This window comes from Rhinopithecus roxellana, chromosome 1 (assembly GCF_007565055.1).
Source record: "Rhinopithecus roxellana isolate Shanxi Qingling chromosome 1, ASM756505v1, whole genome shotgun sequence".
Lineage (NCBI taxonomy): Eukaryota > Metazoa > Chordata > Mammalia > Primates > Cercopithecidae > Rhinopithecus > Rhinopithecus roxellana.
The window spans coordinates 11,461,403-11,594,553 of record NC_044549.1 but is presented as its reverse complement, the minus strand read 5'-3'; the positions used below and the strand labels follow the sequence as shown (position 1 = coordinate 11,594,553).

At 35.9% G+C, this 133,151-nt stretch overlaps 1 long non-coding RNA gene across 1 annotated transcript; it reads right to left on the bottom strand.

The window, feature by feature from the left end:
* Positions 1-72,251: 72,251 nt before the first annotated feature.
* Positions 72,252-130,763, bottom strand: LOC104677665. The gene is made up of 3 exons (XR_750080.2): positions 130,075-130,763; positions 75,191-75,252; positions 72,252-72,529 (listed from the first exon to the last, which is right to left on the bottom strand). It is a non-coding gene; the product is annotated as an uncharacterized LOC104677665 (long non-coding RNA).
* Between the last annotated feature and the right edge of the window lie 2,388 nt (positions 130,764-133,151).

The window sequence follows — 133,151 nt, the reverse complement described above, 5'->3', positions numbered from 1 at the left end:
ATGTCTCCAACTCTATTTCTTGATTTCTTGTAAATCATGAATCAGAAAGTGTCATGGCTATACGGTGATCCTATTAGAAGTCCTGACAGCCCTTTACTTGGGCTTTTTGTGAAAAACTACATATGTTAAAGAAAAAGTGTAATGAATTATTTAAAGAATCCTTGCATGTATAAAATGGAAAATACAATCTACGCGTGTGTACCTGTATACGCTCTCTACTGTTTAAAGCAACACTGCCTTCCACAGGATAAAAATAATAGTAGCATTTTTTTTTCATAAATATGATCTCTGATCTCTGATATGGAAGAATATTGACACTATTATTAGCCACTTCTGGATTTATCAATCATGTCTCAAGGCTTATTGAATATTTATGATAATCAAGCCAGCCTTTCCCATTTTTTCCCCTCCTGAGATATCCAAGCCCTCATAGCCATTGATAATGCTGCTGCTGCTGCTAAAAGTTAGCTGAGAGTCTGTTCAAGAAAACTTTCTTAAGAATGGCATAGTAATATGCAAGATATAATTGTTTTGCTTCTCCTCAAGTTATACTTGATGTGGGAAGATGAAGTAAGGAAACATTAGGAAGACATGTAAGTGAGAAAATTTAGTCTCTGCTCTCAAGACCTGGCCTTTTCTGGAGTGAGCTCTATGGCAGTTTGCCCTGGCTGTCTGTTGTAATGAATGGCATAGAGCTGTGCTTGAACGCATGAGAGGCAATAAGCTGTTATGTGTGTAGTAATCGTACCCCTCCCTGCTGTAGTCACCCTGTTTTATTACTCCTATACAATCCCCCCCACTGACCCAATTGTAGCAGTTGGGAAAATGCCAAAATACTTAGCAGCAACCATATGGAAGACCCTCCAAAAGTGCACAGCAGGAGCTAAAGACAGGGCTTGCTCATTACAATAAAGACAAAATAGAAATATTTACTATTTAAACTCGGTACTCTAATAGCTTGTTCTCCTATAGTTTGAAGAAGACCGATATTCAGCCGCTTGCACCTGTCTAACTAGAGTCCATTCTGATTAGTTGGTGGCCACATTTCACCTGTACACATTTTGTATTATTATATCACTCCTTATTTAAAAGGCATGATACACTTAAATATATGTTGTTTCCTGGAGTATTTCATAACATAGCTTCCTCCCCCGAAACTGAAATATTTGCCGTTTGTTCGTGTTTGAGTACCTCGGGTTATAATTGGAATGGGTGCATTCTTCTCCTTGTTGAGCTTTTGAAGAAAGACAGCATCACATTGGAGAGTGCTGATTCTGAACACAGACTGCCCAGGTCTGTAACCAATTCTGTGACTTTCCAGTTTTAAGACCTGGGGCAATTCACTGAAGCTCTCCGTGTTTCTTTCATCACATATGTGATAGAGATAACATTAGACCACCTTTCATATATTAGGTTGGTGCAAAAGTAATTGGCAAAAACCACAATTACTTTTGTACCAACCTAATAGCTGTTGCAAGGATTAAATGAGTTAATGTATTGAACATTCAAAGTAGTGCTTGACACATAATGTCTTAGTCCCTTGACACATAATGTCTTAGCCCCTCTGTGCAACTACAACAAAATACCACAGACCGAGTAATTTATAAGCAGTAGAAATTTATTTTTCAGTTGTGGAGGCTGGTGAGTCCAAGATCCAGGAACCCAGAGGTTTTGTTTCTGGTGAGAGCTGCTTTCTGCTTCCATGATGGTGCCTTGCTGTTGCATCCTCAAGAAGAAAGAGATGCTGTATCCTCACGTGGCAGAAAGGACAGAAGGATCAAAGGGCAGTAGACAGCTGCCTCACACCTGTTTTGTAAGGGAGCTAATCCCATTCGTGAGGGCTCCACCCTCATGACTTAATCACATCCTAAATATCCCACCTCTAAAAACTATCACATTGGTGATTAAGTTTCAACATATGAATTTTGGGAGGGTACATTCACACCATAGCACACAATAATCATTCAAAAGGTATTAGCTGTCTGTACTATTGTTCCCAGCTCTCTTACCTTTTTATGCTTTCTCAAGTCATCTCTTCACTTTGAAATTCTCTCCTCTGTAGTAGGGAAAACACAAATTGAAGATTTAGGCTTTCTGATGCGGATCTTGGTTACCTTCACCCTATCAGCCACCACCTCCCCAAATTAGCCCATTTCTTTCTCCTTAATAAAAAAATGGTTTTATTCTCAGCAAACTAACACAGGAACAGAAAACCAAACACCACATATTCCCACTCATAAGTGGGAGTTGAGCAGTGAGAACACATGGACAAAGGGAGGGGAACATCACATGCCAGGGCCTGTCAGGGGGTGGGGGGCAAGGGGAGGGAGAGCATTAGGACAAATACCTAATGCATGTGGGGCTTAAAACCTAGATGACGGGTTGATAGGTGCAACAAACCACCATGGCACATGAAGACCTATGTAACAAATCTGCACGTTCTGAACATGTATCCCAGAACTTGAAGTAAAATAAACAAATAAATAATAAGATAATGGTTTTCTTGTTCTTAAATCTATTATTTTTATAGGCATTGACTTGTTATAGAAGTATAGTAACTAGCCGGGCATGGTGGCGGTGCCTGTAGTCCCAGCTACTCGGGAGGCTGAGGCAGGAGAATGGCATAAACCTGGGAGGCAGAGCTTGCAGTGAGCTGAGATCCGGCCACTGCACTCCAGCCTGGGTGACAGAGCGAGACTCCGTCTCAAAAAAAAAAAAAAGAAATATAGTTATAGAAATATGATTATTGTTATAGAAATATGGTCTAAAATTGGTATTGGAAGGGTTCAGTGCAGCTTTGTTTCTGTTTGTCTTTTCTCCTCAGCTTCAGTCTTAAACTCCTTGGGTTCAGAGAGAAAGTCTTGTCAGGGCCTTCAATAACCTTCCTACTAGAATATGAATATATTTAATAGAAACTTAATATGCAATAAGATTTCCATATTATCTATGTTTCAATGTTTTAACACCAAATGACATACACACACACACACACACACACACACACACACACATTTGGTACATTTTTGTTGATTTGACACATTTAACTTCAAGTATATATATGAAAAGCAGCTAACATGATCTATCTCCATGAACAGTAGAGATCTAGAGAACCCAAATCAAAGTCAACAAATAATTCTGTACCTATGTAAGGATTTAGTGTAAACATCAACTCATTTGTTTCATGTTTCACAAAGATTCAAATTTGAGCTTTAAGCTGTTTTGCTATTTCACCAACTACATTGTGTTCTGCTTTATATTTAATAACGCTACATGACTATCATAATGCTACATGACTATCATAATGCTACATGACTATCATAATGCTACAGTGACTATCATAATGCTACATGACTATCATAATGCTACATGACTATCATAATGCTACAGTGACTATCATAATGCTACATGACTATCATAATGCTACATGACTATCATAATGCTACAGTGACTATCATAATGCTACATGACTATCATAATGCTACAGTGACTATCATAATGCTACATGACTATCATAATGCTACAGTGACTATCATAATGCTACATGACTATCATAATGCTACAGTGACTATCATAATGCTACATGACTATCATAATGCTACAGTGACTATCATAATGCTACATGACTATCATAATGCTACAGTGACTATCATAATGCTACATGACTATCATAAACAAAATTAAGAAGAAAACATTAACTTATATAACATTGAAAAATTTTTTAGAGATATATAGAAGCTTAGGACAAAGAGAATCATCATTTTTCAAGTCTAAAAATATCTCATTTCTTATAAGTGACTTCATCTCTTCAGGCTGTTATAACGAAGTACTTTAGACTGGGTAATTTATAAACCGATTTATTGTTCACAGTTCTGGAGGTTGGGAAGTCCAAAATAAAGGTTCCAGCAGGTCCCACGTCTGGTGAGGGACCATTTTTCATAGATATCACCTTCTGTGTGTCTTCACATGGATAGAGGAATGAATAAGTGTATTAGTTCATTTTCATGCTGCTAATGAAGACATATCTGAGACTAGGTAATTTATAAAGAAAAGAGGACTCACAGTTCCACGTGGCTGGGGAGGCCTCACTATCATGACCAAAAGCAAGGAGGAGCAAAGTCACGTCTTACATGGTGGCATGCAAGAGGGTGTGGGCAAGGGAATTCCCTTTATAAAACCATCAGATCTTGTGAGACTTATTCACTATCATGAGAACAGCAAGGGAAAGACTCACCCCTATTATTCAATTACGTCCCACCAGCTCCCTCCCACAACGTGGGAATTATGGGAACTACAATTCAAGATGAGATTTGGTTGGAGACACAGCCAAACCATATCAATAAGCTTCCTCACATCTCTTTTTTAAGGACAGTATTTCTATTAATAAGAGTAGAACCCTCATTTTCTAAACACCTCCAAAAGCTCCACCTCTTAATACTAGCACAAGATGAATTATGTTTCAACATTTAAATTTTAGGGGGACACAAACATTCAGCCCATAATAAGAGGTAAGCAATCAATACAGAAATAAAATGGCTTCCCCAAGTTACATAGTTAGTAAGGTGTTGAGCCAGAATATGTGAGGACAGACTCTTTGAGTGTTCAGACCCTGTAACCAGCAATGTAAGCTGTTTGTCAGTTTTCTTGAGATGGTAGCTGGGTAGGTTGTATGTGCTCAGGGGGAAGGACAGTGAAGAGTGTTGACCTGTCTAAGGTTGTTACTTTCCACACTTACTCACAGAGGAATACAAGGTCAGGTTTCAGGAGAGGGTTAACTAGAAGGAAATTCTGTTATATCTTCCCTTCCTGTCTTCATTCCCTTCTCTCAACTTACCCAAATTCAGAGCAAGTAGGCAGCATTTATTCTAGCTAAGACAACAATTAAATAAAGTTAACCTAAACACATGTATAATTGTTGTATATTTCATACCAAATAATGCATGGAACATTATTTTCATGTTTCAGTACATAAACCTTAAAATTTGGAATTTTTTTCATAATTTTTGCATTTATACTTTAATAGCTCCAGGAATTCAGCACATTTCCCTCTTTGTCAAATCTTGCTTTTAAAACTATATGCCATAAAGAATGAGTGAGACTATTGAGAGACTTAGTCAATGGAAAGCTAAATGAGTACCCTAAATGTGTATGGCTGCACATCATTGGTTTTATAGTCTAAAAGACTTCATGTGTTATTTGGAATATGTAACAACATGATCCTTCTTGAAAAATAAACTAAACTTTGCCCTGAATTCCTCAGTGTTAATAGGAGTTGCACATGACTAAATCAAAACAGAATTTGTGCCCCCTGGCACAACAGAGCATATGTATATATTTGCTCTTCAATTCAATAAGGACTCTAGAGTGCAGATCTACTCCCATAGAAAATAGAAATGAACTTAAGTATGGGAGTAATGGATTTGGTTCTTCAATAAAATGAAATAAAACTGTAATAGCTATCCCACTTTATATTTTAAATGAATAGGAATTAAGAGAGGCGCTGGCTAGATGTTTATTACTAAGCATGAATAATTTACTGCAACAATGGCATTGCGTTTTCTCTACAAATAAGGTGGCCTTTTTATAATCACCATTTCAAGCTACATTTATGTGGTCTTCTATGCATTTTTTAAATTTAGTCATCTAACAAATCCTTATAGAGCACCTGCTATATGAAATGCATAGTGCTAGTTAGTCACTCTGAGGAATCTGTGAATGAACTATATATGGATCTGTTCCAAAGGAGTTAAAAGTCCAATAAAGTTATGGGAGCTACATCCAGATACCATAGATAGCTATACAATTTGGGGTCACTAACAAAATTACATAAGTGATTGAATTTCTGAGTGCAAATTTTGTTTAGAAATATTGTCAATAATTGGGCTATAGTTCATGTATTATATTTAAAAATATAGCCCCATTAAAAAGATACCTTCACTTAAATTTGTTTCTCCTACATACAAGAAGTGGTTCAGAAGCTCAGACATGCCTAAGATCGGATGAAAAACTGAAACAAGTTTAAAAATAATTTTAGATATTTTTATATCTGGAAATATAATAAAATCTAAGATGTATAACCATGAATTTATTGATAGACACAATAATGATAAGTAATAGCTGAATGTTTATAATGTTCAGATTCTAGAAGAATATTGTATCATATTTTCAAGAGTTTAATACGAAAATTGCTTATCCTTACTTGCAGTTTCTAATTTATTTGTGAGAATTAAAATTTTGGCTACTAACCACCATTTTAAAAGAAGGCAATAAAAAGTTAGAATTTGAATATTACTTTTATATTGTAAAATATTTAGGTAATTATTCATAAACAAAGACCTACACATTCAGTTTGTTGGAATTTTGTCAATAATATGTATTTATACCTGTGGTGGGATGGCTCTTTACCTGAGACTAACTTTTAAGAGTTCCTTGGGATAATGCAATCAATAATCATATTTAGTGATGACCTATTCTATATATTGCATAAAGAGTTATAAACAAGTATTAAGACAGGGTCTTTACCAAAATAAGGAGAATCTATTTTGGATGGTGACTGATATGCTTTGGCTGTGTCCTCACCCAAATCTCATCTTGAATTGCAGCTCCCATAATTCCCATGTGTTGCGGGAGGGAGCTGGTGGGAGGTAATTGAATCACGGCGGTGAGTCTTTCCCATGCTCTTCTCCTGATAGTGAATAAGTCTCACAAGATCTGATGGTTTTAAAAAGGGGAGTTTCCCTGCACAAGCTCTCTCTCTTTGCCTGCAGCCACTCATGTAAGATGTGACTTGCTCCTTCTTGCCTTCCACCATGATTGTGAGGCCTCCCAGCCATGTGGAACTGTAAGTCCATTAAACCTCTTTTTCTTCCCAGTCTCAGGTATGTCTTCATCAGCAGCATGAAAATTGACTAATACAGTGACAATTAATCACACAGGCAAAGTACCTTGTATTAAGAGGATTAACTTTGTACTTCAGAATAACAAGTTGAACTATCATGTCAAAACAGACTTTATGGATTACAACAGTTATTATGTCAACATCTGCTTCACTGGAGGTGTGGAGAGTCTTAAGAACAATTTTGACTTCAGGTGGAACAGGATATTGATTTATAAGAGAGATTGTTCAGACATGTTTCTCCCAACTCTCTTGGATGTTGTCCCTCAGTTGGGGACAGAAGGGTGCTGTATTAGTTTCCTATTGCTGCTCTACTGGATTTTTACAAATTTAGTGGCTTAAAAATCCCAAATGTATCATTTTATAGTTATGAAGGCCAGAAGTATGAAATGGGTCTCATTGAGCTAAAATCAATGTTTCATCAGGGCTGCACTCCTTCTGGAGGTTCTGGGAAGAATCTGTTTCCTGCCTTTTCTGTCAACCAGAAACTGACGGCATTCTTTACCTACTTGCCCCTTTCTTATCTTCAATGGCAGCAGCCTGTCATCTTCAGATCTCTCTCTGACTCTGACTCTCTTGCCCTTCCATCTTCCACATTTAAGGACTCTTGGATTACATTGGACCCACTCAAATACTATCTGATATTTTCCTTATTTTAAAGTCAGCTGATTAGCAACCTTGACTCCATCAGTAATCTTATTCCCCTTTGCCATGTACCATGATATATTTACAGGTTCCAGGGATTAGAATGTGAACGTATTTGAGGGACAATATTCTGCCTACCATAGATGAGACTAAGTTTTTAAATAAAGTATATATTCATTGGCCCTACGTGATATTCTTTGGGCTATTCAAGTTGTAGATTGCTTTCCCAATGGTACCTGACACCTTCCATATGTTTATTAAGGGCACTGTTGACATTCCTGACACAAATATGCTGTCCTTTGCTACCATTGTGCATTATGGTTAGACATGTTCAAAATATTGACCTAATTGGCCTTCACATGGCAGAAGTACTCCTGATGTTTTCTCACATCAACCCTAGAATGTTTCTAGGAAAGATGAATTGTACAAATCCTAACATGACATTTTTCATTGGAACAGACTTGGTTTAATGCTTTATTCCAAGACCTGCTTTAAGGATGCATAAACCACGTTAGTATTTAACAAAAGTTTTATTTATTTATTAGTATTGTCATTTTGGGGGTTTTTAGAGATGGTGTCTCCTCCTGTGTGCAGCAATAATAATTCACTGCAACCTCCAACTCCCAGGCTCAAGCAATCCTCCCTCTTCAGTCTCCCAAGTAGCTGGTACTGCAGGTGTGCACAACTAAGCTCAGATAAATTTTTTTTTTATTTTTGTTTGTTTGTTTGTTTGTTTGTTTTTTAAAAGACAGGGTCTCACTATGTTGCCCAGGCTGTTCTCAAACTCCTGATCTCAAGCAGTCCCCTCACTGCAAGCCTCCTGAAGTATTGAGATTACAGGTATGAGCCACTGTATCCAGCCTAGAAATTTTTCTTAATTGACATTTAATTTGAGGCTAACGTGGCATTCATGGCATTCACCATCAGCACATTTTAAATGGTTTCAATAACGGACTGCCTTTTTATTTTATCCTCCACATGTCTGGCACCTAAGGATCCAATACATATTATTTGTTGTTATTGTTGTTGTTGTTGTTGTTTGAGACAGAGTCTTACTCTGTTGCCCAGGCTGGAGTGCAGTGGTGTGATCTTGGCTAACTACAACCTCTTCCTCCCGGGTTTTAAGTGATTCTCCTGCCTCAGTCTCCATAGTAGCTGGGGCTACAGGTGTGCACCGCCATGCCGGGCTAATTTTTTTTTTTTTTTAATAGAGATGGGGTTTCACCACGTTGGCCAGGATGTACTCGATCTCCTGACTTCAGGTGATCCACCCACCTCAGCCTCCCAAACTGCTGGGATTACAGGGGTGAGCCACTGCACCCAGTGGCATATTTGTTATATTAAGTAAAAAAAAGAAAAAATCCAATCTATGTTAAATTTATGATTAAAATACATTTGGGCTGGGCACAGTGGCTCACACTTGTAATCCCAGCACTTTGGGAGGTTGAGGCAGGCAGATCATGTGAGGTCAGGAATTGGAGACCAGCCTGGCCAACATGGTGAAACCCTATCTCTACTAAAAACACAAAAATTATCCCCGCATGGTGGAGTACGCCTGTAGTCCCCCAGTTACTCAGGAGTCTGAGGCAAGAGAATTGCCTGAACCCAAGAGGTGGAGGTTTCATTGAGCCGAGACCATGTCATTGCACTCCAGCCTGTGTGATAGACTCTGTCTCAAAAAAAAAGAAAAAAAAGATATAATGTAGACACTCAATAATTTAGTTGAAATATCCATACAAATAACTTTAAAAATACATTTTAAAAATGCATATTTAAGAAATACCATTCAATTTTTATTGTAAAAAGACAAACTAGGCAGAACTAGATCAACATTTTTAACAATTATATATTGTCCTTCATTTATTCATGTGTTCATTTACGTATGCTAAAATTTTAGAGGTTAAAGGGACCTTAGAGGTCATCTATTATAAGGACTTCATTTTACAAATAGGTGCATCAGAATACATAACAAAGAATTGCCACACCTCACAGAATTGCATACCTGTTTTTCAGCAGAAGGTCTACAACTAGGAATTCACGTGATCCAGCTTTCAACCCAATGCTTGTCCCGTACTGTAGATCTGTCTTAATAAAGCAGCAGAAAATAAAGAAGAGGAGAGAAGATCTAGAAGGAAAGCTCTCAGCAATCTGTATAAATTGTTGATACAATCAGACATTTTGGCATATGAAGAAATGACAGGATGTTTCTACCACCTTCAGTGCCCAGGGTATAATTTATGTAGTTTACTCAGGCTGAATGTGTAAACATCAGAGGCCAGCCTCTTTGGAAAACTTCTCATTCTGTTAGATACATTTGGACTAAGAACTTTCTTTTTCCCCCTCATAAATGTTTTCTGTCATTCAATGTGGAGATTTAGAAACATACTCATTAATATTCATATAAAGATACTATGATTTTAATGTAAATAAACAGAAAATTATTTTAGGACTGAAGCAAAATTGGGCTAAGATGAGATCAGACTCTGATAAAACATAAGCAGAAATGGGATTGAGATCATGAAGATTACATTTAAAGTGAGGAAGGCAATTCCCACAAGTCATGATGTGCACATGTCATCGTACAATTTCTAAGCCAGGAAAATTAGCTTTTAGTTCTCACAGTTCTCTCAAGCCCAGTCTGAAGTTATCCTGCTTAGGGTGAAGGGGTAGGGATTGGGAGAAAGTACTAGTATTTCTGGGGTACATTCTTCATTGCAGAAACAGAAAAGCATAAAAATAAAAAGACAGACGTTTGAGCTCAGTTAAAATTGTAGAGACATTCAGAGTCTTTGAGGATATAATTTTAAATTGAAAAACAAATCAGAACAGGTTTTATGTAAAAGAATGCCTAGTGACTAGGAAGACTTTTCCAAAATAGAATCAGAAATATTGGTCAGATAAGAAGTTATATGAATACAAACACATATGGATAATCTTAGCCATATTAGTAATATCTGACATTACAAGGGAGGGCAGGTTCTTTTTCTATATTTTGCACATAACCCATTATGTAGAAGAGCAGATCTAAGCCCAAGGTTAGATAACAAGGTTGTGTTATCAAGGGAGGCTGGGGACTCTCTCCTTGGGGGTCATAAATACAGTTTTCCATCTGCCTGAAACTGTTTAGGTGAAACATGCCTGAAGTCAGGGGCTGGATCAGTTCATCTCTGGGGGTCTCTTCCAGCCTTTTGAGTCTTTGAGAGAAATTCCTAATCAGCATGTTAATGAGTACTTTAAATTTGTATTCTGATTTTCTTGAAGATAATTACCAGAAACACTAAACAGAGAACAGCATTTCTACATGCGTGTTTAAAAGAAGAAAAAGAAGAAAGAAAAAGAAATGGTTTCTGCTTACAAAGAAAAAAAGATGTGACCCACTTGATATTACAAAAGGCAATTACCTGGAAGGTAGTATGGTTCAGTGGTCTTGGAAACGTCTGAGGAAGTCCCAGGCTACTGGATCTGTTCCCTGGTCTTATGATGTCTTGCTGTGTGACCCCGGGCAAGTCACTTGACCTTAGTTTCCTCATCTGAAAACACAAGAGTCTGGGAGTTGTGCTTGATTACCTGACTAATATTAAGGTACAGGAATTGAATGAAGGATGGAATTTCATTTTGGGTTTCGTCTCTGCTGCGGAGATGACAGATGGGAATCACAAGAAGTAGGTTAGCCCTTGTGCTTCATTAACGGACAGAAAGAAAGTCAGAACAACACGGATGGCAAACTAAACTTTGAAAATCCCTTAAGAAATCTTAATTCTAAATGATAAATGTTGCAAAGATTTATTTTGCTCTGCATTATAGTAAATTAATTGTGGTATTACCCTATGTGTTCTGTTAACTGAGCTACTACAAAATTGGCCCTAGAAGAAAAGAAATTGGTAAAATACATACTCAGGCCAATACCTTTTCTTCCTGTACTTACGTTTTTGGAAAAATAACTTTTTATTAATATGATATATAGCTGTTTTATAAATAGGAACAAAAGTATATCAGTCCAAATTATTTTTCTGTCCTTTCTTTATCAGAAGTCGAGTATATTTAATTTGAATTTTCATGTTTCTTGGCATAAGATGTGATTTACTCTGAATGATCAAGCTGACAGGTTTCCAAACCTGGCATGTAGGGTTGAGCATTTAACCTGAAAACAGAAACATTTTCTAACAATATTTAATTACCCAAATTGTCATGTAATGTAACTTTATGCACGTTTGAAAACCTAAGAGGAACAACAAAAGAGAAAGCCACATCCTGCCCTCCAGAGTGTTTCGGTATCTGTTAAGTGAGGGAGCAGCTAATACTGGATTCTCACTGTAAGTTTATGCAGCATTTATTATTGAATTATACCTTAATTAAAAGATTGAGCACTTAGGCCGGGCGCTGTGGCTCAAGCCTGTAATCCCAGCACTTTGGGAGGCCGAGACGGGCGGATCACGAGGTCAGGAGATCGAGACCATCCTGGCTAACACGGTGAAACCCCGTCTCTACTAAAAATACAAAAAACTAGCCGGGCGAGGCGGGCGCTTGTAGTCCCAGCTACTCGGGAGGCTGAGGCAGGAGAATGACGTAAACCCGGGAGGCGGAGCTTGCAGTGAGCTGAGATCCGGCCACTGCACTCCAGCCTGGGCGACAGGGCGAGACTCCGTCTCAAAAAAAAAAAAAAAGATTCAGCACTGTACTTTATAGCACATGCTGTTTTCAACATGTTACTTCCACCAGAAATCACTGCTTGCTTTCAATAAACCTGCCCCAAACAATAAATCAAACAAGAAAGGAATTAAACCTAAGCATAATACAGAAGATAGTACTTTCTAAAATCAACTAAGAATTATGTTTCTGACATACTCTTTGATAGAGGCAAATAACAAATTTTAAAATAAACTAAGAGGATAAAAAAGGAATTGGCATTACATTTGTGACAAAGCTTGAAAAACCGAAATACCTTTACAAGATAGAATCTTTGGTAAACTGATCGGATGAGATAACTGATAACATTATCTTTATTTTAATACACTATAGTGTACTGAAGTGAAAGACCAAACCCATTCTGAAAATGTAGTTGGCATTTTGATTTGAAATTGAAATTATATGCAGCCTTTTGTTCATGAACATTAAAGAGAGGGCAGGGATATCCCAGAAAATACTGCTCTATGTGAGGTTTGGGGAATCATAAATTCTGGTTTCAACTCTGCTATTAAGCTTTTAGATGGCATTATACCTTAGTCCCACCATCTGTACAGTATGAATAATCATATTTTGTTAACTCACAGGTGTGTTGTAAAGGATAGAGAATAAAAAGTAACTCTGAACATGCAAGCATTCTCTGAGCCAAGACAGTAAGGAAAACAAATGGTTAAGAGATACAAAAAACGGATTGAACTTTATAATGAAACTCTGTGAAGCATTTAACCTGAAAAGAGAAACACTTTCTAACACTATTTAATTACCAAAGTTTTCATATGATTTAACTTTATCCACATTCCAAAACCTATGAGGAACCACAAAGGAGAAAAACACATTCTGCCCTTATGGAGAGTTTCAGTATCCGTTACACGAGGGACCAGGTAATGCTAGATTATCTCTGTAAGTTTATGCAGTATTTATTATTGAATTACACCTTTAATTAAAAGATTGAGCACTGCACTGTATATCTGAAGAGGAGAGACTAGGGCGACTGTAGGCACTTTGAGGAACTCCTCTTTTTCTCTAGATACTGACATTTATTAGCAGGACCCAGATAAAATGCCCAGCAAATCTTTGTGTCACTTCCTTGTAAATGTCCGATTCCAAGGTTAGCAAATCTGTGTTCTTAATTTGGGTCAAATGTCTACCCCTGTGATTCAGGTACACTCAGAATACAGAGCACTGAGTACAGATGTAGCCACTAAGTAATGGGCTATATCCAGTTGTGAAAGAAATTATTGTGAATCAAGAAATCACCTCTGTCCGTGGTTTCTAAAAGTATGTTACTAAATGTTTTTTTGCATACAGGAGAAAGATAACATGCTCACTTTCTTGTCTCTATGCTTGAGAGAATATTTCTTACTCTGTATTACCTGATAAATGCCTTTTTGTCTTAACCCCTTTACCATGCCTTAAAGAAAATCAGTTTGAAAATAGAGAGTTTCCAAATATATTTATTTCTTTGTATGATTTTCTGGTAAGAATTTTCTTTCAATATACCACCTTCTTTTAACAACCTCTCTGAGTTTCTTCCTTTTGTAAAATTTGAGCCTATTACAAGAAAAATAAACAACACAAATAAGTAAGTTAAACCACCCTGATTTAGTGTTGGGAAAGTCAGAAGGAAACAGAATTTCAGGGATGAGTAGTCAAAACTGTTAAATGTTATACAGAGTGTATAAAAAATATGAAATGGAGAAAAAGACATTTTATTTTGTGATTATAACTGATGACCTTCAGAAATGCAGCTTCATTAATATAAGGACAGAAAGCCAAAATGCATTGAGTTAAGGACCAACTGATGGTGGGAAAGGAAGTGGAGGCATCAAGGATAGAATACATTTCAAAAGTTTCAGAGTAAAATGAAAGGAAGTAGGTAGTTTCCAAGACACTTGAAATGAAATATAACCTCACCATTGTGCCTTATGATGTCTGGCTGTGTATATAGCTCCAGCAGCTCTCTTTTAATTAGTAGATTGAAACACACATAGCTCATGGAGAAAGGTAAGAAACTGTATTAGGTTTTATTCACGGCTCCCTTTAGTCCATACTCTACCAGCCTTCGCTGAGTACCCAGAAGTGCCTTTACCTTTTATCATTCACAGATTTTTCTCTCTTTCATCTTTCTTCTCATTCTTCTCACCCTCAAAGGAACAAAGTCAATAGAGTATTTTGCAGTCAAGGCAACTAATTCTCTTGTTTTAAAGTTTCATCGTGTCCTCAGTTTAGAATAGTTTAGAACATCTGTATTCTTTTGAGTGTAACATCAAAAAGACAAACAATTCTCTACTAATATTGATTATCTTAAAGGAAGGGAACAGAAGGAACAGAAAACTTATGTTGCCGCCTGTGTATACTTACAACAAGATGAAAGCTCTCAGGGGAAAGATAGTAGCACCATTATTTATTAAACTGATCTGGAAACTACCTACATCAGTCACCTGGGCTGTTATCTATGTCCACAGATTTGCCAGTCCAAGATCAAAAGAAAGAGTTTATCCCTGGAAAGGAAAAAGAATAACTTTGCCATTGAGATGTAAGCAAAAGAACAAAGACTGGATGAGATGTGAGAACATAAGCAGCTTACATATAACACCTCTATTCTCTATGTAACGTAGAAAGGGAAGTCATTGAGTGAGAAAGAAGTAAATGGGTGAAATTGTCAGTTGAGAAAAAAGAAAAGAATTTTTAGAATAGTCATTGTTCTGTATATTCTAGGAATCAACAATATTTTGTTGTTTATAAGGCACATTTTTTTTCTAACGTTTTAATAGCTGAGGGCAACTTACAATCACTGCTGGCTAAATCTTGATGGAATTGTTATTTCCAGCCCATGTGGGAACTCCATTATAGCTATTCATATTGTCACTTAAGTTGAGTTATGTGGATTGCTAAAAATGTCATCAAAAAGATTACTCTGTGATTTGGCATTAAAACAATACGTTGTTGTGTACTTGGAAGGGCATGAAAACAGAGCAGTGGGGCATAGATTTGACATTAACGAAGCAAATATTCATTAGCGGAGGAATGAACACAAATCCATAATTTCTTATAAAGAATAACCAAAGCTTTAATGGGATCCACACATATGAGATAGTCACATATTGATTACTGAGATGTTTGTAAAAAGATTAGCTATCATATAAAAGGCAATGCAACCCAAAGTAAGGGAAATTGCTGTGTATCTCAGAGTAAATTGATGAAATATCAAAACAAATGAGAAGTTTGTGTGACTAATTCAATTATAGCACAGGAATATCTTTGAGGTGTTTGATAGCAGCTTGTCAGAAATTTTCAGCTAATTGAGTAGTAGCATTTTTACTTTGAGCAACATGTGATTCAACTGAGGAAAACCATAAACATAAGTGTAGTCAAATAGGATAAGCCAGTGAATCTTGGAGCTCTTTAATATGTCTCACAATGATCTTGTCAATGTTAAAGACATTAAAAAGTTGAGTATTATGAACACAGATGAAGAAAGGCAATGATATCATTGTGAAGCTGTGCATAACTGCCAATCACCAAACATTTCTTCTATGTTGAATTTTTGACTTTAAAATACTTCTGAAGAATATCTCCCCCCAAATGTTATTCTGTATTCGCATGCACACACAAGTGCACATGGACACATACACACACAAATGGAGGATAATGACTGAGCTAATGGACTGCCTATTATTATATGAAACAGGGACAATCCCTTTTTAACATTTGTCATTATTTCACTTTTTGGTTGTAGTTAGATAGTGGATATACATCAGTTGTGTTTAAAAATAAACGTACCCAAAACGATATGGTTGTTATTGCTGTTAGTAAGAGTGGACCACGGCAATCTCCAAGTTTTCAATCAACCAACCATCAAAGGACCATTGAGAAAGGGTGTAAGTCCTTGTTGTCAAAAGAAAAATACCTATTGATATCCTGGTAAGATTAATAAAGTGACAGGTATCAAAACCTGCAGAACAGGGGTCAGAGTTCAGATGAAAATCTTGAAAAAAATAGTGAGGTCATAAGAAATAACTGTGCATCAAAAGCACATGGAAGTACAGAGAATGGTCATTGGTGGGAAAACATAGTCAGTGATGAGTGACTCAAAAGAGATTCAAAAGAGTGGGACTCTGACTCCGAATATATTGTAGGAATTTCATAACCAATTGAAATTGAAACTTAGAAAAGTCATGTAATCTGCCCAAGATGATATAGTCTGCTTACATTTTTCTTTATGTGTATTCATAAAATAATTAATAATTAAAAGCTTTGTAATACATAATTTTAAATAATATTGAAGCAGCTAAAAGACCTCTTTCGCTGGGCATGGTGGCTCCTGCCTGTAATTTCAGCACTTTTTTTTTTTTTTTGAGACAGTCTCACTCTGTGCCCAGGCTGGAGGGCAGTGGCGCGATCTCGGCTCACTGCAAGCTCCGCCTTCCCTGTTTAAGAAATTCTCTCCAGAATAGCTGGGATTATAGGCGCATGCCACCACTCAGCTAATTTTTTTGTGTTTTTAGTAGAGATGAGGTTTCAGCATCTTGGCCAGGCTGGTCTTGAACTCCTGACCTCATGATCCACCCGCCTCCACCTCCCAAGGTGCTGGGATTACAAGCGTGAGCCACCACGCCTGGCCAGTTCCAGGACTTTGGGAGGCCAAGGCAGGAGGATTGCTGGAGCCCAGGAGTTCAAGACCAGCCTGGGCAAAAGTGAAACCCTGTCTTTACAAAAATTACAACTATTTGGTAGCACAACAGGGTGACTTCAGTCAGTAATAACTTCATTGTATATTTAAAAATAACTAAGAGTGTAAGTGGATACACTCTTGTGAACACACAGGATAAATGCTTGAGGGATGGCTACCCCATTCTCCATGATGTTACTATGAATACCTAGAATTTGATAGCATAACGGGATGACGATAGTCAAAATAATTTGATTGTAGATTTAAAAATTGCTGAAAGAGTATAAATGAATTATGTTCAACACAAAGGATAAATGCTTGAGGGGATGGGTACCCTGTTTCCCATGATGTGATTATTACACCTCGCATGCCTGTGTCAAAAAATCTCATATACCTCATAAATACATAAACTGGCTATGTACCCACAAAAATTAAAAATTTAATTTTTTAAAAGTTCCAAAAATATTATCTAGGTATAGTGGTGCATGCCTGTGGTCCCAGCTACTCAGGAGGCTGAGGTGGGAGGATTACTTGAGCCTGGGAGATCGAGGTTGCAGTGAACTATGATTGCACCACTGCACTTCATCCAGCTTGGATGACACAGGGAGACTCTGTCTCAAAAAAAAAAAAAAAAAAGAGAGAAAAAAGGCTCGGTGTGGCTCACACCTGTAATCCCAGCACTTTGGGAGGCTGAGGCGGGTGGATCACCTGAGGTCAGGAGCTCGAGAGCAGCGTGGCCAACATGGTGAAACGCTGTCTCTACTAAAAATACAAAAATTGGCCAGACGTGGTGGCGCATGCCTGTAATCCCAGCTACTCAGGAGGCTGAGGCAGGAGAATTGCTTGAACCTGGGAGGCGGAGGTTGCAGTAAGCTGAGATTGTGCCATTGCACCCTAACCTGGGCAACAAGAGAGAAACTTCATCTCAAAAAAAAAAAAAAAAAAAAAAAAAAAAAAAAAAAAAACCAGAGAGAGAGAGAGAAACAAAAGAAAAAATGGAGCTCTTTCAGCAAATATAGATAAAATTCTTAAATCTGTAAGCTTTAGAAAAGCATATGTCGTGACTTAATTGAACTGGAACCCCATCTGAAATATCTTATTTGCAACAATGAAGAGCTTGTAGTAGTGGGAACCACTAAAGACCACTAAATGTTCTCAGCATTTGAACCACTTTGATTTTTTTATTGTGATAAAATACATACAACATAACATTTATCATGTGTAAGTGTACAATTCACTAGTATTAAGTACATTCATGTTGTGGTACCAACATATGATATACATATATATTTTTTTCTGAGGCAGAGTCTCACTCTGTCACTCAAGCTGGAGTGCAGTGGCACGATCTTGACTCACTGCCAATATATGATTTTTGAGAAGACAGTTGTATGGAAGATAAACTGGATGTGCAAATCCACTAGATAAAAACAAATGAATGTTTCAGTTGAGTTATGATAGGTCCAAAATTAGAACTGCAGACTAGTAGATAGAGAAAATTAGGATAAAGATTGCAGGAGGGACATAATTTGAGAGGAATACAAATGAGTTCCACTCTAGACATGCTATGTTTCATATGTATATGAGACATCTGTGTGAAGCCCTCCAGCACAGAACTGAAAATAGTTCAGAGCTCAATGAGGATGTGAAGCTAGAGTCATCAGCTTTATTCAAGTAAACTCTCCTAAGGAACATTCAAGGAAGTGAAGAAAATGGAATCAAGGATGGAACTTTGATGAGATCCAGTATTTAGCCGCTCATTAAGAGCAAGGATTCAATGATGAACACAAATAAGGAATAAGCAGAGGGAAGAGCTAAGAGGGAGGGAGACATTGTAAACATCAAATAAGGAAGTATTCCAAGTGGCAAGAGCAACTAACAACATCAAATATTAGTATTAAAGCAGAACAAAAAATTTTAATGTAGTTCATTGGATTTGATAAGGTTGTTGGTGACTCTCACAAGGGTGATTCCATAGAATTGTGCAGGATGGGTTTCTGGGCAGAAGTGGTAATAGAGGGGTGAAGAGCAATAGTTTAAGAAATAATGATAGATAATATTTATGGAGCATTTATACTATATCAAGTATTGTGTTAAGTGTTTCGTAATATTATGCTATTCGGTTCCTCTACCAGTTTTGCACAGTGGGTATCAGCATTCTATAGAACAGGAAATTGGGACTTAGAAAAGTTATATAATCTGTCCAAGGACCTATAGCCTTCTATATATGCTCAAGTCGGATTTTCACTTCTCTACCCCTTTATAAGAAATAAATACAAATTCAGGATATAAATAAAAGGAAGTCTAAAGTATCCTTTCAAGAAGTTTGCCCAAACAGAAAAAGGGCGTGAAGGGAGATAAGTCAGTAACTACAGAAGGTAGTAACATGGAGATATGGTTTTTGTTGTTCTCTGGCAAAAAGAGTCAGAGTTGTTTTTGGATTGAGTAGAATTTACCTATTTTAATTAGGTAAGTAGAAGAGAATCAGTATAATGCAAAAAAATAAAGAAGATAATTAGTGGAGTGAGATCACAGAAAAGGAAAGAGAATATAATTTCTAGTTCATAGGTCAAAGGTTTACTGTCTGAGAATTGGAGAAGTTTGATCTCAGAGACAGAGAAAGAGAAAAGGAGAAGTGGGTGCGCAGCACTGGATGTGGATAACTGAGCCTGGTAGAGAAGTTATGGGATTTTTGACTGATATGTATCTTTACTAACAGTGTGGGATAGGAATATGCTTGGGGATTTGAAGAGCATAGTAAATATTTGGAACAAATGTTCCAAATAATAGAAAACAAGTGCAATTGTAATAGGAAGCAGCTTATTGATGTAGTTTAAAGTAGAAAACACATCTTTGTGTGAATGCCAAGGGACTCTGTAATGTGATTCATCTTTACCAGTGGGTGAGACATCCATCATAAAAGAGGGTTAAAGGTGGGGCTTGTATTGATTCATGGGTAGCAAATAGTTTTGAGAGTATAGCAGAAAGATGACAAAAAGAAAGAATCCAGGAAAGTGTGGCAAATGCCATTATGTTAAATTCAGCATTGAGCTGCAAAATAGAGTAGGATTAATTATTGAATTCTCAAGTTGAGGTTAAAGAAAATATGCAGTGTGGAGAAAGAGACTGAAAATTCTGAAATTTTAGGTGGTTGTGAGGAGTAAACCACAATTTAAGAGTTGAAGCTTACAGGAGCACTCTTGAGAGTTGACTAATTTGACTGTTCCATCTTGAGAGTTTTGCTAAAGAAAAAAGAATGAGAATTTCCCAAAGTAAAATTATAGTAAAGTAAATAGAGGTTTTAAATAACGTGAAATTTTACTTCTGGTTGAGTAATTTTTTCCAGCATATCATTCAACAGTGGCTTTGACAGAGAAGAGCGGTACTCAAGAATACAATTCCACTAAAACAGAAATTCCTAAGCCAAACATTTTATTTTATTAAAATTAATGCATTTTCTCACTACTCTCTGAAACAGACCCTCTTACCAGCATACAAGGTGGAAAGTAATTCCTCTTTGAACTCTAGTTCTGGTTAACATGGATGCGGCTGTGACTCTGTAACTCAGAGCCTGCATCTCCTTCCAGTTAAATCTTGGATCTATGAGAACATAACCATTGCTCTTTTCCTAAAGGGTTAGTTTTTTGTATTCATAATCAGCCACTGATGATTGGCAACCATTTTTGAAGAATTTTTTCATGTTTTCATATGTCTTCATTACTAAGACCACATTTAAGTATTTGCATAGTATCCATTTGCATAATATACTCCATCAGCATTTATGTGACATTTTACTGTTTCATCTCTTCTATTGTCTCCTTGCCTTCTGCCTTTCATTGTCACATGGTTAAAAAAAAAAAAGCTTATATCAGTGACAAAGACATCCACAGTTGGAGCATAAGCACATGTACAGGCTTACTATTACTATTTTAGATCAAGCTCTGGGTAATAAGGCAAGGATTTTTTTACCTGGTTGCATCTGGTTCACATTTTTTGGAGTGTTAATCAATAAATATTGAGCTACCAGAAAGTGATTGACAATCAGGTAACCTATATTTATAATTTTTCTTCAAAACTAACTTACTTTTTTGTAACTAACTTGTAGCAATATGGTCCCTCACAAGGCTTCCTGACCCAGTTCAAATGCTACTTATCATAAAATCTTTTCTGATTTCCCCAGGCACAGTTAATTATTTCCTCGTCTGTGTTAGTAAAGAACTCTGCTCATATATGTCATCTATCATTTACCACATTGTGTTGTGCAATCTGTTTGCAGGTCTGAATCTTTCTTTAGACTTTGACTTGCTTGAGGGTTGAGGCTGTCTTCTTTATCTTTCCTGCAAAAGCAGTAAACGTGTGATCCATAAATGCATGATTCATAACATTTCTTACATATTTTATTACGTTGTAAAATACATAAAGAAAAATATACAAATTCTAAGTGTAAAACTTGATGAGTCACAACGTGTATCCAACTTTGCCGTGAAATAGCCGCTCAGAATTACTCTGACACTCTGAGGATCCTCTTAGACCCACCCTCTCAACCCCTCAGAGTCACTCTTCCTTCCCTGTGTGTCAGAGTAACCACATTCATACTTTCAGTACCGAGACTAGTGTTTTAGTAAAAAGTAAAAGTACTATTTTACATAGTTTTTGGATCCTATATATTTTGGAGCAATTTTTTGCTTTCTTTCTTTTTCTTTTATTATATACAAATATAAATAAAACACAAACTCATGATAAGTTGAAGACCCTGCATAATTTAAAATTAATCAATAAAAATGTCCAGTAGTGTTAATAATGCTTATCTAATTTGAACACACAATGAAGATATGTGATACACTTAAAAGCAATTGGCAATTATTTATCTTATTCTTCCAGGAATATAGGAACAGATATTTTACTTCCTGTCTCAACCAATATGCAATTTCTGAGCTAGAAATTTAATGGTTGTTATGAACTGAATGTTTGTCACCCCAAAAGTCATATGTTGGTGCACTAACCCCCAGTGTGGTATTGCTTGCAGCTGGGGCTTTTGGGAGGTAACTAGGGTTAAATGAGTTGTTAGTGTGGATATCGTAATGGGATTGCCTTTATAAGAACAGACACTAAAGAGGTTGTTTGTGCCCCCACCCCCACCCCACTCACCAAGAAGAGATCATGTAAGCACACAAAGAGGAGGAAACTCTCTGCAAGCTACGAAAAGAGCCCTTACCAGACCCCAACCATGTCGCTTTTTGGCACCCTAATCTTGGACCTCCAGCCTTCAGAACTGTGAGAAAATAAATTTCTGTTGTTCAAGTCACTCACTTTATGGTATTTTGTTATGGCAGCTCAAACAGACTAGGACAATGGTATTTCAAAAGTCATATTTGAATCATACGTTTTTGATGTATTTGTTATATTTCAATTTCCTAGAATGTGTATAGGAAATATGTCTGAAGCCCAGCTCTATCTTGCTCTCCATAATGTGTGTGTTACAACTGACAGTTTGGTGATAGTTTCTTTTCCCAGTATTAATGATATAATTATAATATTGTCAAACTTACACTAGGTTTTTCACTTAGAGCCGTGGTTCTCAATGAGGGTGCTTCTGTCCCCCAGGGATGTTTTTGGTTATCACAATTCATGTTGTGTTTGTGGGGTGAATTGGGAGCGCTAATAAAATCTAACAGGTAGAAGTCAGGTGTACTGCTAAACATCTACAATGCACAGGTCAGCCTCCAATAACAAAGAACGAGACAACCCTAAATGTCAGTAGTGTAAAGACTGAAAACAAATTGACCTAAAGAAATTTCCATAGATAAATAAATTTTATCTTATAATTTTATACCCTAACATTATTTGTTGGATTTTATGATGCCTGACCTTTTAAAATTGTTGAATGACATGCATATTTTTTTGTTTGTTTGTTTTGCTTTGCATTTTTAATGTCATGAGGATTAATATCAGCTTAAGAGAAATTAAACTCAAAACACCTGGAGAAATTCAGTAACTAAAAATACTCAAACATCACTTGTGGTGCATTCTGTCTTGCAAGTTTCAAGGAAGAAGATGTTTTTGCTTAAATGCGCTTTGGACTATACTCAGTACCGGCTAGATATTATTATTTACAACAATAGTTATAGGTTTCCTTAATCACGAAACAATAAGAGATGAAGATTCTTCAGTTATTAATACTGCTGATTTTTATTTCATAAATGATGATGCCATAGTCTAAAAAATATTTGCATTCTCTGGCTGTGAAAATTAACAATATGTGAAAACACCTTTTCTATTGGAAAAGATACCAGATATAATTTATTTTCTAAAGCATGAGTCATAGAATATTCTTATATTTGAATGTTGTGCTTGGCTTTTAAAAATGGTTACATATAAACAGTGATTCTTTATATGACTTTGCCAAAGGTAAATCTCCAATTGAATGATGTCACTTTAGTAGAAAAATATTGCTGTTCACTTCTTATCATGATTTACAATAAGGCACGTATATTAGTAAAGAAGGAGAGGATGACAGGCAAAGAAAGAGCAGCAGAGGAGACAGATTATACCCACGCTGTATATATTATCACCCTGAAGTCAGTAGGGAAGGCTGCTAAATGCTCTTACAACTGTAATAGCCTATCTCATGCTAATTCTAGCCTGAAGCTTCCTGGCACTTCTTGTTCAAAGATAATGGGGACAAACCTACTCTTTTTTTTTTTCTTGGTTGAACAGCAGATTTCTTTCTTCCCAAGGATGTCAAATAAATTAAGCAGTCTTTGCAAACAGCAACACAAAAGCTCTTTGCTTTGTAGAAATTCCCAGTAATAACATGCAAGAGTTATTACCCTTGATACTTAGTGGGTTTTTTAATGGCTAGCAATAATCGTTTTGATTGAATATTGACTTATAATAGGCTTGTAAAGGAATTTAAGCACCCTTAACTGCTTCAGCCTTAGCTTCATGTGCCTAGGGAAAATCCCTGAAACAATAGATCTTGAAGTCATTAACATGGAAATATTTTATAAAAATGAAAGTCATTATCTATTGACCTCAAAAGTAAAGCAATTAAAATGGACTATTTGTATTATTTTTTAATAATTCCATATGTTATTGATCCTCTTCTTTGAAAGAGGAAATTGTTTTATAACAAGTTATAATTGAGTTTCTTTGGACAGTCAACTTTCTTTTATGCAGACCTTTCATAATGTTCATAATTCTTGGAATACAAATCAACTGGGATTTTATGTACTGAATCCTTAATCTAAATATTCCAGAATTCTTCAACCAGTTGGGGAAAAAATGTTGGGATGCTTATTAAAAGAAACCAACATTGTTTGAAATATTGGAAAGCAAGGCTACTTTAAAATTATTTTCTTTGATATTTATGTCTCCTTAGTGAGGATGCTTATAGGCTATACTCTGTTTTACTAGACTTTGTGAGTAAAAAAGAAATACTCCAGAGGCTAATCTACTGAAAAATATGTGAAGTAATTCCACTCTGAGGCAATAGAATCCACTAAAACTCAGCTTCCATAGCACGAATGGACTGCAAGAGAAGCCGGTTTAAGGCTAGATTGGACTCTGAAGAATTATGAAAAATGATTTCTTACTTCTTGTTTTATCACTTCCTATCTCTCAGGGCAGGATAGTATCAGTAATTGAAAAATTCACTAGTTGAGACCCTGGAGTCTTACTGCCCAAAGGAGACCAGAGCATAAAGCTATGGGAAAGATGGTTATAAATTGAAGGTCTGCATCTGCTACTCTTTTCCTGCTTTGATGCAATTGCTGGAAAAAAAAAAAATGGCAAACTCCCTTAGAGTGCCAAGGAATTTCCATTATTATCATTTTTAAGCCATTGAAAGAAGTAATTCTGGACAGCTCTTGCTGTTTTACCATATATATTTTAATGCTTCTTTATTTTCAGTGGTTGATTTTGATTTCATTGTATATGTGAAGTGTTTACTATGTCTTTATAATATAGAAAGAGTTTATTGCCTTCTTGCATATACACAATTTCATCAGGACATAAGCTTTAATAGGGCAGGAAACAATATAATAGGCCTTTCTTTAATAGTTACTGAATTAATAAGGAGAAACTCACATTTTCTTGTGCATTTAAACAGACCATATGATTGAAACAATGCTGAAAAAAAGTATTAAGCACCCATTGATTATAACTTTCAAACATACTTCTTGATTTTTATGTACAAAATGAACAGAAATGACCCTCAATCTATAGAATGTGTATGTTGAATGACAGGAACGTTCAATGTATTGTACTGAATATGTTGGTTGTTTCAATCTACCCAACTCGAAGTGGGTTAGGCCACTTTCTTTACTTATCATAAGGACACATTTGTAAGATTGACTTCTGAGACCCACGGCAAGGTCTGTCACCTTAAAATATAACCAGTGGGGTAGGGAAACTGCTCATAATATAAATCAAGCTTATGGCTTTAAGCTAATTAGTATCATATTCCAAATAGGCATTTAAAGATAACAGTAAATTCCAGATTATTCACAACATTCATATTAATGAGTGATCATCTGTCTTAACGTTTTCTTCCTCACCAGGATTGCTTCCCCCATCTCTCCTCAGTGGCTTTTCCCTGCCACTCTATAACTGTCTTGGGATTACAAAGCCTCTCTTCTCCTCACTACACATGCCCTACAAAGATGTCTCAGGCCAGACTCTTTGCTGACACCTGCACTAATAGCAGGGTAGATTATGTACTGTTCTTAATTATCTCTCCCACAGCTTGCCTCCATTAGCTTGGATAATTGACTGTATGTATAACATTCATAAGCAGAACAATGTGCTATAGAAAAAAAAAAAGGAGAGAAAAAAATGAATCTTTAGTTTATATAAGATTAGCTGTGTGTGGTGTCTGACATCGTACAGCATCTGGAGTTTTGGGGGGAGCATCTGTTTTCTTTTGTTGGGGAAGTCATAAAGAATTTAAAATGAGGTTTTTCAATGGATAGGAGGAAGTGTTGTGTACATTTTTTCATGGGAAAGGTATTCAAGAAAGAGAATGTCTGTAATCCCAGTACTTTGGGAGTTCAAGGTGGGTGGATCACCTGAGATCAGGAGTTCAAGACCAGCCTGGCCAGCATGGTGAAACCCCATCTCTACTAAAAATACAAAAATTAGCCGGGCATGGTGTAATCCCAGCTACTTAGGAGACTGAGGCAGGAGAATCGCTTGAACCTGGGAGGCGAAGGTTGCAGTGAGCCGAGACCGCCCCACTGTACTCCAGCCTGGGCAACAGAGCAAAACTCCATCTCAAAAAAAAAAAGAACATGAATGATGAGGAAAAGTTATCCTCTCAGGAGTGAGAGGACTCAGAAAACAAATAATGATGAAAACTGATGAAAAACAAAAATATTGACCACAAGTTCCAGAGCTGTTTGGAGATCTAGAGAAGGTGAGGACATGAATTCAGAGGAAATGGATTATCGAGAGAAAAATTATAAAAGAAGAACAAATATCTTTTGTGTATTCTTTGACTCAGTCCTATAGATTTCTCCTGTAATTACTATCTCTACAAGATAAGAATAACAGATTTCTCTACTATATAGCTAACAAAACTAAGTGTTGGATAGATTTAACAATTTCCCTTAGTTGACAACTGATGAGACTGAATTTTAAACCCAGGGAGCATCACGGTTGAGGATGAACTGTGATCCAGAACTATATTTGTACCATTTGGACTATTTCAAAAATCACAGATCAAAGTTGTATTGCTTTGAAAGTAAGAAAAACAGCAACAACAACAAATACATATATGTGAAATTATTACTACAAGTCTTAAATATGTAAATGGTGAATACTATATAACATATCAGGAGAATGAGAATGAAAATAAATTTCTGATTTAGTTGTCAGAGCACTTCTTTAAAAGCCAAGCAATCTCAGGAATAATTAGGTATAAACAGGATTAGGGAATTATTCAGCTATAAAGTTCGGATACATTTTCCCTTTCTTTGCATAAAATAACGGTGCAAACTTTTAAAATTTTGCATATTTTCAGATTAATTTTCACAATCAAATAAAGGCTATTTCTACACTTATCTATCTGAGCACTAAGACTGCCTGGAATATTATTATTGAGGTTCTAGAAATAAAAGACAGAATTTTACTGTATCATACATTTCATTCCTCTCATGAGTTGGTCAATTTGAAATTAAACGAATGTGCAAAAAGGAAAGTGTAGTTTGAAGCGATTTGTTAATTGAACTTGTGTGAGACATAGTTGTTAAAGCTATTTTTAAAAATTCAGATTTCATCTTGCTTTGTTCGATTTTCATGCTGGTAGAAATGCTTAAAGCTGAAAGGTTTTCATTTGTGTTTCTGCTGACTTGCACATTTCACACAATAGGCCTTGTTATCAAGGGTCTGATCATGGTCAATGCAATTTGCAGTGTTGGCTAATTTTCTAAACTAGTAGTGAATTTAAAATTAATTACAGACCGTTTTTGGTTCATTAGTGTCCATGTTTTATGCCTGTTTGTCTGTTTTTAATTGAGTAGAGGGGAAAAGACAGAAGTGCTGCTCTCTCTCACATGCAGAAATAAAGTGGTACAATCTTCAACTGAAACAATGGAAATAGTAGCAGCAAAGACAATAGAGTCATATGATTTGGCAATGAGAGAAAATATGCATCTATTCTATTTGCTACTTGTACATCTTAAAGCATGGAGTAAAGTGAGGGATATTAAAATAATCAAGTGAAAAAAATAAAGTAAGTTTTGCAATTTCATGCATATTTACTAAAAGGGGTCAAAGTTCTAAGCATTCTATATAATCAAATAATTTATTAGGTTTGTGAGGTTAACTGCTTACAGCTAAGCAACTTGTAGCTTAATTGCTTCTCATACTACAGGAGAGTTAGAAATATCTTTCTGGCCCTATACCCAAAGCGGGAGACCCAGCCCGAGGCACTGAAAGTGCTATACAGGAAACAGTAGGTAGCATAATTCAGCCATGTCAAATTAATGTTGCTATCCTGGGAAAATAGATAGCATAATGAAGGAAGAAATAAGGGCATTTAGGAGAGAGAGTCCTTCAGTAGGACATCCCCATTGGTTTCTATTTATGTGCAGAAAATAAGGATTTGTCTCCCATTAAAAATAATATTGTGGAAATTAATTTTGAGAGACTAGATATACATTTTAGATTTACCCATTCCTACTTTGTCTTCATTATCCAGTTACTTTTCTTTATTGTAGCTAAGTTTCCAAAAAGGGCACAGGGAAGGAACATTATATATAACTTGCACAAGGAAATGTTGAATTGAATATATTTCTCTGTGTGGAGTTCAACTTAAAAATCTCCTTGTAAGCCAGATCTGTGACTGCTCTTTGCTCCTGTGGTTTGAAGCCATCCTCACTCCTGTAAGATGATAGATTATCAGAAGAGAAAAACAGCAGGTTTGTGTTCACAATGATAGATAATGGGTGGAATTAAAGTGTGTTCCTGAACTTGGTTGAACAACCAGCCTCATCACTTGAGACATTTAAAAATACCCTGGATAAAGAAAAAGAAAATGCCCTTCAGGGTAAATCATTTCCTGTATGCATAGATAATCTGTCTTTTCAAGATTATTCTTTGTATGAATAGTGGAACTAATGGTGTTTCAACAGGAGTGTAAGAAATCTGTTTAAACTCACAAAAGAATAGCTAACAACTATGAAGTGAGTGACAGTGGAGAAATGACAGCCTGTCCTCTAACATGGGGCATGCAGTGACAGACCTAGGAAAGGCTCAGTTTTACCCATTGCTTGTCACTTAACTGAGCATCTAGTAGCATGCTCTACACCATCTTTTAGCACCATTTTTACAGTTCATAGAAAAATAATAGAAACTAGAGGTCATGCCAATAATTACAAAATGATCTATTAATCAAATGGCAAATAGAGAGAATTTTATTTTTCTGTAACTGATCATATTTTTCCATAGTGTGATGATGTGTCAGAATTACCTCCTTGATATATTCAGCAAAATACACAGTCTTGATAAGTGGGAGTTCCTAAGTCACCACTGCAAAAATACTTAAAGTAACAGTTTTCAAACTATTTCAAATGATGAGTACAACTAGAAAATTGTATTTATTCAAGTATTAAAGTATTAGTTCTATTTCAAAAGCAGTCTTAGACACAAGCGCAGTGACAAAATTGGCAGAAAGCCATCTTATCCTATTATTTGTTTTAATCAGCAATAGCAAATGAGATATGACCTGTTCCAGATATTTGGATTTCTTAATGTGTTATAGTAAATAAACTGGTGTTCATATTATAATAGATTGGATTCATTGAGCAGGGAGGGGAGACTGCATCATAATTAACATGTTGCCAGAGGGGTTGCCACAGAATATTTCCCCAGGTTCTTAAATTCCTTGAGCCAGAGAGTGTATTGTGTTTTAAAAGATTTATTTATTATTAGTGAGAAAACTTCCCAGGGGGGTTGATGTTTTATTTTCCTTTCTGAGAAAAGCCCTAGGGCATTTTATATTACCTGTTCAAATGCATGGAGTACCTATGGCTAAGAGGAGCTTAGTTCCATAGTCCAAGGAACCACCAAATGCTGCAAATGCATGTCATCAAATTTGTAGAAATTTTAGAATATTGTATATAAACACATTCTCAAAAAACTCTGTAGTCAGTTTCTGAGAAGGAAAGTTTGCATTCGAAAAACTTGTTGTAGCATCTTTTCCTGACTCCAAAACCTGCTTTTACTTCCCATTCTCACTTTCCACAGTTCTAATCCCAGTCACTTTGCCAGGGATAGGGAGAATTTATCCAGGGCGAGCATCACCTTGCTGTTCCATACCCCTTCCTACCATTCATCTCTGGGATGGCCCTGACTCCCTTCCAGGTTAATGACTGAAAGAGGAGAGACGTAAGAAACAGGAAGGAGCTTACTGACAGGCACAGGTATAATCTAGTGGACGGTGCTCTTTAAATGTGGTTGTTTGCTAATACCAATACTCCCTGCTAGATGCCTTCCTGGGTTCCCTCAGGCACATACACAGCTGGGAACTTCTGATTGAGGCATCTTTGAGGTGGGCAATACTGTTCTCACTTAGTCCATTTCACTCCGCATATGACCCCTCCTTCAGGCCCCCGCCCTGAGCATCCAAAGGCCCACCACTCTACTGGGGTCATATAAACCTACCAGACAGTCACCTGTGGTAGCATTTAAAAGGGCTCCAGGCTGCACATGGTGCTTATGTTACTCACCAGTCAGAGAGCACCATATACCTTTCTTCTGCCTTTAATGGGATTTGTTCCCATTGTAGCCTCTTACCTCTGTCCTTCAGTCTATTCCCTGTGGACTTTTTAAGGTAACAACTGGCATCAGCTTCTGTACCTAACAAACTTCAAGGGCCAAGTGCTATCACTTGACTTAGATCAAAAGGGAAGAACCGCCTCTTTTTCTTTCCCAGTGCATGGGGGTGTGTTTGTGTGTGGGTGTGTCTGTGTACATCCAGCAAGGGAGGGAGGGTGGATGGTAAAGCACTCCAGAAAATTTATCTACAATCTTAGCTTGGAAGTGGGTGATAGGTTGAGAGTTGCAAATCCAGTCTTGCCACTCTCTTAGTAAGTCTACATACATAGTGCCTCACCTCATTTTGGAATGTAGCCACATACAGCATGATGGGAGGTACCTCCTCACAGGGCAGCAGGAGAGAGAATGAGTGCCAGCAGGGGAAATGCCAGATGCTTATAAAACCATCAGATCTTGTGAGAACTCACTCACTATCACTAGAACAGCATGGGAGAAACCACCCCCATGATTCAATTACCTCCACCTGGTCCCACCCTTGACACCTGGGGATTATTACAACTCAAGGTGAGATGTGGGTGGAGACACAGAGCCAAACCATGTAATTCCATCCTGGCCCTTCCCACATCTCATGTCCTCACATTTCAAAACACAATCATGTCCTTCCAACAGTCCCACAAAATCTTAACTCATTCCAGCATTAACCCAAAAGTCCAAGTCCAAAGCTTCATCTGAGACAAGGCATTTCCTTTCCACCTATAAGCCTATGAAATCCAAACCAAGTTAGTTGCTTCCTAGATACAATGGAGGCACAGGAATTGGGTAAATACAGCAGCTGCAAATGGGAGAAATGGGCCAAAGCAAAGGGGCAGTCATTAAATCTTAAAGTTCCAAAATGATCTCCTTTGACTCCATGTCTTACATCCAGGACATGTTGATGCAAGAGTTGGGCTCTCATAGCCTTGCATAGTTACAACCCTGTGCCTTTGCAGAATAAACTCCCCCACCTACTTGCTTTCCCAGGCTGGCATTGAGTGTCTGTGGCTTTCCCAGAGGCACGGTGCAAGCTGTCAGTGAATCTACCCTTCTGGAGTCTGGAGGATAATGGCCCTCTTGCACAGCTCCCCCAGACCCTGCCCCAGTGGGGACTCTGCATGTGGGCTCCAACCCCACATTTCCCTTATGCACTGCCCTAGTAGAGGTTTCCCATGAGGCTCTGTCCCTTCAGCAAACTTCTGTCTGGATATCCAGGTGTTTCCATACTTCCTCTGATATCTAGATGGAGGTTCCCAAACCTCAATTATTGACTTCTGTGTACCTGCAGGCCAAATACTATGCACAAGCCACTAAGGCTTTGGGCTTGCACCCTCTGAAGCAATGGCCTGAGCTGTACCTTGGCCCTTTTTAGCCAGTGCTGGGAAGCAGGGCACCAAGTCCTGAGGCTGCGCAGAGCAGCAGGGAGGCCCTGGACCCAGCTCATAAAATCTTTTTTCTCTCCTCGGCCTCCAGGCCTGTGATGGGAAGTGCTGCTGTGGTTTCTAACATGCCCTGGATACATTTTCTCCATTGTCTTGGTGACTAACATTGGGCTCCTTGTTACATATGCTAATTTCTGCAGCGGGCTTGAGTTTCTCCCGAAAAAAATCTTTATTTCTTTTCTATCAAATCATCAGACTGCAAATTTTCCAAACTTTTATGCTCTTCTTCCTCTTGAACACTTTGTTGTTTAGAAATTTCTTCTGCCAGATACCCCAAATCATCTCTCCCAAGTTCAAAGTTCCAGAGATCTCTAGGGTGGGGCAAAATGCTGCCAGTCTCTTTGCTAAAGCACAGCAAGAGTGACTTTTACTCCAGTTCCCAACAAGTTCTTCATCTCCATTTGAGACCCCCTCAGTCTAGACTTCATTGTATATATCACTATTAGCGTTTTGGTCAAAGTCATTCAACAAGTCTCTAGGAAGTTCCAAACTTTCCCACATTTTCCTCTCTTCTTCTGAGCCTTCAAAACTGTTTCAACTTCTTCCTGTTACCCATTCCAAAGTCACTTCCACATTTTAGGATATCCTTATAGCAGCACCCGACTTCTGGTACCGGTTTACTATACTAGCCCATTCTCATACTGCTCTGAAGAAATACCCAAGACTGAGTAATTTATATAGAACAGAGATTTAATTGACTCACAGTTCCACATGGCTGAAGAGGCCTCAGGAAACTTACAATCATGGCAGAAGGCACCTCTTCACAAGGCAGCGGGAGAGAGAATGAGTGCCAGCAGGGGAAATGTCAGATGCTTATAAAACCAGATCTTGGGAGAGCTCATTATCGTGAAAACAGCATGGGTGAAACCACCCCATGAATCAATTATCTCCACCTGGTCCCACCCTTGAAACATGGGAATTATTACAATTCAAGGTGAGATTTGGGTGGGGACACATAGACAAACCATATCACTAGGTTATTCATTATAGACAAGGAATAAATGAAAGGAGATATTAAAAAAAGAGTTCTAGATTTCCATCTTAAGTAACAAAACAAAAAGTAGTGCCATTAATTGAGTTATGGAATATAGGAGGTGGAACAAGCTTGTATGAAAGATGATAGTCAAGGATCCTTTTCATTGTGTATCAAAGGCAAATATGTGTTTATATACATATCTGTGTGTAATGTACACCCACACTAACTGTATACGATGTAGATTTTTCTCAACTAATTCTTTCTGTCACTTTTATAGAGATCCAAAGCTGAAAGCCTTTCACAAAGAAGTACAGGAATTGGAGTCTTATCTTCATTGCAAACTGCAGGTAAGATTCTGGTGCTTAGAACAGAAAAACCGGTAGTAAACATTGACTACATTTCAATAGAAAGGACTGCAGCCTTCTAAATTATTGCATAAAGACTTTTAGCTACGGATTGTAGACACAAAGCTGAAATAGTAGCTTAATAACACATTATTTTGCTTCAGATTGGGAGGGCAACTCAACTGAAGCTCGATAGAGTCAGTATTTTTAAATGAACACACTTTAGCATTGCAATGGCTATTTCCACTCAGCTAATTTAAAGTAAAGGATGTACAGGAATTTGACTTACTAATAGGGAATCAACAGTCTTTAGTCTGGAAATATTTTCTTGTGAATTAACAGTTAAGTAGTTTAGTTGAACCAAGGCTAAAAAATCTCACGGCATTCTGAAGCCAAGGGGATTGGCCAGTTTTTTCATACTTCCATCACTTAATATTGCATATAGTTTCTGACCTACAGTGGTTTGACTTAAAATATTTTGCTTTACAATGGTTTGAAAGCAATGTGGATTCATTAGAAACCACACTCTGAGTGCCCATACAAGTATTCTGTTTTTTTTTTCACTTTTAATGCAGTATTTTATAAATTATATGAGATATTCAACACTGTATAAAATAGGTTTTGTATTAGATAAGTTTGTCCAACTACAAGTTAATGTAAGTGTTCTGAGCATGTTTAAATTAGGCAAGGCTAAGCTATGATGCTCAGTAGTTTAGGTATATTAAATCCAATTATGACTTCTTATATTTTCAGTTTATGAGGGGTTTGTTGGGACCTAAGCTCATCGTAAGTTGAGGAGCCTCTGTCTATAGAGAAGGTCTCAGAGGCAAAAACAAGAAGAGCAGTTTGTTGATTATAGAACTCATTGTACTTAGATTAGGACTGAGCTCAGTTAAAAAATAATATTTATTCCTGAATTACCCAATGTGTCAGTCCCTGATTGGAGAAATGACCATAATTCTTTACAGCGACTCCATTTGGGTGGTGAAATTTATTCTTTCATTTCTCTAATCTGATTGGCTTTGCAGTTTGCTTTGGTGAACAGAATTTGGCAGAAGTGATGTACTGGTTCTGAGCTCAGACATCAGGATATAGTGTGTGTTTTCTCTCCTTTCACTATTGACTAGCATTTGAGCAAGCCTAAACTAACCTGCTGCATGATGAGAGAATGGTCCAGTTATTCTTCTTGCCCCCGAGAGATGTCAGTGGTCCAATATTCAGACATGAATGCTACACTACCCCAGCTAGTCAGAACTAGCCATCACACTGGCTGACTGCAGATGCATGCATGAACGTAGCTAAGATCAGCAAAGGCCAGCCTAGGTCAGCAGAATCATTCAGCCAACCTGTGTAGACTCATGAACAATAATAAACAGTTGTTTTAAGCCACTAAATTTGGGGATGGTTTGTAACATAGCAAAAGCTAACTGATATAGGAATTATTCTTACCGCATTATTGCCTTGCTTAATTTGCCCCGGTCTGCTGCTTTTGGAGGCATTTAGACTAGGTCTTACTGCATGTATATATGAATGACAGCTATATGAGCGAATTATCAGAATAGGTACAAAGTGCCAGTTCTCATGTAAATAAAACATTCTTATTTTGACCACAACTCTAGCTTTTTAAATTTGTGTTTTATTTATATTTATTATAAATTCTGCAGATATAACATAAATGATTGGGGTGCTGTTTTCTAACTTGAGAAACTTAGAAATATAAATTTGACTGTTAACAAATATTAGTGGTATCAATGTTCTTAAAACATGAAATAAGAAAATTTGTTTTATTATTTGCCTGTATTTTAGAATTTATTTCAAAAACTGGGGAAAATTAAGGAATTTTTGTCCATATTATTTATTACAGCTATGTGATAATATATTTCATCCTAAAATTGAATGTATTCTGACAAATATTCATGCAAAAAATGTACATTTAAAGATATTTTTTAAAGAATAGATAAAGAGATAGAGAATAATAGGGCCACTATTTACACTCATGTTATTCTGTCCCTTATTAGTGGTTTAGATTTAGCTAATTTCTATTGGGATCGGCAACGAGCACACTGTGACTAATTATCTAATTTATACCTCCAGGGTTTTAGTCATGGTCTCTTGTTCAACTGAAAATACTCACATGCAATTCGAGATGTTTTTGTAGCTTTTTAAAAGAGTATTTGGTGCATTGACTAATAAGGACAGTCAGTTATATTAATTGATATAAGTCTTATTTGGAACACTTTCGAAAAGCAATGGCCAGTATTAAAATAGATATTCTCTTTCAATGGACAGCATTCCCTGTTATTTATGACAAAATTGTGGATCAAATTAAACTGAATTCATTCTATTATGACATTTTTAACACTTAGTAAAATTATTTCTGAAATAATAATAAAGAAATAAAGATTTTATGATTAATGAGCATGAGCGTATCGTTGGTCACCTTTCACAGTTTCAAGGCTAAAATGAGCTAACATGAGCGTGTTATAATTTATTCCCCAGCAGACACTATTATAAGTGTTATTAATATTAGCTGATTTAATTCTCATCAGTAACCTTACAGGTACTAATATTATGTTCATGTTACAGATGCAACAGTTAAGAAAAGAGAGAGAAAAAATAAGGCAAAGAGAGATAAAGAAACTTGACCAAGGTTACATGGCTGATAAATAGCAGAACACGGACTTTAACTCAGGAAGTCAGAGTCTATCATCCATAGTTTTAGTGACTATTCTGAAAGCATGTTTGCTTCCGGAGTTCATCACATTGTGGATATCGTTAAATATTTGGTCTCTCATTCCAGAAATGAGACAACATTTTTTTTAAACTATGAGATAATATTTTAGGTGTGGGCTACTTTTAGTTACTCTTTCATCTGTTTAATGATACTGTTCTCACAATGCTCAGAATTGATCTTATCATCTTTATAGACATAAAAGGAATGCTGGATATTAGATGAAGCCTGGAAATATGTTTCAAATGTTTGAATATTTAGTCTAACCCTTGCTAGGTACAGAAAAGTTCTTGTGTACTTGAGTAAATAGCATTATCTATTTACTGTAGTATATAATGTATATGAATATGTATACACATGTATTTATTTAAAACAAAATCTAACAGCACCAAAAACATCCAAATACTCAAATATTCTATTTGCCTAAAACTCAAAGTGAAGCAACAGATGGAGGGGAGGATACGGAGAGTCGCCAGGGGTGCTTACTAATTATCATGTACTACTCTAGTCACCAGCACTGTATATAAATTGTCAGTTGTATATTATATTTATCACTAATGGCATCCTTTATCTGCAGGCTATTTTCAGAAGCTAAGTACTCTGCCCAAACTATTAACCACTTCATTTAGCCCAAAGTGGAAAGGGGGCTTTTATGAGTACAAATATATAGAGGTAGCAGTCAAATTCATAATTTAGTAATGCATCATGAATCCTTAACTTTCCCATTTAAATATTCTACTTTGAGGGCAAATATAGGTTCTCTTTCAAAAGTATGGCCATAAAATATTATCTCCGGGAAATAAAAAATTATTCTAATGTGGAATAGCACCAAGATATTATTTCTCAGTCAACTTTTAGCTATATTTTTCCTTAGGGCAATATTTAATGTTGTCATTATAAAATACTTTGACAGAACATAATTTATGTAAACCTAAACGCTGCAAGGGTTTTTTTAAAAAGATATATTCAACTTTATTGTGGAAAAATCAAGTTGGCTTTTTTAAGCATAGGAAGTTATGTGTAATAGAAGGAAATATGGCTAATATCTAGACCAAACAATACATTTGTGGTTGAAACAACATGAATCCTGCAATATTATATTCAGAACACATCCCAACTTTGTATGTTAAAGTGGAAAATGTAGCCAGATGATGGCTAGAAATATAAGTGTGGAATCACTTAGAAACTAAATATCTTTTAAGAGATTGATATTAAATAGCAAAAGAAGTAGTGTTTGGAACAGTGGGTCTTCTGGAAACAAGTGTTTGAAGACGCAACTGGGTAAAAAGAGCAATAAAGATCCTGTTTGGGTGGTATAATAACGGTGGGTGGAGGGATGCCTGTCTGTTCTGCTACATGTGGCAGGAACAGCCTCAGAGTTCTTAAACCTTTTCCTATGACTTATCTCCTGACTTGCACCTTTGAGATCAGAATTGGTAGGAAAGAACGAGAAGTTTGCTTACCTTTAGGGAGATTATACATCCCAAACACTCAGAGAGAGGTTAAGCAGATTGTCAGTATCTCAGAATTTCTTTTTTTTCTGGTGGTATTTGTAAGTTACACAAGGATCAGCTGTTGCTTATATGAAGTCGGTTGGGTTTATTCTGATGGTTTATGAGCTTATAGTCTGCCAGAGCAGTCAATAACGAGTAATATAAATTTGCTACAGCAAGCTGGAGAGAAAACACAAAGCAAAGTTGTTATTGTCTACATTTCAAGAGAAAACCTGAAGAAAGATTTTGAAATGAACAAGGAGAAAATGTGAAAGATAAAGAAATCAACATGAGGAGGGAAGTTCACTAAAAGGGACAAATAGCTGGGATTCAACTAAATGCAAATTAAATCATAAATAATATATTGTCTTTGCCCATCAATATGAAAATATTTTTAAATGGTAAATTAAAATATTAAGAATGGTATATAGCACAGGGGTTCTCAATGATTGATCCAGGAACCTTTGGGTATCCCCAAGAACTTTTTGGAAAGACTATATGGTCAAAGGATTTTCACAAACATATCACGACACTATCTGCCCTCTCACTCTCATTTTTTCCCAACGGTTTTGTAGAATTTTCCAGAGGTTGCCTAATGTGTGATGGGTCATCACTCCGATAACTAACAGAATGTGAGCTTGTGTGTTTAGATTTTTCTCATTTTAATTTCTGTAATGATAAACAACGATGGTAAAATCTTACATAAACAAAAGCCTCCTGGGGTCTTCAATAAATGTTGAGTGTGTAAGAAACAAAAAAGATTGAAGGTTGCTAGTGTAGTTATAATGAACACATGATTTTGTAGAGAGTGTACACTACTTAATTTGAATCAGGAATCTTAAAAATAATCATTTCCTTGACCTAACACTCATTTATAGCGATCACATTTAACATAATAATCAGAATATAGACTAAATATTATTTATAATAAAGACATCACAATATTAAACCAGTAAAGTATTGGGATTATCAAAAAAAGGGAAATATTTTAAGAAATGTTACTAACAGAGAAATCAAACTTTCAGGGATTTAGGAAATAATTTAAACAATTGTTTTAAAATAATTATGCATTAGTACAATTATTGTAGTTTTTTTTGCCTATCAAGGAAATTGAATTCTGTAGTGGTTAGAAGCATGCCCTTGGTAGGCAGGGTGCCTGGGAGCTTACCACAGCTTAAACAAATACCCGTGTAAAATACTGGAAACTAAACTTAAAAAATGTGTTCATTTGGTAAATGTTTATTAAATACCACCAATGTTCCATGCACTGTTCTAGGCACCTGGGTCAGATCTTTGAACAAAAGAAACAAACTGCTATGTTGGAACACACATTAAATATAATTTTCTTTAAATGATGGGGTTGTAAGTAATTTTCTTTTTCCTATTGATATTAACATATTTTCCAAAGTTTCTTCAATGAACAGTATTAATTTTAGTAGAGACTAGAAACATATATCCAACATAGAAAAGGTGAGTACCTTCTGTTCTTGATCAATTTTTCCATTTTTAAGTTCAAAAACCTTAAACCTGTAAAAAAAAGTTATGTGGTTTATTTCCAGAAAAAGAAAATTATATATATTGTAAGGAATTATGATTGGCGATACTGCAATCTCTTGGCAATACTACAATCTCTAGCTAGTCTTTTCAAAAATGTTAAGACCAGTAGAATTAAAGTACTTATATCAGACAAATCCAATTTAGTGATAGGTGTATTCTATATTAAATAAAAATCATATGGCTAATTAAATAAGAACATGGTATTTTAAGCTTTCTGAAAAACAGTTTTCAATATTCACGAGATATGAGAAAAGTTTATACCCTCTGACAAAGTCATTCAACTTCTAGGAAGTTATAACAAGTAAATTATCAGAAAAGTCTGAAAATACTTGGATAAAAAGATATTTATCAAAGCCTTGACGTCTAAATGGAACCAAAACACATGCACACACAAAATAGCAGCAGGTAAAGAAACAACCTAAATATCATACAAAGAGGGAAAAGTTAAATTAATTGAAGGACAGCCATAAAACAATGTAATATAGCCACTAAAATAAACTTTGATGATGCTGAAGAACATTTCTAAAGATAGGCAAATGTTCATGATATAATATTAAATTGAAACTCAGATTGCAGCATGGTATAAAATGGGATCTCTATCATACAGAGACATACAGATGCATACTCATTAACTGTCCCAACCCCGTATGCTTGGAAAGAAAGCCTGAAAGAAAATGCTCTCAAATATAACAACTTTATTTTCAAATGTTTTAATGTAAGCATATATTATTTTTATAATCTGTGGGCATAAGAATGAAACTACCTTTAATACATCATTTATCCTGAAGACTATGTAGTTCTCTGATTTTTATGTTAGGACTATGAAATAGATCTTTTTGAAAGAAAAACATAACAACAGGGTTGCAGTTACCATGACAAGACTGTTACCTACAATCCATCTTTCATTCTAGACATCCACAGCCAACATGCCACTAAGTCCTGTCATAACCTTCTAAATATTTTCAAGTAGCTCCCAGTTTTGTCTTCTCCCCACCCTGTATTATCCTAGTCAGCACAGATCTAGAGCCTCAGCCTTTTTCATCTGGAGTATTGCATCTAACTACTCTCCTTATCACATTCTCACCCTCTACCATCCCCAACATCAACCCCTCATCCACAGAGTTCTCAGGATGACTTCTAAAACACACCCATCCACTCATGGCTCTGCTTCACTCCCTTGACTAAAACTCTTCAAACATCCTAATTACATCTAGAGCAATGTTCATGCAACAAACAAGCTCTTCATAATCTGATCCCTGCCTCCTTCCCCAGCTTCATGTCTCTCCTTCCCTACCTGAAGTCTACTAAATCATTTGCTTACCCAATCAAGCCATATCTTTCACTCTTCCATGCCTTTGTCCTGCTTATTACTTCTCCTGGAATGTGTGTCAGCACCAATTTGGCTTAATTAACAACAGCTCAGTGTCTAAGATTCAGGTAAAAACTCCCTTCTCCATAAATGCTTCTAGGACACCTCCTAGGAGTAATGTGGGTGTTCTTTCTCTATGCTCACAAAACACCACCATCATAACTTAGCATTTTCCCTGTGGCATTATGATTGTTTACTTAGCAATCTCTCTTACAGCATATTTAAGCTTCTTTATCTCTAGAACTTGGAAAAGTATCTGGTGCTTGGAAGGTGCTCATGAAGTGTTTTGACTTCATAAATATTTTACATTTTCTCTGCTTTCTTTCTCTTCTGAGCCTCTTCCTCTGGGAGAAGGTACTGCTATCAAAATACACCAAGAATATGGATGCGTGGTTAAAACAAGCTAACTCCCTCTAAATACATGGTATCACTGAGGAGGGCAGAAAATGGAGGGACTTCACAGTGGAGGCACCAGAGACACTGGGGTGAAAATTTTAAGTATACAAAAATAAACAGACAAGTTTAGACAACTCTAAATAGGGAAATAATATTCACAGGAAAAATGATTACAGTTTTATATATTCAATTTTAAAACCACTTAGTACTTAGAAGAATATAGAGCTGCAAGTCCTTAAAAAACTGATAAGATGCTGCCATAAACACTTTACATTAAAAAAAGAATTAGTAAACATATGGAAATACATTGACTCTCACTAGTGATAAAAGAAACACATTAAGAAATCATATTTTTTTGGTAAGATACCAAAAATCTGATATAATTAATATGCTCTTTGTTTCTGGGAATGGGTTGAAATTTTTAACAAATACATTTTAAATTGATGGAACTCTTTGGCAAAGCAATTTAGTTTTGTGTTTAACATTTAAAAAATGTGGAATCTCTTACCCAATAATCTTAGTCCTCAGAAGTTCCTTGCTTGAGAAGGGGTGAAAAAGAGTCTCAATATATACTCACTAAGTGTCCTAACTAAAGATGTTTGTTTTATAGAGTTTATGTATTACACCTTTGTCAAATGACAAGAGAACGTCCTGTTTCCTTATTTTTTTTTTACAGGCATATTTTGTTTTCTTGTGGTTTGCTTTATTGTGCTTCACAGATCCTCTTTTTTTTTTTTTTTTGCTTTTTAATTGTTTTAAAAATAGAAAACAAATTATGAAAATATTTTTACAAATTTATAGACTGGGGGAGTCTCATTATATTGTCTAGACTGGTCTCGAAATCCTGTGGTTAAGCAATCTTCCTGCCTCAGACTCTGGAGTAGCTAGAACTACAGGCAAACACCTCTGTACCTGGCCAGATACTATTTTTTACAAACTAAAGCTTTGTGGCAACCCTGCATAGCCAGTCTGTTGACATCTGATATAGTTTGACTCTGTGTCCCAACCCCAATATCATGTTGAATTGTAATACTCAGTGTTGGGGGAGGGACCTGGTGGGATTGGATTATGGGGCGGCTTTTCCTCTTGCTGTTCTCATGATAGTGAGTGAGTTATCATGAGATCTGGTTGTTTAAAAATGTGTAGCGTTTCCCCCTTTGCTCTCTCTCCTGCTGACCATGTGCATATGTGTTGGCTTCCTCTTCACCTTCTGCCATAATTATAAGTTTCCTGAGGCCTCCCCAGCCATTCCCCATGTTCAGTCTGTGGAACCATGAGCCAATTGAACCTCCTTACTTTATAAAGTACCCAGTCTCAGGTAGTTCTTTACAGCAATGTGAGAATGGACTAATGTAGCACCATTTTTTTCAACAGCATGTTCTCAATTTATGTCTCTGTGTCATATTTTGGTAATTCTTGCAATATTTCCAACTTTTTCATGCTATATCTGTTATGGTGATCTGTGATCAGTGATCTTTGAGGTTACTATTGTAAGTGTTTTGAGGCACCAAAAACTGTACCCGTATAACATGTCTAACTTAATTGATATATATTGTGTGTTCTGAGTGCTCCACCAACAAGTAGTCCCCTACCTCTCTTCTCTTCAGGTCTCCTTATTCTCTGAGACATAACTGTATTGAAATTAGACTGGTTAATAACCCTACAATGGCCTCTATGTGTTCAAATGAAAGGAAGAGTAACACATGTCTCACTTGAAATCAAAAGCTTAAGCCTAGTGAGGAAAACATGTTAAAAGTCAAGATAGGCTAAAAACTAAGCCTCTTGTACTAAATAGTTAGCGAAGTTGTGAATTCAAAAGAAAAATTCTTGAAGAGAATTAAACATGCTGCTTCAGAGAACACATGAATGATAAGAACACAAAACAGCCTTATTACTAATATGGAGAAAGTTTTAGAGATCTCAACAGAAGATCAAACCGGCCACACCATTTGCTTAAGCCAAAGACTAATCCAGAACAAGGCTCTAACTCTCTTCATGTTCTATGAAGTTCTATGAAGGTTGAGAGAAGTAAAGAAGTTACAGGGAGAAAGTTGGGAGCTAGCAGGGGTTGGTTCATGAGGTTTAAGGAAAGAAATCTCTATAACATAATAGTGCAAGTTGAAGCAGCAAATGCTAGTGTAGAAGCTGTGGCACATTATACAGAAGATCTAGCTAAGATCATTGATGAAGGTGGCTACACTAAACTATAGATTATTTTTATTTTTATTTTCTTTAAGAGACAGAGTCTTGCTCTGTAACCCAGACTAGAGTATGGTGGCATGATCATAGCTCACTGCAGCCTCAAACTGCTGAGTTCCAGGGATCCTCTTGCCTCAGCCTCCCGAGTAGCTGTGGTTACAGGTACACATTATCACACTGGGCTAACTAAAAAAAAAATTGTAGAGATAGGATCTCCTCGTCTTACTTAGGCTGGTCTTGAACTTCTGAGCTCAAGCAATTCTCCCTTCTTGGCCTCCCAAAGTGCTGGGATTACAGGCATGGGCCACTGTTTCTGGCCAACGACAGGTTTTGAATGTGGATGAAAGAGGCTTAAGATGGAAGAAAATGCCATCTAGCACTTTCAGTGCTGGAGAGGAAGTCATTGCCTGGCTTCAAAGCTTCAAGCACATGCTTACTCACTTGCTGGAGTTAATAAAGCCGGTGACTTTAAGGTGAAGTCAATGCTCATTTACCATCTTGAAAATCCTGAGGACCTTAAAACTTATCCTACATCTACTCTGCCTGTACTCTGTGAATGGAACAACAAAGCCTGGATGGCAGAGCATCTTTCTAGAGCAGGGTTTATTAAAGATTTTAAGTCCTTTGTTGAGGCCTACAGCTCAGAAGAAAAGATTCCTTTCAAAATATTACTGCTCACTGACGAAATGCTTGGTAACCAAAGAACTCTTAACGGAGAAGTACAAAGAGAAAAATGTTATTTTTATGCCTGCTAATACAACGTCCATTCTTCAGCCCACGGATCAAGAAGCCATTTTGACTTTCAAGTCTTATTATTTTAAAAAAGCTATAGTTGCCACAGATATTGATTCCTCTGATGGATAGAGGCAAAGTAAATTGAAAACCTTCTGGAAAGGATTCACCATTCTATAATAGATGTCATTAAGAACGTTCATGATTTAGTGGGGGAGTTCAAAATATTAACGTTAATAGGAGTTTAGAAGTTGATTGCAAATCTTATGAATGACTTCGAGGGGTTGAAGATTTCACTGGAGAAAGTAACTATAAATGTGGTAGAAATAGCAAGAAAACTAGAATTTGGAGTGAAGCCTAAAGATGGTACTGAATTGCTGCAACTCATGATTAAACTTGAGTAAATGAGGTCTTGCTTTTTATGGATGAGCAAAGAAAGTGGTTTCTTGGGATGGAATCTCCTCCTGGTGAAGACGCTGTGAACATTGTTGAAATGACAACAAACAATTTAGAATATTACATTAACCTAGTTCATAAAGCAGGGTTTGAAAGGCTTGAACTCTAAGTCTGAAAGAATTTGTACTGAGGGTAGTTCCATCTAACAGCATTGTGTGCTATGAAGAAATCTTGAAAGAGGTTATTGATGCAGTCTTGTCTTATTTTAAGAAACTGCCACAGCAGTAAAGTTTTTTTTTAGAAATAAAGTATTTTAAATTAAGGTTACACATTTTTTAGACATAATGTGTATGCTTAATAAACTAAAGGGTAGTGCAAACATAACTTTTATATGCACTGGGAAACCAAAAAAATGTGTGTAACTTGCTTTATTGTGATATTTGCTTTATTGCAGTGGTCTGTGATCCAACTCATAAAATCTTTCAGATATACCTGTAATTTAATTTTGTCATTATTTCAGATTAGTATTGAAGTGACTTAATTAGACTTTTCTAATAAATTCAGGATGAAAATCGTAATTATTTATGTTTTAAATTTGTTTATAAATTTCCATTTGAGGACTATACTATTACAGACTGAATTTCTTTTTTGTAACATTTTAAGAAATCATCATAATTATATTTCTAAACTAGATTATGAGCTCATTGCCTGACTATCCCTCTCCAGACAGCAAAGTTTCTCTCATTTATCCTTAAACCTTCTGTGCCTAGCCAGCTATCATGGAGAACATATGTAATACATGTTTGTTGACTAACATATGAAGAAACAATTTCTAAATATTAATTTCTTCCATTTGGAAATTTTGCTTCCTATTTTCTTTCTACAATATATCTTTGTATTTTAGAGTGGCTGTTCCTATTTAAATATACTCAGTCCCTAAGGGATTAGTTTTACCTAATTTTATTCAGACGGTTCCAATCTTAAAAACAAACACAATTTTTCAAGTCATCTATCGTTACTAATTTTTGGTTATTTTCCATATTTCCTTTTCGTTGTCTTCACTTCTGAGATATTTTAAGGTCTAATTTTTTTTAAGCCAGAGCTTTGGCGACACAATGAGGATTTGGGAAAGATTTTAGAGTCCCAGTAATTCAAATTTAGTGATGTAATAACTGGGTGTCAAATGAGTTGTTCACAATTAGCAAACAACTTGTGGCAAAGCCAGAGCTAGCGCCCAGATCTAGATTGCATTGCTGCAGTCTTCTTCCTACTGGAATCCTAAATTTTGAGTTTTTCTCTGATTTTTTTTTTCTTTTAACTATTCATTTATTCCAGGTCAATATATTAAGGGCATATTATGGCTTGGCCCTGTGAGGGTCCCCAGTGTTAAGCAAGGACAGATGGGAAGGTCAGCATTTGATGTGAAGAGGCCCACTTGGCAGTGAGGTATATGAAAATATTCTCTCTCTCATGAGTCACACTTTGCAGATCTTTTCAGATCTGTTGTTTGGTGTCTTAAACAAGCTGATTTAGCATAGTGTTCTACACTGAGTTCCTTCGCCATTTTTTAAATTATAGCCTTCCCTTGAGAAACGTGATTAATTCCTGTTGCTGAAATTATCACCTTAGTGCAAATGACATATGGTTTCATTCTGCTTCTAGTCTCCCTGGCTTGGAACATATTTTTGAAACACTAATAGATTTTTTATTTTAGAAGCCTCTTAATGCTTTGACATTAAACATAGGCATTAAAAAACGTAGCAGTGTTAATGGAGAATGGTAATCAGGATGTCACCACTGGGTCCTATTTCCTGCGAGTTAATGTTACTCAGTTACGTCTGCTGTCCTTGTAATGAAACTTTAACAATGAGCTACTGTTTTAATTTCATATTATTTCTACGTAAAACTGTGCTCTTTATAGACTCACAGTATTTAAAGTTTTCAAAATAAAAGAAATACTTAACTGCTACTACAGTTGATGTTAGTGTATAGCAACATTCTCAATGTCTTTATTTTTAAGCTTCATCTTTTTCAAGGGGTATTTTGATTGTTAAAGGCACAGACTTCTTATAATATTAGCATTTTTATTATTTTATTTTATTTGTATTATTTAAAGAATAATAAGTTTGCTCTTAAGTTTGAGAATTCAATTAAATATTTTTTAAAATGTCAACCAAAAAAACAAGTAGTAATAATAATAGCTGATTACTATTATTTTTTCAATGTGCAATTTAAAAATTAGAACTTAAATATAAGACCTTTCTATAACAAATTCACTTTCTCTTGCCCTACTCTACCTTACTGTTTATATCCCTGAGGTAGAAAACTGATGCCAAGGGTAGAAATATCAGTGCAGTTGAGAGGACTGTTCAAAAGAGACACTGAGTTCACTGTAATGAAAATCATCAAGGTCAATGCTATCTGACTATAGTAGAATATTCTACAACCTTTATCTTTAAAACCAGGGATGACAATGGAAATGGTGGGTACGAAATCCACTCCTGGAATTCTGTAAAAACTGAATTTGATCCCAGAAAATCATTTGGACTGATTTTTCTTTTCAATATTTGACCCTGGCTCTCACCCATGTGTTTTTTTGTTTTGTTTTGTTTTTAGAGGGGGACTTAGACATCTCATGCTTTGCTTCCTCAGTGATCATTTTCTTTCCTCTCAACATTATTCCTCTACTTATTGGCATTTGGAGTTGGTCTCTCTCTTTACTTGCCCCAACTCAACTCATGCAATGTTTTCTAGCGTTGTGCCTTCAAAGACTTGTTTTTTATTTGGCAAAATTAGCCAAGAGAACAGGTACTTTGATTCAGGCCCCGGACTGTGTATCAGTTCAGAAACTTTCAGCTACAGGTTACAGAATGCACCAATTTATAATGGCTCAAGCATTAAGGAATCCAGAATGTATTTCACATAACCGTGGTTCCTAAATGGAGCAAGACATGGTGCAGCATGATCAGATGCCTAGGTATCTGTGTTTGCTCCAACATTCTGTCATGCTCTGTGTCAACTTCACACTGAGGCTAATTTCCTTTGTGCTTGCATAATAAAAGAGAACGATGGTAGCATTTTGGAAAGAAAAAACTTTCAAAATACACTCATCTGACTTCTCATGTCTCACAACTCTAGGCTGGACATTGGACCTAGGATTTCCATGATTGGCTTAGAAAATGCATTTGGGTATCAACCAATAGCATAAGGACTCCTGAGAATAGACAATGTCTGACTAGTTCATGACTATATTCTCAATGCTGAGATTGTTCTGGCACATTACAGAGCTTCACCATATCATCTTGAATAGATATGCAGATTCCCATGACTACTACATATGGTAGGTAACTACAAGACTTGCAGATAGATGATAATGCTCTCAGGAAATCAACTGAAAGCCATCTGTCAGTTATCTCCCTGTACAATCCCTAACTTGTCAGATCACTGTCCATACATTAAGCCCTGTCTGGATTCCTAGACCAATATGGTCTGAAGAGTTTAAGCCAGCCTTTCTTTTGTATTTAACTCCTTCATCATCATAATGCAAGTAATAATGCCCACCCAAAAAGTGCTTGTGAGGATTAGAAAGAAAAAAAAAAATGTACGCAAAACAATTAGCACAGCAGATATATAGAAGGTAGCATTGTGATAGATGGTAGTGTTCCTCTCTGAATTTTTTAGTATTGAACTAAACAAGATCGCTATATCCCCACAAGCTCAATCTTACACTCCTAGTAATCTTTATGGGAAACTTGACTTGAGACCATGGATGACAGAGCTGGCACTGGGGCCTCGCATAGTTTTGAGCCTTCTGTGGTGTTCTTGCTCCAAAGAGGTTTTTGACACCAGAGCATCTATAATCAAGGTCCTGGCCATACTTGTCACTAACCTCAGCTTCTGATTTTGTTTCCATTTTAATTCAGCTCTCATTGCCTGTCTAATTCCTTAGTTCCTCTGGGACAACAGCCTTGCTTTGCTCCTATCTGCTCTATTATGTGGGAGCTGGATGCTGCCTCGGAACTCAGTTGGCGACCTGGGCTTCATATGCGAGGACTGATTTCCTGAAGGCCGTATCTTCCTCTCTACCTGGTCATTCAAGTGTCATCTAGCTAGATTTCTCATCCTTGTGAGTGTCTATCTTGCTGCTATATCTTGTGACTAAAGCTTCAAACCTCAAGCCTAGGTATTGTCTGAAAACCACCGTAGTTGGTCACTCTAAGCACTACGGACCCTGCACAATGGTTAATAGGTACCAAACCGAGTTGTTGCATTCAGCCTTCCATCGGGGATATTTAAAATTTCCGGTTTTGGCTCTGTCTCAGTGTGGGTTGTTATCTAGGCATTCAGAGTCATGTCTTCTCCCCAGTTTTGCACACCTGACACACCCCCACTGTTTCTTTAAATGTGCATTGATGTAAAGTTATAGAAATTACTTCTCAAGGCTTATTTTTTTTTAATTTTTATTTTTTATTATACTTTAAGTTCTAGGGTACATGTGCATTACGTGCAGGTTTGCTACATATGTATATTTGTGCCATGTTGGTGTGCTGCACCCATCAACTCGTCAGCACCCATCAATTCATCATTTATATCATGTATAACTCCCCAGTGCAATCCCTCCCCCCTCCCCCTCCCCATGATAGGCCCTGGTGTGTGATGTTCCCCTTCCCGAGTCCAAGTGATCGCATTGTTCAGTTCCCACCTATGAGTGAGAACATGCGGTGGTTTTCTCTTCTTGTGATAGTTTGCTAAGAATGATGGTTTCCAGCTGCATCCATGTCCCTACAAAGGACGCAAACTCATCCTTTTTTATGGCTGCATAGTATTCCATGGTGTATATGTGCCACATTTTCTTAATCCAGTCTGTCACAGATGGACTTTTGGGTTGATTCCAAGTCTTTGCTATTGTGAATAGTGCCGCAATAAACATACGTGTGCATGTGTCTTTGTAGTAGAAAAATTTATAATCCTTTGGGCATATACCCAGTAGTGGGATGGCTGGGTCGTATGGAAAACAGTATGGCAATTCCTCAAGGATCTAGAACTAGATGTACCATATGACCCAGTCAAGGCTTATTTTTTAGAGAAAATATGTAAGACTTTAAGTATGGAAGAAAAAGACATAGAAAGAGACAGAGGGAGAATAAGGTAGAAGGAAAAGGGGGGAAAGGTTTAGTTATAAACCTCTTAGTTTTGTTTTTTCTTTCTTTTTTTCTTGTTGTTGTTGATGTTGAGACAGGGTCTCGCTCTGTTGCTCTGGTTGAGGAGTAATGGTGGCTATAGCTTAATGCAGCCTCAAACTTCTGGGCTCAAGAGATACTCCCAACTCAGCCTCCCAAGTAGTTGGGACTACAGGCGCATACCACCACTTTGGGCTATTATTTTGTCGTTTCTGTATAGAAAGGGTCTTGCTTTCTTCCCCAGGCTGGTCTCAAATTCCTGGGCTCATGTGATCCTCCTGCCTTGGCCTCTCAAAGTGCTGGGATTACAGGTGTGAGCCACAGCACTTGGTGGTAAGGCTTGTGGTTTTTAGTATTAACAATTATGATTGGTAATCTCCAATGTAAGGCAGTTTTTAATTATTTCTATCAATGTCTTTCTTGAAGATTTTTTTGGGAAGTGAAGACAATGCTGAAAAAATAATTCTGCATATCTTAGTTCCAAATAGCTGAGCTTTTCTTACTGTGCAGGGAAAGCAGATTTAGGATTTGTCTAGTAGTAAGTAGCTGATAACAAAATGACATCTCATCAGGTATAGTACTAACTACGGGGACTTTCTGCTCAGTAGTAAGGACAGAAATAGTTGATATATCTGCTTCATGGTATCTGATGATGTATTTATTTGCGTTTTATGTATTCCTCTTCATCTACTTTTATTTTTCTTAATTATCTTGTCAGGAATCTGTTTCTGTGGTTTGACTAAAAGTATCTTTTGGATTGCAATGGGTTGGAAGAATTATGAGAGAGCTTCAGGAAAATCCCCGATATGTGTCATAAGACCCTTTCTTATTACGGAAGGTAGACTAGATTGACAAGGCCATGACTCTTGTTCTCAAATAAGATGACTTGTTTGTCTTCTAAGATAGTCTATACAGAAACCACACATGCTCTGTGAACATAGCTGCGTGTATGCACATATATAAATTATATATGAATATTCATGATAATATATACTAATTGACAGGCTTTGATTATATATTCATGCATATGCTATTTCTGTAGTTAGACTTATTTATATATGAAGCTGACTTAAATTCTGTTTCTTTCTTTTGAATGTATTTGCTTTCTTGCCCAGGCTAGTCTCAGCTCCTGGGCCCAAGTTCTGCTCCTGCCTTGGCCTCCCACAGTGCTGGGATGATGGGTGTGAACCACAGCCCCTGGTGGTAAAGCTTGTGGAAACACACTGAGTAAGAAGCAAATAGTTCCAAAACTATTCAGTGAAATACACTGAATAAAAAGCAACTGAGGACAGGCGTGGTGGTTCACGCCTGTAACCCCAGCACTTCGGGAGGCTGAGCTGGGCATATCTCGAGGTCAGGAAATCGAGACCATCCTGGCTAACACGAAGAAATCCCGTCTCTACTAAAGATACAAAAAATTAGCCTAGAGGAGTGGCACGCGCCTGTAGTCCCAGCTTCTCAGGAGGCTGGGGCAGGAGAATCACTTGAACCCGGGAGATGGAGGTTGTCGTGAGCCGAGATCACGCCGCTGCACTCCAGTCTGGGTGACAGAGCAAAACACCATCTCAAAACAACAACAAACAAACAAAAAACCAGCTGACTATAGCAATCATGATTATATGATTAGATCTGGAATATTCTGAAATCCATAGCCATTATTAAGAAATACCTGGATACTCCATCACCCATTCAAAAATGCAAACCTTTCGTTTTTATATATGAATTTACTTATAAATTTAACATGATTATATGATTGCTATAGTCATTACAGTCATTATAAATATATAATTAGTATAGTCAGCTGCTTTTTATTTAGTGTGTTTTTTAACTTTGATGTACAAATGTAGCTCCAATTAAGAGAGCAGAATGAAGTTCAATATAGGTCACTCTTGGTGGTGAGAATTTAATTGATAATCTTATTATGTCTGACTTGTTTGACCTTCAATACAGGAATTTGGACTATTTAACCCTTTTTCTTGTTTATGTATTGCTCAATATATAAAAGAGAGGAACAGAATTTAAGGCAGCATCATATATGAATAGAATGTACACGTGTATATACATGTGTATATGTACATATATCCCTATCTATGTCCATATCCAATTCTAAATCTATATCATTTTTAATATAAATACTCTATGGAGGTCAAGAGTCTTGCTATCTTTGTTCATTAATAAATCCGAAATACCTAAGTAAGTTATCTGTGTGCTTTGATTGAAGGAAAGAATGTTGTTGGTGCTTTATAAAGTATTTGGAAAAGCTTGTCTATCTGTGTTCTAATAAAAGATAAAAGAGGTTGTGATTGATATATTTGTACCCTTAGTGAAATGGTAGTAGTGGTTAGAACATCTCTTCCCTAATCCCAGCCGTCCAATCTTCCCACAGGAGCTTAACCTATAGGTCTAGGGCAAAACCCACTGCTGCCAGCCTGTAGTGCATTTGCAACCAACAGGATCTTGGATCCTGAGGCTCTTTAGAGAGTGACTGACTTTTGCTGTCAGGGAGAAATCTGAAAGCTGTGTGGGATATGCCTGGTTCTATGTTTAATAGAAAACAAAGGGAAACTAAAATTCCCTGATTTTTCTATTTAATTATAAATGATTTTTGTTTATTATGATTAAACAATCAAAGTAAGGTCTAACTCAGAGGGTAGATTGCCCTAATATTGTTAAATTTATAAGTAAATTCATATATAAAAACAAAAGGTTTGCATTTTTGAATGGGTGATGCAGTATCCAGGTATTTCTTAATAATGGTTATGGATTTCAGAATATTCCAGATCTAATTGTGTGATGGGGAAAAAAACACAGACAGAAAAACAGTGTCAAAAGTCTAAGTGCAACATTAGAAAAACAAAGCCAGTAAAAATAATATGCATATGGATTCCTGAGACTCCTGGTGCCAATTGAAAAGAAAACAAAGTGGATAAATATATGATTGGTATAGTCAGCTGCTTTTTATTCAGTGTGTTTTTATAAAATTTAATGTACAAACTTAGTTCCAATGACAATACAAGAACCAAATTAAATACAGGTCACTCTTGATGATGGGAATGTAACTGGTAAGCTTATGTCTAACTTTTCGTTTTCAATACAGGAATTTGGAGTATTTAAATAACCCTTTTCCTTGCTCATCTATTGCTCAATTACTACCTTTATTTGCAGAGGTCAACCCACTTCTGGTGATGTAGATAGAAAAGGAGACAGTGCTGCCTGCATGCTTGCATTCTTGATATTCAGTGACTGCACCCTCTTCCTTTTTTATGGCTGAGGAGATCGCTGAGCATTCTATAAAAAATTCAACTGGAACTGATCCTCAATTGCCTGTCTATACTTGACTTTAGTAACACACCCTGATTCCAAAAAAAAAAAAAAAAAAAAAAAAAAAAATGCTGACATGTGGAAGATTAGCATGAAGGTGAGAGAGAGGAAAGAAATCAAGCCAGTAAAGCCCTAAACTTGTGTGTGTTGAATATTTCATGGGCAACTGCATATGGGATTGTGTTTTTTTAAAGTATGTGTAACATCTGGTTCTTTTTTCCACTGAAATCATGTGCAGTGATTTTTTTTTTTTTTGGCTACTTAAGAGCAGATTTTCTATTGTTTCATAAATAATTTTGCATTTGTACCAAAGGCATTTCTATTAATTCAATATGGTGCAATAAAAGTATTCTGTGGAATGGATTTGACCATATCATTTATTGATCACTTCACTTATTGACTTCATGTTCATCTTTTGCCAAATATCACATTAAGTTTTTTCTATTCCTCTGAACACAGATATTAGATATTAAAGGAACCCATACTATTGATGTCCTTACCTCCCCCTCCCACACACCCCAGGTTTTGGAAATCAGTGAGTGGGAAGAGGGAAACAGAATTTGAGGTAGCTTCATTTTTTGCAAGGCAAGAAAATACTGCTGCTGCTACTCTCCACCTAACAAAGGAACAACATTCTTGTATCTGAGACTCTCTAGGAAATAAAAGACCTGCAGAGGGACTCAGTTCCATCTTTGAGGTTGCATTTTTGTCCCTCAAATTGACTTAAAATGGACTTGAAGTCTTTTTGAATATGTAGGAAGAAAAAATGGATTTAAGTTCAACTTGTCAGTTTGAAAAGATCTATTATTGTTTCAATTTTATGATAACTCTGACTTCTTTTTACACTTTCAGTCTTAACTTCCATTATGATTCAAGATGAGGACTTGAATCAAATGGCTTTGCTCAATGATCAAGCTGAAGACATACAGAGAGTGCTAGGACTATAGTGTATGTGTAGGCACCCTGAGGGATGCCAGTCCTTTATGTCTACCTGTATGCTACACTTCTCTTCTGCTCCACTGTTAACTCAAAATTAGCAGGCCTTAAACTGAAATCAACATTATTTCCCACTAAACTAATATTTTCTTCAACCTTCCTTAATCCTAACAATGGCCTCATTACTTCGCTGTTTCTGCTGCCACCACACTTCATCTAATCCTCATGACTTTATGGCTTGAAAAATTCACCTCATTCATACATTCTTTCCTGACCACCTAATCCCATTCTATTATGTAATACTTATTGTCAAGAATCACTCATTTAGCATTATAACTTGTCATTAATTGCTATTTATTTTTGTACTGATGTGTACTATTGATTAGAATGTTCATCTTAAGCAATAGGATTATGTCTTGTATCACTTTGCTTCCCTCTATTTTGTACAATCACTTTGCACTATGCGTATTACAGATATCCACTAAATGTTTGTTGATGATGTTAATGATCCTTTAACTTCATCTGTGGGACTCATGGTCAGCTTTTGATGACTTGTCAGATCTTCCTTCTATATCATACGTTGCCTTACTATGAAGCCTAAGTAGATTCTATGTCCTCTTAAATTTTTTAATACTTTTAAGCAGTCTAACCTTTTCTTGACACCACTCTTGCATTATAATCTCTCCCTCTCTCTGTTCTTTTATATAGTCTGGGCACACAATGTAGTAGTCTGTTCTCACACTGCTAGAAGGAATACTACTTGAGACTGTGTAATTATGAAGGAAAGAATTTCAATTGACTTCACAGGTCTGTAGCCTTAACAGGAAACATGGCTAGGAGGTCTCAGGAAACTTACAATCATGGCAGAAGGAGAAGGGGGAGCAGGTACCTTCTTCACAAAGTAGCAGGAGGGGTGTGCAAGAATGAGGAAGTGCCACACTTGAAAACCATCAGCTGTCATGAGAACTCATTCACTATCATAAGAACAGCATGGGGAAAACCACCCCTATGATCCAATCACCTCCCACCTAGTCACTCCTCTGACATATGGGGATTACAATTAGAGATGAGATTTGAGTGGGGATACCTAGCCAAACCATATCACATAGTAAGTGCTTATAATAAGTATTTATGATTAACTGGCATTACTCCCTTGAAAACATCTAAATCTTTTTCTAGTTCTCCAGTCTGTAGACAAATTGAAGAGTTATGCTGTGATACAAGTAAGTTACCAATATCTGAAAAGTAACAGGAGTGTATATGAAACCATTGTATATACTCCATACTTCCAAGAAGTATGTCTAAATAAAACTCAAACTAAAGGGCTATTTGAAGAGCTAAATGAGTGTTTGCCAACTAGTTGTAGATTAAGGTGACCTGTCTTCACTACGGGTCATTACTTCATGTACTGTGCTCCTATCCTGTACACATCACTCCGAGGTATGTGAAACTTGTTACACATTTTTCAGGCCAACCACTAGCCTATACATAGAGAAGATAATTCAAAACCAATAGGACATACTACCAGATTAACAGTCTCCATCATCACAGACCTAGGCATCCCAATGACTAGACAGACATTTTTGCATGACTTCATTCACTAGTTTGTGCCAAAGAAAGACAACAGAAGGAAGGGGCCCATGTAGACAGCCATGCCAAATGGATGTGGCGCCACTGTTACCCAGGAGTGTCATCCTGGTAAACCATGCTACGGAGACAGCCAAAGGGTGGGGCAGCCTAACATAAATATAGATAATATTTGTGGTTTGACTCCCACACAGTTATGCAGAAGACATTATGGATTGGCTTGCAATTTGGGCTGGTGTTTTTTAAATTACTAAGACATAAATAAACATATGACCTAAATGCAGAAATAGGGGTCTCTGTCCACCACGTGCTAGAAGAATATCTCAGGGTCTCAGGACTAAAATAAACAGAATTTCTACCATATGTTAAAACTATTCAATTTTGCCTAATTCAGAATAAGGCAAAGCATGAGTAATTACTAGTAAAATTAACTTTTTTCTCTCTTTTCTTTATAGCTACAGGGCAAGAGTACAAAAGATGAACAATTATACGATGCTCTTAATTGATACAATAAGTCAACTGAGTTAACTCAGAGAAAACCAGTTTCTATTCTCCCCCCCCACTCCTTTGTAGAAGAAATTTGTATATTGAAGATAATTACTTGAACTCTCCTTTTCATTTCTATACTATGAAAATATCAATAGATTTAAAAAATGTTTTGAGAGGATGTGTAAATAGAAAAAGGAGCAGTAAAGACACAAATATCTCCATGTAGAAAGACTTTAAAATGTTTGTGTTGGTATGTTTAAGTTATTATAAAGAATATATTTTCAAAAGAAAAACTAAGGATAAAATGGAATACACTGGGGGGTGAGCATAGGCATCAATTAAGTATGGTTTCCTAATAGATTAACAATAAGTATATCAATTAGTATTTTTGAGGGTTTTTTAAATTTTTGTTCTAAAGGAATAAATGAATATTTTTCATTAAAGTTCAAAGAATATATATAACATCTCTAAAGCAAAATTACATTTCCCTACGTTTGTAAGTAATTGAAGCATGTATATTATCTCCATTGTTATCCTCCTAATTCGTCTTCTTAATTTAGTACTCATGTTTAGATCTCTTCTGCCTTAAAGAAATACCACTTTTGTTTTTTTCTTTGGTGGTAACTAGTCTGTGCATGTTATCTTTCCTAGGCCCTGAAACAGCACAGGGAATGTTGGTATTTTCATGTTACAGATTAGATAATTAATTACCACAAAATTAGTATAGTGAGAAAAGTTCAAGTATTGCACCACTCAGAGTTCAAATACAAACATCACACCATGGCTTTCAGCATATCATTCCAATTCTCTGAATCCTAATGTTTTAATTTGTGCAATGATGATAATAATTCGCAGCTTTGTTGAGATAATTTGTAAAGTGTGTGGTACCTCGTAGGCACAAATAAACAGTAGCTCTTATTATGGTATCAGAGAGAAGTATGCTGTAATTATTTGCTTTATGTGTGGCTGTGGGAAAATTTCTGATTATTCCTAATTTCTGTGTTTACACCAACAGGAAAAATATATTAATACCACCTGAAATACAAAGCTGTTTGTAGAAATTCATTAGGAATGTGGAAAATCAACTGGCGAATAGTCCTATTAATACAATCAAAAAAAGAAAATAAGTTACATGTTAAAAGTAGAAAGAGTAACTATGAAAGTCATGACTAAGAATTCATTTTTGGGATGGAGTAAACCAATTTTTATACTATACAATCTAAAACTTTCAGAAAATCATTTAGTCTTTTCCCTTATATTTTCTACTGGTCTAAGATTCTTTTTTTTTTTTTTTTATTTTTCAAGCAAAAAAAAAAGTGGATATTAATATGATGGTTATGTTATCAATGTGTGAGAGAGAACTTTTTAAGAAGTACAGCAAAATTTATACTACTGAGGAGAGAAGATAAAGCCTTTTAAATTATTCATATTGATAGAAGTTTGGCTACGCAAAAACTTTGCCAAAATAAATTTAGAGACACAAAATCTAAGATTCTTTATTGCAATTTTAGAATTAAAATTCCACAAGAAAAATATTAGAAAATGTAGACTTCTTTTTGGAGATAAAGAAGCTCATTTTGGTTTGCCATGCCTATTCATCCTCCTGTTTTTTTGGTCACTTATATTGTATTGGTATTACACTATTTTTGTGTTTTGAAAGTATTATTTCACAAACGAACATATTAAAAGTGTCACTTGATAGCTATATTGTTTCACTATGTATTCAAATAACACAGTGAGAAATATTATGACAATATGTGTAGTGTTTCTAGAGTTGAAGAGATAAATTGATCAAAACAAAGAGATCTCTGCATCTACCCAGCATGAAAACACCTTTTAGTTTGAGCTGAACCGATCTTCTAAGCATACCTGAGACAATTTGTTCTACTCAGATCTCACTTATGCTGTCATACCAATTAAAATGATGAATGACATATTTCATAAGTCTTCCAATTGTGAAAGAAAATATATACTGTAAAACAATATATGTCCAAGGTATGTTTTATTATAGTAAAAAAGCCTTTGAAATACTTAGTGCAATAGGACATGGCTTTTTTCCATAATTGTTTGGAACTTGTGTTTATTTTATTCTTCTCAGTTGGCACACTACAGTATTTATGTCAACTTGACTTAACCTGTGGGCAATTTATCAGCAGGAATAGGCTTTCACACAGTGCGTGCAACTTTTAATGGGGAGATATAATCAACATTGTTATTAGTAATATTTATATAGTGTAATAAATATTCTTATTTCTAAACTGGTGTCAGCAAAGCAAGTCCTTGCCCTGAGGATCTAGCTTTAGGGTGCTGTTTTTCATTAGAAATCACATTTGTATACATGATTTGGACCAAGCCATGCAAATGCTTCTCTATTTATCCTTCAGGTTTAAGTATCCAGCAACCAGTTATTTGAGGTGCACACAAAGTAACTTGAATGGAATCCGCTACTTCTAAATACCCTAACTCACTAAGAATGAAGCCCAATTCTGATTGTTTATGAGTTATCCTAGCTAGCTTACTATATGGAGGTGACCTGTATGTTTTATTGTTTAAACCAGGACAACGTTGACAGTACAAGGGACCCTCATTAACAATTAACCTGGGAGAAAAACCATAAACCAGACTGTCTTATGCAAATCAGACACCTTTGTCGTCAGTTTTGTTATCTTTGCAGCAACTTTATTAATAAATGCTTCTTCATCTCTCCTACTAGCCATCCATGGGAATTCAAATTAGGAAGATTCAGCTCCACCATTTACTGGTTGTACAAAGTTGAGAGCTCAAGTCCTTTAAGATCTCTTCACTCATCTTTAAAATTGACATAATAGACTGGAATTGATGGCTCATGCCTATAATCCCAGCACTTTGGTAGGCCAAGGTGGAAGGATTGCTTGAGGCCAGGAGTTCAAGACCAGCCTGGGCAGCACAGTGAGATTTTGTCTCTGCTAAAATAATAATAGCAAAATGAACATAATAATATGGTTGTTGTTGTATGCAAAGGACTTATCACAGTACCTGAGATACAGTGAGTACTCAACTGATAGTGATTACGATTATGACCATTTCTCTTGAGGATCTCCAAACTGGAGGTGTTGGTGCTGTCATTGAGCAATGTAGTTTATAAAAGTTGTAGTCCATGGCACTTGCCTGAAAGATAGGAGGTAAAATCCAGATGGTATTACTTTAGAAAGCACTCATTTCTTTGTGTGACATTAAAAAAAGAATAGATGTATAAAAAAATTTTTATCAAATACAGATATTCCTAGAGAAGTCCTATGGCTTTTCTCCATGCTCTCAAGACACATGTGTTTTCCAATACCTTAGGAGGCTGGCCCTTAATAACACAGCAAGATAAGGTAAGTGCTAACTAAGCATCTTTACAAAATAATAGTTTATGATGAAAAATATGAATCTAACATTTACAATTAATACAGTGACATGGAAAGTTTATTTAACTGGCCCGAATTTCTGTCTATAAAATGTGGCTTATTAGAGTGCCTCTCATGATTCAGTATAACAATGCATGCACTTATCATAGCATGTAAAATATAATAAACAACCAGCAAATATTAGTTATTCTTTATTATCTGTTCTATGTTTCATCTCACTGGATTACTTCTCTGTTTAACAAAATGATGCTTACTATATTTCAACATTTCATTAATTTTAAGACACATCATTATGCTATATACCACTAAAGTAAAATAAAAACCACTATTACTAGCCAAATTATCTGACACTACAGATTATAGTACACATCACAATTTCAAAAATATTAAATATAAATTAAAAATGTGCATTTATGAATCAATGAATGTAATAGACAATTATGTCAAACAATCTGTTTCAATGCATTAATGAAATCAAACTAGAATATCTTCTTAAACATATGTGAATATATACATGTGCTTATATTAAATGCATCTGAAGATCTTTTAAAAATGCAGATTAGGAATCTGAAAAATCAATTTCTAAATTAGATTCTGGCTTTGGAGTTGACTACGATGTTCTGCTTAAAAATGCAGATTAAGAATCTGAAAAACCTATTTCCGAATTAGATTCTGACTTTAGATTTGACTCTGATGTTCTGCATTCTTAACAAGCAACCAGGTGCTGCTAGTACAGTTGGTTGGGGTCTATACCTTGAGTAACAAGGAACAACAATTCTGGCCTCCAAGGTACTGGTCATTTTCTGAAGATAATGCTTTCATCAGAATAATAGAAAGGGTGTTTTCAAATTGCTTGTGCCTCATAGGTGGAATATCTGCTGCATATGTTCTCCTTAATCTCCATCCCTTTCTACCACTCATCTCTTTCTCTGCCTCCCTGTCTCGGTCCCTGTGTGCCTCCCTGTCCTTTTGTCTATCTCTCCTGCTCTCTCACACCCACATCCACACACACACACCCCACGCAACATATACATACAAATACACACACATGAAAACATAGTGACCCACAGATACTTCAGTTCTGAGCTACACTGTTTTTGCAGATCTCTTTGTGTCAAGATGTGAACATCCTCCCTTTCTTCAACAGAAAACACTAGGAAAGAACCACGCACTGGGGAGAAAGAAGTTTATTTTAAGAGTAGCCTTTTGTTTGGTATTTAGCTGATATTCTAACAGAGTCTGGTTTATCCAGAGCTAGCTAAACTGGGATTACTACCAGTCCTTTGCACGCTTTCAAAGGTTTTGCCTAACAGCAAGGCAATCAGTTGACCAGAGCTGACGATGTTTTATTTGACCAACAGATGGCAGTAGCAGTCTCTTTTTTTCCACTGCTGAAATAATCAGAAAATTGAAACTAACCTGTTAGTAAGGTTTTTCAAAGAGCACTCAACAACGTTTTCTAGGTTCTTTGAATTCTTAGCCGATTTCAAAATGTTATCTCATTCTTTGAGCACTGGCCCACTTAATCACTCTTATAAAATGTAACCACATTTTCAGGAGACATGTTACCTACTAAATCCATATTTGTCTAATTCAAATGGAAAACTAGGAGACCGAGACTGTCTCATTTCGCATATGCATAATTTTTTACTTTATGCATCGGGAAATTCTGGCTACACTAAAAATACATTTATTTAAAGCAAAAAGGAAAACTTACATTTCTGAAAATTACATATATTTGCAAATGAGCCAGGGTAAATCATTTCACCAATCTCCATGAAGATCAAATTTTTAGATCTAACCAGTTGTACACTTCAAGGATATCTAATATGTTTCCATCTATAGTGTGTCTGAGAATATGCGTTACTTTTACTAGTAAATTTTGACTTGATGTATCTTTACTGAAGCATGCTCATACTCGTTAGATCACATCTTTTATGTAACATTTGGCAGGACTATATTTGAATATCTTTTTGTGGAGTTTCAGATAAGAAACATAGAAATAATTTTTAATCCTCAGTATTCTATAAAATGGGGCATGTGTAAATATAAATGTTTATAACTATAGAATGCTATATATATAAAATATATGTTATATATACAGCATTATATATAATATATAGTATATTAAATGCTCTCTCTATATATATATAGAGAGAGATTTTGTAGATTTCTCTCCATATATATAAAGAAAGAGCATTTTAAGTTAAAATATAGCAAACTTTTAAAATTATAGAGGGTTAAATTATACATATATACAGCATTACAGAATTATATACATATAAAACAGTTTTCTATTTAACATTTAACTACCACCTTTAAGAGCATCGTAATTGACCTGCTAGCCTTACATTTAAACTCAGAATATCATTAATACATTTAGATTCATTTTCATTCTCTCCTTTAAGCAACCCAGTCTATATTTATAATTTATCTGTCTTGATACCTTCTCTCCTTGATACCCTCCCTAACTCCTGGCTAGAGCTTTGTGTCATGCAGTTTTTGTTTTCTGCATTTTTCATGACTTTATGCACTTGTCTGTTTTGGGGCTGAGTCTTGCTTTTAGGTACTTAATTAAGAAATGAAAATAACACAGACATTCTTGTATTTATTCAGTGGATATCTAAACGTAGGTTAATGGAAAGACTGAATATTGTCTTCTGAAATCGTGAATAAGACAAGGGTGTTCATTTTCACCTCTCTCGCAACATAGTCGTGGAACATCTAATCATGGCAATAAGCAAGAAAAAGGAATAAAAAATACACCGATTAGAACAGAAGAAATAAAATTGTCTTTATTTACAGATGCCATGTTTGTCTACATTGAAAATTCCAAAGTAACTATAAAAAAATGCTGCTAGAACTAACAAGTGAGTTCCACGAAGTTGCAGAATAAAATATCAACACATTTCTCTGTTCTACAATTACTGTCAGGAAGCTAAAATTAAAACACAGTGTCACTTATAATTACTCTAAGGAAAGTAAAAAAACACTTTTTATGGTAACAAATCAAAGAGATATACTATGTTCATGGATTAGACAGTGCAGCATAATAAAGATGTCTATTATTCCCAAATAGATTTATACATTTAATAGAATTCCTATAACAATCTCAGAAAGTTTTTTATAGATTTAGACAAACTCTTTGTAAAATTTACGTGGAAAAGGCACGAGGTCTAGATTAGCTAAAACCATCTTTAAAAAGAAGAATAAAGTGGGAGAAATGACTCTACCTAATATATAAGGCTTATTGCCAGATCGTGTGGTACTGACAGAAGGACAGACACATACGTACATAAAAAGAATAGAGAACACTGAAAAAGACAGAAAAAATATGCCAAACTGACTTACACTAAAGGTGTAAAAGAATTCAATGGAGAAAGGATAGCCTTCTCAATAAATTATACCGGAGAAATTGGACATCCATAGGCAAGGAAATGAATCTCAACCTAAAAATCGTATCTTTTATCAGAAATGAAATCAAAATTGGCCATGGGCCTAAAGGTAAAATTGAAAAGTATAGAGCCACTAGAAAAAAAATAGACGAAAATTACTGGGATCTACAGTTAGGCAGAGACATCTTAGATTTAACACCCAAACCTAAACTATAAAAAAAGATTGGTACATTAAACCTCATCAAAATTTAAAACATTTTCTCTACAAAAGACACTTTAAAAACATGAAAAGAGAAGCACCAGACTGAAAAAAAACTGGTATGTGAAATACAAGAACTTTCAAAACTCAGCAGTAAAAGCAATCCAAGTAGAAAAAGGCAAAATCAATAAACAGACATTTCACTGAGCAGGATATATAGATGGAAGAAAAATACAGGAGTTGTTCAACACAGTTAGCCATTAGCAAAACTGAAACCATAACCAGATATCACTACATGTCTATCATAATGACTACAGTAAACATAAACATCTGAACATGAGTGAATATGTGTGGGTATGTGTGTGTAATGGCATAAAAAATTAAAAATGACAACACCAAATGTTGGTGGGAATGCCAGTCATGTATTCCTACTCATACTTGGGAATATATAGTGATACAGTCACTCTCAAAAGTTTGGCCATTTCTTGTAAACGCAGTTATGCGATTACCACACAACTTAGCCAGTGCAATCTTAAGCATTTACACCAGAGAAATGAAAACATATTCACATCAATATGGTACACAAAAGTTCATAACTACTTTATTGAAAGTAACCCCAAACTGGAAACAATCAGACATCCTTCAGTGGGTGAATGGTTAAACAAACCATGATACATTCATACCATGGAATGCTACAAAAGAAATGATATAGTGATATACACAACTTCAATGTAAGTTCAGGAAATATTGCTGGGTGCACAAAGCCAAATCTCAAGAGGTTATATTATGTATGATTCAATTTAAATAACAGTCCTTGAAAAAGCAAATTGTAGAAATGGGGAACTGATTCATAGCCACCAGAGGTTAGGATCAGGGAGAGGGAAGAGAGTGGGGCAGGCAGGAGGTGGATATGGTTATAAAATGAAAGCAAGAGGGATCTCTCTGGCCATTGAACTCTTCAATGTGGTAGTAGATACATGATGCTACTGATGTGACGAAATTGTATAGAACTGAATATACATATATAGGTAGTACAATTAAAATTGGGGAAATCTAAATAGGATTGGCATATTATATTAAAGACAATATCCTGGTTGTAACTTTTTACTGTAGCGTTTTAAGAAGTTACCATTGGTAGGAACTGAATACATAGTAGCCAATATAATTATATAATTAATTCTGTATTATTTCCTACAAGTCCATGTAATTCTACAATTATCTCGGAATTAAAAGTTTCATTTTAAAAAGTTACAGAAAAAAAAAGGAATTTAGCTAGGGAAGGTCAATTTTTTTTCTAAATAAAAAATATCACAGAAACAACAAGAAAGCTAATTAATGATATAATAGGCATAATATTAAAACCTTGGTTAAAATAATAAAAATAATAATTTTCATGATCTTCATGATTTATAAATGCATTCACATAAAGGATCCCATTCTAATTTTTATAGCAACCCTAAAAGTTATATGGATTTTTCCCATTGAAAGGTTAAGGTCAAGAATCTTGTCCTGAATTCAGCAAGTAAAAGAGCTGAGATTAAATCCCAAAAAATTTTGGTCCATATATTCTTCCTAGAATAAAGCGAAAGTATTTCCACTTCGAATTTAGTTGCTTTTGAATCAAGAAGGAAGACACTAATAGTAAATTGAACCATATGAAATAATTGCTAAATAAGTTAGTTACAAGGATCCTTCCCCAAAAAGTATATCTGTATTAAGTTATTTTTACAAAAACATCAGACATCTATTATCTATTATTGTATGGATGCTGTGGTCAAGTCAAAAATTAAGTATAAAATAATTTGCTGCCTATATAAAATAATTTAAGGAGGAAAATAGATCCTTCCACACAAAATATATTTTTACCATCCTATTCTTATTTGTAAAAATCCTACCATTCAAAGTATGCTTTTGATTATAACACTGAAGTCTTCTCCAAAAAATAATGTCCTCATAAGTGTTACTTGTGTCTCACACATTTATCTCTTGGGAAGGGTAATATGATAAACCAGTAGTGTTAGTTAGTATTCTCAGAAGAATTTATTTTTTTCTATAAAAGAGTAGGGTATTAAAGAAATAAGTCATAGAATTGATAAGTTTGATTCAGGGAAGGAGCCAAAACATTTCCATAAAGCAAACTAGGTTTAGGAAGATTGGCAGAAGCAGAGCAATGTGAAGACTTCAGATCTGCAGCTTTCAAAATACTGTCCTCAGCTCCAAAAATCTAAGTCTTTATTTGATTCATGTAGGCCAGTAAAGAGTAACTCCATGAAATTTCATTTGTTTGTATTCTAAGGGCAACATACTTACAGTTGAGGACAATTAAGGGAGATATGTTCAATTGAGGAGGATAATAACTAGTCTTCGAAGTAGGATTACCAAACTACTTTACAAAATTCCTACTACAAATACTTATAAATCTTTGAAACTACCATTTTCTGGAAGGACAATTGTTTTATTAGTCATCCTGACCTTCAATTGGCTAGGGTCTTTAATGTTTTACAAAATACGTTTGTGTGTGTCTGTGTATGTGTTAGGTTATAGTGAGCTTAGCTTTTTTCTTATCAGTTTAGGCTTATTGTGGATTATCATTTGATTAATAATATATAGTGAGAATTGTATATTTTTGGCTTTATAGTAATTAAAATTTAAGACATACACATTGTGGTTAGAATATAGATATATATAATATACATATATAATGCCAAGGTAAATAGATACATCATCTCTTCTACCTCTACCTCTATGAATTTGTGCCACTTAAAATGTACTATGAAGATAATTAAAATAAAAATCTTGACTTATTTTTAAAGTTTTTATAGAACACCGTTTCATAAAATAAATGCATGTGATATGGTTTGGCTGTGTCCTCACCCAAATCTCATCTTGAATTGTAGCTCCCACAATCCTCACATGTTGTGGGAGGGACCCAGTGGGAAGTAATTGAACCTTGAGGGTGGGTCTTTCTCGTGCTTTTCTTATGACAGTGAGTAAGCCTCACAAGATCTGATGGCTTTATAAGGGGGAGTTTCACTGCACACTTTCTCTCTTTCCTGCCACCATGTACGTCCCTTGCTCTTCCACCGTGATTGTGAGGCTTACCCAGCTATATGGAACGAAGAATCCATTAAACCTCTTTTTCTTTACAAACTACCTAGTCTCAGGTTTGTCTTTATCAATAGCATGAAAACGGACTAATACAACAGCATGAAAACAGAGTTGAAATCTTCCCTTGTAAATTAAATACGATTAAGTAAAAATAAGCAAAAAACAAAACAAAACAAAAAACAAACAAACAAACAAACAAAAACACTGAAATACGTTGTTAGGAACAAATTTATTACATTTCTTTATTTTATCTCTCTTCTTTATACGGGAAAACGAGAACATGTAGAGTAGGCAGGTCTCAGAGTCTTTTACTCTCCTTCATTGGACAGTGGTCAAAACTTTTAAGACTTCTATCATCCCAGGCAGCCAAGAGGCAACAAAATGATACAGACCCTCGGAGTAAAAGGAAGTTTTCAAAGGGAAAATGGCGAGCACAGCACAGAAGAAAAGTCTACATAAGACAAACATGAATATCCTTCTGGTTTGATACAATGTTGACTGATCGCATATTTCTAAACTTTCATATGATATTATAATTTCCTTTTGACTTTTACTTAATACCATGCAGAACATTAAAAACTGAGATTGTCTTGTGGTTATAGGAAAAGGAGATTTATAGCACAGGTTAGGGAAGTTAAAATGGATTCTGATGGAGTAAGAGAATACTATAAAATACATTTAGGATTGAATGTTATACAATGACATTAGAAAAGCAAACCTGTGTACATGTATGTAGCTAGCCCTAAAGCTTTATATGTGTGTATATGTAGACCAAAAGAAAAAATTCTGTTAAATATTTAATTCCTGTTTTCAAATATATATCACGTTCTATTTTAGGCATAAGAAAACTGAGGCAAGGACCTGTATTACTATAGATGTTATTTGTCGATATTATCAATTCTAGAACAGTGTCACTCAGGCCACTAAGCACCTCTATCTCTCAAGCACATTTGTCATATAATTTGACTAAATTTTAACTCCCACAGATAGTGAGTTCCTATGGATACGGATTGAGAAAAGTAATACATAAAGCAATATTTCGTTACACAAATTTCCGTTTGTCAAAGATGGCAATAGCTCTGTGTGTTGTAAAATTTGCTTTGCCTTGTAAACTGGTTCAAAAATGCTTTCATGTTAGCATTCCTTTCATATCTGCTGAACAGAAATATAGGGCTTAATAACTTGAGCAAGATTCAAACATATTTTTTAAAAGAAGTGGTGCTTATGGCCTGTAGGAGTTTCTTGCTACTAATGAACTTGAATAGGAAAGTTCTGCCATACCCAAAATTTTCAAGCACAGTGCATTTTATCAAAGATATGAGAATTTAACTATGTCAAATTAATATCTATAATGGTAATTGAAAAAAATTAAATGTGAGTAATTAAAAGAAAAACAACACAGAAAAATGATTAGGCTGAGGTAAAATTAAATCTTCCTTGCTATTTTCTTCTTTTTTTTTTTTTTTCATTTTGGAACAGGGAAAGTGCTAGAAAACAAGAGAAACTATAACTTCTCATTCATTGATAGGTAATAGGTATTTTTATTCTAATTGTACATTAAATCCAATTACTCTGGAAATATTAAGAGGATTGTCATTTAACTTTCAGAAGAAATCTAAAAATTAAATAATATCTGAACAGCAGATGGTCTTGTATAACATGGTTCTTCAGGATTATCACTTGAAAAGGAAGGTAGGATGGACGAGATGGAGGATAAAGGGAGGAGGGGTGGATAGTAGGTGAAGGTCCCTGGAGTATTGTTTTCCCTCAGACATAAATCTCCAGGACTAACAATGTGGTATTACTGCTTTAAACATACTATTGAAAATATTCTCTCTGCATCACAAAAATGACAAAATCCAACTTAGAGGAAAGAGCCGTTGAGAAGGTTGATTAATGATTTATCTTCCTGAGTACAATGTGAAATCATATTGAGATAGGGACTTCTATGATGAAAGCATCTTATCAAAGGAACGTCCCATCAGAAAGTAATTGATTTTCACTTGTTCAGGGAAAGAAGCTGCTCTCTGCATGAGGCCACATCCTTCACCTTTGAGCAGATCATTATGTTCTTTATTATTTATGCCTATCTATACTGGCAAACTTGTCCTGGGGTGAATGTGTAAAAAGGTCTTTTGTTTACCTTAGCAAAAGAGCCAGGAATCACGGTATTTAGAGCTCTGAGGATGACGCGGCCGTTCACTTTGTACGACAAACCTGAAATTGAATCCTCAGAGCTAGAAGGGAAAACACCACTCCAGCTTACTTCCTCCCCTCTCCTCCTCGCCATTCACAACACAAACACGGATACATAAATACTTCAACAGAACGGAGGGATGAGGGACTTGTGGTCTGTCCCTAGCATTAAGTCAGAAGAAGAGAAGAAAGTGTGTGTGTGTGTGTGTGTGTGTGTGTGTGTGTGTGTAGGGTGGGGGGCTGGAAGGGCATTGGTTCAGACTTAATCCTTCTGAGGTCAGCTTGCACCCCAGAAGGGGCGGGGGCTGGAACCGAAAGTCTTCATTATTAGTAGTTAAAAATGGCTAATGACTCAGAGGGTCTGGAGCCAGGCAGAGCATAACTGAAACACATTAGCTTCTTTGACAATTGTCCCTTGCTGACAATGGACTCCCCTTGCTTCTCCGAGTCAGCCTTACACCACACAGGGTTAGGCACTAGAATTTTTTAAAAGCTTGTATTCGCTGGCCAATCAGCACAAGAACTCCCTTTGCTGAGAGTAAACACAGGGGGCACACAAGTCCACTCTAGATACTGCAGGTTTCAGGGCAGCATCTCACCTGAACTTCTTTGTACACAGGGAAGAAGTTGTAAAGGAGAGCACGACGCCATAATAGCAAATTTAGACAATCTGGCATTTTAGACAAATAGCAATATCCATTTGTCTGGATATAACTTTCATAACTGGGTTATAGAATCCATAACTAGTTACAATCCATAACTGGGAAAAGCCAAATAGTAACTGGAGGAATGCAATCAGAGATTAAATTGAAAGCCACCAGGACTCTGGTATTTCCTCCAGCTTTGCTTCTTTTGTGTGGTGACTTCAGCCTCACCTACTGCCACCTTTGTGAAGCGGTTTCTAGACACCATTTTCCAAGCTTTATCACACAGGAAAACTGAGCCTCGTTCTCCAGCTTTTACATCCATAAACACAAAAACAAAACCCAACAAAGTCTTGAGAAAGAACTGTGATTGCCCTTGCTTAATTTGTCTTTAGGCCGGGGTTTGTCGCATCAGCACTATTGAGTGCTATTTATATTCTAGTCCAGATAATTTAATTGTGTGTTGTAGGTTGTGTCCTGTGCATTGTAGCGGGGTTAGCAGCATCCCTGGCCTCTACCCACTAGATGCCAGTGGCAACCCCCTTACCCCAAGTTGTGCAACCAAAACTATCCCTAGAAATTGTCAAATGTCCCCAGGTACCCAGAGATCAGCCAGTTCCCTGATTGAGAACTATCGCCATAGACTTATCACCATGCTCACAAATAGAGGATCACATTATATCAAGCCAGCATGTTGAGATGAAATTGGGAAGCAGGATCAAATTCTCAATTTGTTGTGAGCTAGGTGGCCATCCCGATTTTAGTCTTCTGTGTAACTTAAATTTTCCAGCCTTTTTTTTTTTTTTTTAAATCATGTAGACTCTCTAAGCTTCTGAACTAACAATTTTCTTGGTCTTTTTTTGTCATACAGTTATTTCATTACCATAAAGGCTATTTACAAGATTTCGATGGAGTGAGAAATGAGAATTAGGACTGGGTTCCCATTTTCATAACATTTACCCAAATTGAAACATCGTAATATGCATGTTCAAGCAATTTATCTCAAATGTAACATAAGAAAAGTCATTGGCTATAATTGGGTTTATACTTAACATTTTTTTTTTTCATAAGGGGGAAACAAATTATTCAATGTGGTATTTTTATCTTTATTATTTATTTATATATATGTTTTCTGAGACAGAGTCTTGCTCTTTTGCCCAGGTTGGAGTGCAGTGGAACAATCTTGGTTCACTGCAATCTCTACCTCTTGGGTTCAAATGATTCTCATCCCTCAGCCTCCCAAGTAGCTGGGATTACAGGTGAGCACCATCACAGTCAGCTATTTTTTTCTATTTTTAGTAGAGATGGGATTTCAGTCTTGGCCAGGCTGGTGTTGAACTTCTGGCCTCAAGTGATCCACATTCTTTGGCCTCCCATATTCATTGTTTTTTAAATTTTCATTAAATCAAGGAAAATCAGTTTTTATTAGCTAAAAGGGAAGCATAAGAAAGCCTACTCCTTATGATTCCAACAGTTAAGTAAAATAAATTTGTAATATAACATAGAATAAACATTGTTATGGTTATTCATAATCACGGAACAAGCTCATCTGTTGTTTACGTATCATTTTCCATGTTAAGGTCTATTTATTAAGTAAGTTTGTAAGATCCTACTTCATTTCTTATTCATAGATTTTGCAATTTAATCTTAAGATACCATATCATTTCACAATATGTATTCATTAGACCTTGTGATTATGGACATAACAAGGAATAGAAAAATAAATACTAGAATTCTGGCTTACTGACTTAATAGAGTCAAGGAAAAAACCTGACCCAACCAAGAAGTCCTCAGAAAATGAGTAGAGTGTGTGTTTTGTCCTTGAAATTTCTGCTATTTTTTTGATTTATAAGCACTCCAAAAAAGAATCCTATAAATTAAAACACATACTCCTGCATCTTAATTTTCATATGGACCCCAGTGGTAGATTTACAGTCATTCAGGACCTACTCCATCATAATTAAGTTGTACTTGTCAGCATTTTATTGCTCTTCTTGAAGATAAATCCTTATCTCAGAGGTTCCCACAGTGATTATCATCATGGCCTCTTGCTTTTATCACGGATGGGGATTTTGACAGAGCCATTACTCCTGCAGATCTTACATGTTTTACCTTCTTCACAAGACATCATTATTTAGATATCTAAAAATATTCTGATTGCTTTGGTTTCTTCAAAGTTTTCCACAGCTTTTTTCTCTTTTCCTGCCTCTCTCCCTTTCCTCTTTTCTATCTTCTTTTCTTCTTTCTTTATTTCTATTTCCTTAAAAATAGTGTTAGTTTTTCTTGACCTTGTTTTTAATTACATAATTTTGCATTCTGCCATATTTGATAAAAATTTGCCTTTGTATTACTCATTAGAAATAAATATTCTCCCTAAAAATATGATAGTCAATGATGAATAAAAATATTCTCTGTCCCTAACCTGTCATTCATAAGATTAAAACTACATATGAACTGTTTTTATTCTCTTTCTACTTCTAAAAGACTGACTTTTGAGACTTTTGATACAATTTTGATATATTTCCAAGAGAATCTCATGTCGGTGCTGGTGGTGGTTGTAATTTGACAATCTATTCTTTTTAAGTAAAAATATTCTACAAACATCATAAAATTATTTCTGTTTATTTTATATATTTAGGAAGTGAGTTATAGCAAACCAAAAACTAGAGAAAAGCATTTGTAATTAATGTGATACATAAAAAGTGATATTCATAATATACTGATTAAAAAACACGTTACAATAACTGAGAAAAAAGTATAAAAATATTGTGAGAAAATTAATAGAAGTAAATGTCTAGTATTTAAGACAAATTTTTAACTTCGATGAAAATCAGAACACTTAAATACAGTCTTCATATTTTAAGTTAGCAGTATTTTTGAAAATCAGAACAATTAAAAACAAATGTCTGATAAATTAGCAGCACTTTGAAAATAATGGTATATTAATTTCTTAGGGCTGCCATAACAAAGTATCACAAACTGGATGGCTTAAAACTACATAAATTTATTTTTTCGCTTAGCATGGTGGCTCACGCCTATAATCCCAACACTTTGGGAGGTTGAGGCAGGAGGGTCACTTGAGACCAAGTGTTTGAGACTAGTCTGGGCAACATAGAAAGACTCTGTCTCTATAAAAAATTAAAAAAAAAAAATTAGCTGTGTGTAGCGGTGCATAACTATAGTCCTAGGTACTGGGGAGGCTGAAGTGAAAGGATCTCTTGAGCTGGGGAGTTTGAGGCTGCATTCAGCTATGATCATGCCATTGCATTCAAACCTGGGTGACGGAACAAGACCCTGTCTCTAAAAAAAAAAAACAATGTTTTTAAGGGTTTGACATTTCTAATAGGATTCTGTAGAAGGATAGAACCAAAGAAATATATATATGGAATTATATTCCATTACATATTTATTAATATATAAATATTAATTTATTATTGTTTATTACATATTAACTCACACAATCACAAGGTCCCACAATAGGCCATCTGCAGGCTGAGGAGCAAGGAAAGCCAGTCTGAGTTCCAAAACTGAAGGACATAAGAGTCTGATGTTCAAGGGCAGGAAGCATCTAGCACAGAATAAGGATGTAGGCTAGGAGGCTAGGCCAGTCTCTCTTTTTCACATTTTTGTACCTGTTTATATTCTAGCCACGCTGGCAGTTGATTAGATTGTGCTCACCCAGATTAAGGGTGGGTCTGCCTTTCCCAGCCCACTGACTCAAATATTAATCTCCTTTGGCAACACCCTCACAGACACACCCAGGATCAATACTTTGTATCCTTCAACCCAATCAAGTTGATGCTCAGTATTAACCATCACAACATTGAAGTCAAGTTGTTGAGAGGGTATATTCCCTTTGAAGCTTCTAAAGGATATCCCTAATCCCCCCTTGTCTCCTCCAGTTTCTGGTAGTGCCAGGCATTCCTTGGCTTGTAGCAACATAACTCCGATCTTTGCCCCATCTTCATATGGCAGTCTTTCCTCTGTGTCTGTGTCTCTTCTCTTCTTATAAGGACAGTTGTACCTAATTCGATATGACTTCATCTTAATTTGATAACATTAGTGAAGACCCTATTTCCAAATAAGATTACATTCAAAGATCCCAGTGGCTATTACCCAAGCATATCTTTTTGGAGACACAATTTAACTCACAACAGATACTATTTATTGCTAATAAATGAGTAAAGTCTTTCTGAAAAGAAATTTAGCAAAATTCTTTCTTCTACTAATTTCTTTTGTGGGAATCCACCCTGAAGATAAACAGAAACATAAATTTTAGTCATATTCAAAAGGTTACTTGCCACAGGATTCATTATTTAGAAGCAAATCAAAGTAAAACATGGGAAATTATTGAATCATTTTGGTAAATCCCAATAATATTATGAAGCCACTAGAAATGTTTAAGTGCTTAGCATCACAGAAAATCCAAGAGATACTAACAAACAACAATTAGATTACATTTTCTACTATAAAATTAACCAAAATTAAAACAAACAAACATACAGCCTCAACAAAAAAGTGCCATTGGTGAGTGTATGAGAAAATGAGCATTCTTTTCCACTGCTGGTGGGAATCTAAAGCGTTCAAAAGCTTCCTGGACGGTCATTTGGCAATACATGTCAATGCCTTAGCAATGTTCCTGTATTTGGCTTTCCAGTTCCACTTCCAGGAATTTATTTTAAAGAAATAATCTTGGATATGCACAAAAATGTATCAATGAGAATGTTTACGGGAGTTTATCAATGGAAAAATAACAAACAACCTAAATATTCAATACCAGGATATTGCTTAAATAAGTAAGACATTTAGGTGATAAAATACCATGTATTTAGTGACATGAAAAGATATGACATATATACATTGTTTTTTTAAAAAAGAAAGTAGATTATAAAATACTGTTCATGACATCATCCCATTGGCATAAAGCCAGTCCCTGAATGTAGAACTTACTGCTATGAATTTACAAATCAACTTTTACAAGAGTGGTGAGGTTATAGGGGCTACACAGTGCTCTTGTGGATTAAACAAGTTAAAACAGTTTTCAAAAGCTTCTCATTTTCTCTTTTGAAGTTGTTCACTGACTCAAAAAAAGATTTTGTCATAATTTCATCTTGAATACATTTGCAGTATTGAAACAGATAAATTATTTTCTTTTTTTTTTTTTTTTGAGACGGAGTCTCGCTCTGTCGCCCAGGCTGAAGTGAGTGGCGCGATCTGGGCTCACTGCAAGCTCCGCCTCCCGGGTTCCCGCCATTCTCCTGCCTCAGCCTCCGGAGTAGCTGGGACTACAGGCGCCGCCACCACGCCCAGCTAGTTTTTTGTTTTTAGTAGAGACGGGATTTCACAATGTTAGCCAGGAAGGTCTCAATCTCCTGACCTCATGATCCACCCACCTCGGCCTCCAGATGAATTCTTGAAGTATCCTGATTTCAGAATTAGAGAGGACCTAGAAAAAAATCGTTACGCTGTCTGTTCTCAAGAAGACACACGAGATTCAGTCAAGAAATGGGAAATTTTATGCACATAAAGTTTCCTTTTACATATATAGAAACAAACAAATAATAATATAAATCTGGCTAGTATTATATAGAAAAGACTGCCCTGTTGCTAAATATCTGAATGTTAGAAAAGGACATTTTAGAAATAAACCTGTAATAGAGTACAAATATTAAAATATGTTAGCTTAAAAATTACAAAATGTTTTAGGAGTTACGGATTACTTGAGTAAAAAGTTGTATTCACAGAAAAAATGCAAAAATGCAAGTTTTTTTTTTTTTTTTTTTTTTGGAATAACTAAGTTGGTTATGTGCAATATCATCACAATGTTGGAACTTCTTTTTCTGTTTTGGTAAATTTGTGGCTCAATCATTATACTTCCCAATATGTTATACTTTATTCTAAAGTCATTTCTGTGTGGTTATGGTTTTAACATTACTCTCTTGTTCCAAGACACAAAAGCTCCAACAAACTTAAATAACTCCTTAGAAGACAGTTTCACTATTCTTATTCTCTATCCCTTGCCCTTAAATAACAAATCCCTTCTCATAAAATCAGGAAGTTGGCAACATATAGTTTAGAATAAGCCAAACAATGGCTCAGTAGATGCATATAGCACATTTTTACACTCACAAAAGTTTTATTTCTTCTAACAGTTTGTTTTGTGGGTAGTTGCTACAATTTTTTAATATGATTTGTTTGTTTAGACATGTCCTTTCATAAAATGAGAACAAGAAGTGAATATTCCTCATTGAACCTCTTAATCCTGATTTCTGGTTAAGTAGTCCAATGAGATTTTTATGCTCAGGTAAGGCTTATCTTATTTTTTCCAGCTACTTGGTTTATGGCAGTTGGTCTCTTACCAGGTGGGCTTTTCCATAGGCCTGCCCAATGACATGGCAGTTGTATGTTTTTGAGTAAGTAATACAAGAGATTGGATGAGAAATATTGCCAAGGTGAAAGCCATGGTCTTTTCATAACTTCCTAACATCTTAGTACTGCTGTCATTTTCAGTTAATCAGAACGGACTCAACAAGTCCAATTCACACTCAATATGAAGCAATTACACAAAGGTGTGACTTCTAAAACAAGTGAATCGTTGAGGTCATCTTAAAGGTTGCTTACCGCATCAACCAAAGTTTGAGAACACTGCTATATAGGTGGCATTCAAAAATCAAGTGGAATGGATAAATTGCTTAAAAGGTATTTAGATGGAAATAAATTTCAGTGGATACATTTCAGGACCCAGGCAGAAGGACTAGCCAGAAGAAGGTGTAACTCTGGTCACAGAGCTGGCATTATAGAGAAAAGCCTCATGTCTAGGTTACTGCCGAGAGTACTAAAGAAGTAGCAACCTTAGCCTAGCCTGGGAACTGCGCTCATGGACAGGAAGAAGTTATGGCTCAGGAACGCACATAGAAGCCATTTGAATCCGGAAAGGCAACTTCTGCTAGATTCCATTGTTTCACCTCAGGACCTAGGTAAGAAAGGAAGACTTAAATCTGGAAAAGCTTCATGAGCTCAGCTTTGGAAACCAAAAATGAGAAGAGCTTAAATGAGTCATAGAAGAGTGGTTCTCAAACTTGGCTTGGTGTCTGAAGCACTTAGCAACTTGATAAAAATACAGAGATTCAGGCCCAATTTTACTTCAACAAGCCTGCCTCTGTGTGCTTCACAAACATTCTAGGTGTTCCAATACAGACCAAAGTTTGAGAACCACTGCCTTAGAAGGACTATTTATCTTCCCCAAGGAATCCACCATGTATTGATTTATGATAATTGACTTAGTAAATTAACAAACCAGTGCTAAACTCTTAAGAAGTTCATGGCATAAATATGAATGTGCACACTTGTAGACAGAAATGAAGTAAAAGATTATGGTAACTAAAAACATTCCAAGGAAAAAGGCTGTGCTTTTATGTTGAAAGAACAAATCATGGCTGGCACTGATTAATAGATTCTGTTCTCTCAGGTTGGCAAAATGCAAAAGAGTTTTCTTTGCCAGAAATAGCAGAATGTACACCCCGGCCAGCATCTGGAAATTATTCTTAAAGAAATGTGACATTAGATAAAATGAGAGTGGTGGGTCAATTTCTATTTACCCATTTCACTGGTACATGCTGACTAAAGGTTAATGCAACTTTAAACTAAAATCTTCACCCTGTTTTTCATTCTCTTCCTTCTTGTTTCATCATGTTTATTTCCAAATCCATTTGAAAAATAGATATTGGTGGCATTCTACTAAGACTTTGGTAAACTACGGACCTTAATTATTCTTTTTATAAAATTTGCTTAAGTAAAAGGGATCCTAGAGTGGAATATATATAACATTTGAATTCAGAGTCACCTGGCTTTAAATACAAGTGACTATGAAACCTTAAGCAAGTATTTCAACTTTTCTAAAGTTCTTTATGTGTACATAGGTAGATCACCTAACCGTTTTGAAAAATTATGGTTGGATTAATAAATAATGTATACAAAATACTCAACTCTAGTAGGCACTCAATAAACTGAACTATTGCTACTACTAATCACTGATACTTCTGAGTTCTGTAAAGATCAAAACATATTAGTAACACAATGTTATGTTCAGAATCCGGTGCAGGTTATATCTAGTAGGTATTTCAGATTTTCTGTTTTGAAGTTAGAGTTATGGGGTAGTAGTCAAGAGCACAGACTCAGAATCCAGCCAAGTTCAAATTTAACATTGCCGTTCACTAATAGTGTATTCTTGGGCGATTATGTAGATAACTTACGTAACCCCTGCCTTGCTTTTCTAATCTGTAAAATGGAGAAAATAATGATGCACCACCTAATGAGAATTTGTAAGAATGAAATTACTATTTGTAAAGCAATTACTAGAAAATGTACCACCTGTGTTAGTCATTGTTCAAAATAATTACTTTTTAAAAAGAATTCATCCTTTACCTCAGTTACTAATTTTGGATGTTGTTTACAAAAGAAAGCATGGGTCGAATTGTCCTTTTTGTGCAGGTTTCAGCTTTTTGATGGGATGATATTACCATATCCCTCTAAATTGTTTTATAAGTTTTTATCCTGATTATATGATAAAGCTTTTCCAAGGATGTGAGCTGCTCATTGGGGTGCCAGATACTTTTGGGAGCTGCAATTAATTATCTGAGGGAAGATAATTCCGTCTATAGAATTACTCTCCTGTCAATAAACTCTCCCCACCCAAATCTCATTTTGAATTGCAATCCCCATGTGTCAAGGAAGGGACCTAGTGGGAAGTGACTGGATCATGGGGGTGGATTTTCCCTTGCTGTTCTCCTGAAAGTGAGTTGTCATGAAATCTGGTTGTTTGAAAGTGTGTAGTACTTCCTCATTTGCTCTCTTTCTCTCCTGCTGGTCATGTGAATATGTGCCTGCCTCGCCTTTGCCTTCCACCATGATTGTAGGTTTCCTGAGGCCTCCCCAGCCTTGCAGAACTGTGGTTCAATTAAACCTCTTTTCTTTAGCAATGTGAAAAGGGACTAGTACACCTGGTAGTATCATAACTGAATATTGAGTAAATACAATGGATTCTCAATCCTATGGAAATACGTATACAGATTCAATAGAAAAGGAGAGTACATGACTGTTTTTCAAGAGCAGAAATGACATACTGACCTAGTTATTTGTGGCTAGATGACATTTACAAACTCTCTTTGTGAAGCAGATTTAGTATTCAAAGGTAAACTCACACTTATCTGATATGTTTATAATCATGAGTGACGTTTGATTTAGCTATCTAGTAAAATCAGTCAATTATTTATTTTTAGTATATAATTAAGTCACTTTTAACAAATCCCATTTGTTTTTACAAGTTTAAATAAAGTACTATGCAAAAAGTGTATGCATATATAATGAATGTTTCATCATCAGCACCCTCACCGTTAAAAACTGATTGTTAAACTTGACTGCAGTGTGACTCTATATTAAAATACAGGTGTTAAAACATAACAGGCAGCATGGGAATATATACATTTCTAAAACTTCTCAAGGGGTGTTCTCTGAGGTAGAGCTGTTTAATATTTTCAAGAACTCTGCGGGGAAAGACTATACTATCTAGTACTATTATCAGGGGAGAGTTTTCAGATTCTTGGTGTTTTTAACAAAGAATTGGTCAAAAATGCACAAATAAAGCAAGGAAAGAATGGAGCAATAAAAGCAGAGATATTTGAAAATGAAAGTACACGCCACAGTGTGGGAGCAGCTGGAGCAATCACTCAAGGGCCTGAATACAGAATCTTTCTGGGTCCAAATACAACCTAGAGGCTTCTCATTGGTCACTTGGTGTTCACCCCATGTAAATGAAGTGGTGGTCTTCAATCAGCCTGGTTGTGGAAAGCAACCAATCAGAGGCTGAAGAGAAGTTACGAAGGTCACACTCCTATGCAAACATCTGAAGTGAAGTTACAAAATGAAGTTAGAAAGTTGCACTTCTATGCAAATGAAGACTTGGCCTGCAATCTGTCTGATTGGTTGCAAACCGCAAAGGATCAGAGGCTGAAGTGAAGTTACAAAGTTACACTCTTCTTTTCTTTTCTTTTCTTTTCTTTTCTTTTCTTTTCTTTTCTTTTCTTTTCTTTTCTTTTTTCTTTTCTTTTTTCTTTTTTATTTTCTTTTCGAGATGGAGTCTCCCTCTGTCACCCAGCCTAGAGTGCAATGGTGCAATCTCTGCTTACTGCAACCTCCACCTCCCAGGTTCAAGTGATTGTCCTGCCTCAGCCTCCTGAGTTGCTAAGATTACAGGCATATGCCACCACGTCTGGCTGATTTTTTGTATTTTTAGTAGAGACAAGGTTTCACCATGTTAGTCAGGATGGTCTCCATCTCCTGACCTCATGATCCACCAGCCACCGCCTCCCAAAGTGCTGGGATTACAGGCACGAGATTGGTTGCAAAATGCCATTGCAAAAAGCAAACCAATCAGAGGTACTTTTAATTTCCCATCTGCTGCACAGAAACGGTGGCCATGCAGAATGGGTGCCGTGCAGAAAAGGTGGCCACGCAGAAGAGTAAAAGCAAAAAGCCACTAATCAGAGGTACTTTGAATTTTCCATCTGCTGCACAGAAAATGTGGGGGTTTGTAAATGGAGTAGCCTCTGGTCCTTGTGTTATTTAGCTGTGGAAAGTTAGGGTTTTCCTTTCAATTTAGTTCTAGGAAGTCAGTATGAAACGGCCTCCAGACCCTATTCTCCTGCCTCAGTACATTCAGCTCGTTGTATTAAACTGGCTAGAGGAGACACCTATTTGTGATATGAGTAGATTTCCTTCTAATGATTCATCACATCTTTAGCATATTATAAGAAGCAACATTTTAAATGTTTTATCTTTACTTATGAGGTCTGCTTATGAGAGAAAATTATGTGTAACTTTACACAAAGTCGGGAAATATTTTTCTCAACACTCAGTACCCAGAAAAGTGCTGAGTAAGTAGTTGGACTTTATCTTGTGGACAAGTGAATCACACAATGTATTGTGTTTCCCATTTTTCTTTGACTTCTAGAGAGCTTTTGAAAGCAATATTGGGGTCCATCTCTATCAACTTCGCCAGATCTTATTGTGTGCATTTCATGTACTAACCTCATCCCTGGTTTGATTTTTCTCTACCCTCATTTGTTCTTTCTTCTAATTTCCTCTAATTAAAAAAAAATGTTGAATGCTCTCATTTTTCTTGGGTGCAAGGTAGACAATAGATAGAATAGATTAATTTATAGATACATTTATTAAAGTCTAGGTGGATCCCAGCATCCTATTTGCATGGCTCCTGGTGTAGAGGAAGAGGGTGAGGGTTAGCAGTCCAGAAAATTTCAATTCCACATCCATTGCAGTTGTGTTCATTGATAATATTTCTGTTGTCACCCTCCCCCTAACTCACCACCCTCATTGCTGTGGCTTTTTCATTGTTAGCTTACCATGCAACTTGCATTTTTGGAGTAGATTTTGCTGACCTTTGGTAACCTGGAGATGATTGTGTTTCTTTCTGAAGTGAAATATTCATGGGTTTTGATGAGAAGCCCTTTTCATCTCACAAGCATTTGCCCATGAAAAAACTATGAAAAGCAAAAAGCAATGCTACTCTGCTCCCTTTTCATATAATATTGAAATGCTATCAAAATAAAGTAATGTATCTTTGATTTAACAAACTTCATAATTTAAATTCACCTAAATAGATGTAAATTTGATATATGTCTAAGTAAAGAAAAGGAAAACATGTCCAGGCTTATGAAACAGGTGGCCAGGGGAAGTAAAAGTTAATATGATGGAGTAAAATGTATTTGGTGATTTTTTTCCTCAGCAAATTCAATTAATAGAACCAAGCTTAGATAATCATAGTTCAGCAAATAAAACCATTTTACTTAATGGTAATAGATTTAGTAGAGTTACTCTGAGGAGGAAACAAAAGTAGGTTGCTTAAGTATTTGTTTAAAAAACAAGAAAAACAGAGTCCCAAGTGGTTGTCCTGCTCTACAGGATACCTTTAGGAAACTAAAACAGCACGTACATATGTGTTCCTGTTACAGGACTTTCCCTTAGTTCAGCTAACGGTGGGGTTCTTCGTTCTATCACGAAAATTCAGGCACACAGACGATTTGGATGGTGAGTGAGACAGAGTTTTACTGGGTGAAAAGGAAGAAAGGGGGAAAACAGGGACTCTCGCTAGGCCAGCGTTCCTGCTAGAGTGCTTCCCGCCCACTGCTTGGATCCCGGGTTCCACCCAGAAAGAGGAAAATCCAGACTCCTCCCTGCTGCAAATGTCATGAACTTCCGAGGCTCCACCTCAGTGGGCAGACTGATTGGAGTTTCTCCAGGGACACCCTCCCACCTGGCTGTCTCTTTCCACCCTCTAAAGAAGTACATCTAACTGGCCTTAGAATAAGGACAAAGATGAAGACTGATCTTAACTGCTTCCTGCTGACAGAGGAGGAAACCGGCAGTCAGAGCTTCCCTAGAGGCCCACCAAAGGGTTCCCAGCAGAAGGGACCATTGTCAGAGGCTCTTGTTGCATGACTGTTTGGAGTTTGATGGCCTGAAGGCAAGAACAGACAAACGAGATTATTAGAAAATATGGATCAAAACGAAACGAGGGGGATATAAGGACAGCTAAATAATTATGAGGCCTTTTACCAGTTTGCATGGGGAGAGGGAGGCCAAAAACCTGACTGGTTAAAAAAAAAAAAACGTGTACCCTTTTGCTGGCATATTGGGCTTCTGCGTTCCCTTCCCCTGAGCCCAGTCCTAAGTCAACCAGTTTAAGGTTTGGGAAATTAACTTTCCAGTTTGGAGGATGCATCTGAGGGGAGTGTCTCATAGTATAGAGACACAATTACCTATTAGTGAAGAGAGAACCTAGGAGGAGAGAGGAAAAACGAAGGTGGTTTATTTTTTTCAAAGAAGTCCCAGGGGTTCAGGATGCATTTTAAAGGGGTACAGACTGAAGATTATTGGCTACTCATCTAGAAAGAGGGGAGCAGGTGCCCCTGGTTTGCTTCTCTTCCTAGCAGATACCCAAGGTACCTGAGGAAAAGAGGGAAGAGCATCCTCTTTCCCTCTTCCATCCTTGCATCCCCGATTTCTAGTGACATTGGCAGGTCCCGCCATGAGTGCCAAAGCGGCTTGCACCCACGAAGCAGGGCTGCCTAGAGAATAGAAATTATCTATTCTCACCTAGTTCTCTTTTCCGCCTACTGTCAGCAGCCTTGGAGTTCCCTAGACCTCATTTATGCCACGGATACTAACATGGCCTTTATCTATGAAACACAAAGCTTGGGGTTGACTTAATCAGCAGGAATCAGCTAGGCTCACCTGGGCCATGCCTTTTAACTTCTGTTGCCGTCTGCATCCCTTATATCCAGTTTTCTTTCCTACAGCTATGAACTGAAGCTTGAAATTGAGTCTGGGACAAAAATGTGTTTCAGATTTGGGGGCGGGGAGTTGCACGGACCCTTTATCATAAGCCAAATGCTAAGGTGAAACTGTGGAACTGAGTCCTCCTCCAACAAGGGATAGGAAAGGATGTCTTGTGACATACCCAGATACCTGGTGGCTATAGTTATGCTTGCTGGGATTTGGGTACATGGTGCTTGGTTTTGGTTAGCTCCTTTGGTTTTACTTTCCCAAAAGGAAATCTCCAAGTGATGAACATCTTATTTGTTCCCATCACTTGGGAGGATTTGCAGGATAATTGCTCAGAAATAGAATATTAATCCGGATTTCTACATTGCCCATCCCTCTTATTCTTTCTGAGCTGCAGCCAGAGCTTGCTGGTAGGTTCACAGGAACAAACAGCGCTAGTCTAAAATGTAGGCAAAAACTAAAAAACAAGTAGTGAGTTTAGAATTTCATTAAAAATATATGTTAAGTTTTGGAAAATAATTTCTCTCTTTTCAGTCCTCATTTTTGTTAAAAAAATACCATAATAGGACTGAGCTGTTTGCAAAATAGATTTTAGTTTTATACTTGACTGATTATTTGCATAAAATGTATCAAGAATAATTATTTCTAAATAGGCCTTTTGGATTGGCTTTGATGAAAGTTTGTTCCACAAGAAATCTCAGATAAGACCTTTTAAAGCCAAGCCCAGCCATGAGTTTTTATCCTCAAACAGCTGTGAGTTGGGTAATACTTTCCTCTTAAGGTCCCATAATAAACTTGGAGCTCCTGGACCTGTTAGAAAATGACATTCTCACTGACAACATGTCAAGAACCCTGTACAGGGACTGTGTAGGTGAGGGTATGAGGCCAGTCTCCCATGGGTCTTTTATCAGCAATGTAAGTCAAGCTTTACTCCTTAAAGGGAAGCATAGCCTTCCAATCAAAGCCTTGGTAAAATAACCATTTTTCCAATTGTGTCCTGTTGCAAAAGAGTAATGGATTTTTATTGCACTGATGAAAACAACTATATTGCCACAAGTTAAGAATACTCACAGATAGTCTCCAAGTTCTAGAGGAACCAGGCAGAGAGAAACAAACATGCTCTAAATTTTAATCACAGGAGTGTATACCTTACTTAATTATTAAAGTCTGCAAATAGTTCAAAATAAGTTTCCTTGACTCTGGAAAACAAAACAAGGATCAGCAATATTCCAAACAAAAGTTAAAAGGATTGCTTCAGTTTCTGAGTTTAGTCCATTTAGTTTTTGTTTTGCTTATATTCATGAACATTTCAGCCCTTTATGAATCCTATACGTTTTTCTCTATTCCAATGTCACAATCTCCAAAGTTATCAGAAACCTGTATTTGAGAGTACCCATTAGAGTTCTATAGCTTATTATAAACCATCTTTTGAAAAGGAATAAAATAAGACAACAATTTGTGAATAGCATAATATCCAGGATAGTTACAGTTAGAAACATCATTGACAAAGAAGTTTGATTATCTCTGTGATTTACAATAACTTAACAAAAAACCTTAATTATGATTGATATCTATACTTAGACATTAGAATTTTAGAAACCCCATACAGTTTTGGAACATATATTAGCATTATTTACCAAGATATAATCTAAAGAAATTTGAGCATCATTTTGTCAATCCCATGTACCTAAACATGTTAAATAATCCTGTTTACCTCTTTTTTTCTGGACATTCCAGGGACCCTCTGGACTATCCACAAAGCCAGGTGTCAGGGAAGACAATTTTAAAACTGAAGTTTGATTTTGGGAAGGCTGTTAAATGTTCAAGGTTTAAAACACTTGATATTATAAAATATAATTCCTGATTATTGTAAGTTATTTATTTTGCCAAAATGAAGACTCAGAAATTTTAAAGAAGCAAAAAACTTTTATAACCCTTTATAAATTTTGCCAAAGAGCAGATTAGAATTTTAAGAATTTCTTGTTGTGTTTTTATTTCAATGCTCAATTTACAGAAAAAAACATTTAATACCCTTTTGAATTTAGCAAAAATGTTTACATAGAGACTTTCTTCTGCAAGATTAATTTCCACAATTCTTCCACCACTTCTTTGAACCTTTAGTTTTTTCCTAGTTTAACTCAAAATAATCATTTGATTTTAGGCAACAGTTTACATTTCCATGCTTTCTTATAACCTTTACTAAAAAAGCACATTTTACTGTTCTTACACACCTTGCATGTAAATCTATTTCTAGTAGTTTCAATTAATTCCTAACAATTTTTAACTTTAAGGTAAAACTTGTTAAGTTGTTTTAATTGTGTGATAAGTGCAACCAAGATTTGACTCCAGCATAATTAAGGATGTGGTTAGTTCCATATGTCCCCAGACTCTACCAATGATGTAGCTGACAAGTAAAATAATTCTCAAAACCCAAAAAGCAGTTTGTAATCTCAAAACAATTAGCAAACCTTGCATCTGACCTGCATTTTACCAATAGTCTTTAGGGCTGTTTTTATTTCTTAAAGATTAAAGTCATGGGAATGAAAGGTACCACAGCTTTTAACTTTAAAAAATATTAGATCCAAGCACTTTTCTTTAGGCCAAATCAATTAGAGTTATTTTTACAGACATCACATATAGTACACACAGGCAGAAGAAAACCCAGTTGCTGGGTAGGGCCTTTTAAGAGACAGGGCTAGGAAAACATGCAGATTATTTAACCTGAGAGGAACATCCCCTAAGGCATGGTTGCTGGACAAAGCCTTGCCAGGCAGTTATTGGCCATGCCCCCAGGATGTAAAACAAGATGGAGACTTGATTTCACAACCAAAACTTTGCAGAGAATACAGTGATAGTTGGTGGGTGGGTGGAGAGGGGGCACGGGGCTGGCCTAGTAAAACATTTCCTAAAAGAAAACAAAACAAAACAAAAAACTTTGAAAGTTAATTTGCCGACAGGGTGGAGAAGAGGAAAGAAGAGAAACAGTTTTAAAATGCCTCAAGGAGGACCTCTTATTCTTAGGCAAGTGGTTTCTCCACCAGGGAGAAAAGTTTAATTACTGTCTGATGGAGCTGAACCTCTTGGGCAGGGAAAGAGAAGACTGCAGTGGCTCCTGGCTGTGAACCAGCCAGCCCGCTGTGTGAGACTCTTGAGCCATGTGTCCCAGCCCCAGCATGGAAGGGAGGGGGAACAAGGAGCCCCTGCTCACCTGTCCTGGAAAAGGAAAGAAAGGGCCTTTTCCCCAACCCCAGGGAGTCACGGGGTTTGGTGGTATGTATCCCCAGTCCTCAGAAGTCCGAGGATAAAGTGCTTAGAAGCAACAGTGAGAGGTTCTGAGTCCCCATTTCACTCACTGCTTCATGAGCCCCATGTTAGGCACCAAAAATGTTGCAGGATTTTTTTTCCTTAGTTTAGCTAAGGGCAGAGTTCTTTGTCCCACAGTTACGAAAACTCAGGCTTGCAGACAATTTGAATGGTGAGTGAGACAGGATTTTATTGGGTGAAAATGAAGAAAACAGGGAAACAGGGACTCTTGCTAGGTCAGCATCCCTGCTAGAGTGCTTCCAGCCTGCAGCTTGAATCCCAGGTTCCACACGGGAAGAGGTGGGGCCAGGCTCCTCCCTGCTGCAAATGTCCTGAACTTCCCAAGGCTCCATCTCAGTGGGCAGGCTGGTTGGAATTTCTCTAGGGACCCCCTCCAATGTGGCTGTCTCATTCCCAACTCTAGTTTAACCCTGAAACTTTAGCCTCTTATTTCAAAGTAATTATATGACTTTCTCACTGTCACAATTGTGTTTGATATTCAAGTCTGTATACTTCTTATCCCTTGAAAAAAAGACATCCCTTCTACAGTTCCTTCGCAATTCTGGTTGCCTACTGTGGATAATAGAAGAGATCGAATTGGAAATATATTCACATTGGGACAATATTTCCAGTGGTTTCATTGACAGGTATTGATGTGTGTCTCTCACCAAAGATTTTGCCATATTTTTTCACTGAGAGAGAAGCTGTTAGGATGGAGGAACTTTTTTTTTTTTGACCTATTAAAAAGCAGGTAGTGAAGAGCTAGAATGGCCTATTTTTTGTCAGGAAGTTTTGAGGGATCAGTTTGACACATGTACTGCAATAAGTGTAAGCAGTCCCATTTTTAATATGGAGTTGATAATCACAGATTGGAAAATATGAGAGACATAGGAATGGAGTCAGGGATTCAGAAAGATGGGCATTAAAATAAGTTTCATGTATACAACTATATTTAAATATTTAAATACTGTATAAAACAATGTCAAAAGGAAAATTTGGGGGTTTGTGAGGCCATCAAAAGAGAGACAATCCATGTGGAAAAGAGCAAGAGGAGCTCTTTCTTGTCACACCACCCTGTCTACTCCACCTTTCACAAAACTGCTTGAGTACAGTCTGAGAAACGGTGAGTTGAGGATTTGGGAGATGAGACCTACTCAGAGATTTATCATGGTGGGTTCTAAGATCAAAAAACTAGCACGGTTTATGAGAAAATCTCCATCTCTTCCCAACAGTTATGTCCATTTCTGCCTTGAGTTTATTCCCCTAGATGGAGGCAGAGATATTAATGAAAATATCTAAAATTATGACAGATATTACAACCTCTTTGGTTTGACTGAAAATAGGATAACAGATAGCAGGGACAGAAAAGCTGCAGGGAAGTCTATGAGGGTTTCAGGTTGCAGTTATTCATGTTTCCTGAGGCCAATTCATCTTCATTAGTTTGACTAATATTTATTGAGCAGACACTATATGTTGGGTACTGTTTTAGGCACTGGTATACAACAGAGAAAAACAGATAAAGTAACTTATGTGATGTTGCTTATGTTTCAAAAGGAGGAACAACCAATATATACATAAATATGATGTGAGTAGGGATGTTATAAAGAAAAATAAAATAGAGGGAAGAAATAAAAATGAGACAGGAGGATGAAGTAAGAAATGTCCTTTGACAAGGTGACTTTTGAAACTTAAATTAAAAGAGGGACCAATCCTTGGGGAAAAAAAGCATTGGAAGCAAGATGAACATTACTGCGAGGGCACCAATTGCAAGTGCTTCAGTAAAAGCTGAGCACAGGGTTGGTGTTCTGTGGAATCGTGTATGTTATGCAGGTGATAAGAGAGAAATGGTGAGAAACTTTCACTTACACATATTTGTGTAGATTGTCAATCTGAAAAAATACAGCCAAATTTGTTATAAAAATGAACTCCTTTGAAAGTTCATTTGTTACCCAGTGCATCGTCCTCTCTCCAATCAGCCATTTGCATCTTGCATTTCCAAACATACAAAGTGAAAACACAATTTGTAGGGAGAAAGGGCAAGCAGGAAAGGAGAGAAACTGTAGCATTTTGTGATATTCATGAACTAACATCCTGAATTTCCTCAAATTTTGAATAAAAACTGCAAATACCACTAAAGTAACATTAAATAACATTTTCATGACCATTAACCCTTTAAGTTGATCTTGGTGATCAGAGCCAGGGCCCCACATACATTTAGTATATCAGTGACAGTGAACCTGCAGAGCTAAATCACACTGGTTGTGTTCAGAGAATGATTTAAAATGCAATTAGGTAAATACAATATTTACACAACTCATCTGGTTCTACCTTCCATACTTAAGCTTAACCAATGTAACAAAATTATCTGCAGGGGGCCATACATATATTATGGTTCACACAGTGCATGCCTGGGGTTAGGAAAGTGAAACTCAGTAACAGATGTCCCCAGTATCACAATTTACCGACTTTGTATCTCTGTTCCCAAGAAGGCTGGCGGTCATGTTTCTTTTAGTGTGAGTTGCAAGAGCTCCCACATTTCTACAAGTTGCATATCCATCTGTCAGACTGAATTGAACCAGATTTCCATGATGTGGAAAAAAATGCTCAGGAGAGTTATAGATAAAGCCATCAAATTATGCTCCACCTGTGACTAGAGCCAAGCAGAAACTGCCAATTTTATCCCACGGCAGATCTACTGACAGCTCTCATCACTTGGATTTGCCTGCTTTGTTCTGCCCGCCTAAATTTCACTCCACGCTGGATTTTCTTCAAGACTCCATGAGCTCAAACATCAGGTGAATCTAAAGGATGGAAAATTCACTTAAAGAAATTTGAGCCTATTTCACATGCATAATTCACGTTTATAACAGTTTCATTTAGGTGACTTATTGAATTGTTTTGAATATATTAGGGTTTGTATGTGTACATGCCTTAACAGAAATGGATTTTTCTTACACTATATAAATATTCTAAATAAACAATCAAAAATTGTCTCAAACTAACAAAAATAATTCTAAAATATACAGGGTATAGTGTTAGAGAGAAAATACATGTAGAACCTGTGGATCTTGCTCTTTAATTTTTACCTTTTGAGAGGAAACTTAGAGATTTTGTAATTTTTCTCCTGTCAATGATATTATATTAATAGCTCACCATGCAAGAGAAAGATTAAGAAGATTGAATATAGTTGTTTTTTTTTTTTTTTTTAATAGCGTTTGGGTGTTATAAGGAGTCTAAAATTCTAAGGTTGAAAGAGAAAATTAATTCAATTGCAGAACTCTTTTCTTTAAATACGAGTATGATATTTCACACATACACACACACATTCACATATGCATGTGCACACAAACACTTACAAGGCCAGTGTGGTCTGATAAATAGGAGACAAACACCTTAGGAATATTTAATTCTGTTTCTGTCTTGAACTCTAAGCTTTCTATTGACATGTCTAATTGCTCATGCCTTACTTTTTTATCTTGTAAACTAGAACTAAAGGAATGGAGAGCTATTGTAAGGATCAGTATTATTATTACATAGGCATATAAGTTGATAAGTATTGATGGGATATTTTAAAGACCATACTATTATGTATGAGTGTCTGCTGATTATCCTACAGCTGAATCTTAAACTCCAAAGATGAAACAAAATTCAAATGTCATCATTTGTTATCTTCAGGTAAGCTTCAGTTCTCTAATATTGACAGATGTCTTCTTAAACTCTGCTGGAACAAAGAACAAAATAAATAAACACATCCACAGATAGAGATCCTTCTGAACTTAAAAGAATTTCAGGCAAGAGGCCAATTTGGGATTTGGACTGGAATTGACAATATGTCCCTGATAATGTTAATAGCTAGCATTTATTGAGTTTTTACTATGTGCCAGAGACTGTTCTAAATGCCACATCATGTTTACCCATTTAATCCACACAAAAACAATTTATCTCTATTTTATAAATGAAGAAAATATGGCCTAGAGAATTTCTATATAGCTCTTTATAACCCAACATTCCCGTTTATATGTATTTACCCTGAAGAAATGAAAACATAGGTTACCACAAAAAACTTACCTCAATACTTAATAGATGCTTTACTCATAATCACCCCAAACTAGAAATAACCCAAAAGTACATCAACAGGCAAATGGATTAAAAACTTGTGGTACATCTATAAAATACCATATTTCTCAGCAACTAGGAATGAATTCTTGATACATAGTTTGTATAGTATTGATAGAATAATAAGGGAAATAAGTCAGATATAAAAGGCCACATATTGTAAGATTCCATTTCTTTGAAATTCTGGGAAAACAGAAAACCGTAGGGACAGAAATCAAGTACCAGCAGTTGCTAATGTCTGGTACTTGAGTTTGGTGGAGGAAACTGATTTTAAATGGCCACCAATAGATTTTTTGGTTTGATGGAAATATTCTTTATCTTAATTTTGGTGGGGAAAACATGAATATATATATATATTAGTCAAAACTCAGAACTATACACTCAAACAAGGTAAATATTACTATTTGTAAATTAAAGCTCAAGAAACCTGATGTTAAAAAAGTGTTTAGTCAAGTTCTAAGTGTCTAATAAGGACGCTAAGCCTAATCTATTCTTATTTTTCTTTTATATTTAGCCTTCCTTTTATAACACTAATATACAAAGACTGGACTTAAATTAGAGTAAAATGTTTGATTAAATGAGTACTCTGAAATGGTGAGGCCCTCCAAAGTACTTGGTATAGGACACTTTGAACAACCACAAATTTATTTTGATTTTATTTCTTGTAAGTTTTGGGCCTACATCCAGAAGTTCTTACTGTACTAAATATCTTTAATTGCCTGACTTTCATCTTCAAAATTTGACATTTCTGTTTCTTCAGACTGCACACTGCGTTGTTACTGTTCAGAAAATCTTTATTAATAATAATCAGGTAAAATATGCTTTTTTGAATTCTCTACTTTCTGCTCAATTAGATTTTATTGACTACTTCTTTCCCATCTTCCAGGTTTACTGTCTCAGTCAGGGACTTAAAGACACCACCAACAGCATGCAGTGCTCTAGGGATAGCAAAAATATAGAGCCATCATCACTGCTAGATCTGAAAGGGGAAGGGGAAGAGGTGGTTCCTGGAAGAAGAGCATAAGGAGAGGGCTAATAGCCTGATCAGAAAGAGCCATTTGAGAAACTTCACAGCCAAGCCGCAAGAACCCAGCAGTAAGTGAACCAGGGGCATACACACCTGACCTAGCACTCCTTTCCTCCAAAGCCTGCTGGTAACTTCCATTGACAGAGGATAAAGAACCCGTGTGTGAAGAATGAATTTGGAGGATATCTGGATCAGTTTGGGCTGCCACAACAATAATGCCATAGATGGTGTTACTGAAATAACAAACATTTATATCTCACAATTATGGAGGCTGGGAAATTCAAGATCAAGGTACCAGCAGATTAGGTGTCTGGTGATGAACTACGTCATAGCTTAGACAGTTGCCTTGTGGCTGTATCTTTGCATGGTCTAGAGCCAAGGGAGAGGAATCAAGTTCTCCCCTGTCACTTTTTATAAAGGCTCTAATCCCATCTTGAGGACTCCACTCTCATGACCTGATTATCTCTCAAAGACCCTATCTCTAAATACCATTGTTTTGAGGGAATAGGATTTCAACATTTAAATTGTTGCTGGGTAGGTGGAACAAACATTCAGTTGTAGTAGAAGCAACTGGAAGATAGCCAATATATCATTCCCCAAATATTCAAATCCAGAAAATTTTCTCTTCTTCTAAAGATTGTCTCCTTTGCAGATTAATTTCCCTCATTCTCCCCTTTTATGTTTGCAAGATTTCTCCCTCTCCTCAATATTTATCTGTCTCTTTTTCAGATTCTGTTGTTGATCTAAAACTGCAACTCTCAGGCCTAGCCTATATACGTCAGGACCTTTCTACTTTGGTCAGTTGGCCTAAACTAAAGTCAAGGTACACCTGGAATATTGCACGAGGCTGGCCTGTGGATGGAGCAAATAAAATATTGGGCTCCTGGAGAAAGGCACAGGGTTTTAGAAGGGGACTATTAGAATAAGAAAGTGGAAATCTATGATATTGAGGGAAAAATAACTTTGCACAACTTATTTTAACTCAGTGGATCTTGGTCTCCTTATCTATAAAAGAAGAACCACCAGATGTTCTATAGCAAGGACAGTATAGTGTAGAGGTCCAGTGTAGGGGTACAAAAGCCAGTCTGGCTATATTTTAATCCTGACTCTGCCACTTACCAGTTTTATAATCTTGTGCAAATTACTTATCTTCTATGAACCTAAGTTATCACAAAGTATTCATCTGGTATATAGCAAGCACTTAATGAAAATTGTATTAATATCCCCCACCTAAAGGTTGGTTACAGTCATTCTAATCACTAGCAACATAACTTAGATCACAAATGCTGTTGTAATAATTATTTGGTAAATGATAAATAGCATTTGGACTGTGAAGTATTTATTACCTGCTACTTTTTTAAGGCATCGAGTATTTCTTACGAATTAAGTCTTCAAATATTCATGTGTTTAGCAATAAAAATTGTTGATAAAATGTTGTTCTTTAATATAAAAAATTCCAACTTTTAGGATTTAACAGTTGGAGAGACAGAGAACAGGAGAAAGATGGAGGTAGAGAGACTGTCAGGACCCAGGTGAGGGGGCAGAGGATGGGATAGAGTGCTATTTTGTGCACTTTCATGGTAATTCTATTAGATTTCTTTTAGCAGTGAAATATTTCACTGTTACAATGGCATAAAATATTCCCAAACACTTACTATGTGTCTCTCATATATTTATAGTAAAAACGTCTATGTACTATAGTGCATGTTTTTCTAACTGGGGCTCTAAAGATCTGTATGAATAAAGCCAGGAAAACCTATTTATAACCTCCATTTTGGCACTTTGTTTCTCTCCATTCCTCAGAAATATGGCTCCATGCAGATATATGAATATGTTCATAAATTTCCTGTGGTTCATTATATAAGATTTGAATTTTGTCTTGGTACTAATTGGTTACAACGCATTTTTCAGGAAGAATGAATACAACATTTATTTTTGCTTTATTAAAGAAAAATGGCTCCTCTTTGAATGTAATCTCTGTACACTTTTCTCAAGATATTTGGGAATCGAATCAGGTCTGTTCTATACACAGCCTATAATAAAATTGTAAGAGAGAGAATGATTACTCTAGATAGTATTACAATTGATGCAATTATTATTAATTGGTGCAACTGGAATTATTGGCAATAACGTTCTCATTTTTTGCACTTAAGAGTAATAATAGTTAACAAAATAAGATTAATTTCATAATGTTTGCTTACTAATTTATAAAATAAAACAATTAAGACCTTTTTGTAATGTCTTATTTCAAAAGGAATATTATGAATTTGGCCCTGAATAATAATCTATAGCAACATTATATTTAGTACTTTATATAGGTTATAAATATCTGTGAATTAGCAATTTTGTTTTATTTGTTCTTGTCTTAGCATTCTAGACATTGGGGTTCATTTTTGAAGTTCTGCTATTAATTTCAACACTTTTTATGTGATATTTATACATATCAACATTTGTTTTATTTGCTTTTGAAATTAAGTTGACTTTGTATGTGTTTTATGAAGCATACACTCAAAATTTCACTTATAAGTTTTTTCAGATGACTACAGATGACCCACACCTGTTTTATACTTTCTAAAACAAATTCCAAAAATAAAACAACAAAACAGTCCCAAGAAAACATCTTGCTGCAGAAAAGGCTTTCAATGAAATTCAACATTCCTTCATAGTAAAAGCCCTCAACAAACTAGGCATTGAAGGAACATATCTCAAAATAGTAAGAGCCATCCATGACAAACCCACAGCCAGTATTGTTATACTGAATGGGCAATAGCTGGAAGCATTCCCCTTGAGAACTGGAACAGGACAAGGATATCCTCTCTCACCACTATTATTCAACATAGTACTGGAAGTCCTAGCCAGAGCAATCAGGCAGGAGAAATAAAGAAAAGGCACCCAACTAATAATAAGAAGTCAAACTATCTCTGTTTGCAGATAATATGATTTTATAACTAGAAAACCCCATAGTCTCTGCCCAAAATCTCCTAGATCTGATAAACAACTTCAGCAAGTTTCAGGATACAAAAAATTGATGTACAAAAATCAGTAGCATTTTTATTCACCAGCAACATTCAAGCTGAGTGCTAAACCAAGAGTGCAATCTCATTCACAATAGCCACGTAAAAAATAAAATGCCAAGAAATACAGCTAACAAGGTAGATGAAGGACCTCTACGAAGAGAATTATAAGACACTGTTGAAAGAAACCAGAGATGATACAAACAAATGGGAAACATTTCATGCGTATAGGAAGAATCAATATTATTAAAATGGCCATATTGCCCAAAGCAATTTACATATCCAGTGCTATTCTTATCAAAGTACCAATGAGATTCTTCATAGAATTAGAAAATTCTAAAATTCATGTGGACCAATAAAAAGAGCCTGAATAACCAAAGCAATCCTAAGCAAAACAAACAACGTTAGAGGTATCACATTACCCGACTTCAAACTATACTACAAGGCTACCGTAACCAAAACAACATGGTACTGGTACAAAAGCAGACACATAGGCCAATGGGACAGAATAGAGAATCGAGAAAAAAGGCCACACATCTACCACTATCTGATCTTCAACAAAGTCAACAAAAACAAGCAATGGGGAAAGGAATCCCTATTCAATAAATGGTGCTGGGATAACTGGCTAGAAATATGCATATTAAAACCAGACCCGTTCCTTATAGCCATATTCAAAAATCAACTCCAGATGGATTAAATGCTTAAATGTAATGTCCAAAACTATAAAAACTCTTGATGAAAACCTAGGAAATACTATTCTAGACTTAGGAAGGGGCAAAGATTTCATGACAAAAAGGCCAAAAACAATTGCAACAAAAACAAAATTGATAAATGAAACTTAGTTAAACCAAACAACTTCTGCACAGCAAAAGAAGCTATCAACATAGCAAACAGAAAACCCACAGAATTGAAGCAAATATTCTTAAACTATGTATCTGTCAAGGTCTAATATACAGAATCTATAAGTACCTTAAACTAGCAAGCAAACAGTAAACAATACCCTTAAAAAGTGGGCAAAAGACATCCTAATGACTCACTAGCGTAATACTCGTGATGGTTAATATTGTGTGTCAACTTGATTGGATTGAAGGATGCGAAATATTGTTCCTGGGTGTGTGTGTGTGTGAGGGTGTTGCCAAAGGAGATTAATATTTGAGTCAGTGAACTGGGAGAGGCAGACCCATGCCCAATCTGGAAGGGCACCATCTAATCAGCTGCCAGTGCAACTAGAATAAAGTAGGCAGAAGAAAGTGGAATGAGAAGACTTGTTGAGTCTTCCCACCTTCATCTTTCTCCCATGCTGGATGCTTCCTGCCCTCAAACATCAGACTCCAAGTTCCTTAGCTTTTGAATTATTGGACTTATACCAGTAGTTTGCCAGGGGTTCTCGAGCCTCTGGCCACAGACTGAAGGCTATACTGTTGGTTTCCCTACTTTTGAGGTTTTGGGACTCAGACTGGCTTCCTTGCTCCTCAGTTCACAGATGGCCTACTGTGGGACTTCACCTTGTGATCCTGTGTGTCAATACTCCTTAATAAACTCCCCTTATATATACATCTGTCTTACTAGTTTTGTCCCTCTAGAGAACCCTAATACAGACATAAACAGACATTTTTCAAAAGAAGACATACATGTGATCAACAAGAATATGAAAAAATGCTCAACATCACTAATCATTAGAGAAATGCAAATCATGAACACAATGAGATACCATCTCACGCCTGCTGAATGGTTATTATTAAAAAGTCAAAAAATGAGAGATGCTAGCGAGGTTACAGAGAAAGGGGAATGCTCTTACACTGCTGATGGGAATGTAAATTAGTTCAGTTACTGTGCAAAGCAGTGGTGATTTCTCAAAGAACTTAAAACAGAACTGCCATTCAACCCATCAGTCCCGTTATTCAGTATATACCCAAAGGAATATAAATCATTCTACCATAAGGATACATACATATGTTCATTGCACCACTATTCATTACAGCAAATACGTGGAATCAACCAATTGCCCACAAATGGTAGATCAGATAAAGAAAATGTGATACATATATACTATGGAATGCTACGCAGCCATAAAACATGAGATCATGCCCTTTTCAGCAACATGGATAGATCTGGAGGTCATTATTCTAAGTGGACTAACACAGGAACGGAAAACCAAATACCGAATGTTCTCACTTACACATCAGAGCTAAACAAGAGTACACACAGACACAAAGAAGGGAACTATAAACCCCAGAGGCTACTTGAGGGTGGAGGGTGGGAGGAGGGTGAGGATAGAAAAACTACCTATCAGGTACTATACTTATTATTTGGGTGACAAAATAATGTGAACATCAAACCCTTGTGACATGTGATTTACCTATATAACAAACCTGCACATGAACTCCTGAAACTAAAATAAAAGTTTTTTAAAAAAGAAAAGATCTTGTCTTATGGGTACAGCAAATAAAAAGAGTAACTTTACATCAAAAAATAATGTTAGCGCTTTCCTGCATAATTTAGAAAACCACTATACTTTAAAGTAAACTGATTGCTTATTGTATGCTTACCTTGTTAATTATGAGAAAGAATATTCTTAAGCCAATTTATCCCTGAGCTGAGAATAAAAGCTAATATTTATTAATTCATTAATGTATTCATTCAACAGGCATTTTTCAAATACTCATTATATGCCAGACATTATTTTAGGCACTGAGGTAAGGAGATGAATCACTCTATTCTTGAAGAACCCACAGTGTAGTTGGAGAGACAGACAAAAATGATAGTATTATTCAAAGTGTTTTAGGGACCACAAAGGATAGCAATTATCTCAAACAAGGGAAGTGAAAACTGAGCTGAGTCCTGAAGGATAAACAAAAATATGTAGCAAAAGAAAGGAGACTTAGTAACTATATGAACTAAACAGTTTTTCTTTTTTTCCTGCATTAAATCACCTTGTGACATTCTTTAGCCTAAATGCTAAATTCTAGCAATGGTGGGATATTATCCAATCTGATTTTCTGGACTTGGCTATGTATCTTAATAAAATTTAACCTGGTCTGCCAACATATTGAATGGGTAAAAAGTAAGTCTTCATTTTGTTGCAGTTTACTGCTAACAATTTATATGGAATAAAATTTTTATGAATCTTATGTATCATGTTGACCTCTCAGTATATCTTGTTTCAAAATCTCTAGTCTTTTTTTCAATATAAATGTTATAGAAATGATGCCAAAATCAATTAATGTAAAATAAGCAGTTTAACATTAATATTGAAACATATACATAATTAACATAAAATCTGTCATCACTGTCAATGTATCAACCATTTTCCCTTTAATTTCACTAAAAAAATTCATTATTTTTGAAAAATGTTTTTCTTCAAAATATAACACAATTTAAAATAAAATGCCTATTATATAGAGATAATAATGAAATGATCTCTGTTAAAACATTTTTACTAATAAAATCACTTAAAATTATAAATTACAAATATACAGTGTCTTTGTTTAGATTATTTGTTTTAATTTCACATTTTAAACATTAAAGAAAAATAATGTTGTGCTAAAATAAATAGGATTTACTATATTCACTCAAAAAAGTTACCCTACTAAGAATTTCTTTTTCTTTTTCATTTCATTTCTTTTCTTTTCTTTTTTTTTCTTTTTTTTTCTTTTTTTTTTTTTTTTTTTTTTTTTTTGACAGAGTCTTGATCTGTCACCCACGTTGGAGTGCAATGCCAAAATCTCAGCTCGCTGCAACCTCAGCCTCCCAGGTTCAGGCCATTCTCCTGCCTCAGCCTCCCGAGCCACCACGCCCAGCTAATTTTTTGAATTTTTAGTATAGATGGGGTTTCACCGTGTTAGCCAGGAAGATCTTGATCTCCTGACCTCGTGATCCGCCTGCCTCAGCCTCCCAAAGTGCTGGGATTACAGGCGTGAGCCACCACGCCCGTCCCGTACTAAGAAATTTTTTAAAGAAATTTTAAGAAAGCGGCTTCTGATCCAGGAATTGGGCTGACACTCACATCTAGGCCATGTTGTTCTGCTGTTGGACATAAGCTGGATATAAACAATCATGGAGAAGATCAACATTAGACAAGGTCACTCTGAGATCATGATAAAGTGAAATAAAAACAAACATTTAATAATTTTGCCTAAACACAGACAAAAACAAGGTCACTGTGCAAACCACCAAATACTAAGAATCCCTGTTTCTTGGCTAGTGTGAGTGGCTGCTATTTCGTTACCTTAATTACAGATTTACCCTTCCTGAAGTTTTCCTTTCTTATAGATAATATTTCATGAGATACCCAATCATATTATTGCCCCCACTTTCTTATGACATTGAATCTAGAACAAAGCATTGCTTTCTTAGAACCTATCAAAAGCCATCCAGTCAAAGCCCAAATCCTATAATAGGCTCCTTCTAAAACCATCTTACTGAGACATTCCATGTTTCCACATTGGGTGTTCTTCCATGCTGCAATGAGTAATAAGCCCAGCTTGTTCTACTACACGTGTTCCTGGTCTTTGGCTGGAGGGAATAGACATTACTTAAAACTCTGACCCAGATTCCATTACAGGGTAACATGATCGCATTTTTACTTGTTGAGATATTTTGTAGCAGCTATTATATTTAAGAGTACGAGGTCTGGATCCAGATTTCCTGGGACCAAGTTGCGGCCCTGTCACTCATTAGCAATAAGATTATTAGTAAATTCTTAATATTTGAGCCTTTGTCTTCATTTGTAAAATGAGGATAATAATGGTACTTCTTTTATAGATTTGTTATGGGTGTTATGGGATTAATATACCAAAAACATGACAATTTCTACAACTTTGTTAATCTTCAGTAAATGCTAGCCATTATTATTGGAAATGATTAATACTGAAAAAGGAAAAATTATCCCCAGCAAAAGCATTGCAGTAATGATAGTAATGTGAAATCTAATTTACTAAAGCATATGTTTGTTATTATATACTCATAAATACAAAATCCAATATAGTTGGGTATAATGTAAAGTAATCTTAGACACCGAATGAACTTATATGTTTTAAAACAAATTGGATCCTGAATCTGTAAATTCTTTGAGTATTTTTCATATAAAATTTCTCTCTGGCTTTTCATACAAGGTTTTAATTTGAGGTCTGGTATCTACTCTTCAATGATGTATTACTGCCCTTCCTCCCAAAGAGACATGCCACCTTGTATTCAGGTCTTTATGTGATCCCAACTCTTGAATTTAGGTTGACACAGTGACTCACTTTTTGAACAGTAAAATATGACAGAAGTGATGCCACATGACTTCCGAATCTGAGTTATTAAAAAACTTGTCATTTTTTGTCTGAGTATTATGGACTATCTCTCTTGAAACCAAACTACCATGCCATCAGAAGTCCAAGCCACTAGGAGAGGTTGGTCTATGTGCTAGCATTTGCAGTCCCAGCTGAACTCCCAACCAACAGCGTTCATCAACTCTCAGCGATATGAATGGGTGCCTGTGGTTATCTAGTCCTGTCGAGTCATCAGATGGCTGCACTTCCAGCCAATATCTCATTGCAATGCACAAGAGACTCCAATGGAGACCACCTAGCCGAGCATAGTCAGTCATAGATCCATTAGGATAATTATAAAATGTTATTTTAAGTGAAAAACTTTTGGGGTGTTTTGTTATTCAGCAATAAATAACTGGAAATGAGGTATGGTTTTAACTCTTTGCATCTATTTGAATTTTTGAATAGGGTGATATAAAGGAAAGCTTTTGCCAGCTAACATTTTCGATATGGTCACTACTTTAATAACAAAAACACATAAACCCCAACACCTTTGAACATACTTCTTAAGTACTTCCTTCATGGTCAGTGTTCAAAGAGTTTCATTCTCGTTTCTCTAGTACTCTGATATTTTAGGTTCTGGTATTTATCTTTTCCATATGGCAGAAAAGAAGCACATTAACTGTTGGAGAAAAGAAGGAAAAATCCATGACTTAAGCAACACAAGAAGTTGCTTATCGTTCTTGATAGTTCTACAAGAAACAGATGTCACCACAACGACTTCCTGCCAGGGAGAGTGAGAAGTGAGAGGAATTCTGGGAAGGCAAATTAGATAACAAACTTGTGTTTGCACAAGCATGCTAATGAATCAAGTGATAAGTTGCATATTAATTGCTAATGAACATAACAAATTCTTATTTCTTCTTATGGAATAACTTGATTGAAATATTTCAGGTCTAATAACCTCAATCAATTTCATGTGTGCCTTCTAGAACCCAAGGCGAACAAAGTACTTTGCAGATGTATTTAAACACAACTGGGCTTTCTCTGAAAACTACTTCTTAAATTGTTGGTCTCATTTACTAACAAATTATATGAGATTCATTTTGACATTAGAGACCTCCTCATGTTACATGGATAGAAATCTGGCTAAAAGCAATGCAGTACTAAAGAACCTGCACAACCTCAGAAATTAGACAAATAGGAATTAGTTAAACAAGATGAAGATATTTAATAGTAAAAATATATTGGAGATCATTATTAAAATATTATTTTCAGTAATCACCACAGAAGTAACAAACGCTAGGATCTTTCTCTCTCTCTCTGAAGGTAAAGTTTGGAAACGTGACAATAGGTAAAGGAGATTTTGTGTTCTTAAAGTGACAATTTTTAAAATAAAGATTTCCTCTTATTTTATCTCCTGTATCTTTGTTATATTTATCAAAGTTGACAATCTCTCTCTCAGTTAGAAATCTTTCTCAAATAAGTAGCATTTTGCATGATTCCATCGTTGGTACTATTCCTCTATTTCTCTTCCTTAGAAAATCATTTTGCTTTAATCTAGTTTGGTTTTGCCAAACCATATATTTATTTTATTCTTTTGACTCACCCCTTGGATTCTCTATATCTGTGAAACACTTTCCTGTTTACAAGTCCCAAGTATAATTAAAGGAACTAAGGGTACTTTCAAGGAATGCAGAAATTCTGGCTTCAGTTTTCAATCATAGGTTCACTTATTTTCCATGTTTCTTGAATGTTTTGTGACAGTTGATATGTTCTTTTAGAGGGATCTCGGACAGAGAATCATATCCACGTGAAAATCAGCTAGGTAAAGAAAATAACGCAGACTTACTCCTTTTCACAAGGGCTGGGCGCCTGTGCTCTTTCAGATGAATGACAGTTCTTTAAACATCTGACAGCAACCACTTCTCTTCTCCTCTTGTTTCACCCTCCCTTCTATTATCACACAGATGAGCTTGCTCACTAGGTCCCCATTCTCAGGCCATGGGTCATAAAGACTTAGACATGACACTGTGTTTTTCACTCTGGACTAGATTACTATTATGTCACACAGTGAGAAAAATCAAAACCCACACACCACTGGCAATTTGGCCAAATTTATTGAGGTCTGGTCTTTTTGAGTGTTTCAAGCTGCACATGGCCTTAATAATGAAATGATTCCTGGCTTGCTGCTTGATTGCAAAGATTAAAGATTTGGTCTCACTAGGATGCATGTCATTCTCAACTCTTCTCCCCCTGATTTATGTCCCCAGTGCCCACGGTATCTTTCAAAGCACGTGTGCATACTGCTTTGCATTTGGAAATTATAAAATTTTACAAATTTGCAATCCATCAAATTCTGCTGCCTGAGTTATTTTTAAAAACACAAATCTTATTTTTTTTCTCTTCCAAAGTCAAAGTCCATTATTGATGCTTCCTATAAACCCCTTACTTGGGCTGTTAAGACTTGATATACTACAGTGATGGTAGATCTTCTCTTTATTTCCAAACCAGGACACATTTAAGAGTAAATCAGGCTTTCCCAATGATTACAACAAAACGGTAGGTTTAAACTTGGAATTATAAACATGCTAACTATTTAGGCTACCATGCATCCCATAATCTAACACTGGACTTCTCACTGTTCTACAACCAGACATTTCAACTTTCCTGGTAGTTGTTCTTTTTCTCAAAGCAACTATCATTGCTAATATTAATGTATTGATTTATTTTATCTTATACCAATTATGTGAAGTAAGTGCTCTTATTATTCTCTCTGCACATATGGGAAAACCGGGTCACACAGAAGTAAAGTAACTTGGCTAATTCATGATAGACCCAGAATTTGAAGAGGCATATATCTGGCTTCAGGGCTTTTGCTTGTAAACACTACTCCATACCACTCATTCTGTTTCTTCTCCTGGAATGTATTTACACTGATCTACTTTCTAAATTCCCATTCTTTAGGAAGAATAGCATAGTATTTGAGAAAAAGCCTTGACGTTAGAGACCCTGGGTTCTGGTTTGGGCTCCACTATCTCCCTGGCCTTTGGTAAGTTACTTTTTCTGTGAATCGATTTTCTCAGTTGTTAAAAAGGGGATTACAGCATCTATTTCAGGGATTTTTGTGTGTGATAATTAAGTGAATTAACTCATGTAAAGTATCCGTCATACAGTAAGTTCATGGGCATTCTTGATTAATATTAAACGCTCCCTATTCCTCAAAGCCATTTCTTTCCTCATGGTCATAGAACTTTTATTGCTATTAGAACGTACATTAAAGTTGTGCTTCCCAATCCCGGAGGCACATTAGAGACATTTGCATGGGGAGCACTTGAAAAAATTCTTATGCAGTTTTTGGGGAATCCTGATGCAGTTCTGGGGCCAGCCATCAGCAGTTTTTAAAACTCTCCAGGTGATTCTAATATACAGCTAGTGTTGAAAAAAACTGCATTAAAACCTTTCTGATACTAAACATCTTTGCACATGAATTTGTCTCTTTCCACAAATTTCAAGCTCCTTGATTGCAAACAGTATATCCAACTCACCTTTGTATTTCCAGCAGCAGCTAGGTTGCTGCCTCATATACACTGGCATAAATAGATATATTTTTAAAAACATTAAGCATAAATCTCCCAAATATATTAATTGTTATAAAAAGGGAGAATCTTTGTGTTGTCACAAATGCACCGATATGTGTGTGTACTAGTACTCAATGGGTGTCTTAATCAGAGGTTGGCAGGATCCAGGTAAAATGGGTTGGATGGGTGGGTGGCAAGCATATAGTAGAATATAGGAGTAAGACAATACACCTACTTGTTGATTTAAAGTAATGGTCTGCAAACTTAGCTGCATTGTTTTAAAAAGATTTTACAAAACAAATTCCGAGCCCTTCTGTTCCCCAGGAAATTCCAATGTGCAATGAAGGCTGAGAGTCACGGACCTAGATGAATCAGGATAGACCAAGATCTCCCTCCTTCTACCATGATATCTAAACTCAATTTCTGAGTGTCACAGTTAGGTACCATGAGAATGAAAAGAATGAAGAACACCCGCACATGTAAAAATATCTGAGAGAAGCAGGGCTCAGGATGGGGAAATATGCAGACACACATAAGCTTATTGGTTTTAGGTTAATCTTTGTAACAATTATGTATTCAGAAAAGGCATATAATATCAGTCTATAATGCCAATATGTCCCTAGATGCTGTATTTTTGAGATAATTCTTTTTTGATGAAGAAATAAAGGGGATAGTTTGGCCAAAACAGCAATAAAATATGCAGAATCATCTTTTAAGATGGGGCTTGCCTCTTTCTCATATAATAAAGTGGCCTGAATCCAGATAATTTAGAAATAAAATATTTAGTAATTCTAAGTACTAAGCACCATTTTAGCCTTGCTTCAATTACAATTAATTGCCAAGTGGAAGAATTTTATTACATTATTATATTGGCCTTGTTTAATGCTCTTTGATATTTTAACAAATAATAAGGGCTAAAGGTTTAAAGATGCAAAACAAGTGTAAAACAAGAACTTGTATGTTCTATAATGTAAAAATTGTTAGCATAGTCATAGTAGTGCTTATATTTTCAAACTAAGATAAAACACTGGGCTCATTTTATATTATCGATGCTGTTTTAAATTTTGGTAAACTTTTAAAACCCATCACAATATTTATCCAAATATTTGTTTAAACTATTCCTAATACTATTTGTTTTATCTTTCTCAATAAGATAAAGAAAAGGGGACAAACATGTTTAAGTGATATGTTTTAGTCTTAAAAACTGTAATTTTTAAATTCATTTTCAGAAATATTCAAATACATTACCAAAAGTTGCTGGTCTTAAAATAATGCTTTTTGGATAATAGTCCAACTATACTTTGTATGAAGATGATGTTATTGATCTATCTGTAAAATAATAACTCAGCTATGTTTACTAATTTCTATGTACCAGATACTTCTTAGTGCATTAACTGAATTTATGCATTAAATCCTCAGAATAATCCTATGAAAGAGTTACCACATTAGTTTGCACCTTAACAGCTGAGAAATCCAACATTTGAATCTAAAGAATCAGGCCCGAAGTTGTGGGTCTGTGGTATTCCATTTGAATTGATATTTCCCCTCAGTATTGACCACAGGAAATTGGTTTTATCTGCTTCATTTTCATCATTCCATTGAAACCCCTTTCTGAACAAACGAAGTGGTTACACTTAGTACAGTCTATGGCTATGAGAACATGATCTGTAGGTACATGTGGCAGCAAATGTCTAGTGCTCTGTGATGACGTTCTAGCATTTTGGAGTCAGGGATAGAGAGAGAGATCATCAGCTTCTTCACATTTTTTTTCTTTGTCTTTGTCCCTCTCACTTTCTCCATTACACCAGTGTCAGAGGTTTATCTGAAATTTTCATTCCTTATTTTGATTTTTAAAAATAAATTCTATCATGAAGTATATAAAAGCAGAAATCTGAGTAAAGAATAGACACCGAAATACTTAAGTGATGGATATAGAGTACCAATAAAATAGTTGAAGCTGAATAAAACTGATCTGTAATGAGATATTCTAACCACATTACTTATTTATTAAGAATAAAAACAAGAAATACATACTTTTTAATTAACTTTCCAAAGTCATCTTCAGATTTGACATATAAAAATCACTATTTGATTATGTTTCCTTCCTCTGCGTATCCCAAATAACCTTATTTGCATTGTTTTAGTCCTTATTTAATGATTGTAGGTTTTATACTAAGTTATTGTCATGCTGAATCGCTATCACCTCCACTTGGGATGGGACCAACTTGAAGAGGTTGAAGAAGAGACCCAGAGCCAGTGAATGACACATTGGGTTTTTTTTGGAATTATGTACAAGAGAGTCCAGTGGCGGCAGGCTGGACAGGATAATTGCATGACCCAGAGGTGGTAGACTGGGAAAAAGAACTGCAACCCCTTACAAAAAGCATGCACTTTGTGTACCATTTTCACTTAAAACCCTTACCCTAACAATCTCCACCTAGAAAACTTCATTTAACCCAAAACAAATGGCCTCCATTCCCTGCATGGCATGCGTTCCACAGGATGGTGGTTGTGGTGAGGGACTCAGATATTCCTCACAGATAAGTAATGGATCTCTGGGTTGGCCACTCCCAGATTCCTTAGCTTGGAACTCAACACACATTCAGAGGCGTCTGCCATAAAGTCATTCTCAGAGAATGTGCAAGTCAAGTTATAGCTGTCAGGCATGTCTACTGTGTTATTAATTTAAAACCCTTTGAGAAGAGAGACCATATTTTAATCATTGCAGGATTTCTTGAAATTCCCAACAGGGTGATTTATAGAGACGATGTGGTCAATAAATGTTTTGTTGCATTAAAGTATAAAGCAGCTTTAAAACACTGACACATTCTGACTTTTTACTAAAGCAATGTAACTAAAAATGAAGGGCAGCTTTGGCATGCTTGTGAGTTTGTTAGAAATATGAGTTCTCACGTCCCACTTCAGATCTACTGAATCAGAATCTCTGGAGTAAAACCCATGAACCTATGTTTAACTGGCTCACCAGGTGATCTTTACATCCTTTAGGGTTAGAGAAAGACTGTTTTACAACAAATTTTGCATCAATTATTTGTAATAACGGGTAATGCATTCCAATTTTGCAGAGATCCAAAAGCTGGGAGTGATAACTAAGAGACCCAGGATTATTTCTGTGGGGAAAAAATTAAAACTAGATCAATTGATACATTTAACAGAATGCTAGTTAACCTGGATAAACACAGGGCCATTATACATTAACCACACATTTATTCAACAGCAACAGGACATCAAATACTATTTCATATAATGTATTTTCTGCCTTCAAAGAGAATTTTTTAGGCTAAAAGGACAGCTATTTAGGCAAATAATTAAAAACACAGTAAAGTAAGTGTGCTAGTTATTAAGCTATTATCTCTCAGTTTCAAAAACCCACTGCATATGCTTCTCCATAAAGGTTGGGCTGGACCTCTGCAAACCACATTTCTGATTTGGCAGCTGGCTCCCTGTTAGACTCTATGAGTTGGGATGCTAAAGGAAGGCTGAAAGGCTAGAAAAGGAAAAGGGGATTCTGTTTGCTCCTATTGCTTTCTGTCTCTCCAGCTTTGTGACTTCACCCTGTGGTGATGGTTTGTTCCAATAGCAGCAGCTGTTGGATTGTTTGCAGTTTCTTCAATAGTTATAAAACCAGCCTCTCCAAAAACACCAAACTAATAGGCTAGGACTCTCTCCTTAGAGGTCTGAATTCCAGCTCCCTGAGGTCCCTCCCCTAAGCTAAGAATTGGTGCCAGCTCAGAAGCCCTTTCTTGAAACTTTTGATTTATTAAGTTTTAATAACTCCACCCTCTTTGTTTCTCCACTCATGCAGGTGGCATCCACTTTCTGCAATCGCTGGCTCCATGATGACTTAGTGTTCTGTTTTTGCCTTTTACCTTCATCAGCTTTATGCCTGTTTAGAATTCTTAGGATTAAATTGTCTGTTAGTATAACTAGTGAGTTCTATCTTTTCTCACTGAACATTGACCAGTACAGTAAGTGATATTGGATAGTAACTGTGAGGTGGTTAAACAGCAGGCAAATTTCTAAACTGTTTCAATCAGGGAGCATGCTCAATTGAATTAGATTTTAAGACTCATGACCATCACATTTGTGGCCAGTTGGGAAGCCACTTTTGATTCTGACCTCAATTTGGAAACTGCTTTCCTTGCCAAATGCAGAAAACACCCAAAAAATAAGCAATGTAGGATAGGTGAATCAGACAGGCCACTATTTGTTTTTCTGGTATGTAAAAAAGGGAATAATAGAAAAAAATGGCTTATTTTATGTTTCTTCAGAGAGCAAAACTTGAACCAATAGACTGAAGTTAAAAGAAGAAAGACCTTTTTAAAATCAACCATATCTAAAGATAAAATTGGCTTCTGGAGAAGAAGCAAATTACCCCTCATAAGATGTGCTTTAATACAGGTTGAGAAATTACTATTTGATATTATTGTAGGGGAAATTCTTCGATTGGAAAGATCATTGAATGAGATAGCTTATTATGCTGTGGCTCTATGATGTTGGCTTTGCTGAATTAATTTTATTATGTCCCTTTCCAATGAGAGAAGTGTTTACTAAAGTGGGTAAAACATGCAAATAGAAGTCAGGTAAGGGAGCAAGAAAAGAGAGATGAGCTTTGGAACATGTGATTGACTGAAGCCATCAGAGGTAACAAGGTACTGGATCAGTGCAATGTATCAGGAAAGTAATTGTAAAGAACTTGGGCAAATAGGCTGGAAGAAATCCCTCCTATTCCTGGACCCTTCGATCCTAGTAAATGAGCAAGGTCAAAACCCGCTGCAGCTGAGGTTTTGTCCTTGCCTCAGGTTTTATAGACCACATTTGAAATGCTCTGTTCCAGAACATCATGTACACATGAAAAGGGCTTATTCCTGAGATGGTTACTTTTTCAATCTTGGGTTATTTTTAAAGTTTGCTAAGATATTTGTAATAACTTTGAAACTTTATGTTATATTAGAACATGATACGAAATGCTATTGACATTTCTAACAAAAATATTAGAAAATTCTCTGTAATATTATTATCAGTCCTGACAACAGCACAGTTTATTGAAATATATCCTTTTACAAATTTACTCAAACCTAATAAACAAACAACAACCTGAATTCTTGGTGTTTACGAGCTATTAGAAACACATGGATGCCAATTTCTATAAATGATGTCAAAAGAAGAATCTTATATAAGATTGGCAAGTGTTCTGGGATGAATTAGAAAAATCTGCTAAGCTTTAGATGTAGTAATTTTGGAGCCTTCACATGTAAATATATTAGAAGTAGTGAATTCATATTTATAGACGTTGTATTTTTTTTTTAACTTTTTGACCTAGACAATACAAAAATATGTATATTAAGATGAGGGGGACAGTCCTCTCAATTGTCTATAGTATGTCAAACGTCACATTACTTAGAAATATCTACATGTTTAATGTCCCTTAGACCTCAATGTACAACAAATTAACTTTTTAAATCTCAGCGTTTCAACCTTAATACATATAAAATTATTGTGACAAAGTTTTAATTTTCCAAAAACCAGAGTGTGTAGGTGAGGTTGGATTACTTCTACATGTAAGAAAGGGTAACAAATTTTGTTATAATTAGGACCCAGGGTAGAATTTTCCAGATACTGGATATTTATTGCTACACATATAATTTTTCCACCAATGAAATCCTCCAACATGAATTAATGACAATAGGTACAGAATTATTTCACTTGTATAGATAAAAATTTAATGGCCAGAAAGAATTTCAAGAGATAGGATTGAATATTTTCACAACGGCTCCTAAAAACTGCCTCATCAATATATTAGGAATAAAAGTCATCTTTTCCAGTTTACTTAAAAGTGTAATGCATATTCTAAATCATGGAAACGATGTCACCTGGGCTATGGCCAGGAACCTATTTATTTAATTCAGTTAGCATTGTTTTTAATGTAAAATTATTTTGATACTGAGATGTCTTTGCCTCCAGGTAGACATCTGGAGTGAACAATTATATACTTTGGCTATATTGGTCATTTTACCATACATTTCTAATTAACTAGTAGAATAGAATTAGTTTACTAGACTCCTATAGAGTACTGTATCAAACTGAGAAACTTTTTCAATTTCTGTGTCAATGGTTAAAATGAGGCAGAACTTGATAAAGTCTGTTGTAGAACTGGAAGTATATTCCAGTGAATCTAACTTGGCATAAGTCTTTCAAGACAATACAAATATAATAGAAATGAATTGTTTTTTACTTTTTCATGGATTCTGATTACAAAAGTACCAAACATGTTTACTTCTCAATGGGAGATCTGGTTTCCATGGGGACCAAGCCAACCTCATCTGCTGTTTTGCAGACCATGCTCCGTGCACCACCTCCACTTTGGCAGAACTAAAGAGGGGCTGAACACAGCTACCCTGGCAAGTGTGCACAGCCATCTATACGGTTTCTACTCATTTTCCACCCCCTTTCAATAACAGAACCCAGGAGGGGGTTCCAGGATGTGCAGCTTTCCTCCCACTTTCAAGTTGCATCACTTGTGATGCTCTTTGAAACTGGAACATTCTACATGATTGTGATAAACATCCGCCATGTGTCACAATGTTCCTTCAAGTTAAGTGTCAAATTAGCTGGCAATATAAATAGGTGCCTATTTTTTTATTGTTTCAATGCCCTTATCATACATTCTGTACAGATCAATGGTATTTCTTACACAGTTGATCAAATATCTGTTACATACTGGAATTTGCTCTATTTAATATACACATATTCATGTGTTTATCATGTGCTTATCAACAGGTTGACATATGCCAAGCACTGGGCTGAGCTTGAGGGGTACAGAGATGAGCAAAACCGAGCTCTTACTCTCAAGTAGCTCGGAATTTAGGGTAGAAGAATCTGTTAGAAGCATTATTTGTAAATCACTGTGGTGAATGTAACGTTAAGATATTTTCACTGGATGATATGGGGTAATAAGAAGAGACAATCTCACCTGGAGACCAGAGAGGGCTTTCTTAGGCGTAACGCTTTGGTTATTGCTTAAACAATGACTATAGATTAGCCTGGTGAAGAAGCACCAGCTTGAACTGGTAAATGAAAGAAACAGTAGCTTCTGGCTTAAACATTAGAGACAATTCCGTGCTTTACCAAAAACTGAAAGGTAGAGAGTAGCAGAAGTGTGAGCTAAAGACAGGTGATCAGTTCCCCTGTGAAATATTAGAAACTTTGGATTTTATCCAGAACCATTTAAGAGGTATAAAGAGAATACATAAAGAGGACAATTGTTCAGCTGTGTATTTCTGAATAATTATTCTGAACACTGTGTGGAATATGTGTTTGAAGAAAATGAGATGTTTAAGTAAATAGCTTTTTTTTGTTTGTTTAGGGCAAAACAGCTCTAATGAAAACTTCAATATCTAAAATTTAATGTTTTACTCAATGCAATCCATGTGTTTTCATTAAAATGGATGAGTTACATTTTTATTTAGTTTTACTTATACTTAGCTTATAAAAGAGAAGACTGTGGGGGAAAGGACACATTAGCAAACTTGCAGATATGTAAAAGATTCTAAGAGAGAGTACGCTTAGTGTTCCTCAGTCACTGACAGAAACAACTGATGGATAAAAATACAGGAAGCCAAGAATATTATCAAAATTTGAATTTTACAGCAAACTATAAAAAATGTAATGAGTTTACCACTACTAGAAGCAGAAAGGCAGAAAGCTAGATATTTGAAGGGACTCAGAGATTTCTAGATCAATTATTTTATAGAAATGCAAACAAAAGCCAAAATGGTGAAATGACTTAACAAAATTCAGTCAGTGACCATTGCCATTTGCTTAGAGTTCTTTCCCCCTACCAGAAAATATAGAAGATTAATACTAATAATTTTCTTCCATTATGTGTGTCTGTGAGTTATATCCCTTTTTTAGTCTTTTCTTAGTCTAAAAGTCTATGTTTCTTTTGAAGAAGATATTCTATTTTAACAAATTCAAGATAAAATTTTAGTAAATGAGTTGGAAACTTTCTGACTGCTCTCAAATTGTAGTTAATATATTTGAAATAACTATATTTTCCACCACTTTATCCTTACTACCTTCTTTTATGCCATTACCATGAGCTTATTGAATGTTTAGAGTTCTGTTTAGTAAGTATGTGTGGAGGGCCTGCATTGATAAAATAGTGTTTTTACTCTAGAGGACGATATGGCCTAGTAGTGTGATTGTACGTTGTTAACATTAATTTCATTCCTTAGGAAATTGACTTTAAATCAGTCTGCTAATCACTTACTTCAATGTTTTATAATAAAGCAAGTAGAAAGATTAAAAAAGCATCATCAAAGATCATGAGTAGTTTAAGACAGAGTTTTAAGAAGATTTTTGGCTGACATTGCTAGAATATTAACTGAAATGTAAAGGTAAAACATTTGTCTTTTATCCATAATAGTAATAACTATTATTCAATTTTTTTAAGTTACAAAATGTGTAGACATTTGTGTGTGTGTGGGTGCCATTCAATCAGTCCTAGGCAATTGAGATGGTTAAATAACACCCATATGGTAAACAGCTTGGTACGCCCAGTATAAAGGAAAAGGTGTTGGCAGTGAATCTGTGAAGGAGGCATTATTATTTTCACTCCCATAGGTGATGTAAATGTCCAGCCTCCAGGGCTTTATTTCTTTTCTTTAGCTTTTTTTTTTTCTTCTTTCCTTTCCTTTATGTTCTAGACTTTAGCTGGGTTAATTATAGAATGAAATATTTTTCAATACGAAACGCTCATTCCTAGGGAGAAAACAGTTGCCTTGGAGAGTGATGTGAAACACAATCTAAATATTTAGTTTCATATGTTAAAAAGCAATTCCATTTCAAAGGAGATGAAAAAACACAATATATGACTTCTATCTGATTAAAATTTTGTTTTTTTTCATGGAAATGTGACATGTGAAGCAAAGGCAATTTGATAATAGTTACATTAACAATGAACATATATTATTTGTTATGTTCTAAGGCTCTTTTTTAGTAATTTTTATGTATTATTGGATAGGTTTCATTTCATAACCATAATAGGCTTATAAAATTAGTGTTACAATTACACCAATTTTGCAGATGTATAAACTGAAGAACTGAGAGTTTGAGTAATTTAGACCACTAGCTGGTGGGATCAGGAATCTGCTCCACAGCCCACATTGGTAACTACAATGATATGGTGCCTTTATTTGGTAAGATGTCAATGTTTTAAAATCTTGTGTAACATTTCACAAGTTGTAGTACTAAGGAAGACATTTAAGACCATGATAGTTGTAATGGATGATGGTTGTAGGGGTTAGAACTCAAAATTTGGAGTCAAGAGGACTGCAGCTGAAATCTCCATCCTGCCAGTGGTGTGAGGTATTTAATCTCTATAAGCTTCACTTTCTTCATCAGTAAAATGACATCACCCATAGAGTCATTTTGAGGATTAAATGAGATTATACATGTAATGTATTTAGCTAATAGTGAGCATATAGTATGTTTTAAATATATGTGGAATTATTTTCTTCATAAAGTGAAGATCTAGTGTCTAAAGAAAAAAGTAACAGATCTAGTGTCTGAAGAAAATATATTGTGATAGATGAGTCGTCTTCATTTAAGAAGAATTAAGAAGTTTCAAATATCAAATAACTTTTGAAGTTTATTTTTCTGAAAAAGCAGTAAGCATTTAGAAAGCACTGTTTAATTTTTATATTAGTTTGTAATTTACTGGTTTACAGTTATCCCTTGGTATCTATGGGGGATAGGTTCCAGGAATCCTCATGGATACCCAAATCCACATGCTCAAGTACCTTATATAAAATGATATAGTATTTGCTTATTATCTTTGTTACATCCTCTCATGTATTTTAAATTATATCTAGATTATGGATAATACTTACAGGGTCTATGTATCACTTCATTTGCATGCATTCAATGTGATACATAGTGTGCATCAAATTTGAGTTTTGTTTTTTAGAACTTTGTGACATTTTTTCCAAGTATATTTGATTTGAGGTTAGTTGAATTCATGGATGTGGAACACACTGATATGAAGTGTTGACTACATATAATTATGACATATAATATATTACATATAATATTATATGTAGTATTACATATAATACTGTAATAACTTTGAGTCTAAATTCGTGAGCTTAGAGACTTCAAACTGATATTTATCAAAAGAGTAGAAAGTGAATTATTTGCCTATGTGACATAAAGCATGGTTTTGAACATACAACCTTGGGCTCCTGATATTGAGGGACTTGAATATTAGACTTATATCTGTAACTTTTTTCAGTTTTTAAGTGACCTTTTCCATAGAATTTATGCTTTTTTCAATTAAATGTTCATCTCTAGAAAAGTTCCTTAATAATTTCCAAAGAAAGCGATGTGCAAGACAGCTTTTTGTGTGTTGTTTTTATATACTAGCAATCAAAATTTAACATATCACAGAAAGTTGATCTAGACTGCTCATTTTTACATTTTAAAATATAACATTTCTAAAAATGATATACCTTTGAAAATGAATACTATTCATTATTGAAAATTCTCTAAACCGTCGATACAACATCATCTTAAAAGTATGTTTTGCATTTTATCATATGATATTGGTTTGGCTGTGTCCTCACCCAAATCTCATCTAGAATTATAACTGCCACAATTCCCATAATGTGTCATGGGAGGAACCCAGTGGGAGGTAATTGACTCATGGGAACGAGTCTTTCCCATGCTGTTCTTGTGATAGTGAATAAGTCTCACAAGATCTGATGGTTTTAAAAGTGGGAGTTTCCCTACATACACTCTCTCTTTGCCTGCTGCCAACCATGTAAGATGTGACTTGCTCCTCCTTGCCTTCCACCATAATTGTGAGACCTCTGCAGCCACATGGAACTGTGAGTCCAATAAATTGCCCAGTCTTGGGTATGTCTTTATCAGCAGCATAAAAATGGACTAATACATTATATTTTTGTGAATTTTTATACATTTTTTTAAAAGTTCATTCAGACTGAATCAGGTAATGATGTCTGTGCTATAGAAACTATTTCTTAACATGTAAGTAAAAGAGATTATGCATTATATTTAGTGGAAATAGTCTGTTATAGGCAGTCTGAACAATGAACCAACTTTAAAGTGATACTCTGTAAGTGTGTTAAGGAAATGAAAATCTAGGTAAAATTGATGCCCTGTGTAAATAGAAAAAAATAAGACATTTCATTTTAGCTTTATTAAAGTATAGGCTTTTAATATATTTTACATTTATACAAAATAAAGTCACTGTCTAATTTCTAAGCATTTAAGGATTTTTACCCATAAATAGTTAAAATCCTAGCACTTTTCAGAATCATCTGTTTTTTGACATAGATTTGGAAATTTCAAATAACTTCTCACTCAAGTCTATGGAAACAAGGAAATAATTACTGCATGCAGAATTATCAAGATTATTTAACTAATCTTTCGGGCACTTATAGAAGCAGGCTGTGGTGTGGCTGAGGCAGCTGGATCCCTTGCGGCTTGTTTTCAACATTTGTCACTGAGATGGATGAGCGTCGCCTTGAAATGCAGGCAGAATAGTCTCTTCACTTAGTGTGCAGAAAGGCTATGTGGCAGGTTGAAATCAATATTCACACATGACCTGTGAAATCAAATTGAGTCAAAGTTTTCCCTTCATGATATTAGCAATGGTAAAGGATGATTTTTCAAGCTTCACGACGACTTAGAATTTACAAAATTCCAATTAAAATATGAGTCTTCTGTAGTAAATAAATTGATCTTTGGATTCTTATGCCATTCTCAATCTGGGGCCCATGAATGGACTTTGGGGTCTCAGGAGCCTGGGACCCCAGAACTTGTATTTTGTATTATGCATATGTGCATTTTTCTATATTGAGGACTCTTTATTTTCATTACATTCTCAAAGGAATCCATAAATCAAAAAACAAACAAACAAAAAAATTAAGAATCACTGCACTGACAAATAAGGAGCTATAAACTTTTATAAGTTTTAAAGAGACTTTGAAGAACTGACTTAAATTGAAATGTTGTGTGAAAAAAAAAAAAATATTTTGTAGTAGTGTCTCCAAACAGTATTTAGAAATGCCATGATGGGGTAATCTGAGAACTATCCTTTTTATGGATAAAGGAATACTGATGATATGAACAAGAGACAGGGAAATATTGGGAAGAAGAGGGTGATTCCGCAGCAAAGGCCCCACCCTCAAGCCTGGAAAACTGCAGCCCTAAGTGAGAGCACATTTGGCTTTAGAAAGAAAGGATGGAAGAAAAGGAAATTCGCATTTACTATATATTTCAGACATTGCTTAGCAAAATCATACTACTTACTTCCCTTCTTTACTATATTCTTTTAATGTAAATTTCCACCAATTGAAAGGAAAGAGATTGTTAGGCAATGTTAGATGTTTTGTATCTTACCAAAATATATTATATCAATCAGTGTTTAAATAGCTGAACCAGACTATGTCTGTGTGCCACTCAAAGGGTTGGCCAAATATATATGTTTGATAACCCAGGAATTACCGAGAGAGAGACAACTCTAAGAAAGAAGTCATACATGCTGGGCGTGGTGGCCCACACCTGTAATCGCAGCACTTTTGGAAGTCAAGGTGGGCTGATCACCTGAGGCCAGGAGTTCGACACCAGCCTGGCCAATATGGTGAAACTCTGTCTCTACTATATATACAAACACGTAGTCAGGCATGTGGTGGCATGTGCCTGTAATCCCAGCTACTTGGGAGGCTGAAACATGAGAAACACTTGACCCAGGAGGGGGAAGTGAGCTGAGATGGTGCCATTGCACTCTGGCCTGGGTGAAAGAGCAAGATTTGTCTCCATAATAATAATAATAATAATAATAATAATAATAATAATAATTTAAAAATTAAAAAAAGAAAGAAAGAAGCCATACGATGAGTGTGATATTAGCCCCTTAACAAGAGTCCTTGATATTTGCAGATGTCCTGCAACTCTGAATTCCCATTATGTTTTAAATTATGATTGCTTCCCTAGCACCCATGTGGGCTGCTATCAACAGAGGCTTATCACTTCCAGGAAATAATAACTATAGAGATATATGAATTATTTCAAAGCTCCAATTCTGCCTCCATGCAGATTTCTCCATAATAAAATAATGGAGTAAAGCATTAAAAACATTTCACTGGAGCAAATATCTTTAAATAGATTATTTCCCACAAAGAATCAGTGGGCGCTGATGTTCCCTTGTTGGCTATAAAATCACTGGGAGAGAAATTACAATTACAGCAATCACAACATAGTTTAACCCTATGAACTTAGATACTGAGAAAACAAAATGAAAAAAGATTAAAAAAAACACCTTTTAAAAGACCATCTTTAAGAAAGCAACACAATTGAGATTTCCATTTACAGCAGCTTTCAGCTACTTCACTCTCTCTCCAGAAGAGGCTCCATAGTGTCCATGGCTACCCTTCAAGGCATAACCGTATGCTTTTCTATTCATGGATTTTAGGGATTGAATATGTTATCAATCAAAAGAGCCACTGTAGTTTCATTGCTTCTAGAATCTCCTGAGGCACTGTATACAGCTGCTTTCAAAGAAAATGAACTGTTATAAACTTGATCATATTCATCCCTTGGGCTCATTTGATTACAAAATTGCCCAATGAGCTGTTACAGTATTTTCAACTAATTAGTTAACCCATACATCAGGATTTCTTTCCTTCTTTTCTTTTCTTTTTTTTTTTTTTTTTTTTTTTTTTTGCCTTGAAGTATAGATTTTCCTTTTCTTTCATAGTTTACTTGTCTCAGTGTTTGCTGTGTGGCCGGAACCCTCAATCACATCACTAAACATACCATTTCTCATATCATTCTTCATGTGACAGAAATAAATGGTGCACATTTCTCTTGCCATTTTATTGATTTTGAATCTGAGACAATGAAGAGCAATGTGATTCCGTTGGGAAACTCAGAGAGCTATGATTACCTCCCAGAGCAGCCCTAATCAATGGGTGGAGATCCAAGGTTCCTTCTGGACATAATTATGCTGAAGAAAAGAAATAGAGACACATTTTCAATAAAATAAATTGTCATGTAAAGGTTCAAGTGAGTTCTTCAGAAAGTGTACTTCTGCCTTTGTGCAAATTTCTTCATAGAGTTAAGAAATGAAGCATTAAAGAAAGGATTCAACAGAACCCAAGCATTATGGAAGGACTGTGTCCCCCCAGTTCATATGTTGAAGCCTTAACCCGCAATGTGACTGTCCTATATTTCAATATAGGGTCTTTAATGAAGCAATGAAGGTTAATGAGGTTGTAAGAGTTGATCCTTGATCAGATAGGACTGATGTCCTTATAAGAATTGGAAGAGATACCCAGAATTCCTGCTGTCTCCTTTCCCCCACCACACCAGTCATGAGCATACAGAAGAAAGGCCATATGAGGATGCATTGAGAAGACAGTGATCTGTAAGCCAGGGAAAGGACCTTCACCAGTTTACAAGCCTGACACCTTGCTCTTGGACTTCTGGTCTCCAGTGCTGTGTGAAAATAACGTTTAGATTGTTTAATTCACTCAGTCTGCGGTATTTTGCTTTGTCAGCCCTGGCAGACAAATATAAGTATCTCCAAATAGATTATTCCACAAGACAGCAAGCATGGTTTCCCTAATAAAAAGAAATGGGGACTGAAAGGTAGAAGAAGTATATAATTTCAAAATAAGTAAATAGAAATGAAGCAAGAGCCAAAATGGTTTATACAAGTTATATCTTTGCCAGGATAATAGTAAGAATAGGGTGTTGTATATTACTGCCTGTTTCACTCAAGTCACAGTGAACACAAAGGGCTGTGCTGGCACATGTCACAGAGCTTTTCAGAATCCAGCATACTTCTCTGGTGTGTTTTAACTGCCTGCAAATGACACCATCCTCTTCTTTTGCACATTTTGAATGAGATACTATGAAGGACAGCCTGAGAATGGCCGAGAAGCTGTTGGTGCATTCTGAGGCTGTTAACTAGTTTAGAGAAGCCTTGGTGCCTGGGAGGTCACAAGCCACCAAGGGACAATCGTTACATGATGAGTTCACACTGTTACATATGGAATGATGCTATGTTTAATCTGCTATCAGATGCTGAAGTGGATTTTCATATCAAGTTAAAAACAACATTCCAATAAAATGGCAAGTGTGAAAGTTGCAAAGGTGTATAAAAGTAAAGAATATGATTGCTAGAATTAGAGCTACATATATGTGTATCCCAATAAGATATATTTGACTTCATGGAAAAAATTCTACTATATAAAGGAGTTTAGACATCAAATAATTTAAATGATGAGAGTACTGTGTGTGATGTCCACAGTGATTATCATTGGCATAATTCAGAAAGAGTAAATTAGAATTAGGTTTTGTAGTTACATATGTGCAACCCAAGTGCCTCCAGATCCCCTAACCTTTTTGGACTACATTTCCCTTGACTAGATGGAGACGTGCTCATTTTATGGGAGATGCAACATTCATCAAAGTGTTGTGCAGGATTCTTTGGGAAGAGGAGTGGTTGTTTTCCATGACTTTTTTGCTACTCTATATGCTCAATTCTCTCTCACTGTCTCATTTCCTTCAGCTGCTGTTCCATGCACATGGCTCTGGCAGCTAGCTACCATAAGTGCACAGAGGCCATTTCTTCTATATTCATTAAAGTAACTAACACAAAACTTCTGCTCAAAGCAGAATTTTCATTAAATATGTATAAGTAATAAAAGAGAGATATCATCAACAAAAGAGGAAGAAATTTACAATCTGATAGTTTCATGTTGGTTATTCTTGCAGCAAGTAATTTTCACTGAGCAAATTTCTTCTTAGGCCCTGGCCTGTCCCATATTGCTGCCTTGTTTATTTTTTTTTTGTTGTTTGTTTGTTTGTTGTCAGTCCTTTCTTCTCTCATCTTCTTTTCAGGTCTTCCAGTGTTTCACTTATGCAGCTGGAAGATAACTACCAAATCCCAATTGTTGTATTATACATAGCAATTTAGCTCTGTTTTTTTATCCAGTCTAGCCCCAAAACATATTCTTTTAATTCTGTAAAATTACTTTTTTGGGATGTACAATTTTATGCATATGTGTGTGTGTGGTGTATATGTGTGTGTATGTACATACACATGTGCACACACACACACAATTATAGTCAGTATACCACTACAGTCAGGATTCAAAATAATCCCATCACCCCAAAAACTCTCGTGTTATTTCTTTATTGGTACCCCTTCCCCATCCCTAAGTCCTGTCAACTATTGATCTATTCTCCATCACTATATCTTTTTGAGAATGTCATTTAAATGGAATTGTATTAGTCTGTTCTCACACTGCTGATAAAGACATACCCTAGACTGGGTAATTTGTAAAGAAAAAGAGGTTTAATAGACTCACAATTACATGCGACTGGGCAGGTCTCACAATCACGGCAGAGGTGAAAGGCACATCTTACATGGTGACAGGCCAGAGCGAATGAGAGCCAAGCAAAAGGGGAAACCTCTTATATAGTAATCAGATCTTGTGAGACTTACTACTACCATGAGAACAGTATGGGTGAAACTACTCACAATGATTCCATCATTGCTCACTGATTCCATTATTATCCCTCCCACAACATGTGGGAATTATGGGAGGTACAATTCAAGATGAGAATTGGGCGGGGACACAGCCAAACCATATCATTCCACCCCTCCCAAATCTCATGTCCTCACAATTCAAAACCAATCATGCCTTCCCAGCAGTCCCCCAAAGTATTTCCTCATTTCAGCATTAACTCAAAAGTCTACAGTCCTAAGTCTTATTTGAGACAATGTAAGTCTCTTCCAGCTAAGAGCATGTAAAATCAAAAGCAAGTTAGTTACTTCCTAGATACAATGAGGGTACAGACATTGGGCAAATACAGTCATTCCAAATGGGAGGAATCAGCCAAAACAAAGGGGCAACAGGCCCTATACAAGTCTGATATCCAATGGGGCAGTCAAGTCTGAAAGCTCCAAAATGATCTCTTTGACTTCACGTCTCATCTCCCATCCAGGTCATGCTGATGCAAAAGGTAGATTCCCATGGTCTTGGGCAGTTCCGCCCCTGTGGCTTTGCAGGTTACAGACCCCTCCTGGCTGCTTTCACCTTGAGTGTCTGCAGCTTTTCCAGGAACATGGTGCAAGTTGTAAGTGGATCTACCATTCTGGGGTCTGGAGGATGGTGGTGCTCTTCTCACAACTTCACTAGGCAGTACCCCAGAGGGCACTCTTTGTGGGGGCTTCAACCCCACATTTCCCTTCTACACTGCCCTAGCAGAGGTTCTCCATGTGGGGCCTGCCCCTGCAGCAAAATTTTCCTGGATATCCAGGCATTTTCATACATCCTCTGAAACCTAGGCACAGGTTCCCAAATCTCAATTCCTGGTTTCTGTGCACTTGCAGGCTCAATACCATGTGGAAGCCATCAGGGCTTGCAGCTTGCACCCTCTGAAGCCATGGCTTGAGGTGTACCTTGGCCCATTTTGGCCAAGGCTAAGATGCAGGGTACCAAGTCCCGAGGCTGTTCACAGAAGGAGGGACTTGGGGCTGGCTCTTGAAACCATTTTTTCACTCCAGGCCCCTGAACTTGTGATGGCAGGGACTGCCACAAAGATCTCTGAAATGCCCTGGAGACATTTTCCTCATTGTCTTGGTAGTTAACATTTGGTTCTTCATTACTTATGCAAATATCTGCAGCCCAGTTGAATTTCTCCTCATAAAATTGGTTTTTATTTTCTATCACATTATCAGGTTGCAAATTTTCTGAACTTTTATGCTCTGTTTCCCTTTTAAAACTGAATGCTTTTTTACAGCACCCAAGTCACCTCTTGAATGCTTAGAAATTTCTTCCACCAGATACTCAAAATCATCCCCTTCAAGTTCAAAGTTCCACATATCTCTATGGCAGGAGTAAAATGCCACCAGTCTCTTTGCTGTTTTAGGAAGAGTCACCTTTGCTCCAGTTCCCAACAAGTTCCTCATCTCCATTTGAGACCACCTCAGACTGGATTCCATTGTCCATTATCAGCATTTTGGTCAAAGCCATTTAAAAAGTCTCTAGGAAGTTCCAAATTTTCCCACATTTTCCTATCTTCTTCTGAGTCTTCCAAGCTGTTCTAACCTCTGTCTGTTACCCAGTTCCAAAGTTGCCTCCGCATTTTTGGGTATCTTTACAGCAATGCCCTACTCTACAGGTACCACTTTACTGTATTAGTCTATTCTCCCGCTGCTGTTAAAGACATACCTGAGACTGGGTAATTAATAAAGAAAAAAAGGTTTAATGGACTCACAGATCCATGTGACTGGTGATGCCTCACAATCATGGTGGAAGGTGAAAGGCATGTTTTACATGGTGGCAGGCAAGAGTGAGTAAGAGCCAAATGAAAGGGGAAACCCCTTATAATCAGAGCTTGTGAGACTTATTCACTACCATGAGAACAGTATGGGGGAAACTGCCCTCAATGATTCCATTATCGCTCACTGGGTCCCTCCCACACCATATGGGAATTATGGGAGCTACAATTCAAGATGAGATTTGGGTGGCGACACAGCCAGACCATATCAGGAATTATAGATTATATTAATATAATCTTTTGAGACTTTTTAATACTCAGCATGATGCCTTGAAATTCATCTAAGTTGTTGCATAAATCAATAGGTTGAGCATTTTATTGCCAAATAATATTCCATTGCATCGACGTAGCATAGTTTTTCAGTTCATATGTTAAAATATATTGTCATTGTTTTCAGTTTTGGGTGGTTATAAAAACTACTATAAAAATTTGCTTCTATATGAAGATAAGTATTTATTTCTCTAAAATAAATTCCCAGTGGTGGGATCACAGGGTCATGTGATCAGTGAATATGTAGCTTTATTGTTTAAAAAGCTGCCAAACTGCTTTTCCAAAGTGGGTGTACTATTTTTGCATCTGCGCCAACAGTGTACGGAAGTTCCGGTTGCTCTGCATCCTCCACAGCACTCAGTATGGTCAGAATTATGTTGAAGTCATTGAAAAAGGGATGTAATGGTATCTCATCATGGATTTAAATTGTATTTCCCTAACAGCTAATGATTTCAAGCAGTTTGTAAAGTGCTTATTCGACATCCTGGTATCTTCTTCAGTGAAATAGTCACTCACATTTTTTGCCCATTTAAAAAACTGTAAATTGGGTTGCTTTCTTTGCAATAAGTTTTAATATGTCTTTATACATTTAAATCGGTCCCATGTACAATATTTTCTGCAGGTTTATTTCCAAAAAACAGTGATTCTGATATTTTTCTTTATTACCATTCTCTCTAAAACTTCTAGCAAAACAGAAACAAACCTGCTACTTTCTAAACCCGTATCTGTTGTGTTCATCTTTATCCTTTTACTTGGCTCTGCTTCTAGCCTTAACCTTCAATTATGTATTTTCTTTTTGGTATCTCCAGACCTGCTTTTGCATAATCCATTCTTTCCTTTAATTTATACACGTTAAAGTCTCTGTATTTAATTTTTAAGAAGAAGTTAATCTATGACTTCTCTCTGAATTACTACCTGTCTACTTTCCATTGCTACTCTGCTTCTTGAAAAATGTTCTATATTTGCTAACTTCTCCTGTCAGTATCCAACCTGGACTCTTCTTTCATTATCGTTCTGAAAGTGTTCTCACAATTGTCACCAGGGACCCCAGTTGCCTCTAATGGTGGCCTGTGTTCATCTTACTTACCTTTGTGAAACTGTGGCATTTTTGCCCACCACTTTTCTCCAGATAATAACATCACACACACACACACAAATCTTTATCAATATAGTCACAGAGAAAGGTAAAGTAATACATATTTTTGGAAGCAGATTATTTTTATTATGTTTTTTGAAAAAAAGTATAAGAAATTTCATGAGAATAAAGGATGCAGAAACACTCTGAATTCAGTATACACATATAATTTAACTGGGTTATTTATATAACATGAAAGAAATTTGTATTCATAGAATCTTGTTTCATTTGAGTTCTGGCTTGTTTTTGAAATAGGTCAATTAGTCTACTAGTCTTTAAGTGCTCCATTTTTCTAATTTGTAAAATAAAGATGAAAATAATAGTTGACTCCCAAATTTTTTGCAAACATTACGTGAGATGGAGGACACAAAGCATTTAGTAGAATATCTGAAATATAGAGTAATTAATAAATAAACTAGTTTTTTTAAGTCCTTTCCCTCCATATTTCTGTAACTAAATTTTAGAAATGAATTTTAAAGACAAAGCAATTTATTCAGCTTGAAATATTCAGTATTAATACTGGAAACTTATAAAACAAATTTAGGGAGCTTTGGGCACAGTTTTTCTTTTGATTGTGCATGTCTAAACACAGAGCTGATGATCTGTGGTGTGTCTCTTACCTAATTTGGGTAAATAATCTCCTTGTGTCTCTGCAGAGAACCTTTACGCAAGCCAGATATGTAGAGTTTAACCCAGTCAGTGGGATTCTGCCCTATGAGTGTAATTTTACTGACACAGAATCATGAAGCAGTAGTTCAGCCATGATTTGGAGTGCTAATTAACAGCAAGCTAATACAACAATGCCTCTGCTTAATCATCTTTTGTTTATTAAAAATCAGTTACTTGTAATAAATTATTACACAAGAGTTTTTGCGTATAGTTTAGTACCCTAGGTTTCCCTTGATCTTTCTTTCCACATAATTCTATAACACATTCTGCATTAACAACTGAAGGTATTATTGATTTATTCTCTATTACACACTATACATTAAAATACTTTCATTTTGTCTTGCTTTCTCCCATAAACTCTCTTGCCCAAATAATTTAGTTGAGTGCCTTTTGCATAATCCACATCAAGGTTTTCTTTATTTTTGTTGTTGAATATCCATCTATGCTCTTACAATTCCAGTTTTGCAAAGAAACAAGGGCTATTAACCAGATTCAACTATAATGACTCTTCTTTGGACAATCTTTTGGCAATAGCAAAGAAGTAAACCATAGAAAATGAATCTATTAGAATCATCATACTTAGGAAATAACATGGTTATAGCTAATTGTAATAATGTCTCCTGGTAATATCTTGATTTTTATACTGGAACGCATAGTAGAAAATTGCTCAATGTTCCTATTTGTCTTCATCCACTAAAGATGGAACAGTTATTTCAAACTGACTTTTGTGTGCTTATGTTGTATGTGTGTATGTGTGGGTACAGAGGATGCAATCTTCTTTCTTTCTAAAAATGTTATATGGCATATGTTTATGTAAAAATTATTTTCAATGTAAGTTTGGTTTGTTTTTTAAATTGTACAAGAATTCTTATGATATGTGGTATAATTTCTGAGTCAATAAAAATCTTCAAGTTTTAATTTGTGTTATTGTTGTTTTCAAAATTTGCACAATGGAAGTTAGTTCCTTGTTTCAGTGAAAATGTCTTCGTTATATAATAAATTTCATCTATGCTTATTGTAAAATGTTTAAACAATGCAGAGTAGATGAAACCAATGGGTTTCACTATATCAATTGGAGATAACAGTATATGGTTCTATCTATGTTAACACATTAAAGTTGATGAACTGCAGTATGAATGTTCTCACCATTTAGCTGCTCCCTCAGATATGAAAAACTCAAGTGGGCAATATTAATTTGAAATTAAAGGTACCTCACCTAGGGAGTAGGGATCTACTAGGGAGTAGGTCAAACCTCCTCTACCCCTTCTTTTTCAAAATTTAATGTATATATTTATCACTCTGGGATCTTGTTCAATGAAAGATTGTGATTCCATATGTTTGGAGCAGCATCTGAAATGCTGTATTTCTAATAGGCTCCCAGATATACTGATACTGCGCTATCAAGTGGGGGAAAGAACCACACAGAGGGAAAATGAAAACATAATTTACAAAAGGTGAGGGAAGGGACTTCCCTGACCTCTACTGAAAAATAAAAAGCAAGAAATATTGAACTCTGCTAACGCTCTTGCTACGTTTGAGGTATTTATTTCGGTTGCTGTTCTATTTTGCTTTATTTTCCCAGAATGGCTTGTTATTTGTGAGCAGTTGTCTGGAAACGATAGGAAATTCTTTTTATATTGTATACATTAATATGCTACAAAGCTTTTCATTAGGCACTGATTTATCTAAATTTCGTTAAAACTATTGAAAAGGAGCCAAACTCAAAGAGTTTGAACTATCCAAACATTTCAAATAGTCAGAAAACCAGAGATTCTTTCACTTATAAACACAAGGACTTGCTTAATAGAATTAGTTTTGCGTGAGGTTACTGCATAATTTACTCTCCAGTAGAATTTAGAGAAAGATACGTTCTACCCTTCTCTGTAGGAATGTCTTAAAGAAAAAATAATCACAGTACCTTTCAAATACCACAAAACTACAGGAACATCAGAATGTCATCATCTACAGCAGACACATTCCACGTATTTTCTATGCTAAGCTCATCTTTGGTTGGGAGAGAATGGAAGGGGCACCCTGCTTGGGATTTTTGTTAAATTATTTGTGAGAAACAGTGAATTTGCCTCCCACAGAGCCATGGTTCCTGGGCCTTTGTATTTCAAAGATGAGTAAATAGTAAATAAATAAATAGAAATGAATAAGAAAGGAAATGAACATATGTTGACAAAAATACATTTAACCAATATACATACCTTAAATAAATCAATTACTAGCACTGTCATTTCTAAAAAGAAATGGCATGATAACACAAAAATGTAGATAGGGAAAATGTCTAGTAGGGTATAATACCAAAAACCAACTAGCCTAGTATCTTTCACTTATACATAAATTGTTCTTTTTCAAATCATGTAAAAGATTTATGCTCTATCTTTGCCTATTTTTATTGGTTAGTTTATACATTTGTTTGTGTTTTCCAAATGGACTATAACTAACTGGTTATATTCCTAATAAAAACTTAATTACAGACCATAATTTCAGAATAACACATCAGGAACTTTTTGTTAAAGTGGCCAAATGGCTAAATTTTCTTTACTCATTTAAGAATTAAGGCTATGGATATTCTAGAAAACTAAAAGTTAGCATATTTTGTGGTATAAATTGTAAATTCAGTGAGAAAGAGTTATTGGATTTTATATTTTTTTCTTTATAATGAAGGTCTCTTCAGAACACTTTTCTAAATCAATAATAAAATAAATTTATCATTAATACATGTACACACAAAGATAGACCAACATCTGCCATAGAACCTTATACATCACCTTGTTAAAGAATCTCAGAGTCATGCTTACCTGGAGGATGTTGGCATTTCTCGAGTTAACCATGAACCTCAACTGCATTATGAAACATAATGTTAAATCATGTTCTCAGTTGTTATACTGGCTCCTTCTTAAAACTTCTTCTGCAAAGAATACAGGCACTTTCAAAAGGGAAAAGAAAATGTCACTGCAACTTTTTCACTGATAAATGTATTATGTGTATATTTAATTAGTCATCATCATTTGAAATATCTGAAGTAATAATTATGCAATAATGTTTGGTTCATATAAGAGTAGATCCCTTGAGGTCTCATAAAATATGATCCAATTTAAAGTATATTAAATATATTTATCTTCCCAGAATAAGAAAACATACTGTAAAACCTAAGCTTAAAGCAACAGCCTGTTCAAGAAATTAGTCTTTAGAATAAAATTCAACTCTACATGCTCATTTTAAAAGATAACTAAAAGTAAAACTTGGGGAAGAAGAATAAATAGTGACATTCTTTTACAGAATAATTATTCTGTATGAGGAAAATAAAATAATATTATATGTTTTAAATAAATTATGATATTTGAAGCACTCATTTAAAAATGATAACCCATTTGGTTCCATTATATGAAACTTATAAAAATCAGTACATTATTGAATAAGAATAAGGTAGTACAATGATTATTATTTGACATCTAGGTCAGTGCTGTGCATTTGGTATTTATTCATTATATGCTTAATGAATGTATGAATTAAAAAAGCAACTGAGTCCTTGAGCTTCTGACTTGTCTGTAGTGTTTCTGTGTGTATGTGTATAACATTATGTAAATGATCTGGAATTTAAAGTTGATTTTCAAATTTAAAGACTTAATATGAGCATGTAGATACACCTATTCATAAGAAAAATATTATACAATTTGTAAGAGTGGAACTGACAAAGTAGGGAAGTAATGTATTTCTGTTATCAAAACCGTAGGGAATTTTCAGTCCATAATATATGTCATGTGATAGGTATTTTTATATCTATATCCAGTAAACTCCATAAGCAAATATACGTACATTGCAAAATTAAAAATTCAGAATTTGTTTAGAAAAGTTGATCACATGGTAAACTCCACATCAAAAAGAGACAAAGGAAGCAAAATAAGAAAAATAATTGCTCCACTCTTGAGTAGGGTAAGAAGTGGTTTATTGCCAAGAGAAATATCAATTATAAGATCTATGTATATATTAATCCCTAGGACATATAGATTGGTTTGCTAAAAACAGCAATCATATAGATCATAAAGTCCTCAACTAGCACAGCTTTTGAATGCAAAATGAAAGATTTTTTTTCCATGAGAAAACATTTCTAATTTCATCTGGGTCAGGGGTTATCTTTCCAAAGCGGCTTTGTTATAAGACTGTACCTTGAAGAAAACTTTACAGGGAACATGAAAGCAATTTGTCACAATGCAATGACTGCTTATAGACTGATACTGCATTTTGATACACGGCCTACTGATGTGTAGTAATATATATTAAACTTTGGATGAAAGTGAGCTAGAAAGATTGAAATTACTCTTACAGAATATTTCTACATGGCACAGGCATAGTATAATATATGTCAAGAATAATAATATATATTATATCAATTAATATTTTATTTCAAAAATATTGTTTTCTTTCATTATATTTTAAGTGGCCATATAGCTAACATCAAATACTTAAATATAAACTGAATCTATATCATGTATTACTATACTAGACTTTTTATAAAATTTGTAAAATGTTTTATTTATAATTACCAGCAGCAATCAGGTAAACAGAGTGTTTTCACAAAGAATTCTACAGGGTCAATTCATACTTACTAATTTTGTTTTCAAGTAGATCAGGGATCAGCAAAATTGTTTTAAGGGGCCAGATATTACATATCTTAGGTTTCCAGGCTGAAGGCAAAATTAAAGATAATATGCAGGTCCTTGTGTAACAAGAACAATTCTTGCTATTATTCTAGATGAAACACAAAGTATAACAGTAATAATCAAGTACAATTTGAGAATTACTTTATTAACATTTCATGTAATCAGCGTTCAAAGTTGTGTTCATCATAAATGATCGCTCAACTGTTAATGCTAATCTGAAATGAGATTTTATAGATTTCATCTTTGAAATAGCTTTTCACATTTAAGAGAACTGCCAAATACTGATATGAATTCATTAGCATATAATTTCGATTGTACCTATTTATCCCTTAAAAGGCAGATAGAATTCTGTCAGACTATTTTCTTGATATTTGTCTTTTATTATGTCATTGCTTTACAGAGTAATCGTTTCCAGTTGAAAAATTACGTGGCAGCTTCTCAACTGGAAAATTAAACAGATTCTGAGATATGGGAATCTCCTTTGTCCTTGCCTAAAGATGAGAAAAATGTAATTGAAGCTGTAGTTTGGTCTGGGAAATTATAGCTGCTTCAAATAGTGTGGGAATGGAGTTCATTTTGCTTTTTTTACTTTTTCCAACATAAGAAATTTATAGATCAACTCAACATTACTAGAGATTTATATAACATTAATTATCTAAAGGATATATTGCAGTATAACTTCCATATATAAGCACCATCTTGCCTTGTATATATACAGGTTGAATTCATTAAGAAACATCAAGGCCGGGTGTGGCGGCTCATGCCTGTAATCCCGGCACTTTGGGAGGCCGAGGTGGGCAGATCACGAGATCAGGAGTTTGAGACCAGCCTGACCAACATGGTGAAACACCATCTCTACTAAAAATACAAAAATTAACTGGGCATGGTGGTGCCTATAATCCCAGCTACTCAGGAGGCTGAGGCAGGAGAATCACTTGAACCCAGGAGGTGGAGGTTGCAGTGAGCTGAGATCGAGCCACTGCACACCAGCCTGGGTGATAGAGCGAGACTTCATCTAAAGCAAAACAAAACAAAAAAAAGTAACATTATCAAGTCTGCAGCAAAAGCTAATTTCCAAAGTTATTCAGTGGTTGTTAGTACAGGCCAAGGGAAATTCTTTTCATACAGAAAAACATTTTGATCTCTTCCTTAAGCTCAAAAATTTCAAGAAAAAATTGAGTCCTAACCCATCAAACTGCCATGCAGTGGGACAAGCTCAGGGTATTCTTCTTCCACTTCTAGTTGTCTGAACTGTTTGCCAGAGTGAATGCAGTTCAGCAATGACAATGCTGATTTAAATAACAAATGATAGATTAAAATATTTTCTGCAAAGTACTGATGATGAATAATAAAATGAATAAATAGATAAACACCATATATTTTCACAAGCTTTGTCAATTTTTTCAAATTAGACTTTTTCTGTTCCACATGCTGTCTCAGATTCGATTGAAAGATATCTTAGCAGATTGTACTTCAGGTTGTACTAAATTCATATTTTCTCAACTTTTTTAAACATATTCTCACGTATAGTTGTTCCCTTCAGATTATTCATAGGAGATGATTCTTTAGTCACTTCAAACTCAGTATTAACTCCTCAAGGAAATAACAGCATTGCTGTTAAATTGGATATTTGCTTTTTTCTTTAGTTGTCTATTGTTGCTACTGCCAATACTCTCAACTCTTCAAGCAACTGTTCGTGTGGAAAAGATAATGATCTTCACAGTGTAAATGTGTAAAATCTGTACATAGCTCTCTGTCAGTACAAAACCAGGTGGCAAGCTAGAGAGATCTAGCCTACTGGCAGTAGTTAGCTGACACTTGCACCAGATGATAATGATTCTGAGAGATGTACATTTCTGTCAGAGTAGGCTCTCTGTAACATGACTGTTCATTAAAAGTATATATACAGATACATACCTATATTAAAAATATGTGTAAAAACATATACATCAAGTATATGTACATATATACATGTATAAAAGTGTGTATACACATATATATACACACATATAAAAGTGTATATATTTATATATGACAGTACATGTTAATTTTGGTGGGATTTTGTTCTGTATTTGAGTTCCAGTAAACTTAGATATGTCTAAAAATATAAGCCGTAAAACGTCTCTTTATGGGACAGGATTTTGTGCTGGAGCTAGTCCACACCAGCTAACAAGTATCAGTTGTTCAAATTACTAAAATTTTGAGTTAAAATTCAATTACATGCACTTGTTTGCAACACACTTGTTAGGTAAATTTTACTGGAAAAGTAATGGAGACTCAAAATTCATTGCTTCCTAATTAGTTGCTACATTTTGCTGTTATCCGTGTTCTTAGAGTTATTTAATTCTATTGTACCTTTTAGGTGGAAAAATATATAAGAGTGTGCAAATGTGACTCTTTCCAAATCTGTCTTCAACGACTACACATTGTAACTTCAAATTGGCTATGATGGGTAATTTAAATACAGAAATCAGCAAATGCTACAAATCAGGATTTGGTTTAGGGCTTTGTTGATTGTCTGGGCTAAGACATTTACGGAGTGAAATGCCAATAATGAAGAATAGATGCAAATATGTGCTGGGTCAGTAGCCATTGCCTTATGAATAGCACATACACACTCACGAATAACTTTTGAAAACTATCATCCAAATGAGGATAAAAGTCACTCAAGTCAGAGTGAAGTTCTGTTGTCCATCTTCGTTTTTTAATTTCCTCTTCCTTGTTAATACGTATGTTAGAAAATATCAGAAGGCCTGTTGATCACGCCCTGTCCAACCACTGGCCTCTGAGCTGCCTGCTTGGCACTGCTACACTGCCCCCGGATTGGTTACAATGTGGGGTTTTGTCTGGATTACAGGAGGAGGAAGAATGGGGAAGCCACAAAGCCTTGCTGGAGTTGGCCTCTCCTCTGTGCAACAGCCTAAATAGCGCAGCACCCAGGACGCGCTAGGCCCTCCATGCATGTCAGCTTAACAGAAAGTGACTATTAATCCAAACCTGGGGCGAGTGAGAGGTGCAGCTGCAGGATCAGTGGGTCCTAGGGCTTCCTGAAATGCAGTTTTGAGGCCCCTGTAGGAAATTTTCTCCCCTTCCCCGCAGGCTTGGCTTTTGTACCCTGAGACGGAATGAATGTCAAACTCAGGTCCAACTCGCGCTTTTGACCGTGGGAGGTATCCTCAAGCGAGGCCTGATGGAGGACAGGAGGGGCTGGCCGAGGGTGGAGAGCGAAGGGATAGCCGAGCTGAGCGAGGGTCTCACCCCACCTGCAGGACGTTGGCAGACCCACACGTGCCCTCCTTTAGCACAGGTCAGTTGCTGCCCTCTACTCTTTGGCAGGGCATAAGTAAGAATGATTTCCGCCGCGGAGATCTAGAGCTTCCTTCCATTTTGCCTCCTGGCCCCTCCTGGAGGCCACAGCCCCTTTCTTGGCAGCTCCGCGCCCCAGAGCAGGAACGCACCCGGACGCGGTCACATTTCAGCTTTGGTGGCTGCGCCCGCGCCCTGGGACTCCGGGCAGGGGATCGGGGCTGCGGGCGCCAGGCCGAGCTGCCCTCTTCCGGGACCTGGGTGGTTGCTAAGTAGGGGCCCCCAAGCTAAGCTGTTATAGGAGCTCTCAAAACTCCCTTTCCGGCATCCCACGGAAAAATACATGAATCAGAAATTCCTCTGCTTTGTCCTCCTGTAGGGGCCGAGTGGCGGGGAACTCCCCGGTCGGTACTCGCGTGGGGATCATATCCCAGAGACCGCGGGGCAACCCTCGGAGAGAAGCCCCCTGCGGCTGCTCTTGGCTTCCTTTTGAGCCGGACCGCCTGTCAGGGACCCTAAGGACTGCGAGGCCGGGGGTACAGACCTGGGGTGTGCTGGCGTTCCCTTTCCATCCCAAAGTTCTGTTTTCTTTTTCTTCCACTTCACTCTGGGTCTCAAGCCTTTTCTTTCAGTTTCTCAGCAGACCAGGCCATTTCGTCTGTTCCCCAATATCTTTTAAAAGTTCATTTTGTAGAGCAATCTCCCCACAACGCAGTATCTTTTACTTACCCTTGGGTACTATTAAAACAAGATAACATTCACCATGAAATTAGTCCAAAATATCTTTAATGTTAATATTTACGTCGAGAAGGGTTGATGGCTCTTGCACACTCTTGTGTGCAAGGGAGGGAAAAGTAGTACAACTTCTCTGGAGAATAATTTGACAAAATATGTAAATAACTTTAAAAATACTTTTGAACTTGATCTATCTTTTTCTAAGATCTTTCAGAAAAATTATATGAAATCCTTATAACCTACAAAGATCTTCATCACAGTATTATTTGTAAAAGAAAAAAAGATAAAAACAACTTTATCCACAACAAGAAACATTCTTATGGACCATAGATTGTCATTAAAAAGATTGACTAATAATGCCGTCAAAGAAAAGCACAAGAGATAAAAACATGTAAAAACAGAAACAAGCAAACAACAAAACACCAAGAAACAAACATCAACAAAAACCTCTGCTTATCAAAATTTTCAAAACATTTAAAAACAAGCTAGTGAATGGTTACATTATATATGGCAAGAGTATCACAGATTTAAAAATAAAACATAAAGAAACAATTAAAAAAAAAACAGCCTCCAAGAAAAGTAAATCAGGTATTTGTACTTAGATTGTTAATATAGAAAGCCCTTTTATCAATGCTAATAACACTCCCAAATATTGTGTACATTATTAAAACCATTCTGGAGGACAATTTGTCAAAGTGAGTTTATTCACAATACCTAGTTTGTCATTATTGTCTAGCAGGCGCTACGAAGGGTTCTCAATAGGAGCAGAATAAGAGGAAAAGAGTTTTGCTATCAGCCCCTTAGGGAACTATAGGCATGTAGGGTATTGACAAGTGGGTGGAGTTGAGCTTCCTCCTCCACATGACTTGCTTTGATTTGTGGGAGCGAGCAGACAGGAGAACATGTCAATTCAAGTTGGGGCTTTAAGAAGTGTGCTGTCTTCTGCTTGCCCTAGTGTGCTTCATGAGAAGATGATTCTGTAGCCATTGTTCAAAATTTTAGCCTGGGCCCTTGAATAAGAAACAGACCAGACCGATGAGAGCAAACTTGAAACTCAGACCTAGCAAAGCCTACAGGAAAAAGTGCTGATCAACAGAACTGCAATTAAAAAGTAAATCTTTGTCGTCGTAGCTCCTAAGTTTTGAAGGCCATTTGTTATTCATGGCACAAAACCTACCTGATATGCACGCACAAGGTAGAACTGTCCTATCCAAACGCCCTGTGCACCCTTCATCCCTGGCCCTAAAAACAATGGAAATAGTGAATAAGGAAAAAAGCTATAATCCCTGACTATGTGGAGATGTGGGATGGATATGTACATTCAACACATAATCACATACATAGTTACATAATTACAAATTGTCATAAATGTTAACCAAGAAATTTGGAAAAGCATAGGATGCAAAGAGGAACAGGAGGAATTAATTTCAATTGGGAAATTCAATTGAAATTAATTTCAATTGGAAAATGGGCAAAGTATAAGAAGAAAAGGATTTCAGTTCAGAAGAACAGAGTGAACAAAAGAGAAGAGCAGTGTGGGGCCTTTGAGCTTTCGGTAGGTGGTCAGGGTGCCCAGAGCACAGAAAGCTCGAGTTGAGGTCTGGGGAAACAGCAGGGTCCAGCTCACACAGGGTCTCATAGGCCATAATGGGGATTTGTGTCTTATGAGAAGCTCAATAAGTGACATACACATATTTCTTTTAAACTAAAACTTACTCATGAAAACATATTAGTCCGAAAACTACTGCAAATTCAGCCCTTGGCATACACAAATGGACTTTGAACTTTGAAAATATCCAAAAGTGAGACTGTTCCTACAGAACCCTTACTACAGTGAACATTACAGGGGACTCTCTAAACACCATCAACTGAAATATTATCTACACGCTAGCTACAAAATAGAAGAAAAGGGAATAATTTACTCACGAAATTCACTTTTAAATAAATGAGATATATAAAATATTCTTGACAATTAACATTTTTGTCACCTTTCCACTTGCTTGTATAGTAACAGTGAAACTAAACAAAAGGAA